Source organism: Typopeltis vanoorti, chromosome 17 (genome assembly GCF_054136105.1).
Source record: "Typopeltis vanoorti isolate ZY-2024b chromosome 17, IOZ_Tvanoo_1.0, whole genome shotgun sequence".
Lineage (NCBI taxonomy): Eukaryota > Metazoa > Arthropoda > Arachnida > Uropygi > Thelyphonidae > Typopeltis > Typopeltis vanoorti.
In genome coordinates this window covers 2,573,816-2,695,711 of record NC_143565.1, presented here as the reverse complement: position 1 = coordinate 2,695,711, position 121,896 = coordinate 2,573,816, and the positions used below count along the sequence as shown (strand labels likewise).

Here is a 121,896-nt window from a genome sequence, read left to right as displayed (position 1 = left end):
CCACAAACATCCCTCCTACCTCCAATCTTGAGGTCACTGGCATTGAGATTCTCACGAGTTCTGTCGGCAAATTAAAAATTTTTGCAGCATACCATCCCCACAAAAATCATTATTATTTTCGGATTTGAACGCCTTATTGGAGAGCCTACCATTGTGGCAGGTGATTTAAATGCCAAGCATTCTACCTGGAATAGCCATTCCACCAACAAAAATGGACAGATACTACAGAACTATGCTGATTTCAACAACCTTCATGTAATAGGTCCTGCTGATCCTACCCATCACAACACTTATGGTAGGGCTGATGTATTGGACATAGCCATACTGCAGCACATCAGACTCCAATACAATTTAATGGCAGCCAATGATCTATCATCAGATCATAACCCAACACGATTAAAATTAGGAAATCTTGAAAAATTATCCCCACCCCCTCACTCATTTATTCCTTGGGAAAGGCTCCCCAGGGTGCTTCCAAAATATATTGGTCCTGTTCCCATCATTAAATCAAAAGAGGAAATTGAAACAGCTGTCAAAAATCTAACAGAACAGATTACGGCAGCCTGTGCAGCAGTTACTACCCCTGCAACTACCCACAAATCCAACCACTTGCCTGAAGATATTATGAATCTGATTAGAGAAAAAAATAAGGCTAGAAAAAGATACCACAACACCAGGGTGCCACAAGACAAGCGGATCTTAAACAGGTTCAATTCTGCAGTGAGAGATGCACTCGCAGCTCATAGAACTCAACTCTGGGAAGAAAAACTGACCTCCATCTCCACTGACAATCACTCTGTATGGAATCTTATCAGAAAGATTAAAAACAGAAATAAACCTCTTCCCCCTCTTCAAACAGATTCAGGTCTCATCCACACTGATGCTGATAAAGCTGAGGCAATAGCAAATCATCTTGAAAAACAATGCAAACCCGCATACGACCACCTTGATATTAGTCATATCTACAAGATCCACCGTAACGTCAGATATTCGCTCAATTCAGCTCTCACACATTCCACTGAAATTGCACCCACCTCACCTGCTGAAATATATGCTATTATTCAGAAATTCAAGAATAAAAAGGCTCCTGGACCCGATGGCAACTCCAACAAAGTTATAAAACTTCTACCACGTAAAGCTATTGTTCATTTAGCAAATATAATCAACTCCATCCTTCACTACAAATATTTTCCTTCCTACTGGAAATTGGCGTATATAATACCAATTCATAAACCTGGAAAAGATCTCACTTTGCCTCAAAATTACAGACCCAATCAGTCTCATCTCTAATCTCGGAAAAATTGCTGAGAAGGTAATACTTACTAGGCTTCAAGATTCAGTACTCCAATTAAATATCCTGCCTGAGGAGCAGTTTGGCTTCCGACAGTTGCATAGCACCACACAACAAATACACAGATTGGTGGAGCATATCATCACAGGTTTTAATTGGCGTCAATGCACTGGGACTGTTTTCCTAGACTTAGCCAGTGCATTTGACAAGGTTTGGCATTATGGTTTGCTATATAAACTAATATCATCCGGTGTACCAATCGGAATCATTCAACTCATCAAGGCATACCTCTATGATAGGCGCATGCAAGTGAGATTAAGTGGAGCAGTCTCTACACAGAAACATATCTTGGCTGGAGTTCCACAAGGGTCCTTACTAGCACTAATCCTATTCTCCTTATACTTGCATGATATACCACACAACCCATTATCTTCAATTAAAGCTCTTTACGCTGATGACACAGCGATATTGGACAGATCATTAAAGCCTCACCTAACCATCAAGAAACTGCAAGAAAACCTACTGCAAATTGAACAATATTTTGCCAAATGGCGACTCCTCGTGAATCCTCTGAAGAGCGTAGCCGTCCTATTCTCTAGAAGATCAGTGCTTCCTAAAGAAGATATTCTCCTATTTAACACAAAAATTCAGTGGAAAACAGAGATCAAATATCTTGGTGTAGTACTGGACAGAAAACTGACTTTCAACTCCCATATCAAGACTCTCTGTGCAAACACATCAAAAACCATAGCTCAGCTCTACCCGTTAATTAACAGAAACAGCAAGCTGAGCACCAGAATCAAACTTCTCATATACAAACTGATGGTTCGTCCAATATTCACCTACGCCTCACGGGCCTGAACTCGAATACTTCAAACTCGAATATTATCAAATTACAACGCATTCAGAACAAGTGGCTTAGAATGATCCTGGGCGCTCCATGGTTCATCCGAACTGTCCAACTGCACCGGGACACGGAGATCCCTTATATTTATACTTTCATGCAGACTATAGCAACCAAATTCTTCTCAAAAGCAACTGTGCACCCTAACAGACTGATCCAACTGGCTGCTGACTATGATGCAATGGACTATTCTAAGCACAAAAGACCTAAAGCCATTCTCAACCCCAACACTGAGGATTAATCTCCTAGCCCACTCAGGGCGAGCAATTAGCTCATAAACTCTCTCAACTCACAGTCTCTATTAAGATAGCCGGGAATATGAAAAGCTTTTGCTTCACCCGTTAAGCCAGTAATGTTAATAGTCGCGACGTTTCGGTTGTGTTATTTGTTTTATTATCTGCTGATGTTGATTGGGAATTATGCACATTTAAATTAAAGAATTTAAATGAAAAAAACAAAAAATGATTTTTTGAAAAAAACAGACGAAAAAAAAAATTAAAGAATGTGGATTTGATTACCACGTGGAATTTTGTGTTGGTAGTTACGAAGAATTGTTATTAAGAAACGTGTTTCCTGTAAAATAGGAAGTCATAATCTGAGTCGGTGGTGTCGCCTAAGAATAAATTGCTCGCAAATTAAAAATTTTTTTTTTAATTATATCAACACGCTAACCCTTAGACGCGATGCGATAAAGAATGGAAACGGTGCGTACAATATTTGATTCTTGTACCAGGGACAGTACGAGCAGAGATAATACCGATAACGTACGTTGCTACAGTACACAGATTAAGACATTTTGCTTTAGAGATCGTTATACGGAACAAGAGGAACTTAAACCATTGAACTGCTTAGAGATAAAAATATACGAGGTATCAGTTTTGTTATTTTTCATAGTAGCAGCAGCAAATAACTCCATAGTACTGGTTGTGTACGCATGGTCACTATTGACACCCATAATCTGCACCTAATTGGTATGTTTTCTGTATCAATAAAATTAATTCCAAGACACTTGTTATGAACATAAAGCTATACACAGATGTACCAGTTAAGAAATCAAATAATAACGTGCATTCATATATACTGTATAAAATAGCTTGGTATCTTTAACATTTATTATACACAAGGTAAAATACTTTCTACATATATATATATAAATGTATATATATGTACCTGTTTAAAAATGGCTTAAGAAAGTCTAAGTTAGACCATGGACTGGTAGTGACTCAAGAAAAGAAACGGGGAAAAAATATTAATATTAAAAAGATTTAAAAAATGACACGGAACTTAGAACTATTAAAAATTTTGAAATCTTACAGTTGTGCCAAAATCATCTGCTCTATAAAACATACACAAGATAGCATATTATTACTAAAGCTGCTTAAGAAAAGTTTCCAGGTAATGTATTGTTAAAATTCCAGATAGAGAAGAAATTATAGACCTAATGGATGGAAGAAGATTGAAAGAGAATAATACATAAAAGGCAGAATATAAAGGACCACTTTGATTTCAAAATACATGCTGGGGGGGGGGGGCATATTAATAAATACAAAATATTTAAATTAGACATAGTAAATAAAACTATACAATAAAATAAAATAATTAAATGGTATAAAGCAAATGTGAAACACAATGATAGACAAAAATGGGAGAAATATAATGCATCAAATGGCTATAATGTAGAAAAAAAATGGAGGGATAACCTTCAAAATTAACGATAATATACTTAAAGAACCAAGAAGAGGAAAAGAAGAAATATTATAATAAATTATTATTATTATTTCAGGGAAACCTCCATAGAGGCTGAAGATCATTGTATACAATATCTTTTGGGCCTCCTTGAATGCATTCACCAATAAACCACTCATAAAAGACTAGCCCACTCAATAACTCCTTCCACTCATGAATATTTCCTTTATTACTTCTATAAAACCCTTTTAGTTATCCCCTCTTTTCTGCCTATCATCCAACTTTTGCAATCCACAAATCCCAATCTGTCATTGCAGGAATCATTCCACACATCATTTGCTATCTTGGTCACTTACCTTTGAATCTTCTCTATCACTTCCTTATTTACAAGAAACCCAGGTATACCAGACCTCTGTATAGTAATCCAGATGTGGCCACATCAAACCTTGCAAAGAGGAATAACTTCTTTATCTGTGCTTGTTAATGTGTTTTCAATAACCAATGAAATGAAGATATTTAAATGGCTATAGAGCCTCCATAGTTCAGTCAGTATAGAGGAAGGAAGCCCTTTGGTTGGAAAGACCTGGGTTCGATTCCCGTCCAAGATGCAAGGAACCATTATCTGGTCTCTTTCGACTAAAGGTGAGTTAGCCGGTCTCATACCTGAGGTGGGAGGCTTTTTTCCCTGGAAACTTGAGTTTTTCATCCCCCAGAATAGGGAAACCGGCCCCATGAACACACATGGATTACAGTCATGAATGCGTCCTGGCAATATGCCAGTCTTGAACCTGGATATTTTTGGGGGGGGGGGGGAACAGTGGACTACCCTATAAAAATCTCACTAGGAACACTTTGTGGGCAATGCCTACAGAGTCACCTAGGGTTGGAAACAACTGAAGGGAAAATAAGTCACTCAAAATGGCTATAAAGAAATTATAAGTTAATAAGACTCAGAAATGTGATAATGTCTCTCAAAAATTTCTAAAAAATCTTGAATAGACGAGACTCCTTGCAAAAATAATAACACACACACAAAAAAAAAAAAACTGAAGCCCCCCTACACACACAGAACTTGATAGTATCCAAACATATTTACCCAATGAAAAAAAATGTTAACAAATGTGAAGCCTGTTTAATACTTAATGTACTATAGAATTTGTTCTGTAATAGTGCATTACTGTTGATACTGCACTTATGTACTACTGTAGAACAGAGTTCTATCATGGTACATTAGTAGCAATATCACTGTTAGTGGACTACGGGATAGATAATTTAGAAACTATGGCTTAAGAGACAAACACAAAACTTTTTAAAGACTCCAGAGAGTAGGTTGTGATCTCACATCACATTGAGATTTGAACCCTTAGCCTGTTTTTAGTGTACAATTTATGGAGACAAATACACATTAGTGCAATTACTACTTATAATTAAGTAACACTCAACGTTTCAGCCTCTATATTGAGGTCATCATCAGGAAAACATACATATGGACAAGACACAAGTTACATGACACTACACAAAAGTAAACTAAATTTACTTTTGTGTAGTGTTTTGTGTAGGCTGGCAAAGGTTGGTCGATTGGTAGAGCCTCTGCTACTAATGGCTCAGTTAAGTAAGTTTGAGCGTGGTTAGTAGTTGGAAGGGGACCAATCGTTCAATGCTGTTGACACACTCCCTCGATGAGTCTTTGGACTCCGTGGAGGTGTCAAATAATAATACTAAATCTGACTGCTTTGCTTTGTTAATCATTTATGCTAGCCCTGACCTCTGGTGAAAAAAAAAATATATATACAGGGTGTTCGGGATAAATTTGACAGTTTCGTAAGGAAAAAGAAAATCTTCTTTGTATCTATTAAATTTAATGAATTGACAAAAAAACATTACAGGCAGAGTTAATTACAATACTATCAACAAGATTTACTCAAAATAACCACCATTAGCATCGATCACAGCTTCAATTCTGCTTCGGAACCTCGAACAAGCTGATGCTACAGTCTCCCTGGGAAGGGCCGCAAAAACTGTTTTAATTTTATCCATTAACTGGGCTTTTGTATTACTGGAAGTGCGATTGGTGTCTTTTTCAACTGCGCCCCATACAAAATAATCCATGGGGTTAAGGTCTGGGGAGTTTGGAGGCCAAACATTTGGACTGGTGAAGTCGTAGAAATTTTCAGACAACCATTTTTGACTTTTCCCAGAGGTGTGGCAAGGGGCCGAATCCTGCTGCCATACATACGGCCTACCATTGGCTACCCTTGTTATCCAGGGCTTGACTACAGTTAGCAACTCCACGAACAAAGCCTGAATTCCAATGCCAGGGTTCTTCAACACCTGTTCCTGCAGATTTGCGAGGAATTCTGCTGTACGAACGCAATCAGATCGTCTGCTAGGGATCTTTCTTCTTGCTACATCCTCGTAGTCACCATTGCAAGTCTCTAGTTCATGCCTGATTGTTTTTACTGTATTCAGGGAGCATTGGGCAGCAGTCGTAATATCCTTATTTTGATGGCGGGCACGAATCATCATGATACAAGTTATTCTCTTCCATGATTCAGGTGGGTTCCAGCTATCCATCCTTTCTGACATCTTGTATATGAATGAAGAAGGGTCCAAACTTTTAAATGAAGAGAAGTGTGTGTTAATACATGTAACTTACGGAAAAATATAATTAATTATAAATATGTCAAATTTATCCCGAACACCCTGTATATATATATAAAATAAATAAATAAAATTTTAAAAATAAAGAAAATCTTAAAAAATCAATAAATTTTAAAAATTAATAAATTAAAATAAAATTAGTAAATACTTTTTCATACATAATAAGTGTAAAAACATAGATGATTAAAAAAAATTATAGAACTACATTGAATGCATCTTTACATACCTGTTTGTCTTAAAGTTTTCTTTTGTTAGGGTTCAGTCATCATGTTCTGGATCCTATATGGGTTGCGGATGGGTCTTCCAGATTTTTGGAATTGTTATTCCATCATTCTTGTTGAGATTAGGATGCTGAATCAGTATTATTACTATTATTACGGGCGACTCCAGGGAGTCCTTAGACTCATCGAGGGAGGCCCTAAACATCATGTCCACACAATTATACGACATTCTCACAGTATCTATCATACCTTGCCTTGAACTCACTCACCGTCATAGCACCCACAATAAAATCACGGTATCTCACAAGCTTCCTTGAATTTTCTTTCAAACTAGGTTTTGGTGCAGTGTAGGGACTCGGTGCCTTTCCAGTTGATTCTGTAACATGTTTGGAGTGCAATGGTCTGACAGACCTATTTTATCATAGTGAAGGAATTTAATGTACCTTATGTGTTCATATTTTCTTGGAATTGTGTGTCCTGTTTTTTCTGTGTAGAGTAAGTTGCAGGTGTACTGAATTTTGCAAACCCCTAGGTGGGAAGGGTAAGGAAGGGGATTTTTGGATGAGCTGAGTGTACTTTTTAATTTTGCAAGAGGTCTGAAAGTTGCCTTATACACCTTTAAAAATTATGGAAACAGCTAATGTTAGAGTAAACCTTCAGTTTAATATAAACCAAAATAATCACTCAATTTATATTAAACTAAAGTTTTACTCTGACACCGTAGTTGTTTCCATAATTTTTGAAGATATATTCTGATCACCATGCAAGCATGAAAGATAGGTTGCCTTATGTTGTATTTCTGTAGTGTTCTATTTATTTTTTTCTGATATTCCCTTAATGTTTGGCATGGCTTATTTGTAATCTTTTTTGCCTTTCATGGCATTATTGTTGAGGACCTTATGAATTGTTTTTTGTTCATAAGGTTTTGTTCTTTGTAAAAAATGTAGCCATTTTTTATAAAGGTTTGGCTAATGATTTCATATTCCTTCTTCAGTGCTTGCTCATCAGAGCAAATTGTTAAGGCTCTATGTTTAAGGATTCTGATGATCCCCCCCCCCCTAGTTTTTGTGCTGGATAGTTGTATGAATCTTTGTATATGTTTCGGCCTGTGTGTGAGTAGGTTTGCAGTGGTCTGCGAAGACAGACAGCCTGAGGGAAGACATGTGACAACTGTGTTTAGAAAAGGAAGAGAGTTAGTGTCTCCATAAATTGTACACAATGAATGCTGACCATTGAAAGAAAGACTTAGCATGTTTTGGAAAGCAGTTGTACTGTCCATTTGGCCAGTTAGATCAGGGACTGCTCCAAAGCTGACTATCCAGGTATGCTTTGGAATATCCATCCTCTATGAACTGCAGCCTCCAGTTGTTTAAAAAACATATCGACAAGTTCCTTCTTAACTACTTGCCCACATACTTTCCTGTGGGATTGATATTAACAACCGTGATTTGAAACACCTGAGAAAATAGAATATTTGTTTAGATTCCCATAATTCCGTTAGACCCTGAACTTAAGCACAGCAGTACCTAATGTATAACAATAAAGATTACATGTTTTAAGTTTGTATATGTTGAGTCAGCTTTATAATTAATTTGCTTTTGAGAATATGTATATTCATCAACATTCCTGGATTGGATTTTGCTTATTATTAAAAATGAGAATAAACAATAATTAACAACATTCTCTTATGATTATGCTTTTATTTAAATGTTGTTTCTTTTAGGAACTAAATCCTAGTTATGGAATGTATGTTTGGCCATCATCTCCTGTGTTAGCCCAGTATGTTTGGTTTCACAAGGAACATGTGCAGGGGAAAAAAATCTTAGAGGTATGTTTTATAATTAGTTGTCTGCCTGTTTATTCTTTACTGTAATTAGTATATTATTATTATTACATGACACCTTCAAGGAGTCCAAAGATAATCGAGGGAGCCCACCTACTCTATAAATCTCCGTCTCCATCACTTAATCCACCAACTACAGTGAGCCACCACTATCATCATCACCTACACTAACACCATCTATTGGCCACAACCACCGCTAGTTTTTTTTTTTTTTTTTTGTCTGTAAATTGCATGTGTTCTCAAGACTGATTTGTCTGTACGTGGAATGAAAAACCATGTTTCCAGGAGGGAAAACCCTGCTGCCTCAGTATGAGATCAGCTAACTCACCTTCAATTGAAAAAAAAGCCCATATAAAAATTCCTCTCGTATCATATCATAGATTAGTATATTATATCTATGTAAAGTATATCTAAGTCAGTTGAATAAATTTATATGAAATATGAGTGAAATCAGCCAGAAGAGTAGTGTCTCCATAGTGCAATTAGAAGAATAGCAGAACATTGTGCTCTTCGATTGGAAAAGACCTGGGTTCGATTCTCGTTGTGACGAGGGGAATCCTTATATGGGCTTTTTCAATTGAAGGTGAGTTGGCCGATCTCATACAGAGGTAGCATGTGTTTTTTTTCTTGGAAACTCGGGTTTTTCATCTCGCATACAGACAAATTGGCCTTCAGAACATAAACAATTTATATATTTGGTTTTATCCTTTATTGAAGTGTAAGCAAACAAAGTTTGCACCTGAAGTTTTCAGGACTGGGGAAACTCGTGGTAAAGGTGATATAAGTTCTTATCACTTGCCTTAGTATCTCTCATAATGTAAAGCACATCTCCTTGTAGACATGTATAATGCTATGCATATTTACCATGAGTTGCCCCAGTCCTGAAAGTACTTCAGGTGCAAACTTTGTTTGCTTACACTTGGATAAAGGATAAAACCAAATATATAATTAGCATAGCCAAGTGAAAAAACTTCCATAAACAATTTACAGACAAAAACATACTGTTGTTGCTGATGATGGGTGGTAGGTGGTTGATGTAATGTCAACGTAGTAGTGTCGTAGTAGAAGAATTAAGTAGTAGTGGAGAGGGTGAGATGTATTTAGTGAAGTAGAGTAGGGTGCCCTCCCGCAATGAGTCCTTGGACTCCCTGGAGGTGTCACGTAATAATAATAATAATAAAGTTAGCAGTATACAAGACCATTCAGATCAGTTTTGACATGTGGATCAGAGAGTTGGATCAGAAATAAAACATTTATTCAAGGACCATTGACTATTCTGTTTTAGAGAATTCTAAGTTTTGAGGAATATATGAGAGGAGTGTACAGATAATATCAGTGGCAGGATGATATTAAAAACAAAAATGGCAGAAAGGAACTTCACATTATTACTATTCAAGAATGTTTAAGTAGAGGTAATCTCACCAAAACAAAATAGGAGATGATAGATTAGCAAAACAAATGTATCAGAAATGGCACGAAATGACCCAGAAAAAAGCAAGGTATATTGGATGATTTGAACAAGTGGTTAGAGGTGCTTTAGTAGACCGAAATACAAATACTGATCAAATTGGAAATCTGACAAATAATACACCAAGATGTAAAAAGTTATCGATTAGAAATTGATCATGAAATATTAATTGCATGTTAGACTCTCATAATATCTGGTATATCCCATGGGTATACAGAGAGTGATGATTTGGATACTAAAAAAATCCATTTCAGTGTGTGTGTATGAGTGTGCATGTGCTGTTGATCTAATTAGCATTCTGTTTGTTTTGAGGTAAACATGGAAAAGTCACAATTTAATAATGTAACTAAATCCTGGGTTGGTGCTGAAATAACTGATGATGAGACCACCACAGTCTGAGCATATGTTCAGTTTGTGAAGTTCAGTGATTCATTTTCTTTTTGAATTTTACAGTGTTCTTCAGACCAGCTTCTGGTTAATATGCTGGGCTAAAGTTCCAGAAACTGCCACTTACCAGGTGTGTTTGGGGAGGCAGTGGAGGGGTATATGGCCTTAGCAGTACTCCTCTACAAGTTGTTGCAGAGCTGAGTGAAACTTGCCATGTATACTGCTCAGCAAATAATTCATTACTATATTTTCCATATCTTTTTGTTTACTTTAAAATAATTATCTAATCTTCCTAACAGAAAACCAGCTTCTTCAATTTCTACTCATCTCACCTTTTCTCATAACCACACACTCTTCTCTCTTTATATATATATATATATATATATATATATCAGATGTGACATTTGTACTTGTGTTCACTGTGCTATCTTGTGTTATGTATGACATAGGATTTTCTCTTTTGGAAAAGCATTTCTTGCTATATATCCTCAATCAACAAATGTTTATTGTTGAATTTTCATATCAAATTTGTGACAGCATTATTCTCTTTTGTCGAAAAGTCATGAAGACTTGAATTGGATTTATTCAGGAGTTTAACTTCACCATGCAACATAAAGAGCTTAATGTAATATTTAAAATTTTGATATCAGATTTAAGGCCACTTTTTTCCTACTCTGATCCATATAGGTGATGAAAGGCAAAAGATGCGGGATAGTGTGCATCCTTGCCTTTCACCTGATTTTAAATTAAACCATCTTCCTATACTTCCTTCAATTTTAACTGCTAATGTAGAAATTAAGTATAGGCTATATATTGCTCTGTATAATATCTCATTTACATTATATAATTATAGCATTTTGAAATGATTTCTGACAGCATAAGAACACTATGGCAGTGCCATTGACTGGATATTTTACCAATTATCAAAATTGTCACACACTATAAAAAGGCATGTTGCTACAAATTTGTGAAGTGTGCCAAAAACCTAGCTGTGCAAATGGTTTCCGATCATTATTGGCTAAAAATCTCTTGTCCCATTCTGTCATAATGATTTCTTGTCTCTGCTATTATCTTCCTTATTCTAAACTTTTTTTTTCTTTTCTTTTCTTAAATGAAGATTTTATCCAGTTCATCTTTGGCAGTAGGAAATCATCATCCTTGGAGATGTGAATATTTGCATCATCAGGTGTTTTTTCTTCTCCCCAGTTGCACTGATCCAATAGGTTTTTTTCCTTCCCACCACATAAAAGATTGTAAAACATATAGTGCACTCACATCGTGTGCAGGGCTCTAGAAATCCTATTCTAGAGACCAGTCACAAAACTTTTTCCAGCCATTTTAGTCCTCCAGTAAACAGGATGGTGGTGGTGTGATCTTGTTGTTTTGGTGTAATCTAAATAGCCAGCCAGTAATGAAATGTTAACATAAAATGCAGAAATAAAGCACATTAAAATATATTTTATGCATTATTTTGAGTCTTGCAGCAGACGTTTATGACTGACTGCATGAACACAGTAAAATCTTAAATGACTCTTTTAGATTGGTGCTGGCACATCTCTTCCTGGTATTGTAGCTGCAAAATGTGGAGCCCATGTGATATTCTCTGACAGTGAATGGCAAGAACACTGTCTTCACTTGTGCTACAAGAACATTAGATTAAACCATATCAATGAAGAAAACACTAAGGTTGTGGGATTGACATGGGGATTGTTTAGTCCCAGTTTATTCAAGATTGGCAATGTGGACCTTATTCTTGGATCAGATTGTTTTTATGAACCAGATGGTGAGATTCATGTTTATATATATGTATATATATATATGTAGAAAGTATTTTACCTTGGATATAATAAATGTATATATATATATATATATATATATCACAGAAATAAATATATTTATTGCCTTGAAAATGTTATCATCTAAATATTTGTAGTGGATAAATATCTCCTGTATTTAAATATATGCTAAGTGAGAATTTTTTAAAAAAAAACCTTTCTTTTCAGTTCCTAATTGCAAAATTTAAAATAAAAATAATAATAACAGGTATTTCATTAGACATTTATTTATTTATTTATTTTGTTTTTTTTTATAAAAAAGAACAAAATGTATATAGTGTTTTAGATGATGATTTTATACATGCACAAAAGGTGTAGACTATTTAGACTTATATGTTGGTTTGAACTCATAAGGTTTAATGGAATAAATACAGTACATTTAAGTAATTAAATGACACATTTAATCAATCCAGTATTTCATCTGTCACTGAAACATTGTTAGGTAAACAATATTAAAATTACAAAAACATGCCATATTGCACAAAGCAATAAGTGGAAAAGATTAAAAACTGAAAGCCTAAAGCCAAGAGGGAGGGACACCCTCTATGAGTGCTGTTGGGTAGGAGAACTAAGAATTAAAGTTTCTCAACTCTTGGGAAGTTTAATACAACCATATTTATTAAGATAGGTTGGTTTTTTAAATCTACTGCTTATTTATAAAAAAAAAAAAAAAGTCTTTCAAATTTGTATTTGTTGTGGTGAACTAGAATTGCATTGGTAGGATGTAGCAAGAATGTTCTCATGTACACTATTACAGAACCAGGTGAAGTATGAGGGGGAGTAATAATGGCTATAAGAATACTGGCAATGCATTGGTTTTTCTCTATACAAGAGCTAGGAGCAGGGATAGAAATCAAAGGATATATGACATATTTCAGCAGGGATAGGGAGGATAAATATAGTGTTGCAGTGTACTCGTGATAAGAGATGAACTGTACCCTCTCAGGGTGGAGAATCACAGTGGAGATAAATTAATGGATTTGAGAGTATATGGTGCAAGATAGATGTTTATACAACAAGATATTTAGTGGGATGTTGCTACAGACTAGGGAATATAACTGCTGATGAGCAGGAAATGTGGGCAGAATTTGAAAAAAAAAGGGTCATTAGTGAATGGGAGACACATAAGAAAAAGTTGTTGACAACAGTGTCAGATTGTATATCTCGAGTGAAGAAGATAAAGCAATTTGGAGTCAAATTGATGACAAGAGAAATAGAAGGGGAATTGCAGAAGAAAATAATATTATGGAAGATACATAAAGAGAGAGGTGAGAACAGTTACAGGAGGAACATAGAGCTCATCAGGCTAGAAAAATGACTAGTATTACATTGAGAAAAATCTTAGAATATGAGAGGAGACTGATGCTGCAATCCAAGGCAAATCCCAAGGAGTTTTTTTCGCTATGTGGTGTGAGTAGGAAGGAAAATGATAGCAGATGGATTATCTTGCTAGATGGAAATAAGAACCAGGTAACCAAAGAGATGACACAGTTGAACTGTTTAATGATCACTTTATTAAAGTGTTTCATCTTAGTACAGCAGGCTTTACTAAGATTTAACACTTCATTGTTCATTGGATAATGAACAATGAAGTGTTAAAAGTGAAGGAAGAGAATGCATTCTGAATACTGAGCTAAATGTTAATAAGGGAAGAGCTTAGATGGTATTTCACCACATGTTTTATGGGAATGTGCCATGGAACTGATTCTGCCATTAGCTTGGTTGTTTAATGAAAGTCTTTCAATTGGACAGGCTTCTGGAGAGTGGAAGGATGGTAAGATAGTACCATTGCATAAGGATGGCAGTAGAATGGAAGTATCAGATTATAGGCCTCTTTGTATTTCTTCTGTAGTTAAGATTTTGGAGAAATTGTATACAAAATTGGGTAGATGAGAGCAATATTATTTATGCTGGCCAGCATGGATTTGTTACAGGGTGCTCTTGTTTTAGTAATCTGGTAACCGTTTATAATAGAGTAACAGAGCATGGATGAGGGTAAGGCATACATTGTCATTTTTTTGAATTTTTCAAAAGCATTTGACAGGATGGCACATGACAAGTTGATTTTTAAGTTGCAACATATGGGTTTGGATATCTGGATGGAAAAATTTGTGATTGGCTTTCTGGTAGATATTAGAAAGTTGTATATGGGGAGCAGTATCAGGGAGTAGGAAGATTATAAGTAGAGTTCCACAGGGCTAAATACTGGGACCATTACTGTTCAATTTTTATGTCAATGATATTGTCACAGGACTATTGGAAGATATTCAGTTGTTTGCAGAAGTTTTTGAAGCTTGGGAGGGTCATTAGTAATAGTGATGATGTTTTGGCTGTTAAAGAGGATTTGAATAAGCTTGAAAGGTGGAGAAATGGGAATGTCAAATGTAAGGTTTTAAAATTTGGACGAAATTTTAAAAAAATTTTCATACTCACTTGGTTATAATGGAGGAAGCAAGAGATCTCGGGGTGATTGTGGATAGAGATTTGAAGTTCTGAGAACATAATGTAAAGGTTGTGAAGATATCTCAGAGAATTGCTGCAATGTTGACGAGGACATTGATTACAAGAGATAAAAGTGTGGTGGTGGCCCCATTGTATAAAGCTTTGATCAGACCACATCTGGATTTCTGTTCTCAGATCTGGTCAGTGGGATTTGAAGGGGATGAAATAATCTTGGTGAGGGCGCAGAGATAGATAACAAAAATGACATCAGGACTGTACAATGTTGATTATTGAGGACAGACTGAGGGCATGCAGTCTGCAGAGTTTGGTGGATAGAAGACACAAGGGAGGGAGAGAATGTGATCAAGACATTTAAGCTATTGAATGGATATTGTGTTACTGTTGAGGAGATTTTCATATGGTAAAACGAGAGGAAGGAGTCAAGACAAGGGGCCATCCCTGGAAGTTGCAAAAGAGAGTGGTGAGTAAAAGGATAAGAAATAAGTTTTTTGCATGGAATGTGGTAAGAGCATGGAATGTATTTCCTGAGAGGGTAGAAAGTGCAGATTGTGGATGAGTTTAAGGAGTCGGTACCGTTGACAGCCTGTAACATAGGGGCAACCTGCCTTACAACATGGCTTAATAAGGGCACTCTTTCAGCCATATTGCACTAGGCAGTGTCGCTACTCTAACAATTCATGTTAGTGTAGTAAGTGCAGAAAGAAGTTTTTCCAAGCCTAAACTGATTAAAAATTACTTGCGAACAGCAATGACCCAAGAAAGATTGGTTGGTCTAGCAACTATATCGATAGAGGCGGACATAGCTTATAATTTAAATTTAAAAGAGCTTATAAATAGTTTTATTGTGCAATATCCCTGTAGAGCAAATATTTAATTAATATTGTTATGTAATCATTTTGCATTAATGTTTCTCTTGTAATAAAAACAAAATATCAATTGGAGATTTCCTCAGGATGTGATCTAATCTGGCGACGGCCCTGTAAGGAGTGGTATGACAGACTGTTTTGATCTCCCACTTGTGACTCCATGGAGGTCAGGAAAATAATAATCTCCCCAACACTTTAATCACAACTTCAAACACACTGATAGGCCTATAATTTTTAGCCTCATTTTTATTATCACCCTTGTGAGTTGAACAGTTTTATCTCTTTCCTACTCCAGGACTTGTTCTGCTGCAGGACTCTTGTTCAACAAGCATGCCTTGAACAAGAGTCATTAAATCCCTACCATTAACTCCCTGAAATATTTCCTTATGACATGCAGTGATATGTCATGAAATCCTATTGCCTTATATCAAGTTTATATAATTATTTCTATACCTCCTGTTCACTTACTGTCGCCCCTCTCTCACCATACTCTCCACAACTATACTCTTTTTCGGGTTATCTTGGAACTTGGAAGTAGCGGAATAAGCTACATTTCCAGCTTTTCTTACCATTCATACTATAGGCTTATGCTGCATAAAATAGTTCCTTAAATTTTTTATGTTGTTACATCATGTGGTACTTTGTATATAATTATTTTACTATTTCCTTACTTGCCGATGCTAGAATTATGTTTCCTACCATTAAATTGTTACAGGGAACTTATTTTTGGAAAATGTCATTATCTATCACATGATCTCCAATGCCTGCTGACTTTACCCTAAACATGGCAGAAATGACTGGTGGTGTTGGATCTTGTATTCCCACTTGTGGTAGTCCTAAATTAATCATTCATCCCAAAGGCAAACCTCTGAGAAGCTCTGAACAGCACATCATACTAAATGTTTATGCTGGTTTACGCATGAGAAATCCTGATGAAACAGTGGGCAATATCATGAAGCAAACAGCGAAACTGACAGGTATAAGCAAGATGGCAGTATATCGCATGAAGAAGGAACTGACCATGACAGGACAACTATGCTGGGGAAGAAGAGGCATAGGACTATGCACATGCTCAGTGAAATATGATGACTTTACACTGTCAGCAATTCATCACAAAGGGCTCGATTTCTTCTGAAAGAATGAAATTCTTATGATAGATAAGGTAATGACTGCTATAAACAATGATGAAGATCCCTCTCACATTTCATTAACAACAACTTGCCAGTTATTAAAGGACCTCGGTTTTGTTTATGCCACAAGAAAGCAATCATCGGCATTACTTGAAAGGGAAGGTATAATTTTATGGCATCACCAGTATTTGCTTTCTGTAAGGAAATATCGTCACAAGGGACAAAAAATTGATTATACAGACGAAACCTGGGTGAATGCTGGTCACACCTACACTAAAGTTCTCCAGGACACGACAGTAAAAAAGTGCTCATCAAGCATTTGTGTTGGACTTAACGACAGACCTGAAAGCACCGAATGGAAAAGGGTCTTGTATAATCATAACGCACACTGGCAGCAAAGATGAATTTGCTGCCAGTGTGCAAATTTCCAAGGGCCCTTGAAATTTTACGAGCGTAGAAATCACAAGGCAATTAATAAGGAAATGGATGGAAAGCACTATGAACATTGGTTCGTGAAAATGTTTTTTTCCAAACATTGAGCCTAACAGCATTATTGTAATGGGCAATGCACCTTATTATTCTGTCCAACTGGAAAATGTGCCATCTCAAGCTACACGCAAAAAGGACATTCAGAAGTGGCTGAAGGAAAAAGGAATCGGTTTTACTTCTGATATGGTGAAAACAGAACTAATGAACTTGGTGGCAAATGCCAAGAGTCAGTTTCAAAAATATCGCATGGACAGCATTGGCAAACAGAAAGGACACACAGTTATTCGTCTTCCACCATACCATTGTGAACTGAACCCCATAGAACTTATCTGGGCACAAATTAAGGGGCATTTTGCAGCTAAAAATACAACTTTCAAAATTTCAGATGTTGAAAGACTGGTCATGGAAGGATTTCAAAAAAATTACTGAGTGCCCATGGAAAAGTTGCATAACCCATGTTATATTATTGAAGAAGAAGGAAAAATTCTGGGCCCTTGCTGGAATGATAGACGAGGAGGTGGAAAGTGTGTGTTTCACAGTAGATGACAGCTCTGAATCTTTATTTAGCGAAGATGCACAATCTGATGATACTACCCACAGCCTGAGTGGTGTTGAGGAGCTGTCTCATTAAATTAATGAAGGGATAAGAGTGTTTATGGATATATTATTATAATAAAATATGTCATTAATACAAAATTAATAATGGAAAACTCACATACAAAGATTATTTAATAGTATAATTTTCGCCTGTGTGTCACAGGCATTTTCAGTACATTTTAAGCTCAAAATAAACAATAACTGACAATTCCAAAAAGTGTCACCTAAGTAGCTGGTGTAAGATAACTAAAAAGGTCAATAAATTTCCTAACAAAACAAAAAAAAAAAAAAATGTATACAATAAAGTTAGGAAAGATTACTTCATTCTCCCAACTTAAATAGATCCGACGGCTTACGTCTATCCCCTTTACGGGAGATAGTACTTTATAAATCAGCTAATCCTTCCTAACTTTTTATTGTATACATTTTTTTTTTTGTTATTTTGTTAGGAAATTTATTGACCTTTTAAGTTATCTTACACCAGCTACTTAGGTGGTGCTTTTTGGAATTGTCAGTTATTGTTTAATTTGAGCTTAAAATGTACTGAAGATGCTTTTGGCACACAGGCGAAAATTATACTATTAAATAATCTTTGTACATGAGTTTTCTGTTATTAATTTTGTATAGATATATCTACTCACAGTATACCTCTTTTAAAAAAAATATGTCATGTTTGGAAATGTGCGTTGTGACGGGTGAAGTTCCCTTCATAACGTAAACAATCACTGCTTATCTTAAGCCAATTTATAATAAACTATATGACATCTGATTTGTCTGTTACTGTTAATTCCAGAAAATCCAAAGGCACACAGTCGTATAGAGTCATCTTGGCCGTGCAATTTCATATTAGTAATCATAATGTAATGTTATATGTAGAATGGTGTGATTTGGACAATGACTGCCTTTAGGGGATTTTCTATGCATGTGCTTAGTTACAAACACGACATGTTTCACTGTTGCCATAGTAACAGCGAACTAATATCCTGCTACCTTCAGAAGCAGTACGGCCTGTAGTATATAATATCTTTGCTTCCAAGATAACCTGAAAAAGAGTATAGGCTCGTCATGATGTCACACTTATGAGAATAAAATAACTTGATGAATCACTAATTAAATACTTTGCCTGTATCCTCTGCAGGTGGTAGCCTATCTATCATTTCCACCCATTAACACTTTGAGTCCTATCCATGTAAATATACATTGATCACACGTGAACCCAGAATCCCATCAATGTATATTAACATCGCTAAATTAAAAATTCCGAAAATAATAATATATGCTTGAAATTTATTATCAGACTGTACTGTAGCTAAATTTGAACTTTCATCTTCATTATCCATGAGGATGGTCGACTTTTGTCAATAAAAATCAGAATTTGTATTAGTATATCATAATGCCTGCCCATTGGCTGCATCACATATAAAACATTCCATATTTCATTATTTTACTACATATTTTTAATCATCTGCATTTTCAACATTCGTATTGCAATTTTTATTTGCTATAACAGTATTGTGCTTATATAGGGTGAACGGACGTGCTATCGGAGAGCTCCTGAGAGATTTGTGTTTTTTGTTGATTTATTGGTGTTTTGGATTCAATTTAATGGACTTAAGTGTTTAATTTTGGTATATTATTGGAGCTTTATTAGCGTGGTTAGTGTACTAAAGTGTTTTATAACATAATCTATGTCGGGAAGTCGCCGCTAGATGAATTCGTAATGTGTAGTGTTAGTGCAAGCTCCAGATAAGATAAGTATCATTTTCAGTTATCGATACAAATTACTTAATATTGTGTAGTTTTGTTTTGTTTGCCTTGCGTATTTTAGTGCGTCTATTTTTGGTGTGTTATAACGTATAATTTGACAAAACACGTTACAGATAAGTATGGCACCTGTGCGAAGGAAAATGGCGGCCAGTAATGAAGGTTCGCCATCGTTATCAAAGAACGGTAGCATAAAAGAAATGAGTCAGTGTACTAGCTGTGAAATGTACGCTTTGCGGAGTGCGGTCGGAGTGTGGTTAGATGATAATAAAGGATTGAATGTGTGTTGAAAATGTAGGGAGAATGCAGAATTGAAGTGTATTTCGGATCTTGAGTGTGATATTTTTGTCAACCTTCAGAATGAAGGAAATAGGGATATGACAAGAAACGGCAAGGTTGTACATGAAAATTGTGAGAGTGTGAATGATAGTATAAATGGTTTCTCAGAGAACAAAAAAGATGAGATAGATGCATTGAGTGAGATCGCGTTGTTGAATAGTGCGATAGAAAGAGCAAAACAGCAGCTAGAGTGCATGAACAAAAGTAGACTGAATGAACCAACCAATAATAAAAGGTATGACAGGAAAAATAGACGTATGAATGTGAACATGAACAAAATGAAGGATAGAGTGCTGTATGGAGACTCGTTAGTACGAGGTGTGTTAGTAGAGGATTTGACAAAATCGTACCAACCTGGTGCGACCATAAAGGATGTAACTGCGTCTATTAGAGAGCAAAAGGAAAGGGTGAAAGAAATGATTGTTGTGGCAGGTACGAATGATTTGAAAGGAGATAAAATGGAAATGATAGAAGACCTGAATGAATTGTTTGAGGTAGCAAAAGAATAGAGTGAGAGAGTTAGAATGATTAGTCTTTTGCCACGGTATGACAGTGAAATGTTTAAAAGGAGGGCTATAATTGCAAATGACTTTATGTGTGGGTTATGTATGACGAGTAGTGTGGAATTTGTGGATGTGTGGAGTGAGTTTGATGGGCGAAAGGATCTATATAAGATGGATGGCTTGCATTTGAATGGTTACGGTGTAAGAAGACTTGAGAAAGTGTTGCTGAATGTAGTGGATGTGCAAATTCAGGGAAACTAGATTTGTTAGGGGGGGGGGGAGTAGAGATACAGTCCTTATGGAGGCAGTTGAATGTAAGAATGAATATAATATGCCAGAGCAAATAAGGACAACAAATCTGAGTGGGATAGTTAATATAAGGCATCAAGGTAGGGTTGGGCTAATGGGGGTCTTAAATTCATGTACACTAATACTAGGAGTATTAGGAACAAGAAGGAAGAGTTTTTGGCCATGGTTGGCACTTCCAGACCACAGGTTATAGGTATTAGTGAAACATGGCTGACTATAGATGATATAACTAGTGGGATTGAATGTGATGGGTATAGTGTGTTCAGGAATGACAGAGAGAATAAAATGGGGGGGGGGAGGAGTATTGTTGATGATAGCTGATGAGCTCCAGCCAAGGAGAATAGAAGTTGAATTGCAGGATAGAGAAAAGAGCACATTTGAGGCCATTTGGTGTGAGATTGTGGCTAGCAGAACTAAATATACAATTGGGTGCTGCTATAGACCAGGTGATGGAAAAGATGGTGGTGACAGTATGCACAAGCAAATAGAAGAAATGGGTGGAAGGAGGGTGATTATTATGGGAGATTTCAACTATGGTCGCATTGATTGGAGTGAGGAGAGGACACACGGGAGGAAGGAACTGGATTTTATGCGGTTATTAAGGGATAACTATCTGCGACAGCATGTAATGGAAAATACTAGGGGTCAGAGAGTGCTTGACCTAGTAATTACATCTGAGGATTTGGCTGTAACAAATATGACCACATTGCCACCAATCGGTGAGAGTGATCATAGGGTCTTAACTTGGGAGGTGGCTAAAGGTGTAGAATTTTCAATTAAGACAGGGTACATGTGGAATTATCGGGCTGGAAAGTATGACAAGCTTAGGAGTTTGATTGGTTCAGTGCCATGGCATGTACAACTGCAAGGACTAGAAGTTGATAGTGCATGGGAGGTAGTTAAGAAGTGCTTGCATGAAGCAATGGCTGACTGTATACCTAGAGTCCGAATAATAAATCAAGTAGGGGTTAAATGGATGAATAACACCATTAAGCTTGAGTTGCAAAAAAAGAAACAACTATGGAGGGAATTTAAGGAGAAGGGTGACTGGCAGGCACATGAACGGTATAAAGCGCAGGCCAGAAGGGTGACGAGTGTGGTAAGAAAAGCAAAAAAGGATTACGAAAGAACATTGGCCATGCAGGCTAAAGAGAATCCTAAACAGTTTTTTAGATATGTAGCAAGTAAAAGGAAAAATGTACATGGCAGATTGATTTTAAAGAATGCCGATGGTAGGGAGGTAACTGAATCAGTTGAGATAGTTGAGTTACTGAGTGAGCACTTTGCAAAAGTATATCATCCAGGTGGTGACATTGCAGAAACGAATAAACCAGTAGATTATACGGGAATTGTGGTTAATGAAGTGGAGGTGAGTAGTCTATTGCATAACCTCAATGTCAATACATCTGTGGGATTGGATGGTATACCAGCTCGTGTTGTACGAGAAGCAGCTAAAGAATTGTCAGTACCCTTGACCATTTTGTTTAATTTGAGTCTCGGGTCTGGGTTAGTCCCGAGCGGGTGGAAAGAGGGGAAAATAGTTCCACTGCATAAAGGTGGTTCCAAGACTGCTGTTGTAAATTACCGACCGATTAGCATATCAGGAATCATTGTCAAGGTCTTAGAGAAAATAGTCAAGAGGAAAATACAAGATTGGATAGAAGAAAATGGGATACTGTATCGGGGACAGCATGGTTTTGTGAAGGGTAGGTCATGCCTCAGTAACTTGCTCACGTATTATAACACAGTGACGGCTGAACTGGATAAGGGTAATGGGTTTACGGTGATTCTACTGGACCTTGCCAAGGCCTTTGACAGGATTCCACATGGAATTCTAATCAGTAAATTGCAGCATATGGGAATGGACATAGGGTTGGTGAGATGGATAGGAGGGTGGTTGACGGAGAGATCAGAGAGTGGTTTACTCGGGAGTAGAGTCCACAAGACGGCCTGTGACTAGTGGTGTGCCACAAGGATCTGTTCTTGGACCACTGTTGTTTAATTTGTTCATAAATGATATAGGAAATGATCTGAGAGGAACAGTTCATTTGTTTGCGGATGATGCGAAGTTGGGTAGGGCAATAGTGAATGCAGATGACGTCAAAATTTTGCAGGATGATTTGGATAGATTGGAGGTCTGGGCTAAGGAGAATGGATGTCAGTTTAATGTGGCAAAATGTAAGGTTATGCATTTTGGGGTGAAAAGATTGGCGGCAGTTTACTGCATTGGTGGAACCCTGCTCCAGGAAATTGATGAGGCACGAGATTTAGGAGTGTTGGTAGATAAGGAATTGAAATTTAGGGGACACATTGCAAAAGTGACCAAAACAGCTCATCAAATCACTTGGTTGCTGAAGAATACGTTGACAAGCAGAGACAAGCAGGTTATTGTTCCTCTGTATCGAGCCTTGATAAGACCCCATCTAGACTACTGTGCTCAGATTTGGTCACCTAGGTTTCTTCTTGATGGGGAGGAGGTGGAGAGGATCCAGAGGCGAGTGACCAAGATGATACCTGCTATCTCCGTATGAGAACAGGTTGAGGATTTGTGGGTTGCAAAAATTGGTTGATAGGCGGAGGAGGGGAGATATGATTGAGACATTCAAATTACTGAAGGGTTTCTATAAAATTAATTCAGAAGATATTTTTGAGAACAGGGCTGGTTGTGGGAGGACTAGGGGACATCCATGGAAACTGGGCAAAAGTGTGGTTAGTAAAGGTGTTAGAGCTGGGTTCTTTACTTTTAGAGTAGTGAATGAGTGGAATGCGCTCCCTGAGTCTGTGGTGGATGCTGTGACAGTGAATGAGTTTAAGGCGAGGTATGATAGATACTGTATGAATGTCAAATAGTTGTGATGAATATGATTTGGGGCCTCCTTCGATGAGTCTAATGACTCCCTGGAGTTGCCCGTAATAATAGTAATAATAATAATAGTAATATTGGACAACCCTGGTTGCAGATATTAAAAGGTAACTGAATATTACCCAAAATGTATGTATAATGTTATGTAATATACCTTGCATTTCAAAAACTGCATGGCCTAATTCAATAATTTACCACTTCACTTTTGTGGCCAATAGTGAATGATTATAGTGATGTACACTTGTATGTAAAATGATATTTTCATCATAATAATAATAATAGACATAAATTTTATTTATAATTTTCATTATTTATGTAACATCTAAGCACTATTTTGACTGAATTTGTTGAACACTAAATAAGTAAATATAAGTAGAAACTAATAAAAAATTAACTTTTTATTTTTTTTCGAAAACCTTGATTTCTTGCCACCAGTTTCTGGAGCCCATACCACATGTATAACTAAAATTTTTGTTTCAATTAATTGTCAAATATGCTAACTAAAAGGCAAAAAATAATTATTTGGATATTCCATAGAAATACTGTACAGCATTTTTTTAAATAGACCTAAAAATGGTCAGGACACAGGTTTTTCTTAAGTCCCACTAGGTCTAGGACTCAAAGTGTTAACATCATCTTTCTCATAATCATTTTTTTCTTCTACTTGCCAGTAAAAAAAAAAATGAGATTTCTAACATGAATGATTATAATACTGCCAAGAAGAAAAAGAATCCTAGAGAAAGTTTTTCCACATATGAGAGGAACTTTAGAATTTTTTTTCTTCCCTGTGGGACATCTGTTTGTGGTTGGGGACGGCCCTACCAATGATGGCCCTTTTCAATTATTCCTCTTTTTCTTTACTTTTCTTTCTGTATATCACCAGAGTGGATAAGGTCCTTTTTAATACCAGTGAATACAATCGTAAAATGAACATTATCCTCCGCGATCGCGCTACCTACATCCCACTAGAACATGACCCCACAAAAACACAAGTTAAGAAATTAAAAATCTTACTTAAAAAAGTAACCTCCTGGCCCCCTGACGTCACAAAAAAACTTAAACCTTTCCACTCCCGTCCTCCCCAAATATACGGTTTACCAAAAATCCACAAACCCAATTCCCCACTCAGGCCTATAGTAGATGCCACCAATGCACCTTGCTACAGACTGTCTAAACAGCTGGCCAACTCTCTGACCCCCCTCACCGGAAGGTCCACTTCCTATATAAAAAACTCGACCCACTTTAAAGCCCTCACAGAAAATTTAACCTGGAATAATGCAGACATATTGGTAAACTTTGATATCTCCTCTTTATTTACCAATATTCCCTTAACTGACACTTTATCTCTCTTAGAAAACGTTTTTCCCTCTGACATCTTAGATCTCTTTTCCTTTGCCATTAACTCTGGGTATTTCTCTTGGAAGAACAAAATCTACAAGCAGATAGAGGGAACTGCCATGTGTTCCCCCCCCCTCTCACCCCCACCCCCCCTTGCCAATTTCTATGTGGAAGATTTCGAAAAACGAGCCATAGACTCAGTCCCACTCAAACCTTCTATCTGGCCAAGATATGTAGATGATTTGTTCTCTATTTGGCCTCATGACCCAGACACGTTAGACTCCTTCCTCAGTCATCTCAATAGCCTACATCCAAGAATCCAGTTTACTATGGAAAAGGAAAAGAACAATTGTTTACCCTTCCTAGACACCTTAGTCACATGCCTGCCTAATGATACACTTGGCATCACTGTATACAGAAAACCCACACACACAGGCAGATACATTCACAAACTCTCCCACCACCACCACCACCCCTCACAACAATATGGCATCATCAAAACTCTTACCAAGAGAGCCCACAATCTTTGTTCCAGTGGAACCGCCCTTACTACTGAGCTTAACCACATACACAACACTTTCCTCCCCAATGGCTACAGCGAACACAGTATCAAAAAAATAATCAGTTCCTCCCCCATTCCCCATCCTTGTCAACAAGATTTTAAAAATGCCATCACCATACCCTACATCCGTGGCACATCTGAAAAAATAGCCAAGATACTAAAAAAGTACAACCTACACACAGCATATAAGCCCTACCGCAAACTTGCTACCCTTATCCGTTCTACGAAAGATCAGCTCCCTCCTCTCTTGCTGCCTGGAGTTTACAAAGTACCCTGTTCCTGTAAGCTGGCATACTTTGGACAGACAGGCAGATCAGCATCCATCCGCCTGGAGGAACACAAGTCTTACATCTATAAACACAACTATGGCCATTCAGGCTTGGCTGACCATGTTTTGGACACCACCCACAGAGTATCATGGAAGAAAACCACCATGCTCCACCACAGCAAATTCAAGAACGAGAGACTTTTCTTAGAAGCAGCAGCAGCTCTCAGAAACCAACCAAATCTTAATAAATACGGTTGCATTAAGCTTCCGAAGATTTGGGAAACACTCATCACCAGAGGTCCCACCTTACATTCCAGGCCACCTACTACTGCCCTTAGAGGGCGCTCCACCTAGATAGGACTTTAGTGTCACCCACGTGGTTGGGCTTAGTATTGTAAGATTTGTGTGTGCATAATACATTAATTGTTTTTGTAATCCCCGTAGATGTCCTAGTGACTAGGACGAAATATAGGAAGTATTAAATTCTGTTTTAATTCTTTTTGAGTGTTGTAAAAAATCCATTAAGCCTCCAACATGATATATAAGGCATTGGTCAGACCACATATGGGCTGTTGTGCTCAGATTTGGTCACCTAGTGTGATGTGGAAACACTAGAGAGAGTTCAAAGATGAATAACCAAAGTGATATCAGGACTCTGGAGTGTTGGTTATGAAGAGCATCTGAGAGAATCTGGATTACAGAGGTTGGTGAATAGATCTTCAAGTTAGTTAAGGGATTCTCTCAGATTAATACAGAAGAAATGAGTGGTTTTTAAGATGGGAAGAATGAGATTCCATCCCTAGAAGTTGTATAGAGATGTGGAAAAGAAGCGAGTGAGGAGTAGATTTTTTACATGGAGAGTTGTTAGCGAGTGGAATACATTGCCTGAGTGCATTGTGAGTGCAGGTAGTGTAAATAACTTCGAAGCTCATTGTGATAGACATGTTGCTGGTTGAATAGGCCTCCCACGATGAGTCTGTTGACTCCATGGAGATTACCAAATAATAATAATAATAATAATAATAATATATCATCAACAGGTGGAATACTAATCACAGAACACCTCATAAAACACTCAACTCTTGTAGAGGAGTGATATCAGAATGGGATCTCCATGATGTTCCCGATGAGGAGATACATTCGGAGTTTAAAGATCAGGGAGTGACAAGTGTGAAGCATATCCTGATATATAGAGATGATCATCTGATTCCAACCAGGAACTTCATCCTTACTTTTGATACACCTAAACCTCCAACATCTGCAAAAGCAGAGTATCTCAATTGTCCTGTTAGAGTGCACATCCTAAGATAGTTTAAATTTTAGAAATATGGGCATGCCCAAACTGCCTGTCATGGTGCTACCACTTGTGTCTGATGTGGTAGTAAAGAACATAATAACAAATCTTGCTCTGCAAAAAAAGCGAAATGTGTCAACTGTCAGGGAGAGCATCCAGCTTACTCTCATGCATGTCAGAAGTGGAAAGATGAAAAGGAGTATGAAATACAAAAAATTAAAGCAGAACAAAATATATCATATCAGGATGCAGAAAAGGAAGTTAACCACAACTACACCTGTTTTGAGATGCTCTTATGCTGAGAAGGGGGCAGCTAAGAAAATGTCAAGAGCATCTCAAAAATGTCTTTTCCACCATCTGATAATTTCACCATACCTGAACTTAATAATCGTGAGTTGAGCTCATCAGTCACATGGCCTACAGTCTTACTTCACATTCAAAAATGGGTCCATTTGATATGAACTCGCCTGTCAAAAAAATTATTGCAAAGATCTCACTTAAAGATAAACCACCAGACACTCCCAGAGAAAAAATGGATACTTTAGTATCCACTGAAAGTAAATTAAACTTGCTAACTGACACTTACATCAAATGTTCAAATACTTTACCAGAGGAAGAGATGGACACTGGCCATTCATACTTCCGAGAAACAAGTGATAAATATAAACCTGACAAAGGTAAACCCTCAGCCTCCTGAAAACCAAACAAGTCCATAAGGCCAAAACAATAGGAAAATTTTTACCATGGAACTGTTGTAGGTTTTGCCAGGATATTGATGATATCAAGATTTTGTTGCAGAAACACAAACCTTTCTGTTTCTGTCTACAGGAAACATATTTAAGACCCAATGAGGACTCTATGAGGAATTTTGGTGTTGTATACAAGGACAGAACTGAAAGTAGCCCTGCTCGTGGAGTAGCTGCTATCCTACTGGGCAGTCATAACTTCTTTCTATTGTGTCCAACTTAATACTGCTCTGGAAGCAGTAGTAATTTGCCTATCCATAGGATTTCTTATTACAGTATGTTCGATTTATTTACCGAGTGCTGAGTTAAATGAAATCGATCATGATAAAATTATCTTGCAACTGCCTGAACCCATACTTCTTATGTGCAACTTCAGTGGTCACAATACTGGGGGTAGTAATGATCTATCCCTTTGAATAACAGACTCAATACTTTTCTCCACATGCCTACCCACTCATATTTTGCAATCAATTTTACAATTTTACAATCTGCTCTCCTTCCATTCTTCCACTGCTCATACAGGATGTCGAAGAGAACATGTATGGAAGCAATCACTTTCCTGTTCTTTATACATTGTCTTCACAGGAACCATGTTCCCCTACACAGATATCCATATGGAAAATGGACCAGGCTGACTGGAACACTTTTCCCATCTTGCAAAATTTAATGCTGATTACAGTCAGTCAGACACCTATCATTGAAGTAGTAAAATATGTAACAGACTGCACTGTCCTTCGTGGAACTTAGATGTCAGGCAGCCAAAAAGATCAACACAGAGTGTGGAGTATATTTTGTGTCCCCATACTCGATTTACATCATCATCAGCATCTTGATTTACACTCTATCCAAAGCCTTTCTGAAACTTAGAATATCAGGCAGCCAAAAAGATCAACACAGATTATGAGGTATATTTCATACCCCACCACATCGAACTTAATAGCTTTTAAGTGTGCTTGGACCACAGCACATTATGTGAGACATCAAAAACAATCTTGGATCCAATTTACCTCATCATTTAATCAAAGGACCAGTGCAAAAAATGTATGGGATAAAATTCTGAAAATGAAAGGGTAGATATAGAACGCACACACCGTTTGTCTACCTTACACCATAATGAAAGTGTGATTGCCTATCCTAAAGCTATTGGAGATACTTTGGGAGAAATTTTTGTCAGAATCTCAGCAACAGCTCCATATTCTCCTGAATTTTTAACATTGAAAGAGCAGCAAGAAAAATAAAGATTAAATTTTTCTACTAATGGGCTTGAGCCATACAATTAGCCATTTGTTGAGGATCGGAATAATGTTAAAAGTTAAAAATCGGAATAATATAATATTCCCCAGTTATTGTTTTACCCATTTCAAGATAATTAATAAACAAAATGCCTTTAGCATCCCAAAACACTGATGCCATGATCTTTCCTGCTCATGGAACTGACTTTGTCTTCTTTGGTACTGAACAACTGGCTTCTGTCCACTGTTTTGACTGCTGTTTGGATTCTGGTGTGTAATGGTGAATCCAAGTCTCATCCATAGTAATAATCGATGTACAAAATCAGTTTTATTCTTGTTAAAATGCTCCAAGCACTGTTCAGAGATTTTCATGTGCATGTGTTTTTGATCTGCTATGAGCAAACATGGCTCCCATCTTGTGCAAAGCTTTTTCATTTGCAATTCTTCATGCAAAATATATCCTACACGTTCTTTTGAAATGCCTATAGTCTCAGCAATTTCATGCACTTTGACTCACCAGTGATCCAATATCATATCGTGCACTTTCAATGATTTCTGGTGGTGTTACACTTTTTGGACATCTTTCATGTGGATCATCTTCAAGGCTGGTACAGACACATTTAAACTCGGCAGCTCATTTCTTAATTGTCAGAAATGAAGGAGAAGAGTGCCCATAAACTTTTATGAAAGTTAAAATGAATTTCTTTTGGCATTGAAACCTTCCTTTACAAAGAATTTTATAATTGCATCCATTCTTATATTTTATATTATATCTTATATTATATTCTCAATTTTATCCATTTCAAGGGATAACACTTTTGCTTCAGACAGCTGTATGAAACAAACTACATGATAGAATGACTTGCAATTTCACATGGATGCTTATGACAGATGTACCAACTTAAAAAAAAAAATCTTGCCAATAGTGTTGCCATCTATGGTGAGGCCGAGAACTTTTCAGACCACCCTCATATGTTGCATAAGTAATGTTTATGTATATCTGCATAAGGGTTTCCAATTCAGTGGCTGTGTGTGTGTGTGTGTGTGTGTGTGTGTGTGTGTGTGTGTGTGTGTGTGTGTGTGTGTGTGTGTGTGTGTGTGTGTGTGTGTGTGTGTGTTTTATTTTAATATTGATATTATATATGAAAGATAAAATAACCTGTGGCACATCTGCACCAGTGTGGGGTGCAGGTGATAGGAAAAGAAGAAATCCATTTACATTTTTCTTGAAGAGCTGGAGGTTTTAGTTGTTGGGAAACACTCAGGAAGGACTGAAGTAGATGGAATAAATGAAGAAGAGGAGGAGCAAGTCTGGTGAAATTGGACTGAAGAGGGATGTTGGGTATATGCTGCTTTTGCTTTAACAGGCCCAACAGAAAGCAGAGGAATGATGGTTGCCAGTTTAGTTGAAGTGTCTACGAAAATATCTGTAGAAAAGACATGGAGCTAAAACAGTATGTCTATGACAGGCCTGCACAACTTGATTGTCTTCGAGGGCCAAACTCAACTTGGACCACCTGACCAAGGGCCAGATCACTTCGTACCTTGAATGTTAGACTAGTCCACTGCAACTGAACTTAAGTAAATTTGTTAGTAGGTCTACAGTAAATACTAATTAATATGCATATTTAAATTTTTTAGTGAGTTACAATTAAAATTATAATCAAAATTATTTACAAACAGATATGCTTGCAAAGTTTCTCAATAAAAACCATTTAAACATAAACACAAAGTTTACTAATAATTTCACTGAGAATATCACACTTATTTTCAGTGAAATATCAGTGACTGAATGTTACAATGTGACACATTGCATTTCTTTGTTGCCACTATTTTATCAAAGTTTGGTGTCATGTTTGAAGTGGCCATTCTTAATATGGCCTCTAAATTGATATCACTTAAAGATGGATGCTGTTTGGTTTTGTTCAAGTTCATGACCGAAAATGGTTATTCACAAGTATATGTGCTTCCAGACATCCAAAATACCTGGTAGGAAGTATCCAACAAACTTTTAAATTTATCCTGATCCAGAATAGAATAAAACTCTTGTAAAGTACTCTCCCTATGCTTGACCTGATAGTTTTCAGAACACTGAAGAGCAATAACTTCCATCTGGAGTTCGATAGGTAGATTTCCTGCTTCGACAGAAAATGGATCCTCAATCACCTTTATGCGGACTTCGTCTTCATTATGCGATGGCATTCTTTTCTGAAACCCCTCACTTAGAAGTGATATGTGCTTCTTATATTTTCTACCCACTATTGGATGATATTCTGATGGAATATTCTGTTCACAAGTTAAGAAATGTGACATATTCCCCTTAGCAAGTTAATTTTCAAACAAACTTAATTTCATTTTGAATGCCTTTATAAGAGACATTAATTGAAAAATAAACTTATTTTTTCCTTGAAGCCGTAAGTTAAGGTCATTCAAGTGATCCAAAATGTCACACAAGAAAAATCAATCTTGATTCCATTCTTCATCCATTATTTCTGGGAATTTTTCCATATCTTCTTGAGATTCCAAAAATTCAACTAATTCATTTTTTAGAGCGACAAAGCATGACAAAACTTTACCGTGACTCAACCAACGTACATCAGTGTGGTGGTGTGGTAGATCCCCGTACTCAGCATCAATTTCTTCTAGAAACGCTTGAAACATTCTGTGTTTCAAACCCCGAGCTCGAATATAGTTGACCAGAGCAAATACTACTTTAAACACATGATCAAACTGCACAGCCTTTGAACATAACACCTGCTGATGAATTAGGCAATGAAATTTTGTCAATGGTTTACCTGCATACTATTCAATAAATGTTACAGCACCAACCTTTCTTTTAGTGTTACACGGTGATCAGCATTCATTTTAGAAATTATGAACTTTACAACCGTGTTATAAATAACTCTTTTGCTATCCCGACATTTCGATTTTTTTCCTTGAAGCCGTAAGTTAAGGTCATTCAAGTGATCCAAAATGTCACACAAGAAAAATCAATCTTGATTCCATTCTTCATCCATTATTTCTGGGAATTTTTCCATATCTTCTTGAGATTCCAAAAATTCAACTAATTCATTTTTTAGAGCGACAAAGCATGACAAAACTTTACCGTGACTCAACCAACGTACATCAGTGTGGTGGTGTGGTAGATCCCCGTACTCAGCATCAATTTCTTCTAGAAACGCCTGAAACATTCTGTGTTTCAAACCCCGAGCTCGAATATAGTTGACCAGAGCAAATACTACTTTAAACACATGATCAAACTGCACAGCCTTTGAACATAACACCTGCTGATGAATTAGGCAATGAAATTTTGTCAATGGTTTACCTGCATACTATTCAATAAATGTTACAGCACCAACCTTTCTTTTAGTGTTACACGGTGATCAGCATTCATTTTAGAAATTATGAACTTTACAACCGTGTTATAAATAACTCTTTTGCTATCCCGACATTTCGATCTTCATATTAAGATCATCATCTGGAGCATATACAAATATACAGGACAAGCTAAGTTACATTGCATACAGTAAGCTAGAGAAACAATGAATTGATCACAAGTTATTCTACTGGCATGACCTCTAGTGAAAAAAAAAAAAAAATTAGAGCCGATAAAGGAAATGCCACCATTATTTTAAACCGAACCACTTATGTAGAAAAAATGAATCTGCTAGTCTCGGACAATAACACATACCAACTTTAACTACAACCCAACCAATAGAATGAAAAAGAAAACAGAGAACCTACTTAAGTCTATTACCACATGGCCCAAAGATACGGTCAAAAAACTATTTCTGCACTACGCCTGTTCCCCAAGAATTCACGGGCTACCGAAAATTCATAAACAAAACACACCACTCCGGCCTATAGTTGATGGGATCGATAGCCCGAATTATCACTTAGCCAAAAACTTAGTGGCAACACTCAAGGAGTTGTTAGGTCATTCCCCTTCCTATATCAAAAACACACAACATATCATAAACATCATCCAAGACATCATATTAGAAAAAGATGATTTATTAGTCAGTTTTGACGTCTCTGCCCTCTTTACAAATGTTCTGATCAATGACACAATCCTTCTTTTACAGAACAAATTCCATTCAGATATCACGGCGCTCTTTGCACACGTATTCCATTCGGGTTATTTTGTATGGCAAAATGCTTTCTACCTACAAAAAGAAGGCACAGCCATGGGCTTGCCATTATCCCTCCCCCTATTGCTAACTTTTTATATAGAACATTTTGAGCAACTTGCTTTAGATTCCTCTCCTTTAAAATCCAAAGTCTGGCTTAGATACGTTGACGATGTTTTCGCGATCTGGTCCCATGGCCGCCACACACTAGACACATTCCTGAACCACCTAAACAAACATCATAAATGCATACAGTTCACAATTAAGATTGAAAAACAGAACCCACTTTTGTTTCTAGATACACTTGTCACACATCTTCCTTCTGGCAATCTTTCCTTCACTATTTACCGGAAACTGAAACATACTGGCCAATATATACACATAAACTCCTACCACCATCCAACACAAAAACTAGGTGTCATTAATACTCTAAAAAAACAGGACTTTGAAGATCTGCTCCAATGAACATGCACTACAAGACGAATTTAAAGTTATCAGTAATACTTTTCTAAAAAATGGTTACAGCCAAAACACTATTAACAAAATTCTCTACAAGACCTCAATAAAAAACAAAGATAAACCAGATCACAATAAAACTATAACCATTCCTTACATTAAAGGGACATCAGATAAAATAAACAGAATTCTACAAAAATACAACCTGAAAGCCACCTTTAAACCTCCTGCAAAACTAAAAAGCTTACTCAACTCATCCAAAGACCCACTCCCTCGGCTGACCCACCCTGGAGTATACCGTATTTATTGCACTTGTAACATATATATAGGAGAAACAGAACGCACAATTCCTATCAGGCAAAAAGAACATAAATGACACATCAAATATAATAATTATGGTGAAGCTGGCCTTTTAGATCATGCCCTTGAACACCTTACATAGAATTGATTGGAAAAAGCACTAGTTGTCTACATCACACCAAAACATGGTATGAACGCAAATTCAAGAAAGCCTTTGAGATTATTACCAACCACCCCAATCTGAACAATAATGATGGTCTAAAAATCCCAAACATATGGAAAGCATATATTCGACCCACGAAACCTTCCTCTCTAACAGCAACTGTAAACAGGACTGTAGAAAATCCAGGATCCTAAATCAAACATAGCAATTGTGATGCTAAAAGCAGGACATGATTGTTACTGAAAGAAGATTATCTGTAAGAAAGAATGTTTATTCATGTTATCATAAATAGAATTTAGCTTGGTGTAGGTTATAAATAATAATTATTATTATTTTTTTTTCACTAGAGGTCATGCCAGTAGAATAACTTGTGATCAATTCATTGTTTCTCTAGCTTACTGTATGTAATGTAACTTACTTGTCGTGTATATTTGCATATGCTCCAGATGATAATCTTAATATGAAGATCGAAACGTCGGGATATTAAAAGAGTTATTTATAACACGGTTGTAAAGTTCATAATTTCTAAAATGATTTACAGCACCAACATTTTTCTACACATAGATGGGGCACCATCATTGCAAACTGCTACTAAATTCTTGAAATTTAAGGATAGTTTTCGGTTGCACACATCTTTACGTTTTCTGTGATCTCCTTTCCTGTTGTTCTTCCTTTCGTTGAATACAAACCAGCAAGCTCCTCTGTCACCTCAAAATTCTTATTAACGCCTCTTACATATATTAAAAGCTGTGCAGTATCTTTCACGTCAGTACTTTCATCCATAGCAAGCAAATAATAGACACATTCACTAGCCGATTTTTGCAGGTTATCTTAAGATCCTCGGCAATGTCAGCCATCCTGCGCTCAACAGTCATACAGGACAAACTGATATTTTCAAAATTATTTTTCTTATCAGGACACAATTCAGAAACGGCATTCATCAGACACTTTTTATCAACTCTCCTTCAGTAAATGATTTGCCAGCACAAACTATTTCTTGTGATTTTTAAACTTATCTTTTTGGCAACTTCATTTGCAGATGCCACTTTTTTTAAAGGCTTGTTGCTCACCGCTAAGAACTTTCAATAACTTTGCTGCTTTTATTTGCTTTTCGCTTGCATCCAACTTGCCAAGGTTAGGATGTTTCGATTCAAAATGATTGTACTCTTTCGGCACAGTGATAGATTTCCGGCAAACAATGCACACTATTTTGTCCTTAAACAATGTAAAAAAAAAAAAATCTGTTTGTCCACTCAGGGTTAAATGCTCGATGTTCCGAATCTATTTTATACTTTTTACTAAGCTCATTGTGTCGAGATTGGAAATATTAATTACAAAAAACTAATGATGAAAAACTCACAATAATGCAGGTTATGATAACAGTTATGTAATGTATTGCTCCAGCTACAACCAACCACCACACTGTCAAAGCCAGTCAAGGCACGGCCAACTTTGTGTAATATGATTCGTTCTCATTCGTAGACATCAAGTCGTTATCACGGAGATGTAACTTTGAATTTCCCCGCAGCAACACTAGTGCTAACAGAACCTCGAAGCTATTGTAATACTTTGTTATTAAATACGACAGTGGGAATAACTCCAAATGCAATTTATTGTCGAGTTGAAAGAAACATGATTGTGACATTAATCGCATGAACATGCAGAGTGTTAGTAAAAATTTAATTCAAATCGTCTAATTTCATAATCCCCCATATGATTAATTAATTTCAATCAGTCAGATGGGACAAAATAAATAGCATTGCAGGCTGCATGTTGTGCAGGCCTGGTCTATGAAATACTAATCATCATCCAGCCAAATTGCTCTCCTCTGTGGACAACATCAAGGATTTTTAGGACGATTCGGGTGCACCACCCAAACACATGAACAATATTCTAAGGATGGATAGATTTGGAATTTGTATAGTGTTGTGTAGCTGGATGAGTGAAAAGTTTCATTATAAGTGGGAAAGAATGCCTAGATTTTTAGAGACTGAGGTAGCTATTGATGTGATATGTTTATGCCAGGAGAGGTTGGAAGTAAATGTCAGTCAAAGGAGTGAGATCTAATCCTGGCTTGTGATTTGTGTATTACTGATGGTATGTTAAGGTGAGATGAGATCTCTTTTGTGAGAAGAAAATTCAAGACTTCGTTTTGGTAGCATTGATGGTGACCAGGTTATTCTTATCCTATCTCAGGATGAAATAGAGATCAGTGTTTAAGGTGCTGGTTGTAGATAATATTGAAGCCTGGGATGTCTATGTACTGCATGGTTTGTCAAATGAGTAGGACAAATTAAGTGCACTATCATCAGCAGAGCTGTGGAAAAGATAAGTGTGGATTGAAGTAACTAATTTGTGTATAGAAGAAAAGTGATAGTTGATAGAGTCCTGAGGTTATCATCCTGCTTCTCTCCTGCACCGGAGAGAAGCTGGATGATAAGTTGCCATCATGACATGCAATGAATGAATGATCAGAGGGGGAAAAGCTTGCTGTCCAGTTACAGAGAATCACAGATAGACTGAAGGATGGCAATTTACTCAGCAGACCTCAATTCTAGACATGACGAAATGCTCTAGAAATGTCAGGAGCACATGCTTTGCCAAATCTTTCCACACATGGATCCAGTGATGGGTAATGTATGCTAGGTCATCCATGGATCTAGAGTAGCAGAATCCATACTAGTGGTTGTTAATTAACTGGCAGGCCTCTAGGGAGAAATTAACTGTTGATGACTTTCTTCATTATTTTGAAGAAGATTGAGGTGGTAGAGATTAGTCAGTTTGATGGCAGTTTTTATCTCTCTTTTTGTGTGTATGCATGTGTGGAACAAGTTGGATATATTCTCAATACTTCCATGCATTGAGATGGGTTCCAGCTTAATATAAATGATTGTAGACATAATATAGGATAGGTATTAGTTTTGGAGCACAGTGTTTGAGTACAGCTGGAGAGATGGCATTGGAACTAGAAGAACTTTTTAGTGTCTAAATTATTTAGTAAGACTATGTAGATGTATACCTATGGAAATGGCAGCAGTTGCATCCACATTACTAGGCAGTATGAAGAAAGACATTCTCAGTTATACACGTTAAGAGCATATATCAGAAAATGATCACTATCTGGAGTTGACATTTGTTTGGAGGGTGGCTAGATGCTATGTAGTTTGTGTGTGTGTGTGTGTGTGTGACCATATGCAGCCCACTATCTTTATTAGAACCCACGTAAATGGTATATTGAGTTTGTTTGTGCAGATGATAACCCCTAAATAATTGTATTTGGTCAGAGTCTGCAGTCTTAGAGACTGTATTGAGGAATAGTTTCTCTCTTGAATTGCAGTAGTATGCCTTTGCAGTGTTGTCAGTAAGTCATTGGATGGATTGGATCATCACTGGATAAGTCCAGTGATCACATTCATGCTAATTCCTGTTAACTTAAATTTTAATTTCCTTGAATTTACAGAATATCACTTGCTTTTCATTTTTCAACACATTCTTTTTCAGATTTTGAAACTGTAATTGTTACAGTAAGTTACATTTTAGAGCAAAATCCACATGCAAGATTCTGGTGTTCTTATCAAGAAAGAAGGTATAGTTTTATCTTAATTAATAGCTCTTCTGCCATATTATTTAATGTATTATATGGATTAAGAACTAAAACAAACAAGTATTTTTTTTATTAAAGAAATATTTTGATCAAATAATTGTTGCAGAAAGAGTTTGACTAAAACCCTAATGCCTATAACAAGTTTAGTTTACATTTTATGTTTAGATTTCATGAATTGACTTTTGCAGTAGAGCGAAGTGGTGAAGAGGTTAAATGGACAACCAAGATGGTAATAAGTCTATTGAGTTTATTTATTTATTTTTTTTATGTGGCTCCTTCCCATGAAAGGCTTCCATAGAACAGATATACCACTCAGCCAACCAGGCTAGTTGGATTGCTAACTAGGATAGATTAAAGGTATTTGGTATTAAAGGTATTTCTGCCTATTGACCAAATTTTTAATTTGGTCAATAGGCAGAAAACGAGTGGATATAATAGGAAAATAATAAGGTACTAAAGGGATTTTTTAGAAGAAATGCTTATTTAAATAACAGGAGGAGAGAGATAACAGGATCATCTCTGGAAATTCAGTATATATGTGCTTGGAGAGTGATGAATGTGTGGTGGCTGTCAGAAGAAGTTAAGGGCATTGTCATTGAAATGAGTTTAAGAAGTACTATAAGCACTGTATAGATAAGGTGAGCCTCCCACCTAAGCCCTAAGAATATGTTGAGATGTCCAAATTAATAATATCTAATGAATGACTTTATCCAGCAAACAGAGTCCAACTGTATTAAATGACATTTTATGGCATTAATAGTTTGAATATAGTCTATAGTTTGAATGTTGGAAAATTTATTAATAGTGGAAAATGAATGAATGCAAGCTTACAGTATCTATTAATATGTTGATGATGGGATAACTATGTGTTAGTCTTTATAATAATAATAAGGCTACACATAAACAGTGGAAAAGTTATTTAATGAAGAATGATTAAACTACAGATATTTCAATTCGCATATCATGCACCATCATCAGTACATTACAGTTGTAAATTAAACAACAACTAAACAATTAAAAATTAAACAACAATGAAGGTATTTGAAATGAATCTTTCCTTGTATGCAGTCATGGGACAGACACAAGTTAAAACTGATACCATTAGGATCAAGGATCAAACAATGTGTGTGTGAGTGTGAGTGAGTGATTAAAAAATAATAATAAATAAATAAATAAAAACTTATATAATATTAAATCTAGTTCTTAATAATAAATTTGCAGATTTTTGGCATGGAAAGTCCATTAAGGGATTTGGGTGATTTAGAAAGATTTCAGATCTTTAAAGAGGTACTCATATTTATGGGAACATCTGTGTAGTAAATTGTGTCATTCCAAAAGATCCTATGGCTAGTATTAGTAACATATGATTGATGTTCAAGAAGCTGTATAGAAACAGATTGGTCTGTTTTTCCAAAGAAAACTAAAAGTAAAAATAATTGGCAGTTTCATGGGACAGAATACCTCCCTTGAGCACTCTTGAAAGAAGGCATTAAATAATACCATATTGCTCTGAAGAATGGTGAGCAGAAATGTGATGGATCAACCATAGAAGGAAGGATGGTGAGAAAAAATAAATAGATATTTACAAGAAACCATACAATTTCCTTTTTTATAAGAACATCTAGGAAAGATATAGTCACATTTGATTCAAGTTCCATAATGAATATGGTTATGTGATGGTTATTGATTTTTTTTTTATAAGAAGGCTTTTAGTTAGAGGTGCTTAAGGGTCAAAGCTGTATAACTGAGAGGAGACCTCCACATAGCCTTTAAAGGAATGCGGAGAACCGACCAGGGCTTCTGACCTAATGTCCAATCCTCACCTTCTCGTGGTGCACCCTGTTGGGTATCTACTTTGATACTGAACGAACGAGGATGGGCTGGCAATTTGGGATTTAGCCGACCAAATTGTATTCTTATTGGTTAAACCAAAATAAAAAAATGATGGTACAACATGACAAAATTTCATGCCGGCTGGGGCGTCGCCCGGTTAAACAAGGTCCCCGTTGTTTTCGCCAGGGAACCAGGGCGAACAGCGAAAAGTCAGCTACTGGAACAAATCTGAAAACAAACCCCAACTCAACATCACCAGAGTTAAAGATCGGTACTATCAACGTAAGAAGCCTGAATGGCAAAGAAAGGGAAACTGAGGAATTAGATAAGTACCAGATCGACATAATAGGGGTGACTGAAACAAAAAAGACAAAAACTGGTGAGATCTTTCTGAGCAATAAATACAAAATGTTATATTCAGGCAATGACAATCAAGGAAAAGAAGGAGTAGCCACAGTATTCAACACAAAATACGAGGCTAATCTTCTTGAATGGCAGTCAGTCTCAAGTAGAGTAATGTGGGCAAATATGAGAATGGGGAACTGGACAATGAGACTTATTTGTGCCTATGGTCCCACAGAAGGTTCTACTAAGGTAGAAGTGGAGGAATTTTTTGAGGCTTTAGAAAAAGCAACTGACACAATGAAAAAGGAAAAATTGGTCCTTGTTGGGGATCTAAATAGCAGAGTAGGAAATGATTGTGAGACATACAAAAATATTTTGGGAAAATTTGGAGAAAAGAGCAAAGCTAATAATAATGGCAAATATCTGTTGGATTTCTGCTCAGGACATGGACTGGTTATTACTAACACCATGTTCCAACATAAAAATGTGCACAAATTCACATGGAGAGAAGAGGCTAGGAATAAGAAAAGTCTCATTGACTATGTTATTGTTGATAGTGATGTTTTCTCCCTGGTGCAGGACACCAGAGCGTACAGAGGATTTGAAATTGGAAGCGTTCACTATTTAGTCTTGAGCAGGATAAAATTGAATTTAATATTGAAAAGAATTACATGTAAGAAAGTTTTAAAGCGAATAAAAGTTGAGCAGCTCTCAGATGTGAACTGTAGACTAAAATACAGAAAGATTATTGAAAAGATAATGAAAGAGTTTGAGAACAGGAATTAAACCTTGGAGATTCAGTGGCAAACTCTGAAGAAAACATTGATTGATTCTGCCAGAGAGGCATGTGGTGAGGTTGTGTGCAAGGATAAAAAAAATCAGAACTCCCTGGTGGACACAGGAAGTTAAAGAGGCAGTGAAGGAAAAGAAGAAAGCATATCAAAAGTTCCTGGCAAATAAGTCAGCTTTTACTCTTACAGAATACAGAAACAAATGTAAGAAAGCTAAACAGTGTGTAAAATTAACTAAACAAAAGTCATGGGAGGACTTTGGCAAGAATATAGAAAATAAATATCAAGAAGGTGGCAAAATATTCTGGAGGTTGTTAAAGAAGCTTAGGAATGGAGGAAAGTGTGCTGTAAAAGGAGTTAGAGATGATAAAGGTGACATGAAAACAGGAGAAAAAGATATCCTTGAAGTATGGAGTAATTACTTTGAAAAACTGCTAAATGAAACAAGCAGTGATGACAGCACAGTGATAAAAAACACTGACCAGGCATGCAGTCAGGAATATATATCCATACTTGAAGTAGAAAAAAAAGCCATCAAAGGCTTGAAATGTGGAAAGGCAGCAGGAGTAGATGATATTCGACTAGAAATGCTGAAGTATGGTGGTATAAAAGTCTTACAGTGGGTGCACTGCATAGTTCAGAAAGCCTGGACAGAGGGACGAATTCCCGATGATTGGAGTAGAGCTCTCATAGTACCCATACATAAAAAGGGAAATAAAACTGAATGTGAGAATTACAGAGGTATTTCCCTACTGAGTGTTCCTGGCAAGATCTATGCAAGTATACTTGAGAAATGGTTGAGAAGAATTGTGGAAGAAAAGCTTGGTGAAGAACAAGCTGGATTCAGGCCAAATAGAGGCTGTCAGGATCAGATCTTCACTTTACGACAAATAGTCGAGAAAGCATGGGAATACAACAAAGATCTGTATTTAAGTTTTGTGATTTGGAAAAGGCATATGACAAGGTGCCAAAAGAGAAGCTATTCAATACGCTGCAGTTATATGGTGTCAATGGGGCATTATATCAAGCGATACTTAGTCTTTATTTGAGTTGTAAGTCAGCAGTTAGAATTGAAGGAAGTACAGGAAGATGGTTTAATGTTAAATCTGGTGTGAGACAAGGATGTACATTATCCCCTCTGTTATTCATTATCTATATGGATCACATTATGAAGGAATGTGGTATTAATCCTGATATCAAAATTGGAGATGTTAATGTCAGCTCTTTGCTTTATGCGGATGATGTTATACTTCTAAATAAATCCGCTACAAGTCTGCAAGATTTTCTGACTAAATTGAATAGCTGTTGTAATAGATATGGTATGAAGGTCAGCAATAAAAAGACAAAGACAATGAAAATAGGCAGAATCATTGAAAATGTCAACTGTGTTGTGAATGGAGAACCTGTGGAACAAGTAAAACATTTCAGCTATTTAGGCACGATTTTTACTGAAGATGGTAAATTAAATATAGAAATAGACAACAGAATCAGCAAAGCTGGTATGGTGGGAAGTCAATTGAATAAATTCATATGGAATAAGAAAGTAATTAGTCGGAACACTAAATTAGCTGTATACAAGACAGTGTTCAAACCAGTTTTAACTTATGGATCTGAGAGCTGGTCAGAAGTAAAACACTTGACCAAAGACTAGAGACTGCAGATATGAGAGTCCTGAGAAAGATTAGAGGCGTGAACAGATGGCATCAATGGCAATATCATATTAAAAATGAGGATATTAGGAAAGAACTTGACATTGTCAGCATCCAGGAATGCGTTAGCAGAGCTAATCTCAGGTGGTATGGTCACTTAAATAGAATGGGAGAGGAAAGATTAGCAAAACAAGTGTTCTCCGCCAGGTTGGCAGGAAAACGACCCAGAGGAAGACCAAGATATAGGTGGATTGATACGGTACAAAGTGCCTTAGACGATAGAAATATAAGATCTGATAATGTTGGAGTCTTGACAAGTAACAGACTGATTTGGAGGAAAATTGTAGATAGGAAGTTAGTAATGAAGTAATTTTTTCATGTAGTACTGTCATATCCTGTACACTTGAGGATACATGGCAGGAATTTGATGATGATGATTAAAACTATTTGGGGATATAATGAAAGAATAATCCTTATTAAGATTCATACAGAACCAAGAGATCTAGCCCTTATACAGATATACATACCAACAACAAGATACCATCACAAGGAAATTGAAGAAGCATATGCACAGATTGAAGAAGTACTGATGAGAGTAACAGCTCCCTCTCCAACAACGGTATTACATGGAATGCAGCTATTGGAGAGGGGGAGAGAAAGGGAAGATTGACATGAGAAAAACTCATCTAATTCTGCAAAAGCCACAACCTAACAATAGCAAATACATTATTTTGCTATGGTTAGTTGGCTGAGTGGTTAGCGTTCCCGCTCTCCAACCAATAGGCTGTGAGTTTGAATCCCTCCATGGGCATGGATGTTTGTGATCATCTTTAGGTAGGAGATGACCATCATCACCCAATATGAGACCACTGCCTCACTTATGGGGGGCCTGAAGTGGCTTAAAAAGTTCCATGTTTTGTCTCTAGAGAGCAGGGTTTCTGGACTATCTAAAAATTAAATGAAAAATACAAATATATATATCATCATCATCATCAAATTCCTGCCATGTACCCTCAAGGGGTGTACAGGATATGATAGTACTACATGAAAAAATTACATCATTACTAACTTCCTATCTACAATTTTCCTCCAAATCAGTCTGTTACTTGTCAAGACTCCAACATTATCAGATCTTATATTTCTATCGTCTAAGGCACTTTGTACCGTATCAATCCACCTATATCTTGGTCTTCCTCTGGGTCGTTTTCCTGCCAACCTGGCAGAGAACACTTGTTTTGCTAATCTTTCCTCTCCCATTCTATTTAGGTGACCATACCATCTGAGATTAGCTCTGCTAACGCATTCCTGGATGCTGACAATGTCAAGTTCTTTCCTAATATCCTCATTTTTAATATGATATTGCCATTGATGCCATCTGTTCACGCCTCTAATCTTTCTCAGGACTCTCATATCTGCGGTCTCTAGTCTTTGGTCAAGTGTTTTACTTCTGACCCAGCTCTCAGATCCATAAGTTAAAATTGGTTTGAACACAGTTTTGTATACAGCTAATTTAGTGTTCCGACTAATTTCTTTCTTATTCCATATGAATTTATTCAATTGACTTCCCACGATACCAGCTTTGCTGATTCTGTTGTCTATTTCTATATTTAATTTACCATCTTCAGTAAAAATCGTGCCTAAATAGCTGAAATGTTTTACTTGTTCCACAGGTTCTCCATTCACAACACAGTTGACATTTTCAATGATTCTGCCTATTTTCATTGTCTTTGTCTTTTTATTGCTGACCTTCATACCATATCTATTACAACAGCTATTCAATTTAGTCAGAGAATCTTGCAGACTTGTAGCGGATTTATTTAGAAGTATAACATCATCCGCATAAAGCAAAGAGCTGACATTAACATCTCCAATTTTGATATCAGGTTTAATACCACATTCCTTCATAATGTGATCCATATAGATAATGAATAACAGAGGGGATAATGTACATCCTTGTCTCACACCAGATTTAACATTAAACCATCTTCCTGTACTTCCTTCAATTCTAACTGCTGACTCGCAACTCAAATACAGACTAAGTATTGCTTGATATAATGCCCCATTGACACCATATAACTGCAGCGTATTGAATAGCTTCTCTCTTGGCACCTTGTCATATGCCTTTTCCAAATCAACAAAACTTAAATACAGATCTTTATTATATTCCCATGCTTTCTCGACTATTTGTCGTAAAGTGAAGATCTGATCCTGACAGCCTCTATTTGGCCTGAATCCAGCTTGTTCTTCACCAAGCTTTTCTTCCACAATTCTTCTCAACCGTTTCTCAAGTATACTTGCATAGATCTTGCCAGGAACACTCAGTAGGGAAATACCTCTGTAATTCTCACATTCAGTTTTATTTCCCTTTTTATATATGAGTACTATGAGAGCTCTACTCCAATCATCAGGAATTCGTCCCTCTGTCCAGGCTTTCTGAACCATGCAGTGCAGCCACTGTAAGACTCTTATACCACCATACTTCAGCATTTCTGGTCGAATATCATCTACTCCTGCTGCCTTTCCACATTTCAAGCCTTTGATGGCTTTTTCTACTTCAAGTATGGATATGTATTCCTGACTGCATGCCTGGTTGGGGGGGGGGGGTGGGGGGGGGGGGGGGTGGGGGGGGGGGGGGGTGGGGGGGGGGGGGGGTGGGGGGGGGGGGGGGTGGGGGGGGGGGGGGGTGGGGGGGGGGGGGGGTGGGGGGGGGGGGGGGTGGGGGGGGGGGGGGGTGGGGGGGGGGGGGGGTGGGGGGGGGGGGGGGTGGGGGGGGGGGGGGGTGGGGGGGGGGGGGGGTGGGGGGGGGGGGGGGTGGGGGGGGGGGGGGGTGGGGGGGGGGGGGGGTGGGGGGGGGGGGGGGTGGGGGGGGGGGGGGGTGGGGGGGGGGGGGGGTGGGGGGGGGGGGGGGTGGGGGGGGGGGGGGGTGGGGGGGGGGGGGGGTGGGGGGGGGGGGGGGTGGGGGGGGGGGGGGGTGGGGGGGGGGGGGGGTGGGGGGGGGGGGGGGTGGGGGGGGGGGGGGGTGGGGGGGGGGGGGGGTGGGGGGGGGGGGGGGTGGGGGGGGGGGGGGGTGGGGGGGGGGGGGGGTGGGGGCCTGAAGTGGCTTAAAAAGTTCCATGTTTTGTCTCTAGAGAGCAGGGTTTCTGGACTATCTAAAAATTAAATGAAAAATACAAATATATATATCATCATCATCATCAAATTCCTGCCATGTACCCTCAAGGGGTGTACAGGATATGATAGTACTACATGAAAAAATTACATCATTACTAACTTCCTATCTACAATTTTCCTCCAAATCAGTCTGTTACTTGTCAAGACTCCAACATTATCAGATCTTATATTTCTATCGTCTAAGGCACTTTGTACCGTATCAATCCACCTATATCTTGGTCTTCCTCTGGGTCGTTTTCCTGCCAACCTGGCAGAGAACACTTGTTTTGCTAATCTTTCCTCTCCCATTCTATTTAGGTGACCATACCATCTGAGATTAGCTCTGCTAACGCATTCCTGGATGCTGACAATGTCAAGTTCTTTCCTAATATCCTCATTTTTAATATGATATTGCCATTGATGCCATCTGTTCACGCCTCTAATCTTTCTCAGGACTCTCATATCTGCGGTCTCTAGTCTTTGGTCAAGTGTTTTACTTCTGACCCAGCTCTCAGATCCATAAGTTAAAATTGGTTTGAACACAGTTTTGTATACAGCTAATTTAGTGTTCCGACTAATTTCTTTCTTATTCCATATGAATTTATTCAATTGACTTCCCACGATACCAGCTTTGCTGATTCTGTTGTCTATTTCTATATTTAATTTACCATCTTCAGTAAAAATCGTGCCTAAATAGCTGAAATGTTTTACTTGTTCCACAGGTTCTCCATTCACAACACAGTTGACATTTTCAATGATTCTGCCTATTTTCATTGTCTTTGTCTTTTTATTGCTGACCTTCATACCATATCTATTACAACAGCTATTCAATTTAGTCAGAGAATCTTGCAGACTTGTAGCGGATTTATTTAGAAGTATAACATCATCCGCATAAAGCAAAGAGCTGACATTAACATCTCCAATTTTGATATCAGGTTTAATACCACATTCCTTCATAATGTGATCCATATAGATAATGAATAACAGAGGGGATAATGTACATCCTTGTCTCACACCAGATTTAACATTAAACCATCTTCCTGTACTTCCTTCAATTCTAACTGCTGACTCGCAACTCAAATACAGACTAAGTATTGCTTGATATAATGCCCCATTGACACCATATAACTGCAGCGTATTGAATAGCTTCTCTCTTGGCACCTTGTCATATGCCTTTTCCAAATCAACAAAACTTAAATACAGATCTTTATTATATTCCCATGCTTTCTCGACTATTTGTCGTAAAGTGAAGATCTGATCCTGACAGCCTCTATTTGGCCTGAATCCAGCTTGTTCTTCACCAAGCTTTTCTTCCACAATTCTTCTCAACCGTTTCTCAAGTATACTTGCATAGATCTTGCCAGGAACACTCAGTAGGGAAATACCTCTGTAATTCTCACATTCAGTTTTATTTCCCTTTTTATATATGAGTACTATGAGAGCTCTACTCCAATCATCAGGAATTCGTCCCTCTGTCCAGGCTTTCTGAACCATGCAGTGCAGCCACTGTAAGACTCTTATACCACCATACTTCAGCATTTCTGGTCGAATATCATCTACTCCTGCTGCCTTTCCACATTTCAAGCCTTTGATGGCTTTTTCTACTTCAAGTATGGATATGTATTCCTGACTGCATGCCTGGTCAGTGTTTTTTATCACTGTGCTGTCATCACTGCTTGTTTCATTTAGCAGTTTTTCAAAGTAATTACTCCATACTTCAAGGATATCTTTTTCTCCTGTTTTCATTTCACCTTTATCATCTGTAATTCCTTTTACAGCACTCTTTCCTCCATTCCTAAGCTTCTTCAACAACCTCCAGAATATTTTGCCACCTTCTTGATATTTATTTTCTATATTCTTGCCAAAGTCCTCCCATGACTTTTGTTTAGCTAGTTTTACACACTGTTTAGCTTTCTTACATTTGTCTCTGTATTCTGTAAGAGTAAAAGCTGACTTATTTGCCAGGAACTTTTGATATGCTTTCTTCTTTTCCTTCACTGCCTCTTTAACTTCCTGTGTCCACCAGGGAGTTCTGATTTTTTTATCTTTGCACACAACCTCACCACATGCCTCTCTGGCAGAATCAATCAATGTTTCCTTCAGAGTTTGCCACTGAATCTCCAAGGTTTGATTCCTGTTCTCAAACTCTTTCATTTTCTTTTCAATAATATTTCTGTATTTTAGTCTACAGTTTACATCTGAGAGCTGCTCAACTTTTATTCGCTTTAAAACTTTCTTACATGTTATTCTTTTCAATATGAAATTCAATTTTATCCTGCTCAAGACTAAATAGTGATCACTTCCAATTTCAAATCCTCTGTACACTCTGGTGTCCTGCACCAGGGAGAAAACATCACTATCAACAATAACATAGTCAATGAGACTTTTCTTATTCCTAGCCTCTTCTCTCCATGTGAATTTGTGCACATTTTTATGTTGGAACATGGTGTTAGTAATAACCAGTCCATTTCCTGAGCAGAAATCCAACAGATATTTGCCATTATTATTAGCTTTGCTCTTTTCTCCAAATTTTCCCAAAATATTTTTGTATGTCTCACAATCATTTCCTACTCTACTATTTAGATCCCCAACAAGGACCAACTTTTCCTTTTTCATTGTGTCAGTTGCTTTTTCTAAAGCCTCAAAAAATTCCTCCACTTCTACCTTAGTAGAGCCTTCTGTGGGACCATAGGCACAAATAAGTCTCATTGTCCAGTTCCCCATTCTCATATTTGCCCACATTACTCTACTTGAGACTGACTGCCATTCAAGAAGATTAGCCTCGTATTTTGTGTTGAATACTATGGCTACTCCTTCTTTTCCTTGATTGTTATTGCCTGAATATAACATTTTGTATTTATTGCTCAGAAAGATCTCACCAGTTTTTGTCTTTTTTGTTTCAGTCACCCCTATTATGTCGATCTGGTACTTATCTAATTCCTCAGTTTCCCTTTCTTTGCCATTCAGGCTTCTTACGTTGATAGTACCGATCTTTAACTCTGGTGATGTTGAGTTGGGGTTTGTTTTCAGATTTGTTCCAGTAGCTGACTTTTCGCTGTTCGCCCTGGTTCCCTGTCGAAAACAACGGGGACCTTGTTTAACCGGGCGACGCCCCAGCCGGCATGAAATTTTGTCATGTTGTACCATCATTTTTTTATTTTGGTTTAACCAATAAGAATACAATTTGGTCGGCTAAATCCCAAATTGCCAGCCCATCCTCGTTCGTTCAGTATCAAAGTAGATACCCAACAGGGTGCACCACGAGAAGGTGAGGATTGGACATTAGGTCAGAAGCCCTGGTCGGTTCTCCGCATTCCTTTAAAGGCTATGTGGAGGTCTCCTCTCAGTTATACAGCTTTGACCCTTAAGCACCCCAAAAAATATATATATATATATAAATAATAAAAAAAAATCCTTAGCCTATCCACAGTACATAATGTACCATAGGTTTGCAAATAACCTTTCGTGAGTGGAAGCAACATAAAAAGAGAAAAAAATTGAACAGCCAAAAAGAAGATGCACATGGATTTCATCAGGCAACAAGGAGAATATCAGTTGGCAATATAATCATTTTGAAAAAATATCATCACCATGTGAAAATATGGAAAAGTTATCCTGGAGCAGATGTGAACACAAACCATATCCCAGTTATCATGATAAGTCATTTATGATTGAAAAAATCATGCATAAATAAACCACACAAAAAATGGAATATATCTAAAATAAAAGATAATCTAAATGCCTGCAAAGAATTTAGAGAAGAAATGGAGGGGGGGGGGGGTAAAGATATCACAAACATAACAGAAAAGAAAAGTAAAAAAGATGGTAGTTCTTGTTGGAACTAGTGATTTCACTAGTCACAAATATAGTATGAGAGAGGAATGAAAGGTCTGTTGGAAGAAGCAAGAAAGAAAAGTGAGTAAAAATTGTTAGTTTGCTATTGAGATATGACAGATGAAGTTAAGGAATGGTAGGATAGCAAATGATTCAATGTGCAGGCTATGTAGAAGAAATGGAGGTTCATTTTTAGATGTGTGGAGTGAATTTGATGGCAGAAAAGACTTGTATAATAGGAACAGACTGTACTTGAATGGATTTAACATCAGGAGCCTGAAAAAATTACTTTTTGGGGTAAGAATTAACATAGATTTGGGAAACTAGATTATCATGGGAGGAATGGTGAGAATGTGTGTTTGAGTTTGTCTTTGATATGCAAATATGATAATGATATGAATGGCATTGAGCAGTTATGAAACTGATGAAGGGGTGGAAATGTATGCTTTGGATGCAGACCTTTTAAAGTGATCTCCAAAGCAAAAAGAGAAAGTTGTTCAACATGGCAAAGAAGACTGTGGATCTAAATATAAGAAAAAGCCATGGCATAATTTGTTATATCTATATACAAATGCAGGAGCATCACAAACAAAGGGGTTGAGTTTGTTGCTTTACTGATTACGTTGCGGCCTAAGATTGTTGGCATTAATGAAATCTGGCTATCAGGATCAGATGTTGCAATTGGAATCGAGTATAAAAAGTATAGTCTATTTTGGAATGACAGAAAAGATAGGAGAGAAGGCAAAGTACTACTAATGATATCAGATGTCTTGAGTCCAATTGCGGTAGAAATGAATGAAAGGAATAATAGTAATAATGTCCCATGGAGCAGTGAATTTGAAGCCATCTAGTGTGAAGTAGAGGCTAAAAGGATGAAATATGTGGTAGGATGTTCCTACAAATCTGGCAGTTCATTTGCTGGGAATGATGAAATTCATTGTCAAATTACCTTATGGGTACTGAACGAGTAATCATTATGAGTGATTTAAATTATCCAAACATTGATTGTGTAGAAGAGAAATTTCATGATTATAATGAAGGAAAATTAATTAAATTGTTGCAACTTTCTCAAGCAGCATCTGAAAGAAGGAACTCAAGCTCAACTTCATTCTTGTGTACCTCTATCTCTTCATCCAATGTAATAGTAGCACATTCCAAAATGTTACATACATCCAGTTGATATATCTTAGCAAAGTGAGAACACATCAACTGAACAATCTCATCAGCTTCTAATACAAGAATATCATTTGCATTCAGTAATTGGTGACAATGATCATGCCATGCTTTCCAGAGAAGTAGTGAATTACAAGGGTGGTCTGAAAAGTTCTCGGCCTCGACCACTATCTGCAAGATTTTTTTTTCTAAGTTGGTACATCTGTCATAAACATCCATGTGAAATTGCAAGTCATTCTATCAAGCAGTTTGTTTTATACAGCTGTCTGAAGCAAAAGTGTTGTCTGTATCCCTTGAAATGGATAAAATCTAGTATCGTGCAGTTATAAAAATTCTTTGTAAAAGAAGGTTTAACGCCAAAAGAAATTCATTCAAAGTTTATAAAAGTTTATGGGCACTCTTCTCCTTCGTTTACAGCAATTAAGAAATGGGCTGCCGAGTTTAAAAATGGCCATACCATCCTTGAAGATGATCCATGTGAAGGAAGTCCAAAAAATGTAACAACACTAGAAATCATTGATCAAGTGCACGATATGATATTGGATCACTGGTGAGTCAAAGTGCATGAAATTGCTGAGACTATAGGAATTTCAAAAGAACATGTAGGATATATTTTGCATGAAGAATTGCAAATGAAAAAGCTCTTTTGCACAAGATGGGTGCTGTTTTTGCTCATAGCAGATCAAAAACGCACTCGCATGAAAATCTCTGAACAGTGCTTGGAGCGTTTTAACAAGAATAAAACTGATTTTGTGCATCGATTTATTACTATGGATGAGACTTGGATTCACCATTACACACCAGAATCCAAACAGTAGACAGAAGTCAGTTGTTCAGCACCAAAGAAGACAAAGTCAGTTCCATCAGCAGAAAATTTCATGGCATCAGTGTTTTGGGATGCTAAAGGCATTTTGTTTATTAATTATCTTGAAAAGGGTAAAACAATAACTGGGGAATATTATTCCGATCTTTTAACCAGACTAAATGAAAAAATTCGTGAGAAAAGACCCAGTTTGCATCTTTCATCAGGACAATGCACCCGCCCACAAAGGTGTTTTGGCAATGGGAAAATTAAGGGATTTGTACTATGAATTATTGTAACCCTATTCCCCAGATTTGGATCCCTCTGACTTCTATCTCTTCCAAAAACTAAAACTCTTCCTCGCTGGTCAGTGTTTTTCTTCGAATCAAGAGGTGATTGCAGCTGTAGGGGTATTTTGCAGATCTTACTGGGAACCACTATAGTGATGGGATAATGGCACTGGAACATCGCTGTAATAAATGTATTAGTCTTAAGTGAGATTATGTTGAAAAATAATTTTGAAATTATAAATTCGTTTTTTCATTGTTAGGCCGAGAACTTTTCAGACCACCCTTGTATTAATACCCTAAGATTCCTTTGAGTCAAAGACTCATCTAGGAGGTCTCTGTCATACACACAACTCATCATACTACACCTTAAACACATTCAATTTCTCTGCAGACACCACGCACTCTCAGGCAAGGCATTCCAATCATTCACAACTCTGCATGCAAAAAATCTGCTTCTCACTCCCTTGTTCACCCCCCCCCTTATACAACTTCTAGGGATGATCCCTTGTTTTCCCCAGATTTCCTACCATTTTATGAAAAACCTCTTTAACATTGATCCTGTAACAACCCCCTTAGAAACTTGTACGTCTCTATCATATCGCCCCTCTTCCTCCTATCCATTAGACTCTGTAAATTGCTTCTCAACATTCCAGAGATCAGAAACTACCTTAGTCATTTGCCTCTGGCCCCTTTCCAACATCACTTCATCCTTTTGAAAACTACCAGGTGACTAAATCTGTGCACAATAGTCTTTGCATGGCCTAATCAGAGTCTTATACAATAGAACAAGAATCTCCTCACTACTACAAATCAGTGTCCTCTGCATGATTCCTAGAAGTGTTTGTGTTGTCCTCACAATTTTGGCAATGTGTCCTCTAAATTCTAGATCCTTATCCACGATCACCCCAAGATCTCTTATTTCCTCCACCACCACACTATACCCCCCACCAAACATAACTTTTACATCCCATCTTTGTTTCCCAAATTTTAAAACCTTACATTTTGCAACATTGAACTAGCATCCCCACTCTCCATGCCAGTTCACTCAATCTATTCAAGTCTTCTTATAAGGCCACAACATCTTCTCTACTTCTCATAGTTTGTCCCAACTTTGCATCATCTGCAAACAACTGAATATCTCCAAATCTTCTCCAATATCATTAATAGACAAGTTAAACAGCAATAGCCCTAAAACAGACCTCTGAGGCACACCACTAGTGACTTTCCTCTTCTGGGATATTGCTCCCCCCATACACAACTTCCCAATACCAATCAGATAGCCGATCTCCCATCCAATGCGCTAGTCTAATATCCAACCATATCTGATCTAGTTTGACTATCAACTTATCATGCATTAATCTATCTAAAGTCTTTGCAAAATCTAAGTATACTACTGTGTATCCATCTCCTTTGTCCAATGAATCCTTCACCTTATTGTAATAAGTAAGTAGATTTTGCATTATTACTAAAACATGACATCTTTTTAGCAAATCCATGCTGTCAATCAAAGATAATACCATTGTTTTCAACCCAATTCTCCAACACTTTAACTACAACTGACACACAGATAAGTCCATAATTCGATGCTTAAGTTCTGTCACCTCCCTTATGAAGTGGTGTAATCTTGCCTTCCTTCCACGCCTTTGGAACTTGACCCAGTGCAAGACTCATATTAAATAAATATGTCAAGGCAGATGCCAACTCCCTGGCACATTCCTTCAAAATATGTGGTGATATATTATCAAGTCCCACAGCCTTATTAACATCAAGTTTGCTCAATTCCCCATATACCTCTTGCTCACTTACAGATGCTAAGGAGTCTCTCCTCCTTAGCATCAATTGATCTCAGTCTCCATGATGTCACATTCACAAGAATGAAAGATCTTTATGAAATGCTCATTAAAAATCTCAACAATATCTTCTTCAGCAGTTGTTCTTATACCGTTTTCTCCAATCAGTGCCATCTTTCCATAATCATTTTTTTTTTTTTTTTTTTTGCTGGCTGCTTATCGAAAGAACTCCCTAGGATTCTTTTTGGCTTCATTAGATAATTGCTGCTCATACTTCACTTTTGCTACCCTTACCAACCAAGTCACCCTTCTTGCCTGTTCTTTGTAATCCTTATGGAATGAGTATTACTACTCTTCTTATGCTGCCTCTATAATGCCTTTATCCTCTGTATCACATTGTATAGGTGTTCCAATTAGGATAGGTCACATGCTGAACTACAAAGTTTAAATTCTAAAGCTTATTAGAATTTTATCTTTGGTCCCATAGTATCTGTTACTGAATGAGAAAGATATCAGCAATGCATGGGAATCTTTGAAAAAAATGCTTAAATGAAGCAGTATTTGACTGTATATCCCTAGAGTTCAAAGAACTCTAGGGATATAGTCAAATAGGGTCAGAGTGGAATGGATGTGCAACCTTATTAAGCAAGAGATCCACAAGAAGATCATCATGTGGAAGGAATATTGTGAGAATAAGAGTGAAAGGAGTTATGAAATATACACTATCTACCAATAATTGTCCGGACATTTTAGCAATTTATAATTAATACCAGCAGGCTAACCTTAATATCGGGCATATCCACCTTTGGCTTTGAGGGAGGCTTCCCACCAATGTGTGACAGACATCAGGTGGAATTTGTCTCCATTCCTCCATCAAAGCAGCACTGAGTTCAGTGACAGATCAAGGACATGTTGCTCTGGACCTCAGTTGCCACTCCAATTCATCCCACAGGTATTTGATGGGTATTGAGGTCAGGACTCTGCCCAGGCCGGAGCAGTCATTTAACACCCTTCTCTTCATACCATTCCATAACAGCTGCAGCTTTGTGGCATAGGTCATTGTCATCTTGATAGTACACAGGTCCATGCCATAAAACCTCCACAGTGTAGGCAGCACATGATTACCCAGAATATCAAGTTACTGAGCTGTCTTCATGGAACCATGAACAATGACCAGTGGTCCAACTCCAGACCATCTGAATGCACCCCCACACTATTACTCCACCACCACCAAACTTTACTGTGTGTACTACTCATTGTGGTAACAAGTGTTCACCAGGCTGCCTGCACACCCTGCCATCATACTTGAAACCAGGTGAACTTTGATTCATTGCTTCAGAATAACATTTTCCACTGGTCATTTGTCCAGTTCACATGCTCTTTGCACCAGGCCAGATGAGCTCCTTTGTTTGTTATTGTGATATTTGGCCTGTGTGCTGCTGCTTTTCTGTGGAAACCCAGTAAATAGAGTTCTTTTCATACAGTAGTAGTGCTCACCATGGTGTTACTAGTGCTCTGAAACTCATCATGGCTAGTCTGTGCCAGAATGTTTCTATTTGTTGATCACATCACCAAATGTTGGTTTTAGATGCTCCAGTTGACTGGCAATGGCACTTATGGATATGCCACCAATATAATAACCCACAATGACACCTCTCTCTCTCGAAGTCACTGAGTTCACATTGTGCTGCCATAACACCTGTATTCAACTGCTTCGATGAAATACTGCTCCCTTCTATCTGTACACCAGTTTTTTATGTTATTAACGAAATGTTCCATAACTTCAAATAACAGGGTTATCTGGACAATTATTGGTAAATAATGTATAGAGCACGGGCCAAGAAAGTTTGAGTATAGTGCAGCAAGATAAATCAGAGTATGAAAAGAAATTGAATATGCTGGCTAAAGGCAACCCAACAGAAATTTTTCGTTCTGCTGCAAGTAAAAGAAAGAATGAACGTGGAAGAATAACTTTACTGAACGCAGATGGTATTTTGCATCAGAAGGGGTGATGAGATTGTTCAGTTGATGTGTTCTCACTTTTTTAAGATAAATCATATAACATTTTGGACTGTGCTACTACTACATTCGATGAAGAGATACAGGTGCATGAGAATGAGGCTGAAGAGCTATTTGCATAACTTGGATAAGAATTTGGCCATATGGACAGATGGAATATCAGCATATATGCTTATGGAATGTTCAGCCAAATTGGCTATGCCTTTCATATGTTTGTATAACTTGAATCTCAGCTCAGGAATGATACCACAGGAATGGAAGGAATGTATGATTGTTCCATTGTACTAGGGTGGTAGAAAAACTGATGTGCCTAACTATCAATCTATCAGTATGTCTGGTATGGTAGTGAAGATTTTACAGAAGAACTCGCATACAAAAATGAGCTAACAGACAAGCTGTATACTCTGCAAGAAACAGCAGGGAAGTCATGTTTTAGTAGTTGGCTCATATTTCATAATACTGTTACAGCTGAGCTGGATAAAGGGAATGTATATACTACGGTAAACCCTCGATTTAACGGACAAAATTTCCGGTCCATATGTCACGTGAAAATTAACACCCTGTTAATTTTAAAATGCTTTTAACCAAGATTAGCTTATAATTAAATTAACAGGTTATATTTTATTATTAATTTCCTGTTATTTTTAACAAATTTTGGCGAATAGGCCATCATATGTTGGAAAAACAATGTAGTAATTTAGCCAACATAAATGAGTCACTGCTTATAAAACATGTTCGGCGAATGATTAGACATCATCACACCAATCGCACTGTAATTGGTTCTTTTGTCGCGTGATGTGATTTTCTGCAGCAGTTGTATCATACCATTTTCGTAATTTTAGGGATTAATTATAAAAAAACAGCAAAATTCAAAAGTTCAAAAAAATTGATAGTTTTTTCAAAGCAGGATTACCTAATCCAAGTGCCTCAACATCGAACATTAACTTCACGTTAACTTATCTAAAAATGTGAAAATTGTGTTACAAATTGTGTGTAAAACAATTTTTTTGTTATTACAGTACCAATATTGATAACATTGCAGTATAATGTTACAGATATTTTTATGTAAAAAAATTCGCGATTTAACGGACACCCCTTGGCCCCTATTAGTCTGTTAAATCGAGGGTTTACTGTATAATAATGTTACATTTTGTTAAGACATTTGATACGATACCACATGAAAGGTTATTGCATAAACTGAAGAATATGGGTTTGGAATATGAACTGTTGATTTGGATAAATGGTTGGTTGACAGACAGGTATCCAAAAGTGGTAATGGTGCATTTGAATCTGCCAGATTGAAGGTGACCAGTGGCATACATACCCCAGGGATCAATCCTTGGACCATCATCATCATCATCATCATCAAATTCCTGCCATGTACCCTCAAGGGGTTTACAGGATATGATAGTACTACATGAAAAAAATTACATCATTATTAATTTCCTATCTACAATTTTCCTCCAAATAAGTCTGTTACTTGTCAAGACTCCAACATTATCAGATCTTATATTTCTATCGTCTAAAGCACTTTGTACCGTATCAATCCACCTATATCTTGGTCTTCCTCTGGGTCGTTTTGCTGCCAACCTGGCAGAGAACACTTGTTTTGCTAATCTTTCCTCGCCCATTCTGTTTAAGTGACCCACCTGAGATTAGCCCTGCTAACACATTGCTGGATGCTGACAATGTCAAGTTCTTTCCTAATATCCTCCTTTTTAATATGATATTGCCATTGATGCCATCTGTTCATGCCTATAATCTTTCTCAGGACTCTCATATCTGTGGTCTCTAGTCTTTGGTCAAGTGTTTTACTTCTGACCCAGCTCTCAGATCCATAAGTTAAACCTGGTTTGAACACTGTCTTGTATACAGCTAATTTAGTGTTCCGACTAATTTCTCTCTTATTCCATATGAATTTATTCAATTGACTTCCCACCATACCAGCTTTGCTGATTCTGTTGTCTATTTCTATATTTAATTTACCATCTTCAGTAAAAATCGTGCCTAAGTAGCTGAAATGTTTTACTTGTTCCACAGGTTCTCCATTCACAACACAGTTGACATTTTCAATGATTTTGCCTATTTTCATTGTCTTTGTCTTTTTATTGCTGACCTTCATACCATATCTATTACAACAGCTATTCAATTTAGTCAGAGAATCTTGCAGACTTGTAGCAGATTTATTAAGAAGTATAACATCGTCTGCATAAAGCAAAGAGCTCACATTAACATCTCGAATTTTGATATCATGTTTAATACCACTTTCCTTCATAATGTGATCCATATAAATAATGAATAACAGAGGGGATAATGTACATCCTTGTCTCACACCAGATTTAACATTAAACCATCTTCCTGTACTTCCTTCAATTCTAACTGCTGACTTACAACTCAAATAAAGACTAAGTATTGCTTGATATAATGCCCCATTGACACCATATAACTGCAGCGTATTGAATAGCTTCTCTCTTGGCACCTTGTCGTATGCCTTTTCCAAATCGACAAAACTTAAATACAGATCTTTGTTGTATTCCCATGCTTTCTCGACTATTTGTCGTAAAGTGAAGATCCGATCCTGACAGCCTCCATTTGGCCTGAATCCAGCTTGTTCTTCACCAAGCTTTTCTTCCACAATTCTTCTCAACCGTTTCTCAAGTATACTTGCATAGATCTTGCCAGGAACACTCAGTAGGGAAATACCTCTGTAATTCTCACATGGAGTTTTATTTCCCTTTCTATATATGGGTACTATTAGAGCTCTACTCCAATCATCAGGAATTCGTCCCTCTGTCCAGGCTTTCTGAACTATGCAGTGCAGCCACTGTAAGACTCTTATACCACCATACTTCAGCATTTCTGGTCGAATATCATCTACTCCTGCTGCCTTTCCACATTTCAAGCCTTTGATGGCTTTTTCTACTTCAAGTATGGATATGTATTCCTGACTGCATGCCTGGTCAGTGTTTTTTACCACTGTGCTGTCATCACTGCTTGTTTCATTTAGCAGTTTTTCAAAGTAATTACTCCATACTTCAAGGATATCTTTTTCTCCCGTTTTCATGTCACCTTTATCATCTCTAATTCCTTTTACAGCACTCTTTCCTCCATTCTTAAGCTTCTTTAACAACCTCCAGAATATTTTGCCACCTTCTTGATATTTATTTTCTATATTCTTGCCAAAATCCTCCCATGACTTTGTTTAGCATTCTTGCATTTGTCTCTATATTCTCTAAGGGCACAAGCTGAGTTATTTGACAGGAACTTTTGATATGCTTTCTTCTTTTCCTTCACTGCCTCTTTAACTTCCTGTGTCCACCAGGGAGTTCTGATTTTTTTATCCTTACAGACAACCTCACCACATGCCTCTCTGGCAGAATCAATCAATGTTTTCTTCAGTTTGCCACTGAATCTCCAAGGTTTGATTCCTGTTCTCAAACTCTTTTATTTTTTCTTCAATAATCTTTGTGTATTTTAGTCTTCAGTTCACATCTGAGAGCTGCTCAACTTTTATTCGCTTTAAAACTTTCTTACATGTTATTCTTTTCAATATTAAATTCAATTTTTATCCTGCTCAAGACTAAATAGTGATCACTTCCAATTTCAAATCCTCTGTACACTCTAGTGTCCTGCACCAGGGAGAAAAGATCACTATCAACAATAACATAGTCAATGAGACTTTTCTTATTCCTAGCCTCTTCTCTCTATGTGAATTTGTGCACATTTTTATGTTGGAACATGGTGTTAGTAATAACCAGTCCATGTCCTGAGCAGAAATCCAACAGATATTTGCCATTATTATTAGCTTTGCTCTTTTCTCCAAATTTTCCTAAAATATTTTTGTATGTCTCACAATCATTTCCTACTCTGCTATTTAGATCCCCAACAAGGACCAACTTTTCATTTTTCAATGTGTCTATTGCTTTTTCTAAAGCCTCAAAAAATTCCTCCACTTCTACCTTAGTAGAACCTTCTGTGGGACCATAGGCACAAATAAGTCTCATTGTCCAGTTCCCCATTCTCATATTTGCCCACATTACTCTACTTGAGACTGACTGCCATTCAAGAAGATTAGCCTCATATTTTGTGTTGAATACTATGGCTACTCCTTCTTTTCCTTGATTGTCATTGTCTGAATATAACATTTTGTATTTATTGCTCAGAAAGATCTCACCAGTTTTGGTCTTTTTTGTTTCAGTCACCCCTATTATGTCGATCTGGTACTTATCTAATTCCTCAGCTAGCTCCATTTCTTTGCCATTCAGGCTTCTTACGTTGATAGTACCGATCTTTAACTTTGGTGATGTTGAGTTGGGGTTTGTTTTCAGATTTGTTCCAGTAGCTGACTTTTCGCTGTTCGCCCTGGTTCCCTGGCGAAAACAACGGGGGCCTTGTTTAACCGGGCGACGCCCCAGCCGGCATGAAATTCTGTCATGTTGTACCATCATTTTTTATTTTGGTTTAACCAATAAGAATACAATTTGGTCGGCTAAATCCCAAATTGCCAGCCCATCCTCGTTCGTTCAGTATCCAAGTAGGTACCCAACAGGGTGCACCACGAGAAGGTGAGGTTTGGACATTAGGTCAGAAGCCCTGGTCGGTTTTCCGCATTCCGTTAATGGCTATGTGGAGGTCTCCTCTCAGTTATACATCTTTGACCCTTAAGCACCCCTTGTTCTACATATACAGTAGTGACGTTAAGAAGTATCTAACAGGAGATGTTCAATGTTTGCTAGTGATGCAAAGGTAGGCAGAGCTATCAGGGCTGCTACAACACTTTGAATACAGTAGATTTGGTCTTCTAAGTTCCAAGGGGATAAAGAAGCTATGGAAAGGGTGCAAAGAAGAGTTACAAAGATTATTATTATTTTTTACAGCATTTCAATGGAATCCATAGACCCAAATTAACCATTATACACACAAATCCTATCTTACCTCTCCTTGAATCCATTAGCAGTCAGGGAACTCACAACCAAAAAATTCCTTTAGTTACTTATATGTTTCTATCATATTCTCTCTCTCTTTTTTGCCTAAACTTTGTAACCTTCAATCTGTTATCGGAGGGAGCATTCCACAACCCTGTCACCATTTTGGTCACTCACTTCTAAATCCTATCCACCACTTACTTCCACACTCCTAAGAAACCCAGGCAACCAAATCTGTGGACAAGTGTACAGACATTATTATCATTATTTTATGGCATCTCCATGGAGTCTGGAGACTCATCGCGGGAGACCCAACTCAATCATCATACACACAAATCCTATCATATCTCTCCTTGAATCCATTCACAGTCAAAGAACTCGTAACCAATTCTAGCAATCCATTCCACTTACTCACTAGCCTCCATGCAAAAGATCTGGTCTGCACACCCTACTAACCACACTCTTACACAACTTCCACAGATGGCCCTAGTTTTCTGACTATTTGTCATATATTGAAAATTTTCACTTGCATTAATTTTATAAAACCTCTTTAATAATTTAAAGTTTTTTTTTTTTTTTGATGTCCCCTCTTTTCTGTCTATCAACTAAACTTTGTAACCCACAAACCTTCAACCTGTTTTTGTAGGGAGTATTTCACAGACTTCTCACTTTCTTGGTCACTCATCTCTGAATTCTCTCTCTCTACCACCTCCTGGTCTCCAAGAAACCCAGGTGATCAAATCTTCACTAGTCAAGAAGTGAAGTGGCCAAATCATAGCCTTATAAACAGGGATAATGTCTTCCCTATCTTTACTTGTTAGTGTGTTTTTCAACAACCAAGTAATCCTTTGAGCTATTTTACCAACTTTTCATCACCTTTATCAACTGTTGTTCTCCCCAGTTTTGCATCATCAGCAAACAACTGAATATTCTCTCTTAAATCTTTCCCTATGTCATTGATATACAAATTAAAGAGTAGTGGCCTTAGTACCGAACCCTGAGGTACTCCACTAGTCACCATGATTCTCCTAGATTCTGCTCCCTATATACTATTCTCTGATGTCTGTCCATCAGCCACCCATCCATGCTACTAGTCTCATATCCATTCCCATTTGCTCCAGCTTTTGTAATACTTTTCCATATGGTATTCTGTCAAATGCCTTTGCAAGTCAAAGCAGTATTATGATGTAACCATTACCCTTATCCAGTTCTGCTGTCACTTTATTATAAATGTGAATAAGTTACTAAGGAAGAACCTACCCGTGACAAAACCATTCTGCCCACCATAGAATCGCATCCCTATCCACCCATTGTTATATTTTATTTTTCACCAACTTTTCCAATACTTTAACATGCAATGATTATGGAATTTAGATTATGAGGAAAGATTGCTAGTATGTAGACAACAGACTCTGATTAACAGGAGAAAGAGGGCTGATATAACACACTTCTACAAACTTCTCAATAGGTTCTCTGTACCATTTGATGAAATTTTTTGTTATATCAGAGGTGGGGAGAGAACATGAGGACATCCATGGAAAGTTTAAGTTTGTTTACAGTTAAGAAAGGCATAAGAGTTATTTTTCTCTCACAGAGCAGCAAATGAGTGAAATTATTTGCCTTTAGCATAGTGAGTACATCTAGTGTGAATGAGTTTAAGGGAAGGTATAATAGCTGGTTTGGGTGATGTATAGTCTCTTGATGAGTCTTTGACTCCCTTGTGGTCTTATAACGATAATATTTTTATATTGATTTTTGTGAATTAGAGTATCCAGAATTGTAATATAATGTTTAGAAGAGAGTAAATGTATAATAAAAAATTATCTTTATTGTACATCTGAAATATACCTGGGGGGGGGGGGGGAGAGTGTACAGGATATTATGATTGCACTACGAACTTGCTATCAACAATATTCCTCCAAATTAATCTATTATCTGTTAGGACTTCAGTATTATGAGATCTTATATTTAGTCTTCTAAGGCACTTCTTTATTTATTCACCTAGATCATGGTCTTCCTATGGGTCTTTTTCTTGCGATCATGGCAAAAAATAACTTGTTTATTATTATTATTATTATTATTATTATTAAGAGAGACCTCCAGGGTCTCTCATAATAATAATATTAAGGAAGTCAAAGACTCATCAAGAGAGGCCGCATACTACACATACCAGCTATTATACTTATTCTTGAATTCATTCACACTGCTTGCACTCACAACATCCAATGGCAATCCATTCGAATCGCACACCATCCTCTGAAAGAAAAATGTAGTCCCCACCCTTTTCTTAGCGGCCTTCATTCTCAGCTTCCAAGGATGCCCTCTCGTCCTTTCCCCACCCTCCATAAATTGAAAAATTCCATCAGTTGAAATCCTCTATGAATCTTTCAGAAGTTTGTAAGTCTCAATCATATCTCCCCTCTTTCTCCGCTTTGCTAATGTCTGCAGTCTACAAATTCTCAATCTGTCTTCATAATCAGTATTTCACAATCCTGATATCATTTTTTGTACTCTCCTTTGAGGTCTTATCAAGGCATTGTAAAGAGGCAAAATAACATCCTTATCTTTACATATGAGCATTTGTTTCAGCATTGCAATTATCTTTTGAGTTGTATTTGCAATCTTTGCCACGTGACCTCTGAACTTCAACTTACTATCTATTAACATTCCAAGATCCCTAGCCTCATCAGTTTCTTCTAGCCTAATCCCACCCATATAATACGACATTGGTTATCTAATCACGCCGAAGTGAATGACTTTACATTTACTGACATTGAACTGACACCCATTTTCCCATGCCCACAATTCTAGCCTATTCAAATCATTCTGCAAGTACTACATATCAGCAGCATTCCTGATTACTCTACCTACCTTTGCATCATCAGCAAATAGTTTTATGTCGCTTGTCAAGTCCTTCCCAGTATCATTAATTTACAGATTGAATAACAGTGGACCAAGCACTGATCTTTGTGGTACACCACTAGTTACCTTAAATCTTGCAGATTCAAATCCCTCATATACCACTTTTTGATATCTGTCAGTCAGTCATCCTCTTATCCATGCTAATATTCTATAACCCAAACCCATTTTCTCCAATTTATGCAGCAGTCTGCCATGCTGTATTCTATCAAAAGCTTTAGCAAATTCCAAAAAATATCATGGTGTATCCATTCCACTTGTCTAGTTTTGTTAACCTTTCCTCTCCCATGCTGTTTAAGTGACCATATCACATGGGATTAGCTCTGTTAACACATTCCTGAATGCTAGAGTATCAAGTTTTTTCTTAATATCCTCATTTTTAATATGATACTACCATTGATGCCATCTGTTTACCCCCCATCTTTCTCAGAACTCTCATATATGTGTTCTTCGGTGTTTGATTTATTTCTAATTTTTGATTATTTGTAACCCGGCTCTCAGATCCCTAAGTTAAAATCAGTAGTTTGAATACCGTTTTGTATATAGTTTAGTGTTTTGACTAATTCCTCTCTTATTCCATATACAGTCATCCCTCGACTTATGTTGGGTTCCGCCATCTGGCAAGACATAAGTCGATACATTAAATCAACAGAGTTATAGGTGTTAAGGACTTAACTGTAATAAATATACTGTCATTTAATTTTTAAAGCTTATAAAGCTGTACTGTGTGTTACTGCCACTATAAAACAGGAAAATAACAATCCAAATCTCCCCCCCCACACACAGTCACATCTTCATTACCTTCCCTATGTGAAGGAACCAGGCTGCAGCTCTTCTGGTGTAACCTTTCGTTTTTTTGATGAAAATGTCCAATGTGCTTTGCTTATTCCGGTTCTTCTTTTCATCATAAATTTGTTTATATTTGTTTATAACAAACAAATGCATCATGTACTTTACTTTCTACTAATAAGCAGCTACATTAAATACATTAAAAATACTTTTAACGTATTTTTCAATGTGTTCAACATTGGTGTTCATGTCTTCATCCATTTTGAGAACATTGCTAACTGCAGAGAACATTTTTGCAAGACCCTTCACTGTGAATTCTTTAACTACCTCTTCTTGTTTCTCTTTTTCCTCTTCCTTTTCTTGTTGTTCCTCCAGTTCGACCAATTCTTTGTTGGTCAACTCTTCACGAACACTTTCTATGAGTTGAACTATGTCGCCATCATTCACTTCGAGATTCAGATTGTTTGCTAGGCTCAGTTTCTTCACTCAATTTACAAAAGTTTTAATTTTTTTCAAAACTTCCAAAATCAGGCATAAACCTTTTTAATGTATTTTCCCATATGTCACTCATGAGAGGTCACTTCGTCCCAAGCCACAGCAATATTTTTAATAGCATGATAAATATTGAATGCTTTTCAGAATTGCATGAGAGTCTGATCATTTCCTTCAGTAGCAGAAATGGCTTGTGAAAAAGTTCTCTGTAGATAATAAGCCTTAAACACTGAAAGAATCCCCTGATCCATTGGTTGGATCAATGAAGTAGTCTTTGGAGGAAGAAACATGACTTTGATCTTGGGGTGAAAATCAACAATGTAAGATGGATGACGTGGAGCATTATCTAAAATTAATAAAATTTTAGATGCTACATTTTCTCTCACACAATAGCTTTTCGTTTCATTCACATAACAGTTGATTAAGGCATCCTCAAACAATTTTTGAGTCATCCGCGACTTCTTATTTCCGATAATGAATTGGAAGAGTATGTTTTCTAATGTTTTTGAAGGCTCGTGGATTCTCACTATGCCATATCACAGATTCACAGATGGTTTCAGTTTATATCCAGCCACATTACTCTCTTATAGAATTGTAATATGGTCTTTAAGAGCATTGAAACTAGGCATCGATTTTAGCTTTTGGTGAATGTCTTCTCGGACATTTTTTCCAAAACAAGGTCTCATCCATATTAAATATTTGCACAGCAAATATTTAATATGGATGAGACCTCCTTGTTTTCCCCCGTAACAATTTATGAAATTTCTCCACAAACCCTTGGCAGGCTTCTCATCGGCACTTGCAGATTCACCATACATTTTTGCATTATACAGCACAGAACTCTGCTTGAACCTCTTGAATCAACTGGAAGAAGCATTGAATTCATAGTTGTAATCAGGCCGTGCTTTCTCCTTCAACATACTGAAAAGACTTAGTGCCTTAGCGGTTATGGTCATAGTGCTAAGGGGTATGCACTTTTGGTTCAGGTCCTCTATCCATGATGCAAGTAGCTTTTCCGTATCACCGATAAGACCTTGTCATTGTTTCATCACTATTATTGATTTAATGGAAGTAGATCCTTTCAAAAAAAACTACAAGACAACAATATTCTAAGAAAATATCAACTAGAACTAGATAAAAACCTGAAGGAACTACCAAAACAGAATATAAACATTGAAGAACATTGGTGCAAATTAAAGGAAATAATATTAAATTCAGCAGAAAAAACAATACGTTATACAGAAAGAGAAAATAAAAAGGATTGGATCTCGAATGAAGTGAAAAGGTTAAGCGATCAAAGGAAAAGCATGAAACTAAAGCAGAATTATAACAGAAATGAATATAATAGATTAACCAGAGAAATTAGAAAACTAGTTAAAAGAGACAAGAATAACTAGTTAGAAGAAAAATGCAAAATGGCAGAAGAGCTATCAAAAGAAAATAACCTTCATGGATTATATAAACAAATAGACCAAATTAGTAAGACACGGACAACAAAAATTATAATGATCAAAAACAAAGAGGGACAAATAATTGAAAGTAAAACAAAAAGAATGGCCAGATGGGAAGAATACTTCAAAGATTTATATAATATAAACAGCTCTTAGGATATTAACGATTCCGGCCACTGAAATGGAAGAGGAAACAAATATCTTTACCAATGAAATAATAGCACACAGCATAGAAAAACTCAAAAGTAGGAAAGCACCTGGCATTGATCAAATACATGCAGAATTCTTAAAAGCAAGAAAGGAACAACTTTTGGAACCATTGAAAACATTATTTGAAAGGATCTACAAAAACGAAGCAGTGCCTACTGATTGGACCAAATCAGTCATAACTCGTATATACAAAAAAGGAGATAAAACAGAATGCAATAATTACAGAGGCATTAGCCTCCTCAGTATTCCAAGTAAGGTTTTTACAAAAGTACTCCAAAAACAAATTAAGCCATATATAAAACTGGCACTACGAGAAGAACAGGCAGGTTTCAAACCAGGGCGAGGCACAATTGATCAACTATTCACCTTAAGACAGCTAATAATACACTAGAGTAAAAGTTGCTACATAAATTTCATAGACTTTTGTCAGGCATTTGATTCAATCCATAGAAGAGAACTATGGAAGAATTTGGAATTCCCAACAAAACCATAAGAATAATAAAGAATCTGAATAATATAAGTACGTAAACACAAGAAAGATATTTAATTAACCAAATATTTTGGTCTGAAGATAGTGGCACTACAAGAACAGTTTTAAAAAAAATACAAGGTGGAATACTAACAATGGATCATTTAAAAATAGAACAAGCCACGTGATGTTATATCACTAAGTATTAAAGGGAATATTTTTAAGCAGAGACATGATTGAAATAAAGATATTAATTAATAATATTAAATAATATAAAATTAATATGAATTAATGATTATCCTGATTAGACTTTCCCAGATTTTTGATATAGATATACAGTCATTCCGATTCAGGTTAGGACGATGGAGTAAGGCCTCTACGCTTTCTTTGAATAAACGTTCAAATTTATAACGGGATTTATGTAAGAGGCGAGTTTTTGACCAAAGGATGTTGTGGTTAGTTTCAATCCCGTGCTGAGCCAATCCAGATTTTTCAGGTTTGTTGTGATGAATGGAGGATTGATGTTCTTGGATTCTTTTTTCAAGAGAACGTCCAGTTTGTCCAAAATAGGAGAGATCACAGTTGCAGGGAATTTGATAAACTCCAGGAAGAGACATAGTTAAGCATTTGTCTTTAGGAGAAGGAAAATGGGAAGATAATTTGTTAATAGGTGAATACATAGCTGTTAACTTATATTTCTGATCTGATCTCTCCTATCTTGGACAAACTGGACGTTCTCTTGAAAAAAGAATCCAAGAACATCAATCCTCCATTCATCACAAACCTGAAAAATCTGGATTGGCTCAGCATGGGATTGAAACTAACCACAACATCCTTTGGTCAAAAACTCACCTCTTACATACATCCTGTTATAAATTTGAACGTTTATTCAAAGAAAGCGTAGAGGCCTTACACCATCGTCCTAACCTGAATTGGAATGACTGTATATCTATATCAAAAAATCTGGGAAAGTCTAATCAGAATAACTCATTAATTCATATTAATTTTATGTTATTTGATATTATTAATTAATATCTTTATTTCAATCATGTCTCTCCTTAAAAATATTCCCTTTAATACTTAGTGATATAACATCACGCGGCTTGTTCTATTTTTAAATGATCTATTGCTAGTATTCCACCTCGTATTTTTTTTTTAAATTGTTCTTGTAGTGCCACTGAATATGGTCTGCTATTTCCAGACCAAAATTTTGGTTAAATATCTTTCTTGTGTTTATGTACTTATATTATTCAGTCTTTCTGTCACAAGTATCCTTAAAATATCAAATTTTAATCCCTCACGGGGAAAATGCCACCAAAATAACCAGTAAATTAGGAAAACTTTCAGTTATACAAGGTAGGTTACGAGCAAAGATCAATTTTTTAAAAAATGCCGCGACAACAAGATTATTCCCAATTTCGCTAAGATTAAAGAAACTATAAAATCTCCTGGAGCTCAGAATGTTTACCTGAACACCAGTTTATCGTTAATCCATAACCAACTTAAAGCTGCTAAACGTGATCTTGCTGTTCACAGTCATCATATTTCTGATCTTCGCACCTATATTTCCACAAACTTGGATCCACATCTTTCACACATAGTTCTAAATGTGGCTAAACGTTCTTCTCAACGAGCATATAATAAACTAAGTCAACATCTAAACCAAAAATATGAAGCTCTTTCGTGTAAACAATTCAAGCCCTTCAAAACTCCAGATAATTGGATTGTCAATATATCCAGACGTCTCTAACTGATAGCGAAACCCTCATCCTATCAAAAGGACATGATTTTTCTATTGTTCCTAATAAGATACCATATCTAGATTTCTTAGTTAACATTGAATGGAATCTCAGTCATCTAACTAGTGATAAAGCTAATGCTCTTTGCCTAGAAGTCGCTTCTTCTCTACTTAAGGCCAAATTTCCTCCTTCCAACATATCTCTTTCTGAAATGAAATCTTTGCAGTCCTTGAGAAAAAAACAATCACCTCATTATCATCAAAGCTGACAAGGGAAAAGCAACAGTAGTTATGGACTCAGCAAATTACGGAAGAAAACTTTCTCTTTTACTTCGAGATCGCTCCACATATCAAGAACTTGATTATAATCCAACCAACAGACAACTAAAGAAATTAAATTCTCTCTTCGATGAAGTCATCAGTTTAGATAGAGACACAACTGAAAGACTAAAAACTCATTTTGCAAGACCTCCTAGATTTTATGGTCTTCCTAAAATACATAAGATTGACTTTCCTCTTCGTCCAATAGTAGATTGTATTGATTATCCTACTTACCGTATAGCCAAATATCTAGCTAAATTATTGAAATCTCACATAGATAACTCTAATTCCTTTCTAAAAAACTTCTCAGATTTCTTAGAAAAATTGAAAAATGTCTCATTGCAACCTACAGATCTTATGGTGAGCTTTGATATAGAATCTTTATATACAAATGTACCTCTCAAGGAGACTTTAAAATTCCTTGCTGACATCTTTCCAGAAGACATTATAAAACTATTCGATTTCATAATACACTCTGGATATTTCTTATGTCAAAACAAATTTTACAGCCAAGTAGAAGGAACGGCCATGGGAAGTCCTCTCTCTCCTGCTTTAGCCAACTTTTATTTAGAATATCTAGAAAAAGTCCTCTTCTCATCTATTTTCCCTCAACCATCCTTTTGGGTAAGATATATAGATGACATCTTTACTGTATGGCCGCACAACAAAGACTCCTTACCTTCTTTTTTAAACGGTATCAATTCCTTACATCATCATATAAAGTTTACTATGGAAATGGAAGAAAACAACCAGTTATCTTTTTTAGACGTTCTCCTCATCCGGTCACCTTCAAATACTCTTACAACTACAGTTTACAGGAAACCAATGTTCACAGGTCGTTATATTCTTAAAGAATTAGCCCATCATCCTTGTCAAAAAACAGGAATCATAAAATGTCTAATCAGAAGAGCCAAAACTAATTGTTCTACTTCTAATTTTCTACAGAAAGAACTTTCTACTATCCAACAACACATGAAACTCAATGACTTTTATGAAAAAAGTACTCAACATCTTCTCAATTCTTATAATCCACCACAAAACAACAAATATTCAATATGTCGAGTTCCAATTCCATACATCTCCAGAATTTCAGAACCTATTGCAAGAATTCTGAAGAAATATGAGTTAACAGCTACATATTCACCTATTAACAAATTATCTTCCCATTTTCCTTCTCCTAAAGACAAACGCTCAATTCCCTGCAACTGTGATCTCTCCTATTTTGGACAAACTGGATGTTCTCTTGAAAAAAGAATCCAAGAACATCAATCCTCCATTCATCACAACAAACCTGAAAAATCTGGATTGGCTCAGCATGGGATTGAAACTAACCACAACATCCTTTGGTCAAAAACTCGCTTCTTACATAGATCCCGTTATAAATTTGAATGTTTATTCAAAGAAAGCATAGAGGCCTTACTCCATCGTCCTAACCTGAATCGGAATGACTGTATATCTATATCAAAAATCTGGAAAAGTCTAATCAGGATAACTCATTAATTCATATTAATTTTATGTTATTTAATATTATTAATTAATATCTTTATTTCAATCATGTCTCTGCTTAAAAATATTCCCTTTAATACTTAGTGATATAACATCACGCGGCTTGTGCTATTTTTAAATGATCTATTGTTAGTATTCCACCTTGTATTTTTTTTAAAACTGTTCTTGTAGTGCCACTGAAGATGGTCTGCTATTTCCAGACCAAAATATTTGGTTAATTAAATATCTTTCTTGTGTTTATGTGCTTATATTATTAAGTCTTTATGTCACAAGTATCCTTAAAACATCTAATAAAGAATCTGTATGAGAAATCTGAAAGTGCAGTACGAATGGAGGACACCTTAACCAACTGGTTCCACACAGAGCGGAGTAAGACAGGGATGCAATCTGTCACCAGACCTGTTCAATCTTACACTGGAAGAAGCAACCAATAAGGCCTTAAACAATGAAGACTCCGGAATCAAAATATATGGGGATAATATAACAAATTTAAAATTTGCAGACGACATTGAATTACTTGCAAGCACAGAAGGAAATCTACAGCGAATTTCTGATAAAATAAAGGAGGAGTGTATAAAATCTGGATTAAACATAAATATAGGCAAAACAAAAATTATGGAAATAGGAAAAAGAAGCCAATCTGAAAATTGAAATTGATAGTAAGAATCTAGAGCAGGTAGAAAACTTCACCTACCTTGGAGGAGTTATTGAGTACAATGGTGAAATTATAAAAGATATAAACAGACGAATCAGTCAAGCATCCGAAACTTTTGGACGACTTAATGAAATATGGAAGTCAAAAGACATCAAACAAGTAACAAAAGTAAGAATCTATGAAACAATGGTCCTATCAATACTCCTCTATGGAAGTGAATGCTGGAATCTCAAAGGCTGAAGAGAAAACATTATTAGTTACTGAAATGGGTTGGCTAAGAAGATTACTTGGAGTATCTCTGCTGGATCGACTAAGAAACGAAGACATAAGGAAACGACTAAAACAAGAAATAACAATAATAGACAAAATCCAAGAAAGAAGACTGCGATGGTTTGGCCATGTGACCAGAATGGGAACAGAAAGACTACCATTTAAAGCTCTGAATACAACGATGGAAGGTAAAAGATCCAAAGGATGGCCCAGAATTAGATGGATAGACAAAATAAAAGAGGACCTGAAAACCAAATCACAAGAAGTGACACCAAACCGGACAGAATTGTTCGGACTCTCCTGGGACAGACAGAAGTGGAAAGAGTTCATTCGGCCTCATCATCATCCACATAGGTGATGGAAGAGAGAAGAAGAATATCCTTTCACAGCCTCTACGATTTAATCCTTATTTTTCAAAATGGCAGTCACTGTAGAATGAGACCATCTGATGGCGCATTGATGGACTTACCAGCTTCGTGTTGCTTTATAACTTGCAGCTTCATTTCAAGATCAATTGCTCACCTCTTTTTTTGTGATTCTTTGCTAGGTTTTTTGATTGGGCATGTAGGGGGATATGTTACACAAAATCTCACAAAATATTTAATGATAAACACACTAATAACCTATTTCTCAAACACAAAATCAACAATGGAACTGTTGAAGACGTGCTGATTGCCGACTGAAGTTTCCACTGAATGCGCTGTTGTCACTGCGCATATGTTCTTGCTAAATAGAAACCTTTTTACTCTACATTCGCTTGCATCTTGTTTGAAAGTATAGTCAAAAATGTTATTTATTCCCTTATGGAATCATGGATGTATCTTCAAATGGACATAAGTCAAGGGATGACTGTAAATTTATTTATATAACCTTCCTGCCATACCATATTTATTAATTGTGTTTTCTATTTCCAAATTTAATTTGCCTATTCACTAAAAAATGTGCCTGAAGAGCTGAAATGTTTTACTTGTTCTGAGTTCTCCATTCAGGATGCAGTCGATGTTTTAAGCATTTCTTCCTATGTTCATCATGTTTGTCTTTTTATTACTGATTTTCATACTAAATTCATCACAGCAGTTATTCAGTTTAAGATTTGGGAATCTGGCAGTTATGCAGGATTTATTGAACAGTATAACATCATCTGCATAAAGTAAAGAGCTGAGATTAATATCCTCAATTTTGATATGAGGCCTAATGCCACTTCACTTCGTAATGTGGTTCATACAGATGATGAATAACAGTGGAGACAATATGCACCTTTATATCACACCTGATTTAACATCAAACTGTCTTCCTGTACCTATTTCAATTCCAACTGTTGACTCAGCTCAAATATAGATGATGTATTGCTCATTATTTACCATTTATGCCATATAATTTAGTGTTTTGAAGAGCACCTTGTCATATGCATTATACAGATCTACAAAACTTAATTGATAGGACCTGACAATGTTCTCTATTTTTTAACTACGTATCTTAATCGAAAATCTAGCCTTTCCTGCACCATGCTAATGACTGGGTTTGCATTTGGTATAAACAACATGAAGCCCTATCCCCTGGTTGCACAGTTGGGGATTCAGCAGGCTGGTGGAGGTGGTGTTATGGTCTGGGGAGCTTTTTCCTGGCATGCCCTAGGTCCATTGGTTATCATCTTACAAACACTGAATCTTGAACGCTACAGGGACCTGTTAGCTGACCATCTCCATCCATATCTGCAGAAGGTCTACCACAAAAGGCAGTGCCATCGTTCAAAAGTAGCTTTGTCATTGAGCTTATACAACTACTGAGTGGTTGGAGGAATATGACAACTAATTCACCACATTGCCTTGGCTCCCCCCCCCCCCCCAAAACTCCCCTGAAATCCAATTGAACATGTGTGGGATATGCTTGAACACAGTATGAGAAATGCTGATCCTCCTATGGAATGAGCGTGAACTGATGGAGTTGCTGCAGTGGACATGAGTCAAGTTATGCATGGAGGATGTTCGACACATTGTGGAATCTGTTTCTAGGTGTCTGCAAGCTGTGATTGCACAGAGAGGTGGACCAGCACATTATTAGACGGGTGTCCCTAATGCATAGCTAACCCAGTGTACACCCTATACTTACTATTTAGTAAGATCTCACGTGTTTTTGTTTTCTTTGTCTCAATAATGCCAATTATAGTATTCTTCTAAGTCTATCTTAATTTCCAGCTTTGTAGTTCAGCATGTAGCCTGTTTTAATCGGAGCTTCAATACAAGTAGATACTTCCGAGGAAAGAACAGCATGATCACTCATCAATTGGTGGTAAAATAGCCATATTCTTGACAGAAATCCCTTCTGATGCTATGAGCAAATCCAACACTCTTTGACATCGAGTTCCTTCTTTCACATGCTGCTTGAGACAGTTGTCTCGCAACAATTCAATAAATTCCTATTCCTCAGTGTTTGGAAGATTAAAGTCACCCATAATGATCATTCGCTTGCTACTATAAGACTAAATTGGCAATGCATTTCTTCATCCTCTACAGCTGAGCCACCAGGTCTGTAGCAACATCGCACCATATATAATTCATTCTGTTAACCTCCACTTCACACCAGATGGACTCAGACTCATTGCTACATGGGATATATTTTTAAGAATAAAGAGAATTAAGAATAAAAGGTTCAAGGTACATTGTGATTGATTGGTTAATTTAGCGCTTTTGTAAAAGTGGTAATTTTTATCTGGTTTATTGTGTTTTTCCCTTAGAAAATTAATATTTTATAATATATTAGTGTACATTTCTTGTATTTAGTGCTTTATAAAGATGAAGTGCATGAAACAACAATTTGATATAACAGTGAGAGTAGTTTAAAAGATTGTAATAGACAACACAAGGAACTGAAGTCCTAATTAGGCACCATCTATGTTTGAAAAAGACAGAAAACAAGTATTAATTAGATCTTAAAATAACTGTCTCCCAGATTTTTGGTAAATTTATACAGGCATATTTGTTGAGGTTTGGAGTATGCTAATGACTGTCTGCCCTTCTTGGATACACTAATCACACAGCTTCCAGATGGTTCCTTATCTTTTTCTGTTTGTAGAAAACCCACACATACAGGGAGATATTTACACAAACAATCACACCATCATCCTTCTTAACAGTATGGTATCCTAAAAACATTAATTCACAGAACTAGAGCTATCTGTTCCAATGAACAATGCTCTGACTGCTGAACTCATTCACTTGTGTTGTACTTTCTTGGCCAATGGCTATAATCCCCATAGGATAAAAAAAAAAAAAATACTAAATGCTCCCAGAAGTCCCTTTTATTGCCTATCACACAAGACTACAGCAAAACTGTTACCATCCCATACATTCAAGACACAGCTGAAAAAGATGTCTAGAGTGCTTAATAAATATCAGCTGTGCACTGTATTTAAACCATATGCCAAATTGACAACTCTCATCTGTTTGCCTAAGGACAAACTATCTTCTTTATTACATCCAGGATTTTATGAAGTGCCCTATTCTTGTGATCTGGCTTACTATAGACAGACAGGAAGAATTGTTGACATCCATCCGCCTTGGTGAACATAAAAATACATCCGGCACTATCGTTATGGCAAGTCAAGTCTAGCACATCATGCCTTGGATACCTTTTCACAGAGGATCAAATGGAAGAAAAGAAAAGTGCTACACAGAAGTCATTGTAAGTCAGAGAGATTGTTTTTGAAGTCAACAGCAGCTTTAAAACATACTCCAAATCTCAAACCTAAATTTACCAAAAATCTGGGAGACAGTCATTTTAAGATCTAATTAATACTTGTTTTCTCTCTTTTTCCAACATGATGGTGCCTAATTAGTATTTCAGTTCTTCTTGTTGTCCGTTACAAGTTTTTAAACTAGTCTCATAGCTATACCAAATTGTTGTTGTTGTTGTTTCGTGTACTGTGACAAACTGTTCTTGTGCTCTGAAGATGCTGGTAATATATATAAATATTACCAGCATAAATATCAATTATTTTCTAATCATCATGTGTTGTAATCAATATCGTGAAAATAAATTAGCATATACTGCCAACACATAAGCCTTTCCATGTGTTTAAGAAACAACAAAGCATGGAATCAGGTAAGTTAGTAAGTAATGAAAATTTGGTAAGTAACACTGATTGTAAAAAGAAGGATATTATTTGGTATGGTGCTCTAGCATAAAACATGCTGTTGATGAGTAGGTAACTTCAAGTTTTCCAGGAGTAAAAATTAAAAATATAGTACATGCAATTCAATTAAACAAGATCATAATGTAGTAGGTACTAACGACTTAACTAGTGATTAGTTCAGTATGAGAGAGGCTATGAAAGGGTTGTTGGAAGAAATGAGAGTGAAGAGTGAGAAAGTGAAAATTGTAAGTATGTTACCTTGATATGATAAAAATGAATTAAGAAGAAGGGCTATGATGGCAAATGATTCGATGTGTAGACTGTATAGAAGAAATGGATGGCAGTTTTTGGATGTGTGGAATGAGTTTGAGGAAGATTGGATTTATTGTATAAGAACGACAACCTACACTTGAATGTGTTTGGTATTAGGAGTCTTGAAAACTAATAATTGGTATGAGACCTAACACTGAGTCTGGCAAACTAAATTATAATGGGAGGAATGGTGAGAATCTGTGAGTGTAAGAGTGACAATGTTATGTAACTGTGTTAATGACAGGAATGGGTGTTATCCAGGAAATGATTATGAGGAGAGAACAAATTCAATTTTGTGTTCACCCAGTTTGGACTCATCAAACGTGTTCAAAGATGTCTGCATATAAAAGGCTCTAGAGAAGAACAGAGCTCTGCAAGTTTCAACTACAGACAAGAGTGTACAAAAGAACATGCAGGTAGCTTATTATGTCTGTACACAAATGCTAAGAGTATCAGAAACAAAGGGGTAGAGTTTATTGCCTTGGTCATTGTGTTGGGACCTCATATTGTAAGCATTAGTAAGAAGGCCTGGCTATCAGAATCAGACATACATACTAACAGGTATTGGGTGTAAAGGGTACCTCATTTTTTAGGAAGATAGACAGGATAGGAGAGGAGGGAGCATGCTGCTAATGATATCAGATGACTTGAATCCAGTTAGTGTTGAGAACTATTATTGTAATACTAATAACAGTTTTTCATATGGCAGTGAGTTTGAAGCCATCTGTTATGAGGTGGAATCTAGCAAGATCAAATGCATAGTGGGGTGCTGTTAAGACCTGGTGGATTGGTTGCTAGTGATGAAGAAATGCATCACCAAATAAAGACAATTGGTGCAAAAAGAGTAATCATAATGGGAAACTTTAATATTGTAAACATTGATTGGGTAGCAGTAAAATCTCATGAAAAAAAAATGAAAATTGAATTTATTGAGCTGTTGCAGGACAACTTGTTGGATTTGATTATATTGTCAGAGGGTGTTTCAGTATAGATGTAACTTCTACCGTCAGGTGGTGACATTAGTCATGTGGTACTCACCTCAGAAGTGGCTAAGATTATAAATGCTCTATTCAGAAAAGGTTATGTGCTGAACTATAAGCAAGAAATTATGAACAACTGAGGAGTATACTTGGTTCAACACAATGGTATTGGTTGCTGGATGGAAAGAATATCGACAATATGCATGGGAAGCATTTAAAAAATATTTAAATGATGCCATATCAGAATGTGTCCCGAGAGTTCAAAGAATATATAAGGTAGGGTCAAACGAATATGTAATCTTATCAAGCAAGAGATTTGTAAGTAAAGAATGATGTGGAAGGAATACTGTGTGCATAAGGATGATGTCCATTATGAAAATTATAAGCAGCAAGCTAGAATAGTCGCAAGTGTTGTATGGAAAGCTAAATCTGAGTATGAAAAGCAACTGGCTCTGCAAGCTAAAGACAACCCCCAAAGAATCCTATTGTTATGCTGCAAGGAAAAGAAAGAAAGAATACAAAATAATAACTCTACTGAATGCAGATGGTGTGAGGGTGACAGATGAAGAAGAAGTTGTTCAACTAATTAGTGCCCATTTTGCTAAAAGCTATCAGCCTGGTGTATGCAACATTGAGCTCACTGCTACCTCTTCACTGGAAGAAGAATCTCAGGTGTATGAGGAGGAGGTATTAGAGCAGTAGCACAAACTGAATGAGAATTCAGCAATAGGAACTGATGGGATATCAGCACTGGTGCTAAAAGAGTGTTCAGCTGAACTGGCTATTCCTTTGATCAGGCTATATAATTTGGGGCTCAGAAAAGGGAAGATTCTGCAGAAGTGGAAAAAAGGTATGGTAATACCATTGTCAAAGGTTGCTGCAAAGATCAGTGTAGCCAATTATCAACCAGTCAGTATCTTAGTGGAGGTGAAGATTTTGAAAAAAAGTTGGTTAGGGCTTGCATTCAGAAATGGATTGACAGAGAATCTCTACTTTGCAATGAACAGCATGGGTGTATTAAGGGAAGGTCATGTTTTAGCAACTTGCTTACATTCTAAAATAATAATACTATTGAGCTAGACAAGGGTAATGGATACCATGATATTTTTGGATTTTGCTAAGGCTTTTAACACAATACAGCATGGAAGACTGTTGCAAAAACTGGAGTATATGGGTTTGGATTATAAAATATTAGCATGGATAAGGCGATGGCTGACTAACAGATGTCAGTCAGCCATCCTGCAAGATTTATGGTAACCAGTAGTGTACTACAAGGATCATTTCTTGGTCCACTGTTATTCAATCTGTACATTAATGACATTGGAATGGTTTGACAGGCGATATACATCTATGCACTGATGATGTAAAGATAGGTAGGGTAATCAGGAATGTGACTGATATGTAGTATTTGAAGAATGATTTGAATAGGCTAGAATTATGGGCATAAGAAACTGGTCTCCTGGTTTCCATTGTGATTCTGATACAGTGCAGAGAGTGCAAAAGAGAGTGTTAAAAATTATATCAGGATTGAGGAATACTGAATATGAAGACAGATTGAGAATTTGTAGGTTGTAGACACTAGTAAACAGTAGAAAGAGGGAGTGATATGATTGAGACTTAAACTTCTGAAAGGGTCATACAGGATTTCAGTTGATGGAATTTTTCATTTTATGGAGGGTGGTGAAAGGACAAGAGAGAGAGCATCCTTGGAAGCTGAGAATGAATGCTGTCAAGAAGGGAATGAGGTCTAGATTATTTTTTCTCTCATAGAGTGGTGCATGATTGAAGTGGATTGTCATTGGATATTGTTTGTGCAAGCGGTGTGAATGAATTCAAGAACAAAAGTGATAGCTGGTGTATGTAGTATGAACTCCCTTGATGAGTCCCTGACTCCCTGGAGGTCTCTCTTAATAATAATAACAACAACAACAACAACATAAATGAATGAATTTTTGTATTAGTTTCAGTTAGAAGTTTTAATTGTCTGTGTGTTAAGTCTTAAGTGCTGTGAGGACATCATGTAGGAGGTTTAATGGAATATTTACAGCACTAGGAAAGGATTAAAAATTAATTTTAATACTTCCAATATTTCATCTCGATAACTGAGACATCTTCAAGGATTACTAATAATGCTTATAACACAGACACACACACAAAGACAACACAATACTAAATAAAACACATGAATGACTAAAATCTTATCAAGGTGGTGCACCCTCTATGGGTGTTTGTAGATTGCCTAGGATATAAAGTGGGACCTCCGACACTTATTGTTTCCCAAATTTTAGGAAATTTTATGCATCAGTGTTTATTTAAATTCAGTTGATTTCTGAGTGCTGCTGCAGATTTAAAAACAGTCTTTCCTTTTTAAATTTACTATGGTGGAGCATAGTGGTTTTCTTCCAGGAGATCTTGTGGGTTATATCCAATACATGGTCTACAAGGCCAGATTGATCATAGTTGTGATTGCATGCAGATGTATGATTTGTGTTCTTCTAAATGGTTGGTCACTAATTTACCTGTCTGTCCGAAGTAAGCCAACTTGCAGGAAAGGGTACTTTATATACTCCAGGCAGCAAGAGAGGAGGGAGCCGATCTTTGGTGGAATGAATGAGGGTAGCAAGTTTCTGGTGGGGCTTAAAAGCTGTGTAGAGGTTATGCTTTTTTTTTTTTAAAGCCCTGGCTATTTTTGCTGATGTGCCACAGATATAGGAGATCGTGATGACATTGCTGAAATCCTTCTGATGGAATGGTGGAGTTTTAATAATGCGATATTGTTGAGAAGAGTGGTGGGGAAGAAGTTTGTGAATGTATCTGCCTTTTTTGAGTGGGTTTTCTATACACAATGAAAGAAAGGTTGCCATTTGGAAGGCTGTTACTAAGTTGTCTAGGAAGGGTAAACTATTGTTATTTTCCTTTTCCATCATGAACTGGATTCTTGGATGTAGATAATTGAGGTGACTGAGAAAGGAGTCCGATGTGTCTGGGCTATGAGGCCAAATTATTATTATTATTATTATTCAGGCCTCCATGGAATCAAGAGACTCATCATTGGAGGACCTTCCTAGGAAACACAAAGTATATCATACCACTCATTGACCAGTCTTGCTCTCACCACTCTATCAGGCAATGCATTCCATGGTTCAACCACCCTCCACGCAAAGAAACCACTCCTCACCCTCTTGCTCACAGCTTCCTTTCTTAACTTCCAGGGATGGCCCCCTTTTCATCACTCCTTCCCGTTCTACCAAGTGAAAGAACTTCCCAGTGTCAACTGTTGAACTCTGAATGGTCTTGTGACTTCGTTTCAAGAGATCATGCAGATTTAAACAAGTACAACTTAGCATATTGAATTGTTCATAGTAGAAAATACTTGCATTTAGTAAAATTCAGATAATATTGTGTTTAAAGTGTAAAATATTAAGATAATAAAATATAACACTTAGAAAGTATCAGTTTAGAAAATTATAAAGATGCATAACAGATTTGGAATTATATTATGTTATTTAGAAGTTTTTCTTTGTGAATTATAACTCAAGATTTAGTATAGTACACTGTAACTAAAATTAACTTAAATATTCTACTGAGCTAAATGTAAGAACGGGTCCAAAGGTTTGGTACAGTTAGTGTGAGTGCCTGAGGCTGTGTGATACTAGGAGCAGGTGTGCATAATAACAGTCACGTGATTGATTTCCTGCTGCAGAAAAAAGTGCTGACATCATTCCGAGTACAAGACTAACATAGTGCCGCACAAGGTGTTTCAGGAGAGGATAGGGACACTATGTGATGCGTAATATAAGGGATCGCAGGAGGAGGAACAAGGCTTTTTTCCCCGGGATTTCGTGGTCGTAAGAAGAAGGTTGAGGTAGCTGGTTCCAGGCAGAATGGCGGACGAGTATGCGTGGCAGCGGGAAGTTTGAATCGAGCAATTCCTGAATCTATGGATGGAGTTTCCAGCGCGACGCAGCAACCATTTTAATTATAAGCGGGCACTGAGTTGTCGATGTTCCTGTGAAGTCCTCAGATAACGAAGATAGCCACTGTGCGTATTGGGGATAGCCACTTAGCAGAAATATAACGCCGCACGTTGTCCAAACAAAGAATCGAACCTCGGGTACCTCCACAACAGTATCAGCCAGTGGACCCATTCCGAAATCAAGTGAAGGTAATGTAGACGTTTTATTATTTGTGTTATTGGAAGCCTGTGAGTGAGTGTCGAATTTTAGATGCAAGAGACTTGATAAAGCAAAACAATATCAACTAGTGAACTTTCAAGTAATTGTTCTATTAGGCTGTAGCCTGACATCGAGATTGTTAAGAGGAGTTTGATAAAGTCGGAGAAAAGAATTGTGAACCTAAATTTTAATGTTAATATGACGGATTGTCCTCAGAATTATTTGAAGGAATTGTTATGAGTAAATGTATTAATAACGATTAAGATTAGGCAATTTACTAGAAATAAGATTTTGCATGCTTGGGATATCCCTAAATGAAACCAGTTTTCCTAACTTAGTATTTGTATATGATTGTAATCTTAACTAGAGTGAATTTATGTAATTATTTAGTGTATATTGAAGTTGTAGAATAAATATGTATTCTTTTTCCAAACTGAGTCTTGCCTGATTAAGAATGTCAACTCACCACTCTAAAATTACGTACTTGTCGCAGGAGGGTAAAGTTAAAGTGAGAAATTTTGGCCACGACTGACTGAAGGAGTTAACAGATAGTTACATATTCTGGGTTATTGGAAGTATCTCCCTGAGTAGTATAATTTGTTATTATAGAGCATAAACTGGCACAGTCTTTAAATTAAATAAATGTGTTTATGCTTGAAAAGGAGATAGAGTCAAGAATCCAGGTTCGTACTTAGAGTAATTGATTTGTGCGTTTGAAAGGTGTGACATAAGTAAATTTGCATATATAACGACACAACACAACCCTATAACTGCCTCCCAACAGTTTAAAAGTCTCGATCATATCACCTCTCCTTGTATTCACCAAACTCTGCAGTCCACATTCTCTCAGCCAATCCTCATAACTAATATTGTAGAGACCTGAAACATCTTTGTTATCTGCCTCTGTACCCTTTCCACAGTTAATTTATCCCCTTCAAATCCTGGGGACCAAATTTGAGAACAATAGTCTAACTGTGGTCTGATCAGAGTCTTATACAACAGAATGATAACTCTTTTATCTCTGCAGCTCAGCGTCCTTCTCAGTATTGCAGCAATCCTCTGGGTTACTTTCACCACCTTTCCAATATGCTTCCTGAATTTCAGTTTTCTATCAATCATCACTCCCAGATCTCTTGTCCTCCCCCCCCCACTTCCTTCAGTACAGCTCTTCCAATTGAGTATGCAGCCTCCCATCGATGTATTCCAGACTTCAAGAACTTACATTTTGCTTCATTAAACCAATACCCCCATTCTTTTGCCCATCTGTCAAATTTATTCAAATCCTCTTGCAGGGCTGCCACATCTGCACTATTACTAATAACCCTCCCCCAGCTTCACATCTTCGGCAAACAACTGAATATCCCCTTGCAATCCATTGACAATGTCATTGATATAAAGGTTAAACAATGCAGGTCCCAGTACTGAGCCCTGTGCAGCCCCACTTGTAACCTTCTGCCTCCTTGAAACTGCCCCACCATACACTATTCTCTGATACCTATCAGACAGCCAATCCTGAACCAGTTGACCAACCTGACATCCAAACCCATGTACTGTAACTTAAATATCAGCTTATCATGTGGTACCCTCATCAACTGTTCTTGTCACTTTATTATAAAAGGCAATCATATTACCAAAGCAAGAGCGCCCCTTAAAAAATCCATGTTGATTCTCACAGATAACATTACCTTCATCTGCCCAATGCTGTATATGGTTCCTCATTAATTTCTCCAAGACCTTAACAACTACAATAGAGAACATATCATCTACATATCTTACTAGATAGAAGGTTTAAGAGGGCTGAGCGTATTACTTTTTTTCAAAATTTTCCATGTAAAAATTGGCAAGATGGGGTTGAGAGTGGAGGGGGGAGGAACCCATAGCAGTTCTCTCTATCTGTTCGTAAATTTTGTTTTTCCAAGAAAAATAACCAGAATTGATGCAAAGGAAAGAGATCTAAGATATCAGAAGGAAAAACGTTTTTTAAGAATGCTAAGGTGTCGTATAAGGGAATATTGGTAAACGGTTAGGTGATGTGAAATCTTACCAATACATCTATATTATTTAAAGTTAGATTTTCAATCAAGGTTTTAAAATGGATAGAGTTTTTTTATATAGGATGTGGTAAGTCCATTGAGGGTGGGGTAAGAGAGTTAGCCAGCTGTTTTGACAATTCGTAGCATGGAGCATCAGTGGCATCCACTATAGGTCTTGTGTGTGGGGGGGGGAATTAGGTTTCTGAATTATAGGTAAACCATATATCCGAGGGGAAAGAGAACCAAAGGGTTTGAGTTTTTTTGTAATGTCCTGTGACCTGGAAGATACTTTTTAAGTAAGTTTTTTAACTTGTGTTTTTGTAGGATCATTATCTAATGAGTGCGATGTAGGTAGCACGATCTCTGAGAATAATATCCATTTTTCGATTATATTGCATGGCATTACCCTTATCTGTGAGAGCAGCAAGTTGACCAGAAGATAAATGACCTTTTGGAGGTGACTACTGGTAGAGGATATTGACAACGTCGAGTCTGATGTTATTAGATATTTCCGGAGCTAAGCAACAGATTCCGTGTTCTATGTTGTACATTATGTCTAGCAACAGCACTTCTTTCGGTGTGACTGCAGAATTGTGGTCAAGGCTTAGGGCACTGACAGCATCTTCGTTGAGAGTTTTCGAAGAAAGATTCACTGCTGCGTGGAGCAGTTGAATTTGCGGTTGTGATTTAGATTTACACAGAATTTAATACTTTTTGATGTGCTTATTTTTTAGTTTTAGGAATTCTTTTTGTATGGATGCTTCTGAGATGTCCATGAGAATGGACCGAAGTTCAGCGGTGAGGATTTTTTAAAAAAGTATAACCTCCACACAACTTTTAAGCCCCCACCGGAAACTTGCTATCCTTATCCATTCCACCAAAGATCAGCTCTCTCTCCTCTCTCAGTGCCTGGAGTACATAAATATCTTGTTTCTATAAGTTGGCTTACTTCAGATAGACAGGTAGATTAGTGACCATCCATTTAGAACACAAATCATACATCTGCAATCACGACTATAGTCAATCTGGCCTTGCAGACCATGTATTGGATATAACCCACAGGATCTCCTGGAAGAATACTACCATCCTCCACGATAGTAAATTTAAATAGGAGAGACTATTTTTAGAATCTACAAAGGCACTCAGAAATCAACCAAACTTAAATAAATACAGATGCATAAAACTTCCCAAAATTTGGGAAACAATAATTGTTAGAGGTCCCACTTTACATCCTAGGCCACCTACAAATGCCCATAGAGGGCAACCACCTAGATAGGACTTGTCACTCGCATGTTTCATTTTGTATTGTGTTGTCTTTGTGTGTGTGTCACAGGAGTATGTGTAATCCCTGAAGATGTCTCAGTTATTGAGAACAAAATATTGGAAGCATTAAAATTAGTCTTTAATCCTTTCTTAGTGCTGTAAATATTCCATTAAACCTCCAACATGAATTTTAATTCTGTGAGAGACAATGGGAGAATAGGAGGTCATCCCTGGAAGCATATAAAGGTCATGTGCATGTGAACATGAGAAGGTTTTCTGCATGGAGAGTAGTGAATGAATAGAATGCATAAAATTAGTAGGTGATGTAGGTGAGTAAACCAATGCTAATTGTGTTCAGGGCAAGGTATGCTAATTGTGTTCAAGGCAAGGTATATGATATGCTTGTGTTGAGGCTTAAGTGCTGTGAAGAATTCATGTTAGAGGTTTAATGGAATATTAACAGCACTGAGAAAGGATTAAAACTAATTTTAATACTTCCAATGTTTCGTCTCCGTCACAGAGACATCTTCGGGGATTACAAAAACTTTTTGTAACAACACACACACACAAATACAATACAAAGTGAAACTAAAGTCCTATCTAGATGGTGCACTCTCAATGGGCATTTGCAGGTGGCCTGGGATGTAAAGAGAGATCTCTGATAATTAAAGTTTCCCGAATTTTGGGAAGTTTAATGCAACTGTATTTGTTTAAATTAGGTGATTCCTGAGTGCAAATGCAGATTCAAAGACTAGTCTTTCTTTTTTGAATTTACTATGGTGAAGCATGGTAGTTTTTTTCCAGGAGATCCTGTGGGATGTATCCAAAACATGGTCTGCAAGGCCGGACTGACTAGTCAGTCCTGAATTAGGAATCAACCTAATTTAACAAATACGGTTGCATTAAACTTCCCAAAATTTGTGAAATTTTAATTATCAGAGATCCCTCTTTACATCCCAGGCCACCTGCAAGAGGGCGCACCACCTAGATAGGAGGTGTGTATGTTGTTACAAAACGTTTGTGTAATCCCCAAAGATGTCTCTGTGACGGAGACGAAATATTGGAAGTATTAAAATTAGTTTTAATCCTTTCTCAGTGCTGTTAATATTACTAGTATACTAAAAGTTTATTTCTTTTTTCAAAATTATTTACATTGTTGGATTAATTAAAAATATTTGTGTAAGAACAAAAAAAAATTAATATAATTTTTTTTAATTCATAGTTCAGACTGGACAATAGAAAACCTTTTAATTAAGTGGAATCTCACCTGCATCAATGTACCAGTTGAAAACTTTGGTGCAGATACTTCCAGTGTAGCAGAATCCAATCTTCCTGGACCTCATACGATACATTTACTGATTATTGGACTAAGTGATTCTTCTAAAGATTGTGCTACTGTGAGGTGAAATTTAGCTTCCACAGAATGACAGTTGAAATGTCACTGAAAGCCATGTTTTGATAGTTTTGCTTGCATTTGGAATTAATTAATAACCAATGAAAAACTTTGAAACTAAAATGGTGGTTAATATTTATGTATCATCATATATTATATGAAATATTACATACAAGGAGGGGGGGCTGAAATGTTCTGATAAACACCTAGAACAAAAATTATATTAAAGCAACTAATATAACCACAAGAAAGAACTTATCTTAAAATCCTTTAATCCCCATGTTTCATCAGTAATTTGTAATAATTTGTTCTTTTTCTTTTAGGATATATTAAGAAGAACATTTCAGATGTTTTGATGAAACTGAAAAACACAGAGATGTAGGCTGTCATGACGTTTTTCATGCTGCAAGAAAAGTCTGCAACTGAGATTCACCAAACTTTAGGGGGCTGTGCCCTAGCATATCCAACAGTTGTCAGATGGGTGGCCAAGTTTAAAACTGAGCATCCTAAGGCAACAGATGCCCTCAGGGCAGGAAGACCTTCCACAACAATCACACCTGGAAACTGCTATGCAGTGTATGCCATAATCCTTGATGATAGATGAATGCGAGCTAAAAACATTGCAAAGACTCTGGGAATATCCAGGGAATGAGTTGGAGTCATTAATCACCAACATCCGGACATATCAGAAGCTCTCAGCAAAGTGGGTCCCCAAACGTTCGAATGCTGACGAAAAAAAGAGAACTTGCTGTCATTTCGAGGAATTTTGGGTCATTTTGAGAAATCAGGTGCAAATTTTTTTTGGCTTATATTGTGACTGTTAATGAAACATGGCTTCATCACTATGACCTATATGCCAAACAACAGTCAATGGAGTGGATACACAAAGGTTCTCCATGGCAAAAGAAGTTCCGAACCCAAACGTCAGCATGGAAGGTTCTTGCCATTGTCTTTTGGGACATAGATGGTGTAATCCTTACCAAGTACCTCAAAAAAGGTGAAACTGTTACAGCAGCAGTTTATTCAACGGCTGTGAAAGAAATGAAGGAGGTACTGAAGGAAAAATGCCATGGAAAACTAAGCAGAAGCATGTTGCTTTTGCAGGACAATGCTCTTGCTCTCACTGCTGATGAAACCCAACAGACAATACCGAACTTGGGCTTTTAATGTCTGCCTCACCCACCCTATTTGCCAGACCTGGCCTTAAAGAAACACTTGAAAGGAGCAAAATGTACCACAGATGATGAAGTCATATCTGCAGCTGAGGACTGGTTTACAAATGATACAGCAGCATTGTAATAAGTGTATAACACTTCATGGGGAATAAGTAAAATAATGTGTAAGTTACATGGTTCTATCTCAATTCCTTCATGGTGATTATCAAAACTTTTCAGCACACCCACGTATATCATATTTCATCAGTATAATATTAATATTATACTGATTATTTAATAGTGATTAAATTAAATACTGTTACTATTTTTATACCTTTTTTAGTTTCCTTCATAATATGTGATGATCCTTTTTTTTTATTATTGCTGATGTGGCAACATAAAATCCAATACCATTTTCTTTTTCTGCAGATAATCCAGTCTGAATTTTATTTTATAGGATTATTGTGCAAAGAATGTTGTAGTTAAAATGAAATGAATTTTTTGAAAAAATACTGTTACTATTTTTATACCTTTTTTAGTATCCTTCATAATATATGATGATCCTTTTTTTTATTATTGCTGATGTGGCAACATAAAATCCAATTCCATTTTCTTTTTCTGCAGATAATCCAGTCTGAATTTTATTTTATAGGATTATTGTGCAAAGAATGTTGTAGTTAAAATGAAAGTTATGAATTTACTGACTTGTGGAATTAAGCTGTTTATGCTGGGATATGTTTGTTAGATTTTTGTTGTCCATATGCATGTTATTCCTCCACTCTGAGGGGATGGATTTTATTGATATTTGGATCTAATTTCAACTTTTAAAGTCATCTTAATTTTGTCATCCAAATTGGTTTAAATTGGTTATTTTTATTGTCAAAATTTAGCATAATGTTATTATAATTCTCATCATCATGAGAACTTTCATGCAGCAAGAGCTCATTGCAAGAAATTTGTTTTAGAACCCACATAATCAGTTGTACTACAGCTTACAATAATTAACTGTCTACATGCTTCCTGTCCTCTTAGATAATGAATTCTATGTGCCCACCACTACTCTCCATGCAAAAAAAAAAAAAAAAAAAAACTACTTCTCACTTCTATAGACAGCTTCCAAGGATTTCCCTCTTCCCTGTGTCTATATGCCAAATACTCCTCAACTTATCTGTGTCAGTCTTCTCTTTGCCAAACTTTACGAAATACGTTTTCTCAGTCTGTTCTCGTAAGTTGATATTTCTGTCATCATGCCCTTTCTAACATTTCTTCATTCCATTTGAAATCCAGATAACTAGATTTTTCACAATAGTCCACATATATGATCCTGGTTTTGTACAGTGGAAGTACCACTCCGTTACTCCTGGGCTATGTACTACTCATTATTGCAAAAAAAAATTTCATTAGTAATATTTTACAACTTTCTGTCTGAAGTTCTAGTCTTCTCTAATGTTCTGATTTCCTGTTTCTTTTTTTTTTTTTTAATGCTGCCTATAACTTGATTTTCAGTTTTTGTTTGTTTGCCCTAGTCATCTGTTTCACTCAATATTATTGTCAGTCAGTATTGACATTGTCCTGTTGGAAATTGGGTCTGATCCATCTAGGATGTGAAGAACCTTTATTATTGCTTTTCAACTGAAAAACACTAATAAAAACAGGTCTCATATGGAGGTAGAAGGGTTTTTCATGCTGCATAAGAGACAATCCAGCTAGAAACCACTAGAAACACAGCTAGAAACCATTCCACTCCAACTGGCTGGAATGATGTTAATATATGTCTATAGTAGTATAATATATGTATATAGTATATAGTAGACAACACAAATATATATAATAGACACATATATATATATATAACACAAATATATATATATAACAACACAAAATATATAGTAGACAACACTATAATATATGTATATAGTAGACAACACAAATAATAGGACTCTAGCGTTGATGTATAATTTTTTATTTTTTATTTTTAATTAGAATTTTTTTTTCCCACCAGAGGTCAGGCCAGCAATTGTGGTAGCGGTTGGTCAGTGTCTTTAACGAACCAGTTTGATTGTAGTATAGCTTGTTTCTTGTGTATATTTGTATACACATTCTTGTGTATATGTGTACGCTCCAGAAGATGACCTTGACATAAAGGTCGAAACGTCGAATTGTAGATTTTAGTTATATTAAACTAAAGTTTTTATTCAAACACGGTAGTTGTCTCCATAATTTTCAAAAATGCATTCGGATCACCGTGCAAGCCTAAAAGAAAGGATTCAGATCATCCATGGAAATGATACCCACAAGCGCTGCAATCGCTATGGTAAGCTAAAAATTCGTATTTCTCTCTTGATCAATCGGCTGGCCTTTTTAAAAAGATGCAGAGACAATAACCTTATTCCGATCTGCATCAGGCTAAAAAAGAAATTTACGTCCGCTAAGGCATTCCGTATCTATGATTGCACAGAAAAAGCAATGCTTAGAGAACAAATTCAAACAGCCCACCAAAACCTAGCTACAACACAGAATCTGGTTTCTAAATTACAATCAGAACTATCGAACTATGTTAATCCAGACATTCTACAAACACTTGAAGGAATTACCGACAATTCGGCCAAGCATACCCTGGAAAAGAATAAAGAAAAACTCGAGAAAAAATTCCACAGTTTGAAACAACGGCAAAATATGGCGGCGAATCACAGGAATCCATCCAATCAGAGGACTTCCTCCTCTAGAAACAACAATGAACAACAAACAAGGGAGACAAGGAGCGACCAACCACCAACAAGCAAGAACCATGTGATTAACCTATCAAGCCACACCCTGAACAATGGCGAACTTACGCTACTGAATAAAGGACTGAACTACGCAATAACACCGAAAAAGGTAAACAAATTGGATTTTATCTACCACATTGAAAGAGGCATCAGATCCCCTTAACAATATAGCAGATAAAATACAACTAGAAACCAGTAATGTCCTAAATACCAAGAAAACCATACAGAACAATCTGACTAAAACAGAATTAGCAGCAATTAAATCATTAAAAGCCAAACAAAACATAATAATAACGAAAGCGGATAAAGGCAGTGTCACTGTTGTCCTTGACAGGTCAACATACATATTGCAAATGAACCAACTAGTAGCCGATAGTAGCCGATAACAACACATATAAAATGGTAAATTATAACCCAACAAAAAGAATAAAGGATAAAACAGAAAAACTACTAAAGTCCATCACTTCTTGGCCACCAGACACGGTTAAAAAACTCAAACCCCACTACGCCCGACCCCCCAGAATATATGGGGTTCCGAAAATACACAAACAAAATGTGCCCCTTCGACCAATCGTGGAAGGAATAGACAGTCCCAATTACCACCTAGCCAAGAAATTAGCGGCAACACTCAAGGAGTTGGTAGGTCATTCCCTCTCCTACATAAAAAACACACAACACTTTATAAACAAAATCAAAAACATAACACTCGACAAAGACGACTTATTAGTCAGTTTTGACGTTTCTGCCCTTTTCACTAATGTCCCCATCAATGACACAATTCTCCTACTACAGAACAAATTTCCGCCCGACGTTACGGCCCTCTTTGCCCACATACTAAAGTTTGGTTACTTCGTGTGGCAAAACAAATTCTACCTACAAAAGGAAGGTACAGCCATGGGCTCGCCATTATCCCCCCCCCCCCTTCCAATTACTAACTTCTACATGGAAACCTTTGAGCAAAGGGCTCTTGATTCCGCCACGCTACGACTGACAGTCTGGCTCAGATACGTCGACGACGTGTTCGCGATCTGGCCGCACGGGCGACAAACGTTAAACACATTCCTCAGCCACCTAAACAAACAACACGAACGCATACAATTTACCATCGAAATCGAAAACCAAAATTCGCTCCCATTCCTAGACACACTAGTTACCCGTCTTCTTCAGGCAGTCTATCCTTCACGGTCTACCGAAAACTGACACACATTGGCCAATACATACATGTGAATTCATACCACCACCCATCACAAAAATATGGAGTCATTAACACCCTTAAAAACAGAGCCACAACTATTTGCTCTAACCAACAAGCCCTGAAACAAGAACTAAAAATCATTAGTGACACATTCATAAATAATGGCTATAACAAAAATACCATTAATAAAATTCTCTATAAAACTACAACAAAAACGAATCAAGATTAAAGTAAAAATATAACCATCCCATACATTAAAGGGTTATCAGAAAAAATCAACAGAATCCTACAACATTATAACCTCAATGCCACCTTTAAACCACCCACTAAACTTAAAACCATATTCAGCTCCTCTAAGGATCCTCTCCTCCCATTAGCACATCCTGGAGTCTATTGCATCTGCTGCACCTGTAACTAACCGTACATTGGTGAAACAGGGTGGACAATCCCTATACGCAAGAAAGAACACATTAGACACATCAAATATAACCATTATGGTGAAGCAGGCCTCTCAGACCATGCACCTAACACCTTACACCAAATCAACTGGAAAAGCACCTGCTCCTTACACCGCACAAAAACCTGGTACGAAAGAAAATTTAAGGAATCCTGCGAAATCCTGATAAAACCACCCAAATATCAGTAACAAAGATGGTATGAAAATTCCAAGGATCTGGATGGCACACATTCAGCCAACCTAATATGAAAGATTCAACATAAGTCAGGACTCTAGCCAATCCGCTAGTATTAGAAACCATTCCACTCCAACTGGCTGGAATGATGTTAATATATGTATATAGTAGACAACACAAATAATAGGGCTCTAGCGTTGATGTATAATTTTTTATTTTTTATTTTTTATTTTATTTTATTTTTTTTTTTTTTCCCCACCAGAGGTCAGGCCAACAATTGTGGTAGCAGTTGGTCAGTGTCTTTAACAAACCAGTTTGATTGTAGTATAGCTTGTTTCTTGTGTATATTTGTATGCTCCAGAAGATGACCTTGACATAAAGGTCGAAACGTCGAATTGTAGAGTTTTTATTCAAACACGGTAGTTGTCTCCATAATTTTCAAAAATGCATTCGGATCACTGTGCAAGCCTAAAAGAAAGGACTAGCCTCATAACTTTAGTTGCTTTGGCCATAACCTTAAATAACCAGTTCCATCACTTTTCTGTAATGACTAAATATCACATACTTTTTAACTCACTACAAAACACTAATAAGTTCTTGTCCTTCACACTCTTTGTCTAAGCATTGATCATAATCACTTACCTTTTATATTTTCAGACTATTCTCTTGGTTCTTAAACTTGCACGTGCTTGTTTTGTTCCCACCCCACAGCCCAGGAGTCAAGGCCACTGTTTTATCTCTTCCTCTCTCTCTCAAACTGGGATAGAGAAGATGGCATCCTCAGTTGCAATGGCAAAAATCCAAAACTCTTGATCCTGACATTGCATGGTTCACGTAACATGTTGTTTAAACAGATGAATAAAGGGAACATATACTTTTGGCCACAAAAGTCATCTAAAAGTTTTCTAGCCTTCAATTTATAGTCAACATTTTGCAACATTTTTCTAGTCAACTTTATAAAGCACAGTAATCTTTTATTTAAAGAGTTTAATTTGATAATCTCTTGAATGTAATTAGCATTGCATTTTATTGCATGAATGCTATTTGTAATTTATAGTTAAGAGGTCATCCTATTTTTTAGGTTTCTATTATTATGTTAATTAATTCATAATCTATATTTCATTCAGCATTAAGAGAACATACATAATTTACAGACATATTGTGGTCTGTAGCCTTTACTCTAATGAAAACAGTCTTAAGTCTTCAAATTAGCAAAAACTTCATTCTAGAAAAGTACCAACTTAAAATCTGCCTGTCAGATTTTAAGTTGGTACTTTTTAGCAAGCATAAGAAACTTTATTTGCATTTCCATGTTATGTGAATAAACTACTACTCTTTAATCATCAAAAAGTAAGCCATTTATATATATATATATATATTATTGAATCTGCATATCCTTGGTAATTCCTGATGTAATGCTTACTAGCTTGCTCCAACCCTGCATAATAACAATGTAAAATGAAATCCAGAAAGAATATTCATAGGAAAATCATCTGCCTTTGTAAAAAAAAACAGTTTTACAAATGAGAGAGAAAGAAATGTAAATAAAACATTTGAGAGATCTTGTTTTGCATTCAGCGAATTATGTTGTTTGTTGTTTTTTTTTCTTTAACAAAATTCATTTTCCATGTCTGTTATGTTAAAAACACATACACACACATATATATGGGGGGTAGACGATATTAGATTATTAAATAATAACAGAAGATAATATTATATATGTGTGTGTGGGTATATATATATATATATATATATATATATATATATACACACACATATATCAGTGGTGTCGCTTGCCATTTCAGTCAGGTGTGCTGTCGTGGCTTATGCAACCCGCTCTACAAAATTCACGTCAGTTTGACCATATGATTACATTTTTATCAGTGTACAAAAGTTTTTAGAGTATATAACACATCAGTGCTCATCTTAATTGGTCTAATGCAATTAATCATTGGATAACTTTGAATACTTTAATTTATCAAATAATTGTAACTAAATCTGCACAGAGTCGGGGGGGGGGGGGGCAATGTGGTGGTTTTTAGATACTGTATATTAGAAAACAATAATGAAGGAAAATGCTATATTTGGTTGGTATATTTGAATTATTCAAAGGTGTAAAATTTGGAAGAGGAGGATGAGGCTTACTATATCCTTCGACTACAGTACTGTTCCCATTGTAAATATGGACAAAAAAGTTATAAATTTATCGAAAATTATATATTAAAAACTTGTCTAGTTCACGTCAGTTCACACTTTACGTATGCAAAACAGATGAAACTTAGAAGACAAAACAGCAACTCATGACAAATGACAACGATCAATTGGATTTCTTGACACAATAACTAATCACAGCATCTAGGTGCTATTGTCTCAGAGCTCACTCTGCCTCGCCTTCTGAGCAGTTTAAAACTGCTAGAAAGATAAGAATTTGACCTGCTGTGCCATCTGTACATCTTTTCAAATTGCTTAAGGGTGTATGTATTTTCAATGCATATCTGAGCTATTAATGCGAATATGATGCAATGTTTATGTGTTGAAAAGTGTCCTCTTCGTGAAGCATTAGTATATTGTGTTTACTTTTAGGAATCATGTGAAGTCTGGAAACAATTAGTGGAGTCTTTAATGGGAATAAATGCAAAAATATAATATTGGTGATATTGGTATTCGCTGGATGAGTACCGCACACCTAGCACACCCAGAATATTTGCCCCTGATATATATATATATATATATATCATCATCAAATTCCTGCCATGTACCCTCAATGGGGTGTACAGGAAATTTTCATGATAGTACTACATGAAAAATTTACATCATTACTAACTTTCTATCTACAATTTTCCTCCAAATCAGTCTGTTACTTGTCAAGACTCCAACATTATCAGATCTTATATTTCTGTCTTCTAAGGCACATTGTACCATATCAATCCACCTATATCTTGATCTTCCTCTGGGTTGTTTTCCTGCCAACCTGGCAGAGAACACTCGTTTTGCTAATCTTTCCTTGCCCATTCTGTTTAAGTGACCATACCACCTGAGATTAGCTCTGCTAACACATTCCTGGATGCTGACAATATCAAGTTCTTTTCTAATATCCTCATTTTTAATATGATATTGCCGTTGATGCCATCTGTTTGCGCCTCTAATCTTTCTCAGGACTCTCATATCTGCGGTCTCTAGTCTAGTCTTAGTCTTATATATATGTGTGTGTGTGTGTGTGTGTGTGTGTATATATATATATATATGCAGGAAGTATTTTACCTTGGGTATAATAAATGTTAAAGATACCAAGCTATTTTAAACCTGGTTTTACTCCATTTCCCAAGTAAGCAAACAGACAAATAAGTCGAGTTTGCACCTGCACGTAATGCAAGTCTAGCTGACCCTGCAGGTAGTGCAAGACCAAGTAACTAATGGTAAAAGTAGAATAAGCTCTGATCACTAATCTTAATATTTACCCATAATGCAAAGCACATCTCCTGGAGGAGATGTATGATGCTTTGTATTAAAGGCAAGGGGCCACTACCCAGACCGGTTTCGACCTTTATTGAGGTCTCATCAGTGGGAGCCAGGCTAGAAATATCAAGATTTTAGTAATACAGAGCTTATAAGTATTTTACCAGAACAAGTTACCATAAGGTGTTTTAACCTTATTAAATAAAAATCTCAGGAGGAAATAAATGTTAAAGATACCAAGCTATGTATTGGAGTAAAACCAGGTTTAAAATAGCTTGGTATCTTTAACATTTATTAAACGGGTCTAAGTAGTGGCCCTTCCTATAATGCATAGCATTATACATGTCTGTAAGGATATGTGCATCGTATTAATATGAGATACTAAGGCAACTGATGTGGAGTCATTACCTTCTATATACAAGTAGCCCAGTTGTGAACTTCATGCATAAACTTTGTTTCCTTACACTTGGATAAAGGATTCAACCAAGAATATAATTACTTAGTATCTTTAATTTATAGTATAAGCAAGTGAAAAAACTTTCTACAGTGTTTCCTCTTTTCTTTTAACTTCTGATAGTCCAGTAATGTCCCAATTTATCTTGTTCGGTTCAATTTCAAGTTTTTGTATTCTATCCTGAGTTCCCAGTGTTCTTACATTATATGTTATTAAAGTTATAGAGTAGTATTTCCTTTTGTGGTATGAAATGTATTCGCATTCATGTATTGTATAAGCTTCATCTCAAAAATGGGAGAGATAAAAGTCTGCTATTAAACTATTGCTTGCACTTCAACCTCTCTAAATCAATGCAGAAGGTTATCATTAACTTCAAGTATTAAAAAAGTTGGATACATTATGAAAATTATGGATACAACTACTGTGTTAGAGTAAAACTTTAGTTTAATATAAACCAAAATATACACTTGACGTTTCAACCTTCACATGAAGGTCATCTTCTGGAGTATACATATGTATATACAAAGAAACAAGCTGCACTACAATCTACATGGCATGCTAAAGTTACTGATCAACCGTTAAAACTATCTGCCTGACCTCGGGTGCTAAAAAAAAAAAAACTCATACATCAAAGCTAGAGTCCTGTTATTATTATTATCTGTTAGGTTACAAAGTTAAATTAAGCTGGAGAGTAACATGTTCATACAGAAAATAATAGATAAATAAATAAACAGAAAATAAAATGACTTATATAAGTATACATATAAATTGCAAATGGTATGGACAGTGGCCAACAAAAAATTAAGAAATTGCTTAGACTCCTAAAGTCAGGATTTGCTGGAAACTAAGTGTGCCATCCAAATTCTTGGTATTTTTAAGTCCCCGTTATTATTAAGATTAGGGTGGTTAATCAAAATTTCACAGGCTTCTTTAAATTTCCGTTCATACCAAGTTTTTGTATGATGCAAAGAACAAGTACTTTTCCAATCAATTCGATGTAGGGTGTTATGAGTGTGATCTGAGAAGCCTGCTTCAACAAAATGATATTTAATGTGTCATTTGTGTTCTTTTTTTAACGGATAGGTATTGTATGTCTAGTTTCCCCAATATAAGCTAAGTTACAGGTGCAGTAGATGCAATGAACCCCAGGATGTGCCATTGGGAGTAGAGGATCCTCAGAGGAGTTGAATTTGTTTTTTTAATTTTAAAGCTGGTTTAAAAGTGGCATTAATATTATAATGATGTAGGATTCTGTTAATTTTTTTCTGATAACCCTTTAATGTATGGGGTTTTTATGGTTTACTAATCTATATTACTTTTTGATAAAGTTTTATGAAGAATTATATGAATAGTATTTTTGCTATATCCATTATTTATAAATGTATTGCTAATAATTTTTAATTCTTGTTTAAGAGCTTGTTCTTTTAGAGCAAATTATTATAGCTCTGTTTTGGAGTCAAAAATTTGATTCCAAATTTTTACGAAGGGTGGCGATAGTTAGCATGTATATATTGGCTGGTGTGTTAGGCCTACGGTAAACAGTGAAGGATGACTGCCTGAGGGAAGATGTGTGACTAGTGTATCCAGGAACAGGAGCAAGTTCTGATTTTCAGTTTCAATAGTAAATTGTATGCGCTCATGCTGTTTGTCCAGGTGGCTATGGAATGTGTTTAAAGTTCGGCGGCCGTGTGGTCAGATAACGAAAAAATCATGAACATATCTAAGCCAAACTGTAGGTTTTAGAGTAAAAGAATCAAGAGCACGTTGCTCAAAAGAAAGCTTCCATATAAAAATTTGGTGGGAGGGATGGTGGTGAGCCCATGGCCGTACCTTCTTTTTGTAGGTAAAATTTATTTTGCCACATGAAGTAACCAGAGCATAGTATGTGGACAAAGAGAGCCGTAATATCAGGTGAAAATTTGTTCTGTAGAAGAATTGTCAGTGATTGGGACATTTGTAATACATAATTTTGAAGAGAATACATAATTTTCATAATGTATTCTCATCACCTTGAAAGCATGAAAGAAAGGGGGAAAAAGTTGGATGTTGATAACATCCAACTTCTTGGAGTTAATTAATTACTACATGGAATACAATGCTCACTCCATGCAGACTTTACTTAACACTTTACTAGAAATTTCACTATATCTTAACTTAATTTTGAATTGTTTAATTAAATTAAACTTAATTTTAAATTAATGGAGTTAATTACTACATGGAATACATTGCTCACTCAGTGCAGACTTTACTTAACACTTTACTTTACTAGAAATTTCACTATATCTTAAGAGAAGTCAAACCTGGAAAAATTTGAAGAAAACTGAATAGGTTACTCTTGTTCGGTCTGCCTTCCATCACAGTTATGTTGCCAATTTTCACTTTTCAGATTTCTCTACCAGAGCTGCCTCATCCCATTGGACAAAGGTACAGTGTATGGTGTCTTTGTCCACTCTCTTCTTCGTATAAGAGGAAGAGAGTGGACATTAATGACTTCTCACTAACCTCAAATCCTGTCCATAATTTTACTAGTAGTAGCGCACTTTGTATTTTCCCCCCTTCATTTGACAAACTACTTTTGCTCAATCCAAGCTTCAAGATCCTTCATCATCAATATTTTTAGCACTGATTTCTTTGCCAAGATTACAAATCAACCAGGATAAAACTGAATATTTAAATATATGCAGAAATCACAATCAAGGGGAAAATGAACATTTTACCATTGATAACGAAAAATTTAAGTGCCACCTTCAAAAATCTTGGATCATTTATTATCTTCCAAAATTCTCTCAAGCAGAGTTAAAACAGAAATATACAAGACAATCATTAGCCCTGTTGTTTCATATGGAGTAGAAACCTGGAGCATAACAGACCAAGATGTAAAAGTGTTGCGGATCTTTGAAAACAAAATCCTCAGTAGAGTCTATGGACCTGTAAGAGATAACACAACATGAGAATGGAGAAGACATAACTAAGAACTATATGAACTCCAGATCCCCACTTCTAGTTGAAATTCGAGCAGCAGATTAAGATGGCCTGGACATGTGGAAAGAAAAGATGAGGAGAGAATGATTAAACAATCATTCAGGATGAAGCCTGATGGAAAGCGACCCAGAGGGAGACCGTGGATACATTGGGAGAATAATATCCCAAAAGACTTAAATGAGATGGGAATTAAGAACTGGAATGAAAAAGCTCATGGCCGAAAAGGAGTGAAAGAAGCTGGGACATGCAGCTAAGAACCTTAGAAGTTCGACTAGCTAAAGAAGATCTCTGTCATTCTCTAGTGGGATGAGAACAAACTTGTCAACTTTAATACTATGAAAACACTCCTGTCTTATTTCACACAAGAAAGTCCGTACATCACCTGCCCTTACCTTTGATAATACACAGATTTTCATTTCTCTGGCACAAACACATCTCACCCATAGCTTCTTCCAGCTCCAAAAAAAAACTTTGTCCTCTTCCATTCATGACACTGCTTCTTGCCCAAAGAATTCCTACCATTACATGAATCCCAGATTTGTCCAACTTGAGAATGCTGGGGTGGGAAGGTAGAAGGGGAATTCTACAATTGTATTTTTGAAGGTGTACTATGGAAGACTTCACAAATATTAGTTTTACACGAATATTCTACTGATAAAACTGGAAATTGCTGTATTGCATATATTTCCGAATGCATAAAAATGAGCACACCTTCCCAAAAGGGGAAGGGACAGGTTACTAAGTCTAATAAGCTCCTGCCACATGCATGATACATGCAAAACATATCCCAGGTGAACGTATCAAAAATACCTGTTTCACTCAAAAAAGACATTCTGCTTAATAGATGACTTTTTCTCTCAGATTGTATTCATTTTCTCATAGATATTCTATTTTGGCATTGCTCTTCTGATCTGGTCACCATCATTCCCAGCTCTCATCTAAGTATGTAAAAAGACAAACAGCTGGAAGTCAATATCTATATGCAATTCACCATACTCGACTGCTTATCCTCTTTCATTTCTCCTTCCTTTCACGTTTTCCTCAAAGGACTATGGCATGCTTTTGGTTGTTGATTAATTGGTAGACTTCAAGCTGATGATGTCCAGTTGCCCTCCAGTTCTGCACTTTTTTAGTTTGCTTTGAAGCATTTCTGTTATGAGAAGGTCTTCCATCTGTCTTGTTCAACTGTTTTTGCAGCATCTTTTATCCAATTGGCATTTTTTTAATGTTCTTTTGGATTATCCCCAGATGATTCCATAACTTAATTGTTTTCTTTCTAGTTCTGGTAGTCAGTAATTTAAGGGGATTTGCTGTCAGTATTTTGGTAAAACTTATCACTCAATATTTTCACTAAATTTTGTCTGCTTTGTTTCAGTGTCTCTTTTTGGTGTTCTGCACACATTCTGTAATTATTCATCTCAGTTTTGGGTGTCTAAGATTTATTGGTTTTCATCTGTGTTTGGCAATTCTCAATCAGTTGTTTCTTATATTGGTCTTTTAGTTGCTTAATAGTTATAAATCTTTGCTGGTCCATCAGCTGCTGTTCAGTGATTGTGGTATCAGGAAATTTTTCGTTCCAGATTTCATACTTCAGCTTTTTTTTGTGTCCTCTTTACTGGATTCAATTCATAATAAGTTTGCTTAATCATCTTGTTTTCTGGAAAAGCCTTTCGTTTTAAATGTTCTTCCTATTACTTTATATTTCCTTTCACTGGATCAATAATTAAAGGTGATTGAGCCCTGTTAGCGCATTTTTACCTGATAGCAGGTAAAAAATGGATGATAACCGATCTAGTACGGACGATTTCTTTCTGGTGGTGTTCACCATTGTGAAATGGGATGAAGCACACTTAGTGTAATTCTTATGCTGAGATCTCTCTGATTTGAAAGGCCTTTATGGTATATTCTACTGACAGCATGCAAACTTCACAGAGCATAGTCATAGATAAAAACAAAACTGTCATAGTAGTCTTTGTTGACTTGTCTAAACTATTTGACACTCATACTTGAAACTTGTAGAAAAGCTAAGACATATTAGGTTACATAGAGTTTAGAAATTATCTCATAAATAGAAAACAAATCACGCATCAGATCAGCCTAGAGTAGGAGAGTTGCTAATTGTTCACCTGTGGAATCCGCAATAGGCTGTTCTGTTTCCTGTTCTCTTCAATTAACTAGCTACCTCCTCTCAGAAGCAAGATCTTTCAATTCGTAGATAACATAGCTCAAGCTAACACGCAACATGACATCAATCTGGTTACCTCCAGATTGATGCCGTACAGGGCAATATTTCACTCGGGTGGTGACCATGTTGATGTCTGGCTCACCATGAACTTTGTGAAGACAAAATCAGTGATATTCAGGAAGTCAGTTGATAAGCAGATAAAAATCTGACATCCACCTTCCTACATACAAAGGACTCAGTAAAACCATCACTCAGGAAACAATAAATTTAACTTGAAATTTACCTTAATTTGAATAACCACATAAATCTTCTGTAAATCAAACAAGCTATTTTAGACTAAACGATTTAGCCCATGAATGCCTTGTGTACTAGTGCTTTTATGCATTATGTGAAAATATACACTATAACAGCATATTGCAGACTAAATACTAAACTAAATAGAGTAATATAATATAAAATGGTACTTTGGAAGCAAAGAGTGCAACTTGATTCATACCACAAGTAACAAACATAGAATACTAACATCCAAATACCATTCCGCAGATGTCTAAAACATTTCTTTTGTGCTAACTGCAAAATAGCCAGGCTATGTATCATATAAGGAGATCTAAACAAGTCTATCACGTAAATAGAACTATCCGCACAGGCTCACGAGGCTCTAGCTGGGGCCCCAAAAATTAGGACTAATTTAAGGGCCCCAAACAAAGATTTAAAATTGAAGAATTAAAAGTATAAATAATTAAAATTAACATAAAAATTATCAGTTTTCTGTTAAATTTCCTATATCACTAATATATATATATATATATATATAGCTCAGAAAAAAAGGTGTCAAGTTAATATCTAAATAGATCATATGCCCATTGTTAAAAAATAAGAATGTTGTTTATTTTCATATCATCTATTTTTTTGTATCGAATACCTGTTTGAAGTCATGCCACAGGTAACATTAATATGTCAAATTTATTACTTTTTTATTGAAAACGATATGAATAATTTGAATTATGATGATATGATTGATACATTTGCAAAAGAGAAGTCTAATAAAAAAACATTTGTAGTATCTTTACTTACCGTTAGTTTAACATTTGTGTTTGATATTTACTGTCCGACCACACATGCGAGAACTCTGGCTGGCACTGCGCCAAGAAGAGTCAATTCATGTCCAAAGGAAGAAACCAGTTCGTCGCCAACATGCGAAATCATACTTTATATAAAATTTTCCAACTGTTGTACAAGCAAAAAAGAAAAAACTAGAATTTTCACAAAAGAAAAGCAATTTTCCGACGTATAATAATAGACATTCATTGATTAGCCTATTATCAATGGATTCGCCTTCTTCTGTCACGCGCAGAAGTATCGAAAGATCTCGCATCTGTGATCGGACAGTACTTAGCATAAGTTTTTTTTTTTAAATAAATTTTTTGTATGCATTTATTTGGTTTTTTATTTGTCTTTATTCATTTTGTAAGAGGGACCCCAGAGCGCTCTATCACCTTGGACCCCTCCCTTCTTGGGAAAAGTGTAAGTACGTCCCCACAACCACCATTATGGAAAAGCCACACGGAGCACCATATGTTAAATCAACTCTCATTCGAAAACAGAAATTACGCGAACTTTGGCCGCGTGGTTAGCATATCTGCTCCCCTACCAACAAGCTGCGAGTTCATTTCCTACTGTAGCCATGAATGTTTGTTATTATCATTAGTTGGGAAATGAATTTCATTACTTGGTGTGACAAGACCACTGCCCTGTTTATTTAAGGCCTAAAGTGACTGGAAAAATCCCGTCTTGTTCCTAGCACATAGTTTCTGGACCGAAACGAATTTTTAAAAAAAGTACAAAAAATATGAAAAATGAATAGAAACTAGAAAAAAAAAAACCTTAGCCCACCCACAGTACTGACGTACTATAGGTTTATAACCTTTTGTGGGCGAGAGTCACATAAAAAATAAATAATAATAAACACTGCGGTACCCCTAAAGGACTTTAAGGCAATGAAAAGAGATACGTTCTGGCCTGATGAAACGTAGCGTACGAGCTCACCAGGCTTTTCATTTGCTGTGTTGGCAGTGGATCATGTATTAGGATGGGAATTATGCGCGATTACCAACCAATGTATTCCTTAACACAGGTTTTCAGGCTGGATGCCGGTACATTATAACTCATCCCAAACTAACATTATAAAACGGAGAAAGATGCCATTTACTGCTTTCTCATTGCATTCATATTCTATAAGCAGTGCTTTAGCGCAGAATTTATAAAATCCATTAAATGCTTATCTATAATATTAAGTGTGTTGACTGTTATTATTATTACACGATATTATTTTGAAAGCGTTCTACGTTCTTGCAATAGATGCGTATGAGAAAAATGGCGACCAAGACATCGATGTCCACTGAAACTAACATGCGGGATTTAGTGCGATGTAGCGTGCGTTTAATGTATTCGTTGCAAAGGGACCGGTTTGTGGAATGAGAACGAGAATGGAGAGAATATTTGTTGGAAATGTTTCGTAAGCGAGTGTGAGAAATGTGACTGATATTATTATTATTATTCTCTGAGACCTCCAGGGAGTCAAGGACTCATCGAGGGAGGCTGTAAATCACCCAAACCAGCTATCGTATCCTCCTTTAAATTCATTCACACTAGATGCACTCAGTATCCCTAAGGGCAAATTATTCCACTCACTCTGTGAGAGAAAAATCCAGCTCTTACCCCTTTCTTGACTGCAAATAAATTTAACTTCCATAGATGCCCCCGTGTTTTCTCCCCACCTTCCATATAACGAAAAATTTCATGAGTTGAAATGCTATAACACCCATTCAAAAGTGTATAGACCTCTATCATATCACCCCTCTTTCTCCTGTTAACCAGAGTCTGCAATCCACATACTCGCAATCTGTCCTCATAATCGAAATCCCGTAATCCGGATATAATCTTTGTAACTCTTCTTTGCACCCTTTCCACAGCTTCTTTAACCCCTTGGAACCCGGGAGACCAAATCTGGGCACAGTAATCCAGGTGTGGCCTTACCAACACCTTATAAAAACGCAAAATGACTTCCTTATCCTTACATGTCAAGGTTCGCTTCGACTTAGCAATTATCCTCTGAGTTATATTTGCAACTTTTGCTATGTGACCTTTGAACTTCAAATTCCTATCCACCAATATGCCAAGATCCCTTGCCTCCTCAGTTTCTTGTAGCATAATCCTGCTAATATAATATGGTGCTGGAAATCTGATCACGCCAAAATGCATATTTACACTTACTAACATTCAACTGATAGCCATTTTCGTTTGCCCAAATTTCCAGCCTATTCAAATCATTTTGTGAGTGCTGAATATCAGTAGCAGTGGCGCACCCAGAGTGGGAGCCAAGGGGCCCGGGCACCCCCCAAAGAAAAGGAAAAAACACTAGAAAAATTTCCAAAAATCTTTTCCTAATTTAAATTCATTTTTTTTTATTTATGTTGTGTCGTGTCTTCTATTTCAATACTACTTATGAATTAGCGATCATCACTGCAGATGCTCAGTCATAGGTCGTATGCGATGCGTAGTGCGTATTCTCAAATCGTCTACTCAACCCGGCCTCCCCCCCCCCCCAAGGTTAAATCCTGAGCGCTCGGCCCCCTCCAAGATTAAATCCTGAGTGCGCCACTGATCAGTAGTGTCCCTGATTGCCCTGCCTTTCTTCGCGTCATCGGCAAACAATTGCACATCTGATGTTAGACCCTGTCTGATGGCATTAATGTATAGATTGAACAATAATGGCCCATGGGCTAAACCATGAGGTACACCACTGGTCACCTTAAATGTGGGAGATTCACACTCACTGTATACCACTTTTTGATACCTATCTGTCAACTATCCCCTGATCCAAGTCAATAGATTATATTCCGATCCCATATTCTCCAGTTTATGCAACAGCCTATTGTGTGGTAATCTTCCAAATACCTTAGAAAAATCCAATATTATCATAGTGTATCCAATTCCTTTATCCAACTCGGCCGTAACATTCTTATGAAATATGAGCAAATTGCTAAAACATGGCCTTCCTTTAGTAAACCCATGCTACTCTTTGCAGAGTATAGCTTGTTTGTCCATCCATTTCTGTATGCGAGTTCTTACCCTCTTCTCTAAAATCTTCACTACCACACCAGAGATACTGATAGGTCGGTAGTTAGACACATAAGTTTTTGCACCACCCTTTTACAATGGAACTAGCATACATTCTTTCCATTCCTGAGCTGAGACCCAAGTTATGCAAACATGCGAAAGACCTAGCCAATTCGGCTGAACATTCCTTTAGCAAACGGGCTGATGTTCCATCTGTCTCTATAGACAAATTCTTATCCAGGTTATGCAAGAGCTCTTCAACCTCATTTTCATGAACTTCTAACTCTTCATCCACTGTAGCAGTAGCACTGTGCACCATGCTACATACACCTCCTTGATATATCTTAGCAAAGTGAGCACTCATTAACTGAATGAACTTCCGACACTCGAGTACCATCTGCGTGCAATATGGTTATTCTTTCACATTCATTCTTTCTTTTGCTTGAGCATAACGATAAAATTCTTTTGGATTGCCTTTAGCCCGAAAACCCTTTTTCATGATTTAGCTTTCTTCACAACAGTTGTTACTTTTCTGGCCCGAGCTTTATATATTTCATAACTCCTCTCTTTCTTATTCTCGCGATATTCTTTCCGCATCATCTTCTTGTTGTGGATCTCTTGCTTAATAAGGTTGCACATCCATTTCACCCCAAACCTACTTATTCTTCGAACACTAGGGATACATTGTTAAGCACTTTTTCAAAGCTTCCCATGCACTGCTGACATTTTCCCCATTCAGTAACCGATACCATGGTATTCTCGTATTCGCGTAAGTTGATCATAATTTCCAGCTTTTGTAGTTCAGTATGTAACCTGTTTTAATCAGAGCATCAATGCAATTAGATACTTCCGAGGAAAGACCAGCATGATCACTGCCACCAATTGGTGGTAAAATAGCCATATTCTTAACATAGACCCCTTCTGACGCTATGAGCAAATCCAGCACTCTTTGACCTCGAACTCCTTCTTTCACATGCTGTTTGAGAAAGTTATCTCGCAACAATTCAATAAATTCCTGATCTTTCTGATCATGAGATTTCTCTTCTATCCAATCAATGTTTGGAAAATTAAAGTCACCCATAATGATCATTCGCCTGGTACCCATAAGGCTAAATTGGCCATGCATTTCTTCGTCCCCTGCAACTGAGCCGCCAGTCTGTAGCAACACCCTCACCATATATTTCATTCTGTTACCCTCCACACCAGATAGACTCAAACCCATCGCTACATTTTTTTTTTTTTTTATGTTGAGCCCATACACAGGAGGTTGGTTGGTCAACCTATAGTACATTAGTACCGTGTGTGGGTTGGGAAAGGAGAAACTTGTTGACATTTGATTTGAATTGTTTTAAATTGTATTCCTTGGGAAACACAGCAGTGGGAGACTGTTCCACAGTGCAGCAGTTGCAGGGATGAAGGAAGAGGAAAAGAAACTTGTTCTGTTTGTTTCTAGGTGAACTGTGAAGGGATGTTATGCAGCAGCTGTACGTGATCCAATGAGTTTAGTACTGAGCGGAGGAATTATTGATGATATGTCCGATGAGCATTTCCCATGGAAATACTTGTAGAATATACATACTGCAGAGACCATACGTCTGTGAGAAAGAGGGGGGGGGGGAGTTGGTAAGGGATGGATCATTGATAAGTCTAATTGCTCTCCTCTGCATTCAGTCGAGCATTTTGAGAGAGCTTTTTAGGGCCCCACCCCGTTGTTTTCTTATATTTCTACCCTAAGTGGACTTAAGTCATCAGACATCATTAGTAGTACTCCTCCTCGCTCTTCCATCTCTTCTGTCATTCCTAAAAATAGTAAATCCGTTACACCCGATCCCACTTATTATATCCGATTCTGATAGCCAGGTTTCTCTAATGCCAACAATCTTCGGCTACATCGTATTCAATAAAGCAACGAACTCAACCCTTTTGTTTCTAATGCTCCTGGCATTTGTGCATAGACATAATAAATTGCCACCTGCCTATCCTTATAATTAGATATGCAATCTATTTGGTCTTGTTCTAGAATTTTCTCTTTTCCCTCCTCAGCAGGGGCGGCTCGTGCATAGGCACTGCAGAACTGCAGCAGCCCCAATTTTTCTCGATATATAAATATATTTATCAATTTATTTATATTTGCTCGTAATGTTTAATTTTATCATCGACAATCCTATACAATTCTCATATTTTGTTTAAAAAATAATAAAAATCCATCTTGTAACACTTAGGAGGGCGAAGGATGCTAGCAGCACTGTGTTTACCACAGTGTCATATTGCTACAAGCGCAAGCATATGCACGTCATAGTGAAATGGGAGCTATTAGCGTAATGCGGCACTGTCCATCGCGCAGTTCCACTGTTGTTTATATGCAGTTTGCGCCAGTAGTACAGTGTTCGTAGTGCTTATCGTGTTTACTCCGTCTCTTTAAATATTTGGACATTACAGTTAAAGACATAACATTTGTTATAGTTTTTAGTTTAGAACGTTATTGGGGTTATGATAATGGATTTTATTTTTAAGTACTTTTGTATTATAACAAACTGTATAATTTTATTGATAATAAGCAATATTTTTTCATGTTTATTTATTTTTTTATCATAATTTTGATATTTTATCCAAACACGTATACGCACGCTGTATACTTACAGTGTGTATGTATATTTCGAAAGTTGCAGAACCCCCTCGATTTCAAGCCACGAGCCGCCATTGCTCCTCAGACATACTTAAAAGGTCCGAACCCAAAGCATATTTTCCCACCTCTTCGCCACATACATACATAACCATGTTCGACATATCTTTATTACGTTTGCATACCATAGCTGAACTTTCACACACATTTTTCCCATTCCTCCCTTGATGATCTAGTTTCGCTGACTCCCCCCCCCCCGCATTAGGTCTCATAAAAAGAAGTAATTTCTCCCGGCTTCTAATGCCAAATGAATTCAAATGCAGGCCATCCTTCTTACACAAGTCTTTCCTGCCATCAAACACATCCCACACTTCTACATAGCCTGCACGTGAAACCATTTGCCATCATCGCCCTCCTTTTTACTCTCCTATCTGGTTAGGATTTCTAACTCGCTTCTTCCAACAGACCTTCCATATCTTCTCTCATGCTATACACCTTGTCACTACTTAAATTATTAGTACCTACCAACACTACCATTTCTTTTACATTTCGTTATTGGTTTTCAATTACGTTTGTCATATTTATAATTTCCGCTCCCGGGAAACTAGAAGTGGTGACTCCCTCGGCAAGCGCAAATTTTAAGATTGAATCACCATACCATATCGCATCTTTTTTCTTAGATTTTAATTGACTTACCTTGTTATTAATATTATGATTTCCAAGTCCAGTGCTTTCCTGCCCGTTCTTGTTCTGATCCTTTTTCTTATCGAAGTTTAGTCAAATCTTTTTCCAATACTCTGATCGAGTTTCTATTAATTTCTTTTAATCGAGATATTTCTAATGTCAGCTTGTCCTCAGATAAATCATCATCATCATCACTGTAGCAGCACTTTTGTTCGTCAGGACAAAAGCTCTCCTCAGCAGCAACAACTTGAGCTTCGGACACTGCCTTGTTGTGACGAGTTTGCAGCGCCATTCATGAGAGTAGCTAAAACTAATAATATTTCTGCAATTATGTTATGAAATGCTGCAGAATGATAATTACACTAAAAACTACAATAATACATTAAAAATACACGATTAAATCTAAGAAACACTTAAATAATCAACAAAATCACAGATCTTTCAGGAGCCTTCTATCAGTAAGTCTTTTCACCTCATCCTTAGTCTGGATGTGATTAAAACGTTAATCCAAATTACATAAACTCAGTCCTTCAACCAATAAACATACACTCTTAAGATATATTTTAACCTCTTCTCGACCCACAATATTTATCTGCTTTCACGTCGCTTTATCCCCACTACTCAGACAAACAAAAGTTCCATAAATTCCCAAGAAAACAAGAGCTTATTAAAATCGTTCTTTTTCATTATCTTTTTATTATGCCTACCTTCCCCTTCGCCCAAGCAGGTCCAGGCTCAGCTAAGTCCAGTAGAAACTAAATATCTCAATTGAATTTCCCATCCTTGCAACTAACCAAGATGGTTGCAAGGCACTCAGCTGGAATGAACTCAGCAAATAAGGCGATGCCTAAGATTGGCAAAAACTAGCAACCATAAAAATACCTTTTTTGCTTTGTATTAATTCAATTTGTGTGTGTGTGTGTGTGTGTGTGTGTGTGTGTGTGTGTGTGTGTGTGTGTGTGTGTGTGTGTGTGTGTGTGTGTGTGTGTGTGTGTGTGTGTGTGTGTGTGTGTGAAACTATCTTACCCATAAAAATACATTTTCGTGTGTGTTTTTTTTTTTCTTTCTTTCTTGAATTTAGCAATAGCAAAATACTGCTTGCTCAGAGGCAGCGTATACCCTAACATCGGTTTTGGTTAGTTGAACTCAACAAATTGCAGTTAATCAGCCTAGACTCATAACGTTCTTCATATAATCCTTCAATATTATCTTCACTGAATATTCTCTACATATCTTCAAAAGCCATCATTCAAGACTGGCCTGACCCAAGAGTTGTATAACAATCATTCCAGCACTATTTCATAGCCGAATATAGCAACTACAAGAGTTGCATGCCGAATATATAGAAACTATATAAGCGTTTCGGCAGATACAAGCGTACGCCAACCTTCCATGACGGGAAACTCGTGGTAAAGGTGGAGCAAGTTCCAATCACTGTCCAGTATTTTCCCATAATGTAAAACACATTTCCTAGGAGATGTACGATGTTATACATTATGGGGTGAGGTCACTACCCAGACCAGTTTCGACCTTTTTGATGTCTCATCAGTGGGAGCTAGTCCAAGAATACTCAGGATGAAGTGATGGAGAAATTGTACTTTATGATACGAGTTGCTAAAAAAAGGTGTCACACGACAAGAGGGACCAAAAATTACCGAAAAAGAGAGCCAAAAGGCTTCACTTCGGCAATGCAAAATCATTCAAATTAAGTGGATATTGAATCCAACATTATTTCATAGCCGAATTCTCTATATTCGGCATGAAATTCTTGTGGTTTCTATTTTCGGCTATGGAATAATGTTGGATTCAATATCCACTTAATTTGAATAATTTTTCATTGGCGAAGTGAAGCCTTTTGGCTCTCTTTTTCAGTAATCATTCTAGCTTTCTTGAAGGATTCATTTTCATTAGACTAGTAATCTGCTGTGCTTTGCTGGTGGTCTTGCCAGTATAAATTTATTATCCGTCACAACACCCAAGCATTCTTACACTCAATTAACACTTTCAAAAACTTTACCATTCAATTTATATCCATCTGATCATACTTTTTTTTGCTGAATCAAATATACTTTCACTTCTCAACTTGAATTTCATTCCCAAGTTTCTTGTTCACTCTTCCAGTTTTATGAGATCTTTGCATCCGGGTAATTTACTCTACCAACTTGAACAGCGAAGAGAAATTTTACTCTTAATGCACGAACCTGAACCATGATATGTTAAATAATAATAATAGTCCAAAATTGGAGAGTGGGGGAGTTTACTTCTAACTAGCCATCTTGAGTCTAATCTAGTAAAGCAAACGCAGAAGAATGGGATGCACTTCTGACAAGATCAAGATAAGATAAGGAATCGTGACGTGATTGGTTGTTTATTTGATGACGTCATTGTGTGTGATGTCATGAGTTTGTAATGCTAGGAATTTCCCTGGGGGAATATGTGTCAGTGACGTCAGTTCTTGTGTTTTGGTTCATGTATAGAATTATGGCTGATGGTAGAGATAAGGATTCGTCTTGTGATCGTTGGTGCACTTCTCACAAGGTCAAGATAAGATAAGGAATCATGACGTGAATGTTTGTTGTTATCAGATGAAGATAAGTGACGTCATTTGTTAGTTGTAAATAAGTGGCATCATTTGTTAGTTGTAAATAAGTGACGTTGTTTTGAATGGAAAGGAAGATATATTAGTGGACAAGCAATCGTGTCGTGATTGGTGGGACACTTCTGACAAGATCAAGATAAGATAAGGAATTGTGATATGAATGTGTGTTATTATAGAGTTTGAAATTTCGCTGGAGCCCTCGTCTCTCAGGAACATCACGTTGTGTGTTCGGTTCATTTATTGCATTGGGGTGATATTTAGAGATAAGAATCATGACGTTATGTGTTTGGAATTTTCTGGGGAACATATGTTTCTCTGTGATATCACATGGTGCTTTGGTTTGGCTATGGAATTGTGGGCGATGTTTTTGAGATAAGATATCTTGGAATTTTCCCAGGGTGACCCACATCCATCATTGTCATCATGTTTTGTCTTTGGTTGTCTATGAATGGCTGCACTAATTTTCCAATACATTTTGGGTTATTTCTTTCCTGTTAAAGGGTGGGAATTCTTAGAGTAGAGTAGTGATGACGGCAGTGATTAAGGTTTTCTGAATAATTTAATTATATGATGGTATCCCTCAAACACGCACACACACACACACATTAGACATGAAAAGTTATTTTCATGTCTAATATGTGTGATATTAGACATATTAGAGTAACAACATGGATACATCGCTAATGTATCCATGTTGATACTCCAATATGTACCCTATGATTATTCTTATGAAAAAAAAACTATTCAGTATTAGAATTACGTTTACCAAAACATACGAGAAGTGATTATTGAAATTACAAATATCAATTGTTATGTTTAAGTTAAAAAAAATAACTTACATTTCTTTCCAGAATGGGAACATGTTGATACTATGTAGGTTTTCTGAATATTCCAAATTGTTTATTTTTAACGTATACTCACAGCACAGAACACAAACACAAGTCTGAAAATGCAGTTGACGTTTTCATTATAGGTTACGGGAGCTAATATATATTCACAGCACAAAAACACACAAAAAACGCAATCTTGAAAGAACAAAATTTCTGTAATAACCTGAAAAGCAATTTGACTTTTGTTCCTTAGATTTTCTGTCTGTTTGGTACACCGTTAATTCCTTAGCATTGGGTCATACTATGTTTTTATTCCCGAGGTGGTGAGTAACCTCAAACTGTCTTTTGCTGACTAATATATCCGCCAGCGATCGATAATTGTTGTGTCTACTTGTGAACTTTTCTAACTGGGGGGATTGGAATTCTTCTGGTCTTCCTTGAGGGTTTGATAATACTACCCACATGACAATCTGAATGTCACCTTTTTCATGACTGCTATTCTCCCTGTGATGTTTTGCGTGGTATTATCAGTTCGGGGAAGTACGACTGTTTTTCTAGTGTAAAATTCTTATGACACATATCCTAAAATTATTCATTCCTGATTAAGGATTTATACACTTATTGCTTTCAAGTAGATGGCCTGTTTGTTTACATTTTGTGTAGCTAGGAAACTGGAATTTATTACAAATGAATATTATCTCTGTAATATACACTTTCTTAATTACAATGTTACCTTTTATTTCACTGTAATATTATTAACAAATTGTATTTACTGAATCTAACAGACAGAAATTAAATAAAGTGAAAAACACAGTATTTTTTTTTCTTATTCTTCTGATTTCACATTTCGACTGATGTTCATAGTGTATGATTTGCCACTGGTGCTTACGTGTAATTCAGGTAATTTTTCTCCATGTGACATTTCAAAACAAGTTGAACTATGGTTTTCACATAGTTCAACTATGTAAAACTCATTTCCGTTAGTCCCAATTGACTGTTGTCCTCTCAGCCCGACATTTATTTCACAGTAGGGATATTTATATAAATATTTTAACACAATTATTATATTAGATATATTCTTTCAATACAAATAAATAATTATTTATTCTTATTTCAAATGAAAATTAACTCAGAAAGAAAGAAAGAAAGAAAAAATGTTTACCCTCAAATAACTATTTATGATCATAGCAAACAAGAAATTCATCACCCTTTCAAAGTTTTGAAATTCCTCCCCATATTGTTTTCATCATTTGGTATCATTTAAATGAAGAATGGGTCTGGCTATTAAGTTCGTTAACGTTTTTGATTTTTTTCTTCCAATGGCGAGTATTTTTTGATATTTGCATGTTGATTCATTTGTTATCTGCATGCTACGATACCTTTTTATTTTTTTGTCACTTTTCAGGTGAAATATTCTCCACTAAAAGTTTGCCTACTAATTTAATACCCATTTCCTTTTGCTTCCAAGAGTTGACACGGTTTTACTGAGTGGATTTTTAAAAAAAAATGTTATGGTCTTACTTAAATTTGTATAACACATTAATGACACCCAATTTGATCATTTAAATTTACACATTTTATTTGAATAAAATATTATTTACAAATTGTATTTACTGAATCTAATATACAGAAAATAAATAAAGTGAAAAATAAAATCTATTTTTTTTTATCCTTAATCTTCTTATTGTTAAATTTGCACTGTTGTTCAAAGGTTCTTCCCATGCTTGTGGAATTGCCATCGTGTGGTTTTTGACAATGTGACTCTCATCTGAAAGTTAATTTTCATTTGGTGATCGTTGGGAATTTATTGCTGTAGTAAAATTATCATCATCATCATCATCATCATCAAATTCCTGCTATGTACCCTCAAGGGGTGTACAGGATATGATAGTACTACATGAAAAAATTACATCATTACTAACTTCCTATCTACAATTTTCCTCCAAATCAGTCTGTTACTTGTCAAGACTCCAACATTATCAGATCTTATATTTCTATCGTCTAAGGCACTTTGTACTGTATCAATCCACCTATATCTTGGTCTTCCTCTGGGTCGTTTTCCTGCCAACCTGGCAGAGAACACTTGTTTTGCTAATCTTTCTTCGCCCATTCTGTTTAAGTGACCATACCACCTGAGATTAGCTCTGCAAATGCGTTCCTGGATGCTGACAATGTCAAGTTCTTTCCTAATATCCTCATTTTTAATATGATATTGCCATTGATGCCATCTGTTCACGCCTCTAATCTTTCTCAGAACTCTCATATCTGCGGTCTCTAGTCTTTGGTCAAGTGTTTTACTTCTGACCCAGCTCTCAGATCCATAAGTTAAAACTGGTTTGAACACTGTCTTGTATGCAGCTAATTTAGTGGTCCGACTAATTTCTCTCTTATTCCATATGAATTTATTCAATTGACTTCCCACCATACCAGCTTTGCTGATTCTGTTGTCTATTTCTATATTTAGTTTACCATCTTCAGTAAAAATTGTGCCTAAGTAGCTGAAATGTTTTACTTGTTCCACAGGATCTCCATTCACAACACAGTTGACATTTTCAATGATTCTGCCTATTTTCATTGTCTTTGTCTTTTTATTGCTGACCTTCATACGATATCTATTACAACAGCTATTTAATTTAGTCAGAGAATCTTGCAGACTTGTAGCGGATTTATTTAGAAGTATAACATCGTTCGCATAAAGCAAAGAGCTGACATTAACATCTCCAATTTTGATATCAGGTTTAATACCGCTTTCCTTCATAATGTGATCCGTATAGATAATGAATTACAGAGGGGATAATGTACATCCTTGTCTCACACCAGATTTAACATTAAACCATCTTCCTGTACTTCCTTCAATTCTAACTGCTGACTTACAACTCAAATAAAGACTAAGTATTGCTTGCTATAATGCCCCATTGACACCATATAACTGCAGCGTATTGAATAGCTTCTCTCTTGGCACCTTGTCATATGCCTTTTCCAAATCGGCAAAACTTAAATACAGATCTTTGTTATATTTCCATGCTTTCTCAACTATTTGTCGTAAAGTGAAGATCTGATCCTGATAGCCTCTATTTGGCCTGAATCCAGCTTCTTCTTCACCAAGCTTTTCTTCCACAATTCTTCTCAACCGTTTCTCAAGTATACTGGCATAGATCTTGCCAGGAACACTCAGTAGGGAAATACCTCTGTAATTCTCACATGCAGTTTTATTTCCCTTTTTATATATGGGTACTATGAGAGCTCTACTCCAATCATCGGGAATTCATCCCTCTGTCCAGGCTTTCTGAACTATGCAGTGTAGCCACTATAAGACTTTTATACCACCATACTTCAGCATTTCTGGTCGAATATCATCTACTCCTGCTGCCTTTCCACATTTCAAGCCTTTGATGGCTTTTTCTACTTCAAGTATGGATATGTATTCCTGATTGCATGCCTGGTCAGTGTTTTTTATTACTGTGCTGTCATCACTGCTTGTTTCATTTAGCAGTTTTTCTAAGTAATTACTCCATACTTCCAGGATATCTTTTTCTCCTGTTTTCATGTCAAGGGGGTGCTTAAGGGTCAAAGCTGTATAACTGAGAGGAGACCTCCACATAGCCTTTAAAGTAATGCGGAGAACCGACCAGGGCTTCTGACCTAATGTCCAATCCTCACCTTCTCGTGGTGCACCCTGTTGGGTATCTACTTTGATACTGAACGAACGAGGATGGGCTGGCAATTTGGGATTTAGCCGACCAAATTGTATTCTTATTGGTTAAACCAAAATAAAAAAATGATTGTATTAAAATAAGGGTTGGATATTTATTATTTTGAAACCAATACATATATTTCTGAGCCTTATTAAAAGCACAGAATCTTTCGTTATGTTTTCAAAATCATTTAAAAGTACACGTTATGTTTTCACGTTTTGGGCATCCAATTTCATTTAAATCAAGAACAGGCCTCCCTATTAACTTCGTTAATGTTTTTGATTTTTCTCTTCCTTTGGTGAGTAATATTTGATATTTGCATTTTGATTTTATCATCCATTTTCTTAGTTTGTCCAGAGATAGTGAACCAATTTCCCACTTCAGCTGATGGTTATATTTTATTAACCAAGAATTCTGTTTTTTAACTCTTTCAGGTAATTCTTTCCAACTACAAGGTGATTTCATTAATACATATCTTACAATAATTCCATCAAAAATACAAAAATCTTTAGGAAATAAATTTGAAGTCTTATTCAAAAGAAATTAACAATCAATTATAGCAATGATAAGCGAAAATTCTTATTTTTCACCCACTGTCGATTTTTCATATTTGTTTTCCTTCATTCTTCTTCTTCTTCTTCTTCTTCTTAGATTACTTCTTAGATTAATTCAAACCCCAAATAAATAGTTTCTTCTTCTTCTTCTTCTTCTTCTTCTTCTTATTATTATTATTATTATTATTATTATTATTATTATTATTATTATTATTATTATTATTATTATTATTTCACTGATTATTAGCTCTGATCTTATATTTTATGTTAAATTTCTGTTACAAAATTCTAAACAATTAGAACTTTTCACAAAGAAACTTTCAAAGAATTTGTGGCTCACCCATTATTTTTACATTACCAAACACAAAACAGCAGCTGCAGTGGATGAACGATTACTTTAAGTCCAAATCACTCGACTCTATGGTATTTTCTTATTGTACTGTTTACACTTACCATATCCTATGGTAAGTGTAAACAGTGTAAACCCTGACCGTTCCTTCAAAAATGAACCTTTTGCACAGATGACTCAACCACATGTTTTCGCATGCTGCTAGATATACTGTTGGTGTGTTTTTATCTTACTTTGTGTGGGAAAAGGTAAAATTTGTATTTGTGTTATCTGGAGAGTACAACCATTTTTTCTATACCAAACTTTAACAGTTTAAGTCAGGTTTTGTGTTAATTAGCTGCTCTCTCCCTCTGTAAAACAAACAAATTCTAACAGTTCGGATTTTCGATTATGCAAACGAATTGTTTTCAGATAACTCAAACAATGTCAATAGGTAGCATTAGATGATTTCTAAAATAATCAATACATGGAAATCAGTTTTCAACATTTTTTCCCCCATTTCTGGCATTAATTTCAAAGTACTGATTTTTTTTAAATAATTAAACAGAATTGCATTAAGGTATAAAGTTGTGGATTTAAATATCAATTTCTAATCAGAATAACTGAGTAAAAAAATCACTGTGGAAAAACACAACAACAAAAACACACATCGTCGTCATTTAATTTTACAAATGCATATTTCATTTTGATGAAATACTATTTAGAAGTTGGAGCCTGTGTAGCTCAGTGGATGTGGCGTTTACACACCACAGCGCCTGGCCGCACGAAGGAAGACTTGGTTTCGAGTCTAGTCGGCGACTAGAGGAAATTTTTCTAAGCCTTTTTTCCACCGGTTCCCGAGTTAGTCGATCTCTGGCACGGGCAAGCGGGTTTTTCCTCCCGGAAACTCGGGTTTTTCGTCCCGTAAACTCAAGAAAATCGACCGTAGAACCCACATTATTTCAGACATTAAACATATTGTGTTAGGGTTAGGGACCACGTGATGGCGGCACATTTGAGCCGTCTCTCTTCACTGCATATCGCTTAATTAGTGATAGCCTTGGGCCATCTATCTCTGATTGGTACCAGTGGAGATTGAACTGCCCACTCAGTCTCCAAAAGTTAGATAGGGCTAAATGGCCTCGCCTACTCCCCGTATACGGGAATAAAAAGGCGTTAGCTGATTTTTTTTTCTATTTACAAGTATATTCACTGAGAAAAATTCGAAACATGTAATTACCTAAAATATTTCACAATATGTAGTTTACACTCTTAACATTTTCCAAAGAGTTCAATGAATAAATTTTTTGTTACTCACTGTTTCTTGGTTACATTACATCAAAATCGCTGGTCATGCAAAAGAGTTTTTAAATCAGACACCACGGTAATCACACTTCCATACATTTGATATTATGTCAGTCTGGAAATGACACCATGCCTCCCTAAACATTCTGTGTCTTCTTTTGTCAGCAAATATACACAAACAGTTTTTGTAAAATGTTCGTAACTGTTCCAAAATAAAGAATCTTTATCGAATTGCATAAAATCTTGAAAGTCTAATTTTACCATTAATGAATTTAAATGATTAGTAATAATTTTCCCCATGTAATTCAGCTTCCAATAATAGTAAATGATTATCAATGTCGTACATTTTTGGTGAAAATCTCTCAGCTTCTTCACAACTAATAGAAAAAACTTTACTTTCATCAGCTCCTGAATCATCAAGTATTAGTTCCCCATCTTGGCATTTCAGAATATAACACTCCCCGAGGTCCATTTCGTAGTCAACGCTTCTTTGCAAGTAGCCAAGGATATCAGACCACTTCCTGCGTAACTTTTCCCATGTAGCTCTGGATAAATACATCACAATGTACGTGTCTTCTAAAATGATAATTGGTTACTATCCTTTTAGAGCTATGTGAAGTTTTGTCTCGTGGTATTTTCCTGAAGTAAGAAAATTTCAATGACCTTTGTGGCTCACCCATTATTTTACTTTACTTTCCTGGATACCAATCACCACAACACAATATGATAGCTTATTATAGTACAGTTTACCTGATCCTTAACCCTGACCATTCCTTCCAAAATGAAACTTTCATGCAGATTATTCACGGACATGTTTCTACATGCTGTTGCATATGATGTTGATGTGAGATTACTTAATTTGAAACATCATAGAGCAAATCTTATCTCTGTGGCTCGAAGGGTATTCTGTATTATTTTTTCTTATAATGTTAAGTATTTTATCCTCAAAACGTGTTTTTGATGTTAGACCATGTGACTAGTTCTCTCACTCATATGTCCGAAATTGTTGGGATGGGAAAATAAATAGCATTAGGTGGTGAAAGTGAAAAGGTCATCAAGAGGGTGACAGAGTTCTTCCCTGCAATGCTCAACCACCCACCCCTAATCCCATCATCCCCCTATTATTTCCTCTTCTCCAGAAGATGTCTGCTCAGGCTAGTGGAGATGAGCGAGCTCATCATTTACGGATATCTTTTAGTGATGTGACCTCCAACTGATACTGATAACTTTGGAGGAAAATAGAACGCATGTTTTTAACGTGAACGAACTTAATAGCCAGATCCATTCTTCATTTAAATGATACCAAATGATGAAAACAATATGGGGAGGAATTTCAAAACTTTAAAAGGGTGATTAATTTCTTGTTTGCTATGATCATAAATAGTTATTTGAGGGTAAACATTTTTTCTTTCTTTCTTTCTTTCTGAGTTAATTTTCATTTGAAATAAGAATAAATAATTATTTATTTGTATTGAAAGAATATCTAATATAATAATTGTGTTAAAATATATATTTATATAAATATCCCTACTGTGAAATAAATGTCGGGCTGAGAGGACAACAGTCAATTGGGACTAATGGAAATGAGTTTTACATAGTTGAACTATGTGAAAACCATAGTTCAACTTGTTTTGAAATGTCACATGGAGAAAAATTACCTGAATTACATGTAAGCACCAGTGGCAAATCATACACTATGAACATCAGTCGAAATGTGAAATCAGAAGAATAAGAAAAAAAAATACTGTGTTTTTCACTTTATTTAATTTCTGTCTGTTAGATTCAGTAAATACAATTTGTTAATAATATTACAGTGAAATAAAAGGTAACATTGTAATTAAGAAAGTGTATATTACAGAGCTAATATTCATTTGTAATAAATTCCAGTTTCCTAGCTACACAAAATGTAAACAAACAAACAAACAAGCCATCTACTTGAAAGCAATAAGTGTATAAATCCTTAATCAGGAATGAATAATTTTACGATATGTGTCATAAGAATTTTACACTAGAAAAACAGTCGTACTTCCCCGAACTGATAATACCCCGCAAAACATCACAGGGAGAATATGAGTCATGAAAAAGGTGACGTTCAGATTGTTGTGTGGGTAGTATTATCAAACCCTCAAGGAAGACCAGGAGAATTCCAATCCCCCCAGTCAGAAAAGTTCACAAGTAGACACAACAATTATCGATCACTGGCGGATATATTAGTCAGCAAAAGACAGTTTGAGGTTACTCACCACCTCGGGAATAAAAACATAGTATGACTCAATGCTAAGGAATTAACGGTGTACCAAACAGACAGAAAATCTAAGGAACAAAAGTCAAATAGCTTTTCAGGTTATTACAGAAATTTCGTTCTTTTAAGATTGTGTTTTTTGTGTGTTTTTGTGCTGTGAATATATGTTATCCCCAGTAACCTATAATGAAAAAGTCAACTGCATTTTCAGACTCGTGTTTGTGTTCTGTGCTGTGAGTATACGTTAAAAATAAACAATTTGGAATATTCAGAAAACGTAGATAGTACCAACATGTTCCCATTCTGGAAAGAAATGTAAGTTATTTTTTTACACATAACAATTCAACATAACAATTGATAATTGTAATTTCAATAATCACTGCTTGTATGTTTTGATAAGAGTAATTCTAATACTGAATTGTTTTTTTTCATAAGAAAAATCATAGGGTACATATTAGAGTATCAACATGGATACATTAGCAACTTTTCATGTCTAATGAGTGTGTGTGTGTGTGTGTGTGTGTGTGTGTGTGTGTGTGTGTGTGTGTGTGTGTGTGTGTGTGTGTGTGTGTGTGTGTGTGTGTGTGTGTGTGTGTGTGTGTGTGTGAGGGACACCATCATATAATTAAAATTTTTAGAAGACCCTAATCAGTGTCGCTATCACGACTCTTCTCTAAGAATTCCCACCTTTAACAGGAAAGAAATACCCCAATTGTATTGGAAATTAGTACACCCATCTATAGAAAACCAAACAAAACCTGACGACAATGATGGACGTGTGTCACCCTGGGAAAATTCCAAGATATCTTATCTCAAAAACATTGCCCACAATTCCATAGCCAAACCAAAGCACCATGTGATATCACAGAGAGACATATGTTTCCCAGAAATTTCCAAACACATAACGTCACGATTCTTATCTCTAAATAACACTCACAATACAATAAGCAAACCCAACACACCACGTGATGTCCCTGACAGACGAGGGTCCTAGCCAAATTCCAAACTCTACAATAATACACATGCACGTCACGATTCCTTATCTTATCTTGATCTTGTCAGAAGTGCATCGTATGCTACTAAACGCATTTACGAGTATGCTAATTATACAAAAAAAAAAAAAAATCGAAATCTTCAATTTTGTAATCTTATTAAAATAAAAGTGACTACACTATAGGAAGTGTTATTATTATTATTATTATTATTATTATTATTATTATTTCGTGAAATGCGCTGATTAAACAGTTATCTTCCGTTCTCTTTTTCAATGATATGTGAAAGCGTCGTAAACGAATTCCAAAATGAAATCACCGAATGTGCCCAGTTTAGAAAAAAAGGAAGAATTTTCTGCAATTGTTGTCTTTAACTGAAACGAAACTGCTTTCAGGATTTCTCATTGATCACTGGAAGCCTTATCTGCATTTGGTAAAGAACGAAGGATTTCAGCCAGGGGTTGCGTTTAATCTCGGCGATCCCCTTCTCGCACCAACAGAATTAATTCATTGTTTTCTATTTTCATGTTCTTTCATAGGCTGGCGAGAAGAGCGGTTTCCTACACTGCGAAACAAAACTGATTTTAAGAAGGAATTATTAAAGCGGGTTCCGTTTTGGCACAGCAAGAATCCTTTGCTACGCTTTACCTGCACATTTCATAAGTGTGTGCGTGCGTGTTTAGAATTCCATCCGAACATTCATGAATCGCTAATGTTGCGAGAAACATTTCTATTTGTCAAGCTAATCTCTGTCTAATTGGAAAGGGCTTTGCGTGACTTCTGTAAGCCCCCTCTGTGCGCACGTTGCCGCTCCAAGCGAATGATGGACGCGTCTTTGAGGTGAAGCAGAAGTTTCTGTTTTCCAAAGCTGCCGCTTAACAGGAGGGTCGCGTCATCAAACGCTGCCTTTATTGCTTTGCTACGCGGTGCGCGATGATCGCGCACTGCACGAGACAGTCAACAACAATAACCGATTTCGCGTGGAATGTCAACCGATAAACAAAGCGGGTTCGAGAGTGTTCTGATTCCTTCGTTCGCGAGCTTAAAAGGATGCGTCAGTTGGAGGGTGGCTCGCTCTCTCTGTGGCGTGGTATTGTCTGCACTCTCTGTCATCCTAAACACAAATACCAAACGACTCTCAGACACGCGCTGAATGGCGACAAACATCGCTAAAAACACCAACAAATTTCGACAATCAGCGGTCGGAAATGAATGTTTCGAATGTGATTCCGCCCTGCTTTATTGGCACTGAAGTATTCGTTCCGAAATAGCCCGACTGTTTCTATCGGAGCATTTTCACGTCAGTGGAGTTAACTAAATCTCATTGATTTACTAGCTTCAAATTTGAAACACGTTTCAAGACAATCCTTTATTTCCCTTTAAACTGTTCACGTGGCTTGTTGCAACCTCATTTTGCTATTGATCATATGGTAGAGTTTCATAGACGCAAATATGAATGCCGAAATTTCAATGGGCTATTCCACCGTTTGAATGTGTGTGTGTGTGTGTGTGTGTGTGTGTGTGTGTGTGTGTGTGTGTGTGTGTGTGTGTGTGTGTGTGTGTGTGTGTGTGTGTGTGTGTGTGTGTGTGTGTGTGTGTGCTCGCGCGTGCGTGTTTTCCTCCCAATAGTAACCCTGCCAGGAGGTAATTTATTCCTACATGCTTCATTGCACACAGT

General features: G+C 36.6%; 1 protein-coding gene across 2 annotated transcripts; it reads left to right on the top strand.

The window, feature by feature from the left end:
- Positions 1–2,868: 2,868 nt before the first annotated feature.
- Positions 2,869–88,642, top strand: LOC150097096 (histone-arginine methyltransferase METTL23-like). Of its 2 annotated transcripts, none has more exons than XM_090407111.1 (5): positions 2,869–3,064; positions 8,487–8,591; positions 12,001–12,244; positions 37,610–37,694; positions 85,745–88,642. In XM_090407111.1, exons 1-5 carry the CDS (start codon positions 2,891–2,893, stop codon positions 85,752–85,754), a joined length of 618 nt encoding a protein of 205 aa, XP_090263237.1. In that variant the 5' UTR covers positions 2,869–2,890; the 3' UTR covers positions 85,755–88,642. The 2 variants fall into 2 exon arrangements, with proteins under 2 accessions (XP_090263237.1, XP_090263236.1); XM_090407110.1 differs by having other exon boundaries at positions 85,251–88,642.
- The last annotated feature ends 33,254 nt before the right edge of the window (positions 88,643–121,896 follow it).

Bases quoted from the DNA above. Each gene is read 5' to 3' on its own strand.
- LOC150097096 (XM_090407110.1), top strand. From the start codon at position 2,891: ATGGAAACGGTGCGTACAATATTTGATTCTTGTACCAGGGACAGTACG. The intron at 3,065-8,486 runs GTATCAGTTTTG...TGTTTCTTTTAG, and splicing joins TAGAGATAAAAATATACGAG to GAACTAAATCCTAGTTATGG. The intron at 8,592-12,000 runs GTATGTTTTATA...TGACTCTTTTAG, and splicing joins AGGGGAAAAAAATCTTAGAG to ATTGGTGCTGGCACATCTCT.